At 33.6% G+C, this 144,179-nt stretch overlaps 1 protein-coding gene and 1 pseudogene across 2 annotated transcripts; both read right to left on the bottom strand.

Annotated features, from left to right (window-relative positions):
- Nucleotides 1-22,989: 22,989 nt before the first annotated feature.
- Nucleotides 22,990-85,319, bottom strand: LOC149555152 (steroid 5-alpha-reductase DET2-like). 2 transcript variants are annotated; one of them, XM_089829189.1, is made up of 5 exons: nucleotides 84,581-85,319; nucleotides 59,744-59,899; nucleotides 54,454-54,522; nucleotides 54,278-54,343; nucleotides 22,990-23,612 (listed from the first exon to the last, which is right to left on the bottom strand). In XM_089829189.1, exons 2-5 carry the CDS (start codon nucleotides 59,774-59,776, stop codon nucleotides 23,268-23,270), a joined length of 513 nt encoding a protein of 170 aa, XP_089685315.1. In that variant the 5' UTR covers nucleotides 59,777-59,899; nucleotides 84,581-85,319; the 3' UTR covers nucleotides 22,990-23,267. The 2 variants fall into 2 exon arrangements, with proteins under 2 accessions (XP_089685315.1, XP_089685313.1); XM_089829187.1 differs by lacking the exons at nucleotides 22,990-23,612; nucleotides 84,581-85,319 and adding exons at nucleotides 40,286-41,801; nucleotides 54,643-54,668.
- LOC149555153 (putative WRKY transcription factor 11 pseudogene) lies at nucleotides 40,286-41,106 on the bottom strand (annotated as a pseudogene).
- Nucleotides 85,320-144,179: the final 58,860 nt, after the last annotated feature.

The raw sequence follows: 144,179 nt of genomic DNA, 5'->3' as shown, positions 1-144,179 counted from the left end.
TTAAAATGAAATGTTAGAATCTATATCACTATAATGCATACCATGTATTCGTAACCTATAATATTTTATATTAATTATGTGATCTCGAAGAATCTTACTTATTACCCTTGTGTTTGATTTTTAAAAGAAATAAAATAAATTATTTTTTCTACAGATAAAAGTGGTAGAGCCATTGTACATCTTCCAAAATCGATCATCCAAAAAAAAAGACCATAAAACTAAATCAAACATTTATTTACTATTCAATGCACAACTTTTACCTAATTACTAACATATATGTAAGAATAATTGTATGCATAAAATCAGCAAAGAAAGTAAAATATTAAATTTATTAAAGGTGCATGTTTTCTTTCTTTCTAAGAGGATTTTGTTAGATTGTGGTGACTGATCAGGAAAGTACTGTACATACTTCATAAATAGTGGGGTTCGAGGCATCGCCCCGAAAAAAAAATTTTGGGGAAGTAGCCGACATATTATGGCTGACATGTTATAACCCTAAAGCGGTTTAATACTTGTATAAAAGGGCTTAGGGTTGGGTATTTTTCATATGTGGTGATACGAAATTGGTTCTTGCGGCGGTATTGAGCTGTAAGGGATTACGGATTGTAATCAGGTTGTAATCACTGGATTGTAATAAGATCGGACTTGCTGTTTGGTGGACGTAGCCCAGAGATTGGGTGAACCACGTTAAATCTTGGTGCCTTGTGTTCATTTTTGTGTGTTCTATTATTTTTTGTTATTGGTTATATTTGCATGTAGTTTTTATTTCTGTCTGTGGTTTATCCTAACAAGTGGTATCAGAGCAAGGTTGTCTTTCAGTTATCCTCTGCAGAAAAGTCTCACGGTTAAGTGGGAGTCTCACAGTTGAGTGGGAGCGATGGTAGATGAGGGTAAGTTGAGGGTTGACAGGTTTAATGGGCAGAACTTTCAGTTATGGAAGATGCAAATGGAAGACTATTTATATCAGAAGGATTTATGGAAGCCGTTGGAAGGAAAAGCCAAGAATCAGGGAACTATGTCAGAGGCTGAATGGGATCTTTTGGATAGAAAGGCACTCGGAAGCATTCGGTTATGCTTGGCACCATCGATGGCATTTAATATTACAAAAGCAAAGACGACAGAAGATTTGATGAAAACCCTAGCGACACTGTATGAAAAGCCCTCCGCTTCAAATAAGGTATTTCTCATGAAGCGTTTATTTAATATGAAAATGGCAGAAGGTGGATCTGTTGCAAATCATTTAAATGAGTTTAATACTATTACTAGTCAATTATCTTCTGTGGGTATCAATTTTGATGAAGAAATCAGGGCTCTCTTGATTTTGTGTTCTTTGCCTGAAAGGTGGAATGGCTTGGTAATGGTGGTGAGTAATTATGTTCCTGGATCTAGTACCCTAAAATATGATGATGTGATCGGTGTTATTTTAAGTGAGGAAACTCATAAAAAATCTTCAGGTGGATCTACATCAGGAAGTGCTTTAAATGCACAAAGCAGGGGCAGAACGACTGAAAGAGGAAGTAACTCTGGAAATTGTGGGAAATCAAGAGGAAAGTCAAAGGGGAGGAGGTCTCAATCGAGAGGACCAAATGATTGCTAGTACTGTGGGAAACCAGGGCACAAAAAGAAAGATTGCTGGACTCGAAAGAAAAATGAAGGAGATAAATCAGATGGAGACAAAGAGGCAAATGTGGTAAGTAACAAATCCAAAGAGGATGCTTTGCTTCTGTCTTTAGAGAGTGTTGATGATTCATGGGTTTTAGATTCTGGTGCTTCTTTTCATGCTACACCTCATAGAGGTTATTTCATTGATTATGCCCAAGGGGATTTTGGGCTTGTTTATTTGGGGGATAATGAACCCTTTCAGATTGTTGGAAAGGGAAAAATTAAGATTAAGTTGCAGAATGGGAATCATTGACTACTACATGAGGTAAGACATGTTCCAAAACTAAGTAGAAATTTAATTTCAGCAGGGCAACTCGGTGATGAGGGTTGTGTAGTTACTTTTAATGATAAAAATTGGAAGGTTTCAAAAGGTTCCCTTGTAGTAGCAAAAGGTGTGAAAGTAGGCACCTTATATCTTTGTACAGGTCATATTGTTCCTTCTACTTTGATTGTTTCAGAGAAAAATGAATATTTAGGAACAATTACTGCAGTTGAGCAGGGAGAACAAATAGCTGCTGTAGATTTTGATACAGCACTGTGGCACAATAGACTTGGGCACATGAGTGAGAAAGGTATGAAAGTACTTCATTCAAGGAAAGTTTTACCAGGTCTAAAATGTGTGAATATGGATTTCTGTGAAAGTTGTGTGTATGGAAAACAAAAGAGAGTGAGTTTTGTAAAGACAGGGAAGGAAAACAAAAAGGAGAAATTAGAGCTTGTGCATACAGATGTATGGGGACCGGCTCAGGTATCTTCCCTTGGTGGCTCTCATTATTATGTTACATTTATTGATGACGCAACTAGAAAAGTATGGGTTTATTTCCTTAGACAGAAATCTGATGTATTTCAAACTTTTAAGAAATGGAAATGCTTGGTTGAAAATGAGACTGGTAAGAAATTAAAATGTCTCAGATCTGATAATGGTGGTGAGTATTGCAGTCATGAATTTGAATATTATTGCTCCACTAATGGTATTTGTAGACAAAAAACTATTCCAAGGACTCCATAGGAAAATGGAGTGGCTGAACGCATGAACATGACTATAATGGAGCACGCAAGGAGCATGAGGTTGCATGTTGGGTTGCCCTTACACATGTGGGCAGAGGCTGTCAATACTGTAGTATATTTGATTAATAGAGGTCCCTCTACTCCTTTGGGTTGTGGTATTCTAGAGGAAGCATGGACTGGTAAGAAGGTGAGTTATTCTTTTCTCAAGACCTTCGGTTGTGAAGCTTTTGCTCATATAGACTCTGAAAATAGAACCAAGCTAGAAGCTAAATCAAAGAAATGTGTTTTTGTTGGATATGGCATTAATGAATTTGGTTATAGGCTTTGGGATTTTGAAAATCATAAAATTATAAGAAGTCGGGATGTCATATTCAATGAAAAAGTGTTGTACAAAGATCTGTTGCAGCAACATGAGAAGAAAGAAGATGATTATGTAGTGCTGGATGATACTCCAAAAGCTGATGTTCTAGCCATTCCTCATGATGTGCAACAACTGCAACAACAAATACCACACACACTAGTGAATGTTAGACGGTCAACGAGGCCAATTAGACCTCCACAAAGGTTTTCTCCCTCTTTGTATTCTATTTTACTTACTGATGCTGGTGAACCTGAAAGTTATGATGAAGCTATGCAGGTGGATACTAAGATTCAGTGGGAGTCTGCAATGAAAGATGAAATGGACTCTTTGCTGAAAAATAAGACATGGGATTTGTGCAAGTTGCCTGCAGGTAAAAAGGCTTTACAGAATAAATGGGTTTATAGGTTGAAAGAAGAGGACGGAGGTAAGAAAAGATTTAAGGCCAGGTTAGTTGTAAAAGGATTTGCACAGAAAAAGGGAATTGATTTTGATGAGATATTTTCTCCTGTTGTTAAAATGACTTCTATTTGTACTGTTTTAAGTCTTGTGGCTACTGAAGATTTGCATTTAGAGCAGATGGATGTTAAAACAGCCTTTCTTCATGGTGATTTGGATGAAAAAATATATATGGCTCAGCCACAGGGTTTTGAGGTCAAAGGTAAGGAGAACTTAGTGTGCAAATTAAAGAAAAGTTTATATGGCTTGAAGCAAGCACCTCGGCAATGGTATCTGAAATTTGACAGTTTTATGCATGAGCATGGATATAATAGGTGTCATTCAGATTACTGTGTTTATTTTAAGAGGTTGGATGATGATAGCTACATTATTTTGTGTTTATATGTTGATGATATGCTTATAGCTGGGTCTAACATGGATCATATTAAGGGGCTGAAATGCCAATTAGCACATGCATTTGCAATGAAGGATTTGGGGGCAGCAAAACAAATCCTTGGTATGAAGATATGCAGAGATAGGAAGAATAGAACATTGATGCTATCTCAAGCTGATTATGTTGAGAAGGTGTTGCAACGTTTCTCTATGGAGAATGCTAAAGCTGTCAGCACACCTTTACCTGGTCATTTGAAATTGACTAAGGAGATGTGTCCCAAGACATAGGAAGAGGAGGATAAGATGTCCAAGGTACCCTATGCTTCAGCTGTAGGAAGTTTGATGTATGCTATGGTATGCACTAGGCCAGATATTGCACATGCAGTGGGAGTCGTTAGTAGGTATATGAGTCATCCAGGATTTGAGTATTGGAATGCTGTCAAGTGGATTCTCAGATATTTGAGAGGAACATCCAATAAGTGTTTACACTTTGGGGGCTCTACTACTGATTTACAGGGCTATGTTGACTCAGATTTGGCTAGGGATATTGATACCAGGTGAAGTACTACAGGTTATGTCTTTACTATTGGTGGGGCAGCCGTGAGCTGGGTTTCTAGGCTACAGAAGATTAATGCTCTCTCCACTACAGAGGCAGAGTATGTTGCTGCTACAGAGGCAGCCAAAGAGATGATATGGCTTCAGTTCTTCTTGGAAGAATTGGGACATCCTCAGAAGGATAATTATTTGTTCACAGATAGTCAGAGTGCCATTCATCTTGCTAAGAATTCAGCTCTGCATTCTAAGACCAAACACATACGGTTGCGGTACCATTTCATTCGGTCAGTTTTGGAGGATGGACAGTTAAAGCTGGAGAAGATACATACCAATGAAAATCCAGCAGATATGTTGACAAAGGTTGTAACAAGGGAGAAGCTGAACTCCTCTTCAGCTTCAGTTGGTCTTTTAGACTAAATGTCAATAAAAGAACAGCAGAGTCCAGGGTGGTTTGATCCAGTGGGAGCCCCATGCAGTAGTTGTATTGCTACAGGATCAGTCTCCATGTGGGAGATTGTTGTTTAGTGTGGAGCCTGATCAATCCCTAAGTGGGAGATTGTTAGACTGTGGTGACTGATCAGGAAAGTACTGTATTTACTTCATAAATAGTTGGGTTCGAGGCATCGCCCCAAAAAAAAAAATTTTGGGAAGTAGCCAACATATTATGGCTGACATATGGCCGACATGTTATAACCCTAAAGCGGTTTAATACTTGTATAAAAGGGCTTAGGGTTGGGTATTTTTCATATGTGGTGATACGAAATTGGTTCTTGCAGCGGTATTGAGCTGTAAGGGATTACGGATTGTAATTAGGTTGTAATCACTGGATTGTAATAAGATCGGACTTGCTGTTTGGTGGACGTAGCCTAGAGATTGGGTGAACCACGTTAAATCTTGGTGCCTTGTGTTCATTTCTGTGTGTTCTATTATTTTCTGTTATTGGTTATATTTGCATGTAGTTTTTATTTCTGTCTGTGGTTTATCCTAACAGATTTGAACTTAACATCATGTAAGAAAGGAGGATAGGAGGATAAGGAAATAAAGTTTACAATAAAATACATCAAGTCAAAAGTCAACTCACCCAACAAATTGACAAGCTAGGAACTCTTGAGAAAATGGGTTGTAACTATTCTACTATTTTTGTGTATAAAAACTATTGGACCAAACTCCGACACCAAGGGAGACAAAAATCCACCTAGATAAGAGAGGTAAATATGACATCTATCTAATAGTATTAAGCTTGACCAATCATATCGAAATACTTATATAAAACTTATCCTTATAATATTTAAAATAATTTTTTATTTTCAAATAAATATTCTTAATATTTAAATTAAATAATTTTGTGCTCAACAAATTAAAATATATAATATATTTATTTTTTAATAATTTGATATACAAACATATATTAAGCAAGATATAATGTTATTTTTTAATGTTTATACCCAATCCACTTATCCTCTATATGGCCCCAAGAAAGTGAAATAATTTTTTTTTATTAATATACTTTATTCACCTTCTTAGCACATTCTATCTAGAACTTTCCTATGGGTATGCACTTTTTTTGACTATTGATACCTAATAGGTTATAATTATAGAATTATGCAATGTTAATAAAAAGGCTTACATTAATAATACGATGTTTTTTTGTATTAAATTATATTTGAATTCCTTTTACATATATTTGTTCCTCCCTTACAAGTCCATTAACTATCAAACATTTTCCTTTGGGAAGAAAGACAACATGGATTCTCCTTGTCTACAAGATACAACTTTTTGATTAAGGAAAGTTTAATTCTCTTGATCATAAACTTTCATTTTTTTGTGGTTGGTCCTTAAGATTGGTGTATTTGACCTATACACTCTAGGATATGCAAGGTAGTTCACTTAAATTTTCCATGATAAGATTGCACGAGACTTATTTCTCTGTTGGCTTTAAATCGAGAAATCAATGCTTTCAACTTGATTCTATTGATATCTCTAACCATTGTTGTCTATTAGTGTCATATACTTAGTCATATATATGTCAAAGTCAAATGGTCATCTCTATGACTGATGTACTCTATATAGGTCGAGTAATTGATAGAATTGTACATAAACATGTATATATCGAGCTCTATAAGAGCTAAGTAATATTTTTGTCACCAAGTATTTTCAATACAAGTTGGGTTCAATATTTTTGTCACAAAAGTTTGCACCCTTGTCCAAAGTTTCTACCTAAGGACAACCTTGTGAAACATGGAAACAACCTCCAAGCAGTGGGACTTGAACTATTAGGTTGAGTCTCCAAAGAAGGATGGCTTCCTTTACTATCAAGATGCACCTAGCTACTCTTGGAGAGGAAAAGGGACAAGGAATGTATGAATAAAACTACCTAATCTATTTTAAGGAGGTGATGCGCCAAAATAGAGTGTTTGATCCTATATCTACACATAAAGGCACAGTTAACCAGTTGTAATCTCAAAAAAAATATAGATTCAGACCTTTCTTAATCTAGCAACCACACATAGATCGGACAACACAAGAATGGTATAGGAGAAACTTCACTCAATATCATTCAAATGCCAAAATAGATACAATCATATAGCTACAGAAATGATACAAGAACATTAACTAAAGGAAAAGAAATATTGCACAGTGTATTAATGGTTGAAAGAGACGCAGTAGAGAATTGCAATGGCTCAAAGGCATCAGAAATTATGATAATGTGCATGAGAACAATACTAAAGAATCAGAGAAAGATCAAGCCTTATAAAGATTACAAAATGTTTCTTTATATCTCAAGTATAACTTAGATATTTCTCATTGATTTTACTCCACAACTGTTGCCATTAAGTGCTAAGGGAAAAATCACGATGATCTAAACAAAAGATTTGATTTGGTACACTTGTAGAGGCATAAAAATCATGAAACCCTGACTGGAGCAAACCCTGAAGTGATGGAAATGATGCCAATCAATGCAGAATGGAGAAAAATCAGCAACCAGATGATTGGATAGAAAACCTTTAGACATAATTGTGCATGGGGAGAACTCTAGAGTGGTTGTTATTGATCCAAGATCAAATTTCACAATTAATTTCGCTTTTAAACCCTTTTGATGTGTCAAAAGCCTAAAAAGTTAGCAAGTTGATGAAGAAACTCAAATTGGCCCAATATATTTATATCTCTTTGCCACCTCATGAAGTCTCCAAGTCTTGACCACCTTATTCTATCACAACTTCGTCACCTTTTCACTTCATAAACTATTTATCCATGCAAAACTATGAACATCAACACTTAACCACCAGTCACTACTTTACAACTTAACTATGGCATCTTCTTCTAACTACAATGACCAAGGAAAAGTGTCATTAAGGTGTTTCCCCATATTGTTTAAAGTTCATTCATTTTCATATTGTGGGAAAGTGCCCATCATTGATCTACTTTGATCTGATGGTGAACAAAAAATTGGCCCACATTGGGGAATGATGTCATGAAGTCCACATGTCGAGACCTCACTTTCTTGCATTGTCTAAACTTCCTACATCTTCAAAATGCAAAAAAGTGAGAATCGTCAATCCTTTTTTATCTGTGGTGAAGGCAGAATATAGGAACAAGCGGCCCACCCAACTGACCATGTCAGAGACTTTGCTAATGAATTTCCTATTGTATGTCGGTTCAGTCCTACTCATCACCTTGTCATGTTGTGGCCCACCTTATGGAAATAGCCCACACTTTCCATATGGAACAAAGTCAATTTCCTACATCATACAATATTTTGATAATTCTCAAAATGTGAGGAAGTGCTAATCATTGATCTAAGAAGATCTGACGGAAGATAAAATATGGGCCCATAAGATATACAAGGTGCAACCAAACAATATAACATAAGGTTTTAATATAAAGTATTTTTGTGCCCCTTTTATTTGAATTTTCAAATATGTGAATGTCACGACATTTGACTTCAAATATGGAAATTTTGGCGAGAAGGCAAAAATGACCAACAAATACCTATTGAGCAGTTCAAGCATATAGATGTTGAGTTACACAAAAGGTGTTGAGTATCACAGAGATCAAGCATCAACAACATGTTGAGTATCAAAAATAATATATTTAATTTTTGTAGAGGTTGTTACAAAAGTGGTTATGTATTTTATGATGTGGATCATAGATTCCTATGTTTTGTGATTATCTAATTAGATGACAAGGCAAAATTAGGAAGCATCTAGAAAAATCTTTAAGAAAAACTTTACATAGAGAAGATCTTAAGCTAGATCAAAGATAGGAAACACAGAGACGGACGAATGGGAAGAGAGGAGTAATGTGTGAATGGTGAAGAGATGAATCTAGTAATTAGAGATTAGAGCAGAAGTCAAGAAAATGTGTTTTGTTATAGCTTAACAGGGAAAGAAACCCAATCATAGCAATGAAGGACAAAAAAATCTTTATCAAATTAGAGAGAGGATCAGTTTGGAAAGAGGAGACCCATGATCAACTTATAGAATAAACCAAGGGTCAGGTACTAAATCATTTTAATCAATTGAATCAAGGTAAATCTCTTGACAGAGTGGTCTAGATCTCCTAACAAGGTCCTTACTTTATTGTAAGTGTAAAATCCTTTAACAAGGTGAGACCTAATAGTCTCAAAATCTTTTAATAAGGTAGAACCCTCACAAGGTAGATCATATATTATGGCCAAACATTAACCCTAATAGATTAACTTTATTACTATAGTAGTGAAGATTTGTGGGTGTCACCCCCACCCTAGTTTTACCTTCACCTTGGAGGCTTTATGGGTAACCAAATATTGTGTTATGTGTTTACTTTTCATGCATGTGATAGATTGTTTACTTTTACAATTTTTACATACATAAGACAATTAGTTATGAATTGATAAGTATTGTGGAAATTAAAAGGTGGTTGAGATCCTGATTCAACTCCCCAACCCCCACACCCTCTCTATATCTTGGTGTCCAATTGATACTTCCAACAATTGGTATTAGAGAATTAGTTCTCTTGGAGAATCTTAATCACTTGAGTTTAGATCTTGGAAATTGAGCCTTATAAATTGGACAAGTTTATTGACAATCAGGTGATTGAGATCCAACTCTTACTATAGCAACTTGAGAAAGCAAGACAAGACCTGAAGAAATCAGTAAAAAGAAGAAAGGAATTAGCTATCCAAGATAACAAATTTTACTATGAAGAAGTTGATATTGAAGGATTGTTTGAACCAATCAATCAAAATGACAAAGCATCTACAAATCTACTTGAAAAGAATAAACTTCTTAATGAAGAGATCATAGGACAAAAAAGGGAATATGAAATTCAATCAGTAAGACTATGTGAAGTGACCAAACAAAAGAAGAAAGTTGAAGAAAAAATCATGGTTGAGGAAGACAAAAGGGTAATGGCAACTAGACTTGATGAAAGGATATTAGATGTACAAAAGCTCACAAACACTCAACTATACCTGATGAATCAACTGATGCTTGCAAATCAAGAATTGAATTGAAAGGATGTGGAAATAGAAATTTTCATATCACAAAAGGACATACTGAAAAATGAACTAAAAATAGAGAAAGAACTTGTGGAAAGATTCAACAAGACAAATGAAGCAATGGAATACTTTGAAGAACTTATGAAGTCATCTAGCAGTGGTGATGTTTCAAGACATTCATTTACCAAGCAAGGAGAACTGTCCAAAAGTGGAGACTGAGAAATGGAAAGCCCAAAGGAAGACCAACATGCTATCATTATGGAAAAATTGGTCATACTACAAACTTTTGCAAAAGTAAAAATCGTATACAAAAACCTAAACCCAAATTTGTTGGTTATTATTTTTATGACAAGAAATAAGGACATCAAATACATGGGTGTAGGTCAAGAATGAGGAATAAATCTATTGCACCTAGATTTGAAGGATATTATTATAACTATCAGAAGTATGAACATAGAACATATGAATGCATATCACAGACAACACCCTATTGGAAAAATCGAAGGAAAAATTATGCACCTAAAAATGTATGTTCCAAATGTCACAAGTTTGGACATTCAAGAAAGAATTGTAGCTTCAAGTACCACCAACATATCACATCAATAACAAAGGCAAAGGTAAAATGGACTTTGAGCAAGTTGAGAAGGAGATGAATCAAACATGGAAAAAGAAAGAAGAAGATGGAAATAGTGGAGCTAATGGAGTTAAGGATACCCAATCCAATGGAGAAGGTGATCATGTAATCTTGAACTAAACAAGAGAGGTATGTATGGGATTGTATATTTAATTGAAATATCATAAATCAGTTCCTAACATAAAATGTGCCAAAGTTTATATTTGCATAAGTAAAGATGCATAAGAATAGATTTGTGAAAGAACTAGTACAAAAGAATCATTTATATAGTCAGTGTCAAACATTAGTAAAATTGTCTATATTAACTAACCATTGCAATATGGACCAAGTACTTCAAAAGTAAACTAGTGTATAAGCCAAGTTAGATGGAAGAGACTGAGTTGTATAATGAAGACCAAGACAACTAGCTTCCACCTACCTAAGTATAAAACATTAATGAAGACCCTGAATTGAGCAGAATGAAGTAGATATCAAAATTTGAAGACATAATTTCATACCTTGCAAATAGATTTTGACAGAACAGAACAGAGAAATTTGGAAATTTGAGCAACTAACAAAGAAACTTAAAGGAAAATTAGAGAGAATATAAGAACAAGAGCTTGATCGAAGTTAAGATTTGAAAGGTTTCAAGTTATCTAGTACATAGAAGAAAGTTTGAAACCCTATAAGAAAAGAGATTAAAACATCATCAAGTACAGGAAAGAGCCAAGAGGTTAGTAAAATTCAATTGGTGAAGAGTGATGCTTGTCCTCCACCAAAGTTTCGTGCTATTCCATAAACTTCAATGAAAGGTGACTCCCAAGGTTATCATGATTCATGATATAAAAAGTTTTTATATGTGTAAGATCAAAGAAGTATGATATTATGAAATGAGAGCAACATATGAGAAGTCTTGTAGTGAAGGAATCTTAAAGGATGAGTTCAAAGTTGTTGAGAAGAGAGGGTTAACTCATGCCCTATAATTTCCAATAAATTTGAAGATTGAATGGATTAAAATTATTTTGAGCAAAATCAATGATGTGAAATTTTGGAAACCGAATGGACCTATAGAGATCACAAAGAAAATGGTTCACAAGGTTATAGGCTATCCAACCCTAGACAAGAAGAAAACCATGTGATACCTAATTTGGGAAAAAATTGAGGCAAACACTGTTGTTGAGTGGAATGGATGAGGGTTTTCCATTACAAACATTTCTAATTCATTAATTGAATTTGTTGTGAGGGTTATAACTAACAAATTTTACCAGCAAAGAAGACTAAACAGTATGCCATGGATGGCAGTAGATCAAGGAAGGAAGATAGTAATGAAAGATCATAAATATGATCTTGGGAAGCTAAAGAGACTGCAATTGGCAAAAAATCTTGCATCTATCAGAAAAGAAAAGAATTAAATGTGTAAGTTTGGATCTTTCTTTATGTGTATTTTCTTTTATGTACATAAATATTTTAATGGTATTTGTGATATTGTGTGGGAACAAAACAAACCAATGACAAGACAAATAAGTGAATACATTACTCAATAAGGAAAAAAAATTGAGAATGTCATGGATGAATATTTTGAGGAATTCAAGCAAAGAATGAAGATGAAGATGAGAATACCTAAAGAATTGGTAACTAAGTATTACAATGATATATGTTTTCTTGTAGATATAGATAATACATTTGTACATGCAGTAAAGTCGAGGAAGGCTTGGCTACAAGGTTTTGATTATCAAATTGATAGTGTTTTGGTGAATGCAAACATTATTGCATTTTTTGAAGGAAGAAATATACACTGAGGTAGAACCATTTGGGAGATATGAAGAAGAAAAGGAAAGAATAACTATAAATATTAAGATATCTTCTAAAGAGAAGAAAAGGAAGAGAATGATTGAAGACCTAGAAGCAAAACTAGGTAGTTGGGGAAAAAGCAAGGAAACCTTGCAACTTACACAAGGTCTTGGAGAAGATGAAGAACATGATACCAATGATGAGGAAGAGGAAGAAGGAGGAGGAGACAAGGGTAAAGCTTTATTTGTTGTCACTCCACCTAGAAAGAAGGCTAAAAGAATAGCAAAGAAGCCAGAAGTGACACCCCTCTTTCCTCCACCACTAACCAAACCAAGGACTAGGGCAACTATAGTGAGGGTTAAGCCTACTATAAAGAAAGAAGTAGTACTAGGTTGAGCAGCTCCAAAGCAGATTAGGAGAAATCACAAGCCTCAGTGAGTCAGCCCAAGAGAAGAAGGTTGATCAAGAAATCAACAAGAGATGTTGAGGAAGCTGAGAAGGCAGAATTAGACACATTGGTCATAGTACTAAGGAGAGAAAAAATGATTAATGCGGTATGTGGTGACCTCCATAGCTTTGTATAGTTGTCATGCTTTTGGTATGTAAAATATGTAACTCTAGATGATGAAGATAGATTAAATGTTAAAGAGTCCATTTTAGATATGATGGCTTGTTGGGTGATGCGACGTGCTCCCCTGCCCACAGGTGGTTAATTATGTGGTGTTCCATGTTCATTAACAGTCATGGCTTTTGATGCAACAGAAAATGGGCCCAACAATTGGTATCAGAGCCTGGTTTTGGCCTGGTCATGGGTTCAAATCTCCCCGGTGCCTTCCCGACCCGCGTAAGCACCTGGTATGCGCGTCGAGGGGGAGATTGTTGGGTGATGCGACGCACTCCCCTGCCCACAGGTGGTTAATTATGTGGTGTTCCATGTTCACTAACAGTCATGGCTTTTGGTGCAACAGCAAATGGGCCCAACATGGCTAATAATCATCTATATGTTACAAAAATTGAGAAGAAAATCTCGATAGATTTACACAATAGGTTAGACTAGAAATGGCAATAGGCCACAATGGTAGAACGGGATATAAGGGTGGATACATTGAAAAAGGTCATACCTAAGTTAATAGGTGAGAAAAAGAAAACATTTTTGGAGAAGTATAGGAACCCATTCATTCCTAAATTCATAATTTTTAAGATTTTGCAAAATAAAATTGAAGTCATAGTACAACAAGATGAATTTCTTTGGAAAAGAATTTTTAGATTAGCCACCAAGGCAATGGACATAGACAAAAGAATTGAGATAGTAACAATCAAAGATGATCAAACTAATGGAGAAATATCGCTTGTGTTAAGTCTGCAAGGAAACATGTCTCTAGTGCATACTGACACCCTTGATACTCTAGATGTCAATAAATTAAGGCTCACAGAGACTGTTCAAGAGAAAGAGAAAGAGGTAGATGTAAAGGACACAATTGTGCAGTGTCAAATTATGTCAACACCTCACATTGAGTTGAATAAAGAGGTGAGTAAAGTTGAGCCAAGTGCACATATTGTTGTCTCATGTATTGATACACTAACAAGACCAAGTGTTGAAACCCCCTCACCAACTCCCAAAACAATGCTAAGCAACAACACTCCTTCACCCAGTGAAGGTAAATCAATATAAGACAATTCACTAGATATTGAAGTTAGCCTAGATGAGGTAAATGACATGTCACAATTAGATTTGGAAAATCTCACATTGGAGAAAACCATTTTTTAACAATAAATTTTGGTGAAGAAGAAGAAGAAATAAGAGCTTAGGAGAGAGCATCAAAAAAAGGTGCCATGATGTTAAAGACATTTTTGTTGAAGCTTTTGACATTCAAAATTTTGATGGGGAAGCCCTAATTATTACCCTTCTTGGAAATATTGTTGAACAAATAAACATCAAAGATATTGAATCCAATGAGAAGTTAATGAATTGGTCAACGAAAAGATTTGAAAATATGGTTGTGAATAGAGTTTCTATAACAATTGTCGAGCAAAGCATTCAATTGCAAGAACGTATATAGAATACAAGTAAACTTATACAGAAAGTACAACATATGTACAATATTTTGGTAGATGTTCCAAGATTTACAAGTGACATTCAAATATAAATTCAATAGACTTAAGATGAGATGTAAGGATCTAGCAATATTATTTCATAATCAGCAGGATTAAGTATTGAACATTACAATAAGTTATTGAATGCTCAAGACAAATTAACCTAGCTTCAGGAAGCTGACAACAACATGAGATCCAAATTGATCTCTATAAAATCATTGCTAATACCTCATTTGGAGGTCATGCAAAGGGAAATGTAATTAGTGCAAGATCATATCAAAGATCACAATCTTTTAGTGGATGATAGTTTAATTGATTAGCAATACGGTTACAACTACAAAATCACATTTTGGAGACATACAAACCACTTGGGATCATGTACTTTCCATGATCACCCAAATTCATCAAACATTCATTGACAAATATGGCTTGCTTCCACCCATTCAACACCAGAAAAAGTGACATAAGTGACAAAAATAAGGGGAAATTATTGTCATGAAGCAGAGATGTTAATAAAGGAGAATTGGCAAATGAATGGGCATTAGAGTTTAGAGTTCAGAAATTTGTGTTCAAAGGGTAAACATGGTATGGCACTACAATATCATACTACTAAGAGTCATGTGTATTCATACATTTTCTATTCATTATTTATTTAGTATAAGATGCAATTGTGAAGTTTTGTAAAGTTTTACATTGGACTAATTCATAGGCTTAGGGGGGAGTACTCGTATCATATTATTTGTAATGTAATCATGAAAATTTATTTTTGCCACTAGTATCAAAGGGGGACATTGTTCGTATCTCTAATCATTGTTGTCTATTAGAGTCAAATACTTAGTCATATACAAGGCAAAGTCAGACGACCATTATTGTGATTGAGATACTCTACATAGGTTGAGTCATTGATAGAATTGTACATAAACATATATGTAATGAGCTCATTAAGAGCCAAGTAATATTTTGGTTGTCAAATATTTTAAATACAAGCCGAGTTCAATACCTACTAAGAAGTTCAAGCATATGGATGCTAAGTTACACAAAAGTTGTCGAGCATAGTAGAGACCAAGCATCGACAACATGTTGTGTATCATAAATAGTAAGTGTCAAGCAATGCAAAGTTTAAATTCAAGTTAGGAATGATACAAACTTTGAGGTATACCATTTTCAAGTTGACATGGAAAAGCCATTTAACATTTGTAGAGGTTGTTATAGAAGTGGTTACACTTATGACATGGATCACAGATCCCTATGTTTTTTGATTATCCAATTAGATGAAGAGGTGAAATAAGGAAGGATTTATAAAACTCTTTAGGAAACTCTTTAAATACAGAAGATCTTAACCTAGATCAAAGATAGGAAATACTAAGATGGATGAATGTAAAGAGAGGAGTAATTTTTGAATGGTGAATAGAAGGATCTAGTAATTAGAGATTGGAGCAAAAGTCAAGGAGAAGTGTTTTTTTACAACTTAATAAGGCAAGCGACCTAGTCAGAGCAATGAAGGGTAGAAAAGATTTATTAGGTTGGCGAGAGGATTGGTTTGCAAAGAGGAGACCCAATATTAGCTTACAGAGTAAACAGAGGGTCGAGTATTGAAACCGTTTAATCAATTGAATCAGGGTAAATCTCTTAACATAGTGGTCTTAACATATCTATGTAAATCTCCTAAGAGGGTCCTTTATTTATTGTAAGTGTACTACTTTAACAGGGTGAGACCTAATAGCCTCAAAAACTTTTAACTGGGAAGACCCCTAACAAGGTAGATCATATATTATGGTCAAACATTAACCCCAACAAGTTAACTTTATTACTACAGTGGTGAAGATTTGTGAGTGTCATCCCCACCCCAGTTTTACAATACCTTGAAGGGCTTCTAGGTAACTAATTATTGTGTTATGTGTTTACTTTTCGTGCATGTGAGAGATTAGATCTACATATTATAGCAAGTTTATTTTTACATGTTTTACTTTTAAATCTTGAATTGTTAAAATAAAATAAAAAAGATTATCATAGTCATATTTAATGTCAAGATTCCTAAATAACTACCAATCTTGAGTATTTCTCCAAGGATACTTTCATTCTCATGCTTGGGGTAAATTTTCTTTATACTTTTGAATGGTTCCATATTACTCCTCCAGTTGACCACATCTTAAAATTGTGTATTGTGGAAATCTACAATATGGATATTCAACTTTTAGTAGTTTAACTACAATCCCTCTTTGGTTGTAGTCTTCTACAAGGTTATCTTTGTTCTAAACCCAACTTGTTCCTTCAAATCAAACAGTCTCAATAGCTGAAACAATGTGACTTCCATGGTTGGTGGCAAGAGGTTTTTTGAAGAAGTTATAAGGTAGAAAAATAATTTTTAATTGATTTATGAAATTTAACTCCATAGTAATCCAACTAACTTATCTTTATATTTCACCTCTACATTGTAAGTGTAGAAATTTTTTCCTTACTTTGGGATTATTTTCACAGGCATAGATTTGACTTGGAGATGTTAAAAAGAGCTTGTTCACTCAAGGTATTGCCTTTTTTTTGCAAATTTATGATCTTCTAGCATGCTTTTATTTATTGATCATAAATACATTCATTTTTAACTAATCAATATATATCTTTTTTTTTTAAATGAGAAACATTGGTTTTGAAATAACATCTTAAATTTAATATGGCCCTAAGTTGCATGATTTTGATGAATGGGTTTCTCAATGCTTTTTTATGATAGTAAATATTGTTTCTTGTAGGTTGAAATGTTGATGAAAGAGGTATTATTGTACAATTTGCAAAATATGGCCCAAATATAGAAACAAATGTGAGTTGATGGTCTTAAACTCTTCTACTATGCATTTATTTCTATGTGTCCATCTTACAATGCCAATTTACAAGAGTTACTTTAGTTCGAAAATTGGCTTGTAATCATGTTCGCATCCCAACTTTTATAACTATTTACTATAATTTTCCACTAGTTTTGTATTTGCACAAGTAATTATTAGAAATTATATGCTCTTTGAGACTTATTCTTGACACCAAAAATGATTTGTTTTCTCGTATTACACTTATGCTAATTTTGGTTGTAGATTTTTTTGTTAAGCAGTAGATTTCTTGTATATATTTTTCACCTATATAAAAAAGTTGTGGATTTGGGTAGTATAAATCTTTTTTTCTAGTTATTTCACTTTCAAAGTATCAACCCAACTTATTTGTTCAACAATTCTTTCCCTTTTCTAGAAATTATCTAAGGAGATGAATTTGAAAAAGAAAATAATAAATAACATTTAATTAAAGTTATAATTATGTGAGATATTCTTTTTTTTTTAGTGATATTTAATATGCTAGGTTAAAGTCAAATATATGTTAGTACAATGTATAATTTAACTACTTTTTGTGATAACTAAGATATGCACAAGTGTAAATAGAAGAGTGCATCTTTAAATTCCCTATAATAAAATTCAAAACAAAGTACCAACTATTAAGTACTACTATGAAAAATGGTTGTCGTTTTAACATAAAGAAATGGATTGTAAACAATATAATTGTATACAATGTGAGCACAAATAGCAATAATTAAGAGATTTAAGTTATAACTAGTTTTCCCACCAAATAATTGTGTTCCTAAGGATAGTTTTTCTTATTTAGAGCATGCAACTGCTAGGGATTGAGATTCAACTTTCCTTGGTTTGAGTCCCATTGCTAGTTAGGGTATCATGTTTATATCAAAGTTTTGAGTTTCATTTCCTAATTCTAAAATAATTTCAATCTTTGGATGGTTTGATTTACTTCTAAACTTCATTGCCTCTTCTATTATAATGTTTGGGCCAGTGATGAAATCTAGATTTGACTCAATGCTAGGTCAAGATTCTTGTTGCCATTGAGTTCAAAATATAAATGTTCTTAGATTTGAATCATGAATGGGTCTTAAAAAATACATTTTCAATGTGATTAAGATAACTATGTAAATGATGTGACTTACGTGTTAGATAGGTAAACTAATTATCTACAAAATGTCAATACAAAGCATCAACGACCTAACCACCAGTTTGACCATGCTTTTCATATGCACTAATTCAGCTATTCTTCATTAATGCAACAACAAAATTTGGTTTGTGGCTTATGTAGAATTTAATGTATAATCTTTTATAAATTGAATGGTAAAGGCCTATGTTCACCTAACCCATTTTTGGGTTTCTCATCTCCATGGTTTTCTTCTCTGTGTTGCATTTATTTAATGTGGTATCAAACCCATGAGTGAGTTCTATTGAAATCTATTTTACACATTGAGGTGAGGGAGAAGTAAAGAATTCAAGAAGTGTTCTTAGGTTGCATGAAGGAAATGAGATTAAACTAAAAATTAGAGAATACTATGCAAGTTGTTTGAGCCAAAAGTGAGAAGTGGTGCGAGCTCAAGGTTGAGATTATTGTGTGCAATTGTAGGAGAGTTATGATGAGATTTTGCATAATCTAATATGATGATATGTTGTGGATTTAGTTTGAGGAAAGTGATCAATTATGGATTGGGTTCCATCCAAGTACGAAGTTTGTAGCATAGAAAGGAGTGTTGATTTGGAGTATTGGCTTTCATTGATCATTAATAGTGTGTTGAGAACCTCTATGCAAGCAAGAGTGTTAGACTTTGCATGTAGACTTCTTGTGAGTGTTTGATTGAGTTGTTGTAAAAAATGATTATGAAAGTATTTGAATGATAGTTTTTTGATGATGCAACATGGACTAAAAAATGTGTTTTGCGAGAAGAAAAATAAATAGATTGAAAACTCGATATGGAGATAAGAAAAGTCATAAAAAGAAGGAAGCTAAAGTTGAAGGTGAAAGCTTATTTTTCTTCTATTATAAGTGTTTAATTATGTGCTTGTGTTTGAAGTATGTGTGTCTAATTTTATAGAATAATTATTGGAATTAGTTGTGGTTGCATTAAGTGAAAATAATTTGGATTGGTGGTGTGTTGGTTGTCATGGTGCAATGAAGTCTACCTTAGATATGTACTTTGGTTTGGGTTAAAAGTAGTTGTTTGAACACGACAATTTGTTTGTTTAATTGTGAAGGCTATGATGTTGTCAAGGTGTGGTCATGTAATAGAATATTATTGGATTCAAATCTCCCAACAACATAATGAAGATTGATTTAAAGATGTTTGTTGGGATATGTGAGTGTATGGGGTGCATTGTCAGTTCTACCTGACACCTCAAAGTTTTTTGTTTGACATATTGATGAGACACATATCTAAAAATGGTTCTTATAGAACTATAGAGTACAGTGGTTGGGTACCCATGCATCTTAGTAGATGGATTCCTTTTTATATGGACTCAATAGTGGTTTGATGCAAGTATAGAAGGAGAAAATCCCAAAGTGATGATGGTCTCCCCATAGTGATGGTTTGTGCATAATATGTGCTTGGCTAGTGGTATCTTAAACCACTTGAGTGAAATGTTAATGGTATTTTGAAAACATTTATGATTGAGGTTTTTGGTGACCTAAAACTATTATAGTATGAAGTTCATGGTGATCTTGAAATTGCTTTTGTGGTATTTCTAGAGTTTATAAAAATGAGGAAAACTCCACTAAAATATCCACCCATATCTCTACCAAACTTAATGATGATAGTTAGGACTCTCCTAAAAACATTGATAAAACAAATATTATGGCCTTCCCTATTCAAGACAAAGGCAAACAGGTTCCAGAGGATGTTTCTACATGGGTAGTGACCATAAATTTTTGGTGTCTTAGATGGATGTGCATCCAATGAGGAGGTGATATCCAAACTCAAGCCCCAAATAGAGAATATGGATGTGAGGTACACTAGACTAACCACTTATGCCCTCAGGGTGATGCACTCCATGACCACTAGTTTCAGCCTTTTGCAAGAAAAGAAAGACAAGAAGGAGGGCTCTGATAGATAAGCTACTAAGGAGTTATTTTCCTTCCTTGTCGAGGATTGGACCCAATTACTATTGTTGATGCCCAATGAGGGCAATAATTTGTTTTAATATTTTTTAGTTTGTTCAAGTTGTCTTATTGTTGAAGGCTCTCTAGCATTCTCGTTTACATTTTTGAATATCGACCTTGCATGACATAAGACTTTCTTTATTTTTTTTGGCACAATTTCATTAAGAGCCATAATGGCTTAGTCTTTGGTATATATAGGAATTTGGTTTAAAAAAACATTCTTATAGTGAATACTCTACTTTCTATTAGTAGAAATACAATGATGGTTATTTGGTTTTTAAGGGAGGAGATTTTGAAATTATGGGAAGGGATAGGATAACAATTTGTTGTAAAAAAATTGTTTTCAATTGTTGTTGATGTGTTGTATCTAATGGTTGTTATTCTTGGGTCAACCCCTTTGTTTTGGAAATTTTTGATTTAAAAAACATCATAAGCACCCAATACATAATAATTCTAGAAATTTTCCTGAAGTGATTATGTTGGATTTTTTGTTCTAAATAAAGTAGATCCCTTTCTGTTAATCCTAATGATTCACGGAACCATGGCATCCATTTGTTAGTTACTAAAAACTAATAAATTGAGGCATTTTAAAATCATGGTTGAGTACAAGAAAGATTCAATCTTGTATGTTCTATTGCCAAAATAAAAATAAAATATTATTTATATACAATGATTATTATTTTTTATATAATGATAATTAATTATTATAATTCTTAAATTTGATAAGATGCTCCACATCCTTATAAAGGATGAGTATTGAGAACATAAATAAAAGTGTCTTTTGTAGCCCAAATTACAAACCAAAATATCTATTAATAGTGTCATTGATTTAATCACCACATGTACAACTATATAGCATATAGTTACAGTCTTCCTAGGATGTGTTTTGTTGATATAATGTAATTTTAATCTAGTTCCAAAAGTTTTAGTAACAAGGTATGGCAGTTTTTTTAGTATATCCTTGCTACACCCAACATCAATAATTTTGCAAGATACAACAAGAAAAAATAAATGCTTCTCAATGGTGTTTTTGTTCATTGAGAAGGTATTTGTAAGAACCATTGGAGGATGGGGAGAAGAGTCTTGTGATAGCCTTTGAAAGCCATCCTAACCTCAAGTTGGAAGTTACCTATTTTCAAGGCATCCTAGGAATATTTCATCATAAAAGCATGTTACTCAAACAAGGATAGTGCTTATCACTACAACACACCAATAAAGTTGTTGGACATGCTTTTACATTTAGTGGCTCAAGTAGAAGATGAATAGTTAGTGGTGTTTTGTTAGTTTACTACTTTGAAAAGATACATTAGTTTGCTAAAATATTGATGTAAATGGATGTTTACTACTTTCTTAAAGTTTAGATCACTTAGAGACGTGACTTTTTATAATGATGGGTACTTGTGACAAACATAAATATTGTTTATGAGTATATTGGACCATCAATATGTAGGTACAAAAGTGACAAATGAAATTTTATATTTGATAACATCCTTTAGTTGGTTGTTTAAATTATCTATGCAATATGGCTTTGTTGGTGATTCGTAATCTTTAGATATTCTTGATAAATATGTTTAGGTATAGACTTTCAATGGAGTGCAAGTAAGGAACCTAAGGCACCTTGTAGAAATGGTACAAATTTGTAAGGTTGAATCTCTATTATTTTCTTTTGACTATCAATAGATAGTATACTTTGTTCTATGGTTTAGCACTAGAATGCTAAGACAACAACACTAGATACCTTGTCCCATGCATGACATTTGAAATTACGAAATAGTTTCTAGAGATGAATATTCTTGCACTCCCTAATTAACCTTTTATATTAGGTTATATAGGTATCATACATCAAAGTAGTTGTTATTATCTTCTGCACTTATTTATAGAATGATAGAGTCTTCTTACTTGCATGAACATTTCAAATCACACTTTTTGATCCATAATTTGGATGAGAGAGCTAGAGGAGAAAAAAATACAGCCATTTTAAGAACAACTATGGATTGTGAAAAATTGCTAAGTTTGACTATTGTAATATTTTCTTTGCATTTTGATCATGAATAAAGTTATAGATTTTAGTTGTTAGCAATACTCAATAGTTAGATTCAAATTATTTATGTTGAAAGCTTGAATTGCTATAAAGAATAAATCATTACGCAAATAGATTTCATCTATGCTTTATTAATTTACTCAAAATTTGAGCAAGAGGGTTCTAAAAGGATTTTGATTGTACCATAGATATGCAACAAGTGTATGATAGCCAAAGTTTTATTTATCACGAAAAGGTTTTTATTAAACTTGTCTTCTCTAACTATTCATCGCTAAAAGAGAGATCAACAACATTGAAGAAAGTATAAACATTTTGTATTATCATAACCATTCTATCATTAACAATCTCAAACAAAGCATATAGTTTTCCCCACAATTGAAAGGAAACAAATCATCAAAATATAACCAAGATCTTGTTTTTTGTTGTTCTTTTTACTGCATGCCACCATTCTTAGGTTTATCATAGAATTTTATTGGGTGGGTTCTTTGTGAATATTGGCATATGACGTTTTTCTTTGTGAATGCTATTGTTCTTTAGGTCTTATACATGGCCATTGCATCTCCTTCTGAATTAGATAAATTGTATGTTCAAAGACACTATAATATAAGACAACTATTTTATTACTCAAAATATTCTCCCTACTTTTAATATTGTATACATTTATATATTTTTATCAGCCTAACCATTACACTTCATAGGAGTGCAATTGCTATTTAGTATTAAACATGGAATGACAATGACAATGTAAGGAATGAAAAATGATATGTTAAATTTAAAGAAAAATAATATTTCAGCCAAATTACAAGATTCAGAATATGAAAGGAAAAAGCGCTTTCCTTTGCTTGGCGAAGTTATCCATTGTCTCGTGGCAAGGCTTCTACCTGCCAAGTACAACACTGTCCAACACAGAAACCCAGCTGTAGAGAGGCTGAGAGATGACGGCCAATCCCATCCAATCGACAATCTCAAATAGATAATGTGGGCAGACCACCAAATCAAACAAACCTCCACTGGGAATTACATACCCTCTTTTCCCATCCTTTCTGAGCCTTGACAAGAGATAATGGTGATAAAAGTTTCCCCCAATTCCAATTTCAAGTTGCAAGCCCTCTAACATCTGCTGGGCGTAAAAAAGATTAACAGTTTGAAAGAAATGTGTAACTGAAATCAATAAAGCGGCCTGCAGGGTCATATCACCAGAGTAACGGTGTAGAAATAAGACCTGCAAAATCCATGATATTATATATACATTGATTTTTAGCGCATGGTAGAAGTAGAATTATATGTTAAAACAAAACCCAAAATTGAGAAAAACTGAATTTTAAGCACAAAACCAATATTTCTACTGCCATAGAACTCTCAATATTTAGGATTTTTCAGGGAAGATGACGAGTTTGAAGCAGCCCATTTCCAGTGAGGTACAGTCCATAATGATATTAATGTCTATCTATATTTCTATAAGGATGCCCACACAAAATACACCTTTGACCAAAATTAAGAAAATTGTAAAATAGATATATTTTCAAATTTCTAACATTTTTTCTTTACCATTTCCAATTTTGTAAACAAAAATAATAATAAAATTGTAAAACAAATACTGAATTTTTTTGAGATTGAAAAACAAGAAATATTTGAGTTTTGATACATTCTCTTGGAAGATAACTAGTGTCTTTCTGTTAATGCTATCAGATTTCTAAGATCCATGCAATAAAGTTATGTTCTTCTGATTTAAATTATGTATAGTTTTTGTTATAAGGTTTGGAATACACTCTATAATACATCATCAGAATATACAAGAGAACATTATATATATATATATATATATATATATATATATATATATATATATATATATATATATATATATATATATATATATATATATATATATATATATGAAAAAACTATATGCAAGGGTGAGCAAATGTGGGCCTACTGATCCAATGTTTTCCAGTTTGGAAATCAAAAACAGCGATGAAGCTGCCGAGGATGGACCATAGCAAATAAGCATGCCATTTCTACTGGATATCTTTTTTGGCTTCTTTTACTTCTCTTGTCTGAGAAAATTTGGAGTATGTGAGATTGGTACCTCTGACCTCCGAGATCGCAACATTAAATGCGGCAATAAGAGTAATGATTCCAGTAGCTTTGAGATATAGAGATGGAGGGCTCTGGAAGAAGATTTGTTGCAGCACATGCGCCATGGCTTTGAATGAGATTTGGGTTACTTCACAGGGGTACTATTTGTCAATGTAAGTAGTTTGTCAGATTTGGATAGAACACATGGTATAAACTTTTGAAGAGGTTAAGTCACTTGTACACATTGAAGTTTTGGTTAGTACATCATTTATATGGTAATTGTTTTTTCTTCTATTGGGTCATTTTATTGGAAATTAATGTTCTAACAATTAATTAGAGAGTTAGAAAATGAATCAAACTAGATTGTACATGTATTTGAGTTAGTTGTCAATAATAGAAGTTGGTTGTCAATCACAATTAGTTTCTTGTCAATTGTTTTACGGTGTTGTCATTTGTATTAGCATAATTATAGGATCCTAATGAAGTCATGTGACTAAATATTTGTAATTAGTATTATCAATTATTAATAAAAAGCTTCATGTTTAGTCTCTTTGTTTTTTAATCTTTTGTTCTATTTTTCAAGTACACTTGTGCACCACTATTCGTGATTTATGAACCACTATTGGAGATTTGTGAAACACTAGACATTTTCTGAACCACTAGGTGATTGAATGAAAAATTATTGGTACGATGGGATCAAGTATCATGTACAATTTTTGGGGCCTTTTCATTCATAATGTCTTCTATAGAGTGCCTATTATTGCCGATAACTTGTGACATTAGCTTTAAGCAATTAAGTTGCATACAAGAACAACAAGAAATAGAAATTATGATCTTTTTTTATGTTGTTTGGCACCTAACTAAGGCAAAGTTGGCTAAACCCACTAGTAGGTTTCTTCCCCTAATAACAATAAAAATGCCAAATTTCAATGATATGGAGATTTAATGTGGTTCATTCAATAAGGATTATATTTATAGAGAAATATTTTGTCTTTGTTTTTTATTAAAGAAAACAAGTTTTGAAGGATGTATGAAACCCTATATGGATCAAATAATTTTCAATGAAGCCAAAACAAAAAATACAACATTCCTAAGGTGAAACAGGTCACCCACCAAAAACAAGGTGCACAGGGCGGTCTCACAAATAACACATGGACTACTACCACCTAAATAGGTTTTGAACAGGATCCTAAAATCATATGGTTGCAAAAGAAGACAATTAGTCCTTAACCATGTCAAACCACAAAGAAACAACATGCTAATAGGGTTAGGAGAACCAAACAAAAAGGGACAACCTCAAAAAGAACAGGCGAGCAATAGGTTAAGAAAATCAAGCCTCAAGATTTATATTTCGGTCCCGTCTTTTGAGAACATAAAGACATATCAAACAATGGAATGGAGGGCTTGACCTTTTTTCCTTTTACTATTTTCCATCCATCCTCCACCATCCCAATAGCCTTCTACCATGCAAAGTCATCCACTCCATAACCAGTGCCCAAAACCCTCATAGCAGGAGAAGAAATACCACCACCACACGAAATCTAGACCACACTACTAGGATGGACAACAGCTCCATCCTGAGACAAAGCCATAAGAGGGGCAACATTTGAATCAATAGTTGATGCCTCCGAAGGAGTGACATCTGTATTGGTCACCGTCATAGGGGTAACATTTAAATCATTAGCAACAACAACAGAATCCACCACCAAAGAGTCCTAAGAAGAATCAACCAACCCAACCCCAATAGAGAAAGCTTTCTGAACCATGTAGTGATCATTCAAAACCCCCATCCACCAAGAAGGTGATTTCTTTGATCTACCCTTTCAGCAGGGCAACGCGCAGCGAGGTGGCCGATCTTATGGAATTTCCTACATCTAAAGGGAATACCCTCATGATCAAGAAGTTGAATCCAAGAGCCATTAGGAGAGGCCAACTTAATCATTTATGAGAGCCCCTTGGAGATGTTTATCTCCATTGGAATGCGAGCATACATCATTGGAAACACATTGGATGATGCGGTATCAATTAGCAAAAAATCTTCGAGGGCCTCCCCCACAGCCTTTAGGATAGAATCTAGCCATAAGTGAAAGGGAAGAATAGGAGACCTTACCCACAAAGGAATCTTATCAAAGGATTAAATCGACATATCAAAATCTACATGCCAAGGTTTGGCCATCAAGGGGAACCTCTCCTCCCAAGAGAAACCACGGCACAAGATGACATTTCTATCTTTAGTAGTAGCAAATTTCACAATGAAAAAGCCCCTTGTCACAAGGCAAATTTGGACTAAATCCGAAATGATAGGCTCCAAATATGTGGAAATCCAAGCATGCACATCCAACAAAGAGGGCCAAAAACCCTTAAAACGAAAAATAGCAGCTATAGAGGAGAAGTCCACCACATAAGTGGAAATCTCATCAACAATACCATACTCTAGATTGATCATAATTAAGTTACTTATAGCAATAGGCACAGTAGTACGGGGCCTCGAATGCATAGCCTGACTACCAAGACCAGCCTCATAGGTAGCCACATCAGCATAAGAAATGGTTAATCTACCCACAACACTAGGGTGATGGAGAGCCACCCCAATAGGAACCACAGGAGAAGCCCCAGCTTGAAACATAGTAGAGAGACCGCCCATCGCCATGGGAAAAGGATGAAACCCTACCCCAATGGCCACCTAAGAAAGGGTGGGAGAAGACTGGCGAACACACCCAACAAGGGCATCTCCGTCAAAGGAAGAAGTGGGAGTGGACAAAGTGGGAACAGACGCGGGAGGCATCGTGAGAAAGTTTTTATATTTTTATTTTTGTTATTTAGCAAAAATGAATCAAATTTTGTACATTATATCACTTATCAAATATTTTGGACTATCACATCCCACAATCACTTATTTATGGAACTCTTTTAAAAAATTTACAAAGTTGGGTTTACGTGCCAAACCACATCTCATGATCTTTATATTTTAAGCCAATAACATGATTGCTCATCATATACCATTAATATAATATTAAGAGATTGAAATGGCTTCATGCACCAAAAAAATAATTTGGGATTACATGGACTAAGAAAGTGATGAATATTGTTATTGTGTTTGAACATTTGTTTGTAAGAATGAACTAGAACCTAATATGACTAATTGAGTTGACTAAGACAACATAAATAATACACTATTTGGCTTACATGATTATGATCTAAAGAAATGATAGGTATATATTAAAAATGAATAAATGTGGGTTTCATTATATTTTCACACAAGAGGTATTGATTGGGGGAGGCATAATCTTGAGGAGATTCATTACAACTATGTTGCTTAATCATTGGATCTTATGACCACCCTTAAACATCACACATTAAGGAAAAATTAAGCTCACAAAAAGTAAGTCAACCTTGATTTTTTAACACTCTTAGCCTAGGAGTCAAGTCTTAGTGTGATGTTTAAGTCATTCGTGACCTTACTAGATTAATTTCACCCTACTTCTTGATGTCCTAAAGCATTAACCCATTTACCAATAACACGAGGTAGGGTTTGACATGGAATTTTATGAGAAATAATCAATTAAATATGGGCATGTTAACATTCAAGAATGACTCCTAGTTTTCATTAGATTTGTGCTCAATATGAGTGTTAAATAAGGAAACATGTTACCATTAGGCATATTTTTATTTATTAAAATGCTAACACATCATCTCATGTAGGTTACTCCCTATGGTTGGCTTGTCCACTTTTCTCAAAAGGTCTTGGTGAGGGTAATTTTTCTACTTCAACCTTTTGCAAGTTGACAATTACAAAGTCATTTTTGCATTAGTTGGCTATGCTAGAAACAAAAGGCATGTGACAAGGCTTATAAAATTTTTAATTTTAATTTAATTATTAAGTTTAAATTAAAAGTCTTGTCATACACCCAGTCTTGACAATTTAACAAAAGGCATATACATTATCAAGGCAACATACTCCAAGCCACCAATTCTATGAGAGCTAAGTATGAGCTATTGCAGGTTACATTGTTAAATAAAAAGTAAATGGTTGGTATAAGTTGGAAAGGGGTTAGAGTGACTTTCTAATTTGTTGTTCATGTCTTTTGGGTGTCTTCACATAGTTTTTATGTATTTCTAGCCTTTTACCTTTGAAAAGTCCTTGCACACTTTGAATATATCATACTAGTTACTATGAGTCTATGGTTTGTCATTTTGGAAAGCTCTTTAAACTTATACAAAGTACAATTTTCTATTGCATGTTGCACACTAATTTGAATGGGTTGTAGTAGTTTTATTAGTCGATGCTTTGTAGAAGCTCCATGTAACTTACACCAAGTAAAACTTTCTATCACTTGTGGTATAGTACATAGATTTGTGGTAATTTATGTAATTGTTTGTTCCACATTAATCACTTGTGGTGTAGTACATAGATTTGTGGTAATTTATGTAATTGTTTGTTCCACATTACTAGGGTTATTTATTATGATACAAAATTGATAATTCTTGTGTGTGATTTTTTTAGTAATAATTAATGTAACTTGATTATATTTTCAAAAAGATAAAGCTTTCTCTATAATAGGAAGACTTTCATCTTTCTCTAAACTATAGCCCTAGGTGGATTACATTAGTTTCTGAATTTATGCTAATGGAAAATGGTATTAACCATTTGATTCAATTCAATATCTATCTTCTTACGTTGTTCATTTTATTCTCTTGTATCTACATGAGCCACCCTATTTTCTTTGTCTTTCACATTCCTAGAATGATTGATAATGTACAACTATCAGTCATATCCTTGCACCTATTCTTAGTAATTAGTTCTCCAGAAATATACAGAGGGATAGCAGTAATGACCATTACATATGTATACAATGCATTTAAGCATTAATAAATCAAAAGAATGAAGTATGATCATACGAATAGTACAAGAAAATTATATAGATAATGATCATATAAATAATATAAGAGAAGTGTGTGTGTAATGAAAATTTAACTCTAAAAATTACATCTCTCTCTCTCTCTCTCTCTCACACACACACACACACACACACACACACACACACACACACAACCTTCTCTCTATCTCTAACCCGTAATCCCTGGTCTTCTTCCTCTCCAACTTAAATAACCTCATCTCTCCAAACCTTAACGTCCTCTCTCTTCCTCTCTCTAAATCCTAAACCCCATCTCTCTAAATCCTAAGCCTCTCTCTAACCCATTAATCCTAAACCCCTCTCTCTCTCTCTCTCTCTCTCTCTCTCTCTCTCTCTCTCTCTCTCTCTCTCTCACACACACACACACACACACACACAAACCTTCTCTCTATCTCTAACCCCATCATCCCTAAACTTCTCTCTCTCTAACTTAAATAACCTCATCTCTCTTAAACTTAACCTCCTCTCTCTTTGTCTCTCTAACTTCTAAACCCCGTCTCTTTAAACCCTAAACCTCTCTCTAACCCCACAATCCCTAAGCTTCTCTCTCTCTCTCTCTCTCTCTCTCACACACACACACACACACACACATAACTTCATCTCTCAAAACCCTAACTTCCTCTCTCTCTCTCTAACTTTTAACCCTCTCTCTCTCATTATCCCTAAAATTCTCTCTTTCTAATGTACATAACCTCATCTCTCTCTCTCTCTCTCTCTCTCTCTCTCTCTCTCTCTCTCTCTCTCTCTCTCTCTCTCATAACCTCATCTCTCCCAACCCTAACCTCCTATCTCTCTCTCTCTAACATATAGTTCCTCTCTCTAACTCCTAAACCCCATCTCTCTAAACCCTAAACCTCTCTCTAATCTCTTAACCTCTCTCTAACCTTGTATCTCTAATCATGATTAGATTTTCAAGTATGACTAGGCTGATTTTTATTTTTTGTTATCTAAATTTTATTTGTACCCATTACTGAAATCAAAATGTAATGTAGTTAACATTTCTTTATAATATGTTGTATAGTAAGTTTCTTTAGCAAGATTCATTTAGTGTGTTTTGATTAAATTAGTTTTTAAATAATGTGTATATGTATATATATGTGCATGTGCAGATCTCTATTGTCACCTATCTTTTTTTCTTTGTTTATATATTTCATCATTGTAGCATTTGGCGGTAGTGATTTTGGAGAGTTCAGTGTATATGGTTGTCCCCCTAGTGGATCATTATGTAGATCCACTAATAGTACCTAGGATAGGCAGATACTTTTCATTGAGACTCTTCAACGCTTATCGAACACACTTGATGCTATTGATCACAGCTTACAGGCTTCATCTACCCTACAACATAGGAATAAGATGATTGTGATTAGAGATAAGTTGATCAATATGATGTACACTGTCTAGGGTTGTAACCCTTATGATAGTCTAAGTTTGGACACATTTTATAACGCTCTATCCCACAATGTCAGTGGTGGTTTGAGGTGGAGAGAGGTAGATGAGAAGGTGTTAGTAGAGAGTGTGAAGAGAACATTCTTGTTGACCTTATGGCAAAGACATATTGTCAATTAGTGGTAAAACACTTACTCATTATGAGAAGATAGAAGTGACTGAGCTACCAAACATTAGTGTGTTAATTGTGCTCATATGAACCAAGTTAATAGTGTCAACTGAGTTGATAGTATCTACCAAGCTCTAGTATAAACCGAGCCAATCTACCATTCTTATTTTAGAATAAGAACTGAGCAGGCAAAGAAGTGTGAACCGAGCCAAATGATTTTATCGAGTGATCTATATGAATCGAGCATCTAGTATCAACTGAGTGCCAAAGTTAGCCAAGTTAATAGTGTTTCCCAAGCGTCTGTAGTATCACCGGAGTCTCAGCACTAAGCCAACTTGGTAATTATTTTTTAAACTATTCAAGAGCTATTATAGCCAACTTGTTAATGGAAATATTTTGGATGGATATAAATATAAGTTACTTTGTTTGTCAAAAGAAGAAGTGTGAATTGAAGAACATTGCATAGAAGCGAATATGAAAAAATTGAGTAAATAGAAGGCTACAAGCAGTATACAAGAAAGGCAGAGTCTCATCTATGAAAATCACGTGATCAATTTTCATCAAATGTTCTTATTCAAAAAATTAAGTTACACAACAAAGATCAATTCACTAATTCATCCTAATAGGTGCATCAGTCAAATCCTTTAACAAGGTTGGAACTAATAGTCCTTTGCAAAAAATCTCAACATAATACATCATTAATTGTATTGTATAAATCCTTTCACAAGGTGGACCTAACAGTCATTCTTACTCTTAACCAAGTAGATCACCAAAAGTGATCAATTGTAAGTTCTAATAGGCCAACTTTATTACTGTAGTATCTGAAGCATTGTAGGTGTCATCCCCACCCTAGTTTTACCTTCTAATTAGAGGGTTTCTAGGTTACCAATTCTTCTATTAAAGTGTTATGGTGTTTTTACTTTACTGCTTTATGTTTTATGCATACAAGTAGATTAGATAATATAATAAAGTGGATTAAGATAAAGAAGTTTTAAGTGGTTCCTAATTCAGCCCCCCTCTCAGTCACTTGATCAGCATTACATTTCCAACAATTGGTATTAGAGAAAGGTTCTCTTATCATAAGTTTAGTAGCTTGAGAGCAAAGATATATACAAAGAAGAAAGAATTGAAGATATTTGCAAAGAAATAAGTTTAGATGAAGTAGATGTAGCTATAGAAGATCTACTTGGGAGGGACCTCATTCTGCAAGAAGTTAGAAAATTGAAAAGAGAACAAGAGATTCATTCAATTAGGATATGTGAAGTTATGGAACAAAAGAACAAAGTTGGAAGTGATAAAGATATGGTAGATGAAGATAAAAGATTACTCAACACCATACTAGAAGAAAAGGACAATGAAATCCACTAGCTTTACTAAATCAGGCAGATATGATAAATCAATTAAATAGTGCAAATCAAGAAGTTGTTGATCTAAGGACAAAAAATGATAGACTCATAAATGATCTTAGAGCAGAAAAAGAAACCAATGAAAGAATGATGAGATCACATGAAAGAATGGATCAATTGGTTGATCTGTCTCACAAAAGACACAAAGGGAAAGCAGCATTGGGCTACACTGAACAAGGAGAATCATCACCGCAAGAAGCTCAAAACAACAAAAGACCTACATGTAATCATTGTGGAAAGTTAGGGCATACATCAAACAAATGTTGGAGCAATGCAAAGTCAAAGTTAAATGGTAAATGGTATACTTGTAACAAGCATGGACACAGAGCAAGTGAATGCACAAAGAAGATTAAGTTTGAAGGAAAATGCTTCACATGTAACAAACAAGGTCATAAATCTTCAAAGTGCAGAGCCGAGAAATTAAAACCTACTAAACAACTTGCTAAAGCTATCTTTGGTTGGAATTACAACACATGGTACATATGTTATTTATGTGGTGAATATGGACACATTGGAGCTAACTGTATGAGGACTCAGTTCATAAAAAGTAATCCTACCAAAAGATGCTATGTATGCAAAGAACTTGATCATCTAGCAAAGAACTATATGAACCAAGCTATAGTTGAAGATGAAAAGAAAACAAAAGATGATAAAATCAAGACTCAAATGAAGCAGCAATGGGTGAGGAAATATCTAGAGAGCTTAGACCAAAACAATGAAGTTATTGACACCCAAGGTAATGAGTAGGGTGATCCGATCACCTCTATATAAGCATACAAGAAGACCACTGGAGCTGTGAACAAAATCATATTCTACATCAGTTCCAATCTTTTGAGATAGGTTCCAAACCTCTACGAGCTAAGTTAAAGATTCTAAGAAATTCCAAGGCCGCAGGATCTCAAACTTAGCCAATTTTTAGGAGTCAGCTTTTGCCTTTCAGCATGGTGTTCAATAGTTGAGTTGTGCTTCCTTTGCATCTTGACGTATGTGGGATCATGGTTGGCCTCTTCTGTTTTCTAGTTAATGTTTTGGTCTGTGGTGATGCTTGGAGATCTTTGGTTTTTGGTTGTAGGTTAGTCTTCGATGGCAATCTCCTTAGTCCATGTATGATGGTTGTCTTGTGTTTTCATACTTGTTTTAAAAAAAAAAATCATTTGGCTTTTATCTATCGTTGTTCGAAGGATTTTCAAGCAGGGCATTACATCTATAATAGATGCACTAGGACAAATGGAAGAATCATGTCAAGTCTTGGTTATAATTGAGTTGTCAGTCTTTACCTAGTTACACTTAAAGTTTAACCGAGCAAGGTCAGACTCAACTGAGTGCAGTCACCTAGTCTTAACCGAGCTTCATGGTGCAATCGAGTTTGAAGACTTAACCAAGCATTCTTCACCTACATAAGTACAAAGCATTAATGAGGCCCTCAAAATTGAAAATCTAATAAAAGAAGAAATCAAAGGTTTATTTCTTTACCACGAATTTAGAGATCTAAAAGAGTATAGCATTTTTCGAGCCCCCGAGCGATTTAGAGAAAATTTGTTGTTGAAGAAAAGTTGTAAGCGAAGTTATCATCTAAAGTTATTCATCAACCAAGTGATATGGAAGCTTCATCCAACACAAAGGTCTATAAGGATTCTAAGATGTTGGTCAAAAATGTAATGCAAAGCACCCAAGTTCAAACTATATCTTGCAATTGCTAAAGAGAAGGATCCACAAGGAGTACACTCAACCATTCCTCCCAAGGTAATCCTCATTCATGATGTAAGGTCATTTTATCATTGTTCAATTCAAGAATTGGGTAATTTCAAGCTAGATCAAGCATACAATGCATTGTGTGAGAATGAAGTGTTGAAACCAAAATACAAGCATCTGGAAGTTAAGGGTTTGACCCACATCCTTCATATATAGAGGAACTTTCGAATTAAGTGGATCAAGTTTGTATTGAGTCGAGTCCATGACATGACCTTCTAGCTTGAGAAACTAGTTCCAATCACCAAGAAGATGATACATTGAATCACTGGTTACCCAATGATGGAGAAGTCCAAAGCAACCAAAACCCTAGGATGTGCAAAATTGGCTAAGCTAACCCTAGTTGAATGGGACAATAGAGGCATGAAGTTGAATAACATGACTGACATGGAAATGAAGTTCCATAGCTCATGATATTTATAGTTCAAGCCGACCCAACAATGTGCCTTGTGAAGCAATTGACCTGGCATATAAAGTTGTGAAGAAGAACCTGTCACTTTGCCTCGTCAAGCTTCAAAGCACTTAGTTGAGAAAGAACATGGAGAGCATCTGATCTTCAAGAACAATTCATGTAAATTTGGCTCTCTTCTTATGTGTTTATTTTTCTATGTTGAAAAATTCTTTCCATCAAAAGGACCTGTATATCAATAATTTCATAGATGAAATGGGTGAGAATTTTGAAGGCATCATGCATGCATATTTTGAGAACTTATAAGAGAAGATGCAAAGTAGGTTTAGGATCCCTAAACATTTGGTTGAATATTATGAGCGAGATATCTATTTCTCGGTTGACTATGATATAGTGCATATTGAGGTAGACAGACCTAGGATCGCATGGGTGAAACCTCTAGCATATGAGTTGAATAGTGATGAAACTAGATAGATCATTAATGTTCTCATAAATGAACCTATAGATCCTAAATCTACCTATTTTGTAACTTATGAGGAAGCAAAAACTAGAATCTCACTTGAGATTTAGATTCCTCAAATCTTGAAGAGAGGAAAGAAAAGGTTAAAAAAACTTGAGAAGAAAATTTCCAAATCTGATTCCCCTATCATGTTTACTGAGGGTAAAGATGATGATGTAGAAGAGGAAGAAGAAGAAAAAGGTGATCATGAAGAAGAAGTAGAGGAACCTCCAAAGAAGAAGGAAAAGACTCCATTAAGGAAATCAACAACATCTTCAACTCCTATGAGCACTGCCACCAAGCCTAGGAAGCCAAGTAATAAATTGAGGCTTGAGGATGATGATGATGAAGATGAAGATAATGCTCCAATCATCTCTCTAAAAAGTCCCCCACCTACCTTTGAACAAGGATTGAAAGCATTAAGGGAAGGTAGTGGCATGGCAAACTTCAAATTCCTCAAATATGAAACCAAAGGAGGGCAGAGGTAAATTGAAGATGCATTGGTTGAGAAAATGGCCAAATGGAAATATGACCCCACTAAACTCAAAGGGAAAGCTCTTGAAACCCTACTAAAGGTTATCTCTCACCATTGGGCAAATGTAATCAAGACAAAGGGCATTAGAGAACAAACTCTAAGGAAAATAATGGCAAATCTCTTTGAGAAGGAAATAAAGGAGGCAATGTCTAAATATGAAAGCACACAGACTCCTAGATTTAAAGCTTTTCAAATTTCGTCAAATAAAATAGAGAATGTTGTACAATCCACATCCAATATGTGAAAAAACATTTTTGATATTGAAGAAGAGGGAGATCTACTAGAGGTTTGGACTATTGAAGAGTATGATCCTGAAAAAATTGCAGCAGAGATCATGGCATCTCTCCCAACCACTCCTCCTAAGTCAACACCCGAGCTATAGCCTACTGAGTTGAACCCAATTCAACAAAGCAGTGAAGTGAAGATTATTACATCTTTACCAAGTTCCTCTCTAGTAACTAAGCAATAGGCTCCTAGGGTATTAACTGAACATCAGCTAAGGAAGGATTTGGTTATCAAAGGAAAGGAAGTCATACCTTCATCAGGGGCCAAGGACAAAGAAAAATAAGAGATCATTAATGATATTCATCTTGATGAAGAGATTGTGATTCCAAATTGGGACCAATCTAATCTATCTGCAGAGAAAATGGACATATTGGGAGAATTATGAAAGAAAAGAGCCACAGATGGCATTTGTAACAAAAACAAGGGGGAAAATATATGTATATAAGAGAAAATATGTACAACATAAAGATATGTTAAAAGCAAATAAACAAATACAATTTTGAAAAATCAAAAACAGAAAATTGTAACCGAGTTACAAAGTTTTCAGTTCAAACAAAGTTGCAGAATAGAGAACACACAAAGGGGAGTTTGATTGAAGGATTTTGATTTTAGATTTTGTGCATGATAAGTGTTTTGGTCACTAATGACAAAGAGGGAGATTGTTGACCTTATGACAAAGACATATTGTCAATTAGTGCTAAAACAATTAGTCATCATAAGAAGACAATAGTGACCACGCTACCAAACAGAAGTGTGTTAACTGAGCTCATGTATTAACCAAGTTAATAGTGTCAACCGAGTTGACCGTATCTACTAAGCTCTAGTGTAAACCGAGTCAAACTAGCATTCTTATTTCAAAATGAGAACTAAGAAGGTAGACTAGTGTGAACCAAGCTAGCTAAGTTTGTCAAGTGATCGATATGAACTGAGCATCCAGTATCAATTGAGAGCCAGAGTTAGCCGAGTTGACAATGTTTCTTGAGTGTCTATAGTATCACCTGAGTAAGCTATTGGACCTGAGTCTCAACACTGAGTCGACTTGGTAATTATTTTTTAAACTATTGAAGTGTTATTGTAGCCAACTTGTTAATGCAATTATTTTGGATGGATATAAATATTAGTTACTTTGTTTGTCAAAAGAAGAAGTGTGAATTGAAGAACATTGCATAGAAGCGAATATTAAAGATTAGAGTAATTAAAAGGCTACAAGGAGTATACATGAAAGGAAGAAACTCATCTATCACAGTTAGGTGATCAGTTTTTCTCAAAGGATCTTATTTAGCAGATCAAGTTGTACAACGAAGATCAATCCATTGATTCCTCCTAACAAGTGCATCAATCAAATCCTTTGACAAGGTGGACTTAACAGTCCTTTGCAAAAACTCCTAACAGAGTGCATACTTAATTGTATTGTATAAATCCTTTCACAAGGTGGACCTAATATTCCTTCTTACTCTTAACTGTGTAGATCACCACAAGCGACCAATTGTAAGCCCTAATAGACCAACTTTATTACTGAAGTATTGTGGTGTCATCCCCACCCTAGTTTTTACCTTCTACTTGGAGGGTTTATGGGTTACCAATTCTTGTGTTAAAGTGCTATGGTGTTGTTACTTTATTGTTTTATGTTCCATGCATGCAAGTATATTAGATAATATAATAAAGTAGATTAAGTGAAATAAGTTATAAGTAGATCCTGATTCATGCAAGTCTACAGATCGAGTGCACAGATACATGACACGCTCACAATTTACACTACAAGTGGTCAAGATGGTCAGGATGGTGCATCATCTTCAGTTGATGATATGTATCATAAGGTTGACATCCCATCTCTAGCAAACATCTCCGTGGAGTCTTTAGTAGATAGTTTGAGGGCTATGAGTATATGTTTGTCTACTAATATTCAGTTATTCAGTTGTTGAACAAACAACCTCTTGGTGCAATGCCATCATATATGATCAGTATCTTCAATGGTAGATCAGAGGCATATGGTTTTTTAGACGTTGGAGGACATACATGTTGCAAATACAGCTTCATTGTAGACCACAGTTGAGGAGGATGTAACCCCCCTTACTGAGGCAAATTCTTACCCACCATGAAAATCATTGTTCATAGATATGCTCATGGATCCTATTCTTGACATCTCAAATATGACCTTTAGTGATTTAGACCTGATTGACATAAGTAGACATATATTTGTGATGATGATGTCATATGTGGACTTGCAGACACCTATGCATCCTGTATAGGAGGAAACAGGTAAAACTTTACAAACATGTCTATTTAATTGTCTATAGATATTCTATTTATTTCTAAATATAATATTATTCAATGTAGTAAATTATAAGTTGTGACATATTTGTTTGTTCTATTGCATATAGGTTGCACTTGTAGCTCATGAGGGTGGAGATGGAGAGATGCCTGTCAACCCTAGTCATCCTGAGTCATAAGCAAATTTGATTGTGTATGTTATTATTTATTGAATGTATACACATGGTAATGATACATTTGTTCTTATATTGTAAAGGTATTTATTGTTTCTTAAAGACGATATAAAACAAAAGTATTTATTGTCTCTTAGAAAGAATTCAAGTTTGTCTTTGTCTAGAGACAATGGTGTTCTTTGAGAATACGATTTAAAATATTATCTATTATCTCTGGATATATTAAAAATAATAATTTAAATTTAATATAATTTTTAACATTAATGTTTTAAAATATCAATAATAGAATATTCACTATAATTATTCCCAATATTTTATTCTAGCAAAGCACTTAACAAAATAACATAAAACTAACTTGAATCAAAAAATCACATTAATTGCATTTATTATCAATGTTGTCCTACAAAATAATGTGGGAGTTAATCCACAAGAAAAACAATGTGCCTTGAACACATTATTGAATATTGACATTTGACACTAATTTGTCAAACATTGCAACCTTATAATTTACTAGTTAAAAACTTCTTCATACAAAACATTTCCACCAAGTCCAATGGTGTTGAATAAAAGCTCTTAGGAAAAAAAAAAGTGCTTCATTTTCAATATGTTGAAGTTGTAGTGTTTTTATCATGCCATATCCAAAAGGATCACTTGGAAATGCAGAAACAAGAAGCATATCACATTCATCATTTTTCTCTAGTACCTTGAAAGTTAAAAAAAGATTTGTAAGAATATATATGATATAACTAACCAAATGGTGTTGCTCATAAATGAAAAATACTCTACCAATAGAATTAACAAATTATAAAGTACACTACAACAAATTATAGAATGCACAAATTATAAACAATATTATAGCAATATAGAATTAACAAATTATAAGTCAAATGAACAACTTTACTACAATAGAAAGTACAAAATGTATCACAAACATTTGCTAAAAATCATAATGGAGCACAAGCAACAATAAACTTATAATTTTAATGTGAAAATCACAATAAAAAGAGCAAGTATTCATTACTTGTCGGCAATAAATATAGAATCTCAACTATGCAAATCTAGAAACACTTGAAATATGTTTTAAAATGATTATCTATATATATATATATAACGTAAACTAAAAAGTTTAAAATATATATATATATATATATATATATCGGAGAAGGGCACTACACATTTTTAAGGAGGCATTTTTTACAAGAAAGGATAATTTATATATCGGGTCCCGCAAGCTAATGCAAGGCCTGTGGGCTCTTTGACAAGTTTATAATGTCAGTACTAGCATAGCAGGCCAAACAATATCCTTCACCACCTGCAACCACTGACTAGCAGCCTCAAATTGCGAATGTCGCTAGCGGCCAACACCAACCTTGCTTCTAGCAGCTGTGACACAAGCTACCGTTGCTCTGCCTGCCACCACATGCCCTCCTTATCGATGATCTTTTTTACAACTAATTTTCCAGGCTTACAAATAGGCAGTTATCTATTTTTTTGAGGTAGTTTGGTGGAATTTTACTCGTGAATTTTTGACATGAACAAACTATTTCCCAGCAACCACAGGTGGTTCTGTGACTTTCACGGGTGGTTTTTTGGCATCTTTATGTGGTTTTCCTCTTTGAACAACTATTCGTGGTACTAGATGTTAGCCTCCTAATTTGAAAGGGTTTCAATCACCTTATGGAATGTGGAATATACCTAGGGATTAGCTACAACCCATGACAAATAAACCCTGACAGACCAATAGGACCAACTGACAAGACAAATCAGTCTTCTCCTCTTTGAACTTTGCAAGGTTCAGGCGGGTATACGTGAGATTAATCTCACTTTCTACACAATAATATACTCATTCTTAATCCCTAATAAAGAATATTGATAGCCCCTAACCATTCTAACATAGAAAACACAAAGGAATGAAAGATAGCAACTAATTATCTTTAAATCCCTTAATTTTAACCAGTAATATATAGCCGCTGATATTGTCATAAATGTCGCAAATTTTGAAGCAGTTGAGTTGGCCATTTAAAAACAATAATAATAATAACTTTTTGATTCAGATCTCTTTCAATTTTTTAGTGAATTATGACACAGGTCTCAGAAATCGTTATAACTAGCAAGGAAAATGCTAAAATATCTTCAAAAATTAGTCCTATATAATATATTCTTTATCCATCTTCTGGCAATAGATCCAAAAACACCTCAATGGAGGTTGAAACATATCAGTTGATTGTATACCTATGCAGGATCTTCCAGATATGTTCTTTAGAGTGGACTGACTGCCATAAGCATGCCACATACCAATCAAGAAAAGACCTCAAGTATTTACAATAAGGCATGTGATTTCAGACATAGAAAGAGAATGATTGGGCTTTCCTTCATAAGTCACAGTTAGCGCGGTTGGGTGATCCAAGGCTCTCTCTACATGCTTTCTAGTAGCTCAACCTCTGACACAACTATGCTTGTAGTATTGTCTTGGATGTGGAGAACCCTTGATAGGCTTCTGACCATATTTTCTCTAAGAGTATTCATCCGATGGAATATCTGCCATCTTGATGGTTCTTTTAACCCTGGATTTCTTGCACTTGGAGCAATGACATCTTCCAAAAGGTCCACATGATTTTTTTCCAATGGTGTCATCATCAGATTGGGCATGACATATCTTCTTGAACTGAGACAAGGGATGCTTGCCACTGCTGAGGCACGGATGAAACAAGGACATAAGAAGAAGAGATTGGTTTGTCATGGAAACAACACTTGCATCACCAACTATGGATGACATAAATGAATTTGTAGATAGGGGAGGAGAAGAATCAATGCACTCTTTTTTATAGGCTATAGCCATAAAAATCTATTATTGTTGGTAGTGCAGGCTTACTTAAATCCATAAAGAAGTATGAGGGATTCAAAAACTTCCTCTGCACAAAAGGGAAGGAAATAGATTGAGGTTGAGACAGGCTGGGGCTGTGTGAGTGGATGGGGTTGAGGATTTAAGAGTGGCTTTGGTTGATGTCTTGAGAGAGGCTGAGGCTTTGACAGGGGATGCGGCTAAGGTCTTGATAAGAGTTTGCGAATGAGTCCTAGCAACCTGTATTGGCTTGGGAGCGGGATGGAATAGGGAATCGTTACTTCTACCAAAATCATTTCCATAAACATTGTCACTCCCATCGATAGGCCTGGTACTGTTCGTGTGACTGGTGGAAACATTAGTATCACACAAAATTGTATTGGTTTCTGCCATTGAGACTCCAGAAGATAACAATGTTGTTGATAATTGAGGCCCATTGACATTAGGCCCTCTTCTGAACCTGGTGTTCCCAGTCCTGCCAAGCAGAGACACCACTTTCTTAAACTTGTTATCTGCTGCATCTGCACCAGTGCTGCAATCCATGTCCATCTGGCTATTAGAACTCATGTTGCTACTTCCAGCAGAACTAGAGATATTACTGTATTGTTGCTGTGAGAGAAGCCTGATGAGCCTTTCCATGCTCTCCAGGCCTGTAGATGCAACTTCTCTCACATCCTCATCCTTTCTCATTCCTACAAAATTATTATTTCTACTGTTGTAATCCACCATCATCTGAACTGCTATCAATAAATAAATGAAAACAAAAAACAACCCACAAATATGAAAAGGAAAAAGCCCCCAATAAGGACTTCAGTCCTAAAGTTCTCTATAGGGTTTCTTAGCACAATCTTGCATGGATCTGGAATTTCTTAGGCTCCGTTGAAAGCTCTAGAACTCGAGAAAAATACACAAGGTTATTATTACAGTCATATAAACTATGGTCATAACATGCAAACTATATTGGTAGTGCAGGTTAACTTGTAGCCTATTCAAAAGAAGCGATCACACAAATGTTGCATGAGTCAAAACTGAACTCTACTTTTAATCCTACTATTAATCCTCTACTTTTACCAATCATAATATAGCAATTGATATTGACAGGAATTTTGTGAATATTGAAATTGTTGAGTCGGGCAGTTGTTATTAAAGTCAATATAAACCAAATGGTCATAACCAGCAAACAAACTATCTTGGTAGTGCAGGTTAACTCAGCCAATTCAAGGAAACTACCATACAAATTTTGCACGAGTCAAAACATAAAAATTTTGTTCCTATGATGATAGTAAGTATTCCAGAAGGTCCACATGATTTTACCTACTCAAAAAACTTGTCATTCTGTGGAACACCAAAGTGTTATCTTCTTTCTATGCCAGGGAAGTAGATATCTAGCTCAATAGATGAGATTAAAAACATTGCATGCGTGCAAGATAAATTTACATTATGGCTCCGGAAGGTTAGAGAAAAGATAGAAATAAGGTTGCATAGGATAAGCGACAGAGCACTTTCTATTTACAAAATATAAGTAAACCTAAAAAATTAATTATTTTAACCAATCAAAAAATTAGAAAGTGTATCATATTTTATTTTTAAAATTTAACCTTCTAAACTTTAGATTATTGCATTTATCTTATATTGAACTAATACCAATCGTGGACAAATGAGAACATATATTAAACTAATACCCATCGTTGACAAATGAGAACATAAGTGGACTAATAAGATTTTAAACTTCCACTTTTTAACAATTTTCCTAATGCTAGTGTATATTTCGAAAGAATCTTATTCCACACTTTATCTTCTTCTCTTGCGTCACAACAGTTAGTCTAAGACCATCAGTGAATGCAGCCATTTGGTGTCTCTCCCACTACGTATGCTACTAGTACTGCAAAAGTTCAAAGAAGTCTGTAGAGCAAGCGTAAGCAGCCATAGTATTGCTTTTGCAGACTTTGTGGCTCATGTTCGTTTCATTTATTGTGATGTGTGCATTGCAATAAGGTCAACTAGGACTACAAGTAATGCCCACATGGTAGCCAGAGGCATTACAGTAGGGGATAGTTGATTCATTCCCAATTGAGCCATTCAACATTTGGAAAGCTTGAAGGCTAATGTGCATGTGAAACACCTATCTTTCCCAAATAGAGTTAGTGCAGATCTCCTTGTTTCTGGTGGAAATATTTGACTTGGGATTCATGATATGCAACACCCACATTGCAGAATGAACTTGTCAATAGCTGAAATCCGCAATATCAGGCCTAACAGTAGAACATTAGTTCTGTACATTATGATATAGGGCTTTAGGGGAACGATAAGACACTGAGATCCTCTAGTACTTGGTGCCCAGATCCACACTTGTGGCATCATATAAAGCAAGGTAGAAGGATTCTTTTACATTTGATGCATATTTAGTAGCATTGACCGACTATGGATTAGGTGTCTCATTCTAGTCTCATTCCGGAGACATTTCAAGGTGCTTGAGAAGACATGACTAAGCAGCTTGTATTAACATGGGAACACGTAAGAGCACCCATTATTGTTCCACTACTGAAGATTGAAGTTGTTATCTATTTGGCAATGTCGGTGATGTTTGTGAAGAGGGGTGTGCATGGTTGTGGTGATAGTGTTGGTGAAAATGTTTGGCAAGAGGCCTAAGGAAAGATATGAATGGGAGCAAATAAGGGACAATATTGATCTTGAGAACAATTCTTCTCCCATGGTTCTTGTGCAGATTCCAATGTCTAATGTGAAATAGCTCTAGATCTCTAGCTTTAGTAGGATAATGCTGACCTTATAATTGGAGAATAATGCTGACCTTGACGAGTGTATGTGATGTTTTATCAGGATTCAACAGTGCATCAAAAACACTGTATAGCCCGACACACTGGAAACCACCACCTACTTTATCTTTGTAACACATTTTTTGGCACTTTGGTTTTCCTTGAAAGAACCATCTAATTGTTTTAAACATTTACCACAATGATATTTCTTCATTTCCTAGCAGCTATTAATGGTTCCTATTGTTTTCAATATTTTATGTTCTTATTGGTAACCCTTAACTATGATACATTTATGTAAGATATGATTTAACAATTGCAGGCTATGAAGATCAGGTAGAAATTAAGATCTGATCTTAGTTACCGGATTCGTGCCCTAGAGGCCGGATCCGGATTCGGGTCCGATCCGGATCTGGATTCGTGCCTGGATTCGTGCAGATCCGGGCAGGATCCTTGTTTTACACAGTGGATTCGTCCGGATTCGTGGGCCATGAATCCTGACGAATCCACTGTGTAAAACAAGGATCCTGCCCAAATCTGCATGAATCCAGACACGAATCCTCAAGGATCCAGCATGAATCCTCAAGGATCGACAGGTTCAAGTGAGTCTAAATTATTTAATATGACTTTTTTAAATATATTTTTTGGCTTTCTAGTGCTAAAATGACCTTTTTATGCATTATATATACTAATAAATGAGAGAAATAAATAAATAAATAAATATATATATATATCTGTTACTAGTTGGGGCTTGGGCAAGATCAGTAAAATATATATATATATATTTATTCACGAATCCTCCACGAATCCTAATCGGGAAAAAAAAAAATACGAATCCACGGATCCGATTCACGTGCCCGAATCGGATTTGTATCCCGAATCAGTAACTAAGGATCTGATAGGTAGCATGCCCTGGATGTGTAGTATAGGTCTCCAGGTTAAGGAAATATGTCCTGGGAAATAATTGTAAACATTAAAAGTATAACCAACATCTTTAGAATGATCCAAATGGGGTATGGATCTATAATCCACATCTTTGGAATGATCCAAATGAGTATAGATCTACAAGTCTAGGTAATACTACTAAACATTAACAGTTTATTCTGACTGTGTACTATATACTATTATACACAAAACCAACTGTCTTGAGTGCAAGAAAATGCAATAAAACATTAAAGTGGCGTGAGAAGATGTTTACAAGCAACAAAGCCACTTTCATTTCTCTAACTTAGGGAAGGGAAACGATATGGATCCCATGAGTTCTGGTCAAAAATTTAAAAAATCATACATGTTTAAATAATAATTCAAAATGCTTATGATCTTGTTCTTGTTAGAACCTATTTCTTTGGACTCCTACAGATTAAGCCAATTTCAGCATTATCAGTCTCCATACCCTGAACATCCTCTTTCAAACAAGCTGTCAGACTCATGGATGGAAAATATGCAAGTTCACTAGTTGTTTTCATGTCTGGTGAGTTACACTCCAAAGTTTGAAGGGGCAAGTCCTATCAAATAACTTATAATTCTAATTCTAATTCTCAGCTTCTTGTCAAAGCACTGAGAGTTTTTCGCTGGTTATAAGTTTTACATGTTTCACCCAAACTTGGCTTTTATAGGAAAACTAGGGCAGGGATTACAGGAAAACTGAAGGGATCTCAAAACTATTTTTAAAAAAAATTCTTCATTCTTGTGTTTGGCAGGTGCAAATTTAGCAGACCCATGCCCTATAAATTCATACTTCATTTCTTGTACATTAAATTATGTGTTTCTTAAGTTGGCATTTTAGGGAGTAGTACGGCCCAGTTGAATCTTAAAAAATGAGTAAACATCTGCCATTGGGGAACCAAACAGCATGAACTGCAGATGTTAGACACTTAATGCAAGGACAACAAATGATATAACGATAAATCCGTGAATTAAGGAAGAGAGATTCTGTCAAGGCTAAGGAAGAAAAATAATTTTGGGCATAATGATGGGATTAAGTATGAACTCTTACCTAAGCATGGACGTAAGAAAGTACTAGAATAAGGTACAAAGAGATGCCACTGCTAAAAGATCAGAAAGTTGTTAAGCCGAGAGGCTTTCTACAGTGGCAGCAAATCTTCAATGTAAACGTTTTCCATTTTGAAAAAAATTTGAAGTTCATTTACATGTCAGAAAAATAAAATAGAAATAGATAAATCATAATTAAAATCATGAAAATTACAGAGAGGAAATGGAAGTAAAAATAAGGCAGATCAAAAGTCTCAAATCATTTCCTTGAGAAGGATATCTCTCAGCTTATTTTATATATATATATATATATATATAAGCTAGTTACTTTATCATGATAAAATTAGAATGCAGGACATCGATGTAAGAGGAATAAAACTTATTATAAGATACAAATCAATGATCTTCACTATCAAAAGCAGTGAGAAAGAGTCAATGAGAAAATAATGATGGGATTTAAGATGACTCTGACCTATGCATGGAGGTAAGAAAGCTATAGAATAAGGTACAAAGAGATGTTGCTGCATAAAGATCACAGAGTTGTTACTTTATCATGATAAAATTAGAATGTAAGACATCAATGTAATGAAGAATCAAAATCAATAAAAGATACAATTCAATGATCTTCACTGTCAAAAGCAGTGAGAAAGAGTTGTTCAATATTGGATGGTGCAATTGCAGAAAGAAATCAGTTATCAAACATCTTATCGGTCTCACAAACTCAAAGGAGCTAAAAATTTCTCAAAGTAAGGTAATTGACACCAACATTGGTTCACTTAAAGCCTTAAAGGTTTGAAAAAGTTTTCTATACTTAACATGGAGGGGGTGTCCTGTGTCTGCTTCATTCATGAATAGAATTTTAGGCTTCATTTCTTTGTTATATTTGAACATGAATTTCTATTACCCTTAGACATGCAGAGTGAATTTCTATCCTGTGTAATTTTCAAGTGAGCTATGTTGCCATACGGGTTCTTTAAGTGGTTTAGAGTTAATGTATCTGTTGATTTTAAGCTCTTTGGTTTCATGGTACATAGAATTCATCCTTAAGTACTATTTGTCAAAAAAGAAGTTTGGGATTTCTCTTTGATAAATGAAAATTTCACCTCTAACTTGGTGTATTTTGAAGCACTTTACACATCTTTTTGCATCAAATGACCCTGAAATATTTTTAGCAGCTCTGCAAGTGGCTCTTATAAAGATTAACCCAGCAAAGCTTTACCTTAGTGGAAGATTAACAAGTGTGGTGTTATATTGACATCTTTTGCATTGTCAAAGGGATAGGGTAGTAAAGAACAAGGCCTGGGATTATTCTCATGTGTTTTAGAAAATGAGTGTGATTCCTCAGCAAGCCAGTTAGGGTCTACCCTGCATTTTGAGTTTAATAAGGATGTTACTTTGGACACTGCAAAAAATACAAGTGGTCAAAATATGGTTGGTTTACAAGTTGTGCATGTTCCTGGATTGCTTCTGCAACCAAAAGATAGCATGAATCTTTTAAAGGATTTAGTATATAAATACCAGATACCTAGTGAGTTGAGATTTATCATATGGACTTGCGTCCAATATGCATGCATTTTTTCTTCAATCACCAGTCACAGGCGGTATACTTGTATCAAACTTCTACCATTTATGGAACTTGTCCAGTTCACTGATACCCATGAAGAAATAGGGGCATTTTTTCAAACGATCCAGAGTTCATGATTGAATCAATCAAGGTCCTATAGTCTGAGGGCCTAATTCCTAACAATTTTAGGGCATTAGCTACGTAGGCATTTAGTTGCCAGTTTGCAACAATATCTGCATCCCAAGAGAGGAGTTGAGTGTTGAATATTCCAAGCATAGCTAGCAATGCATTCAATCACATGTTTTTATTGAGCTTTCTCCAAAAGGTTATGATGTCATTGACTACGAAAAAAGCATGTTGAATTAATTAGTGGAAGGTGTTTTATACTTTCTCTTGGCCAATGTTACGTCATCATCAGCTTCTCCAAGTCCTAAACAAGAAACAAGGATAACTCACCAAGTCATTCGCTCACTAAATGATTTATCAACTATAGTAAAACATGAGATCTTGGAGTAAGAGAGGTGATTGGTCTCTCTACATTCAAAAAATGTACAAAAATTCATAACTGGTGCATATAAAACAAATCCAAGGACAAGATCAAAACAAAATTCAATTTTAATCCACTGAGTGTTGACCACCTTAAGACTACTTGACAATGTTTTATTGACAAAGTATTCATTTTAAGCTCAATTTGAGTGATTTCAAATCTATATGAAAGTATATTTAGAGGTCTATCATTGAAAGTAAATTTGAGACATTTGGTAGACATTTGCTGCGGTTTTGTGAGTCTTCTGGTTTGGTGATCCTGAATGGCCTCTCTTGCTTCCCTAGTTCTGAGATCTTCACTTGTTGGCCTCATGGTGGTGGTGCTAGTGTCGTGGATTATGTTCTTGCCTATCCCTCCTTCATCCCGTGTTTTCGCAGTTTCACCATCTTGCGCCTTCCTCTTGCAGATCACTCTCTCCTCAGCATTCATTGTAGCCTATCTCCTTTTTCTGCGCCCTCACTCATGTCACCTCATCATTCTTCTATTACCGCTCACTTGCCCATTCGCTTCCATTTCATTGATGGTGACTGTGAGCTCTTCTCCGCTCATCTTTCCAAACTCCTCAGCCCTTCGGGGTTCTCTGACTCGTTCGAGGCCACCCCCATGTTTGACTTACTCGCATCGGCTATTCTTAAGTCTGCCACCTTTTCCATCCCTCACCGCCCTCCCTTACTCCTTCACAGCAAGCGTCGTAATACTTGCCCCATGAACCAGTGGTTTGATTCAGACTGCAAATCCTTTCATCGTGCTATGCGCTCTACGCTCTGCTTTTGAGGCTCACTCCACTGACTTGGCCAGTATTTGCTCATCTTATCTCCGCTTGCTTCGGAGTAAGAAGCATAACTTCACTGCCTCAAAGTGTAAGTCACTTTGTTCCACACTGGTTAGCAATCCTCAGCTCTTTTGGTGTACTCTTTTCCCCCGTCATCCCCCTCTGCCTTCCACCCTTGACTTTCACTCCCTTGTGTTGCATACCATGGCTCTTTATGATATTCCTGGGCAGCTTTCCATTCACCCCCCCTCACCTCCTTTCGTTCGCCTTTTCACCCCTTCCCACATTTATGAGGCTATCAGATCCATGAAATGTAGTAGAATTGCTAATGAGGAAGGTTTTCAGGCTGAGCTTTTCAAGTTCGATGCCTCAATTCTGGGTCCCTATCTCTCTATTCTTTTTAATAGAGTGATTCACACTGGGTTTCCGGCTTCCTGGTCTAGGCACTTGATTCATCCCATTCACAAGACCGGGCCTATCTCTGATCCGGGGAACTACAAAACCATCATGATTGGGCACACTTTTGCCAAACTGTATGTTACTGCTCTTAATACTATGCTATCAGCGGAGCTTGACAGGATTGGTTGTAGGGCTAGAGGATAGGCGGGCTTTCGGACGGATTATCAGACTATGGACCACATCTTCACGCTACAGGCTATTATTGAGGAGGCCAGACACAAATCGGAAAAGGTATACTGTTGCTTTGTTGATTTTCGCAAAGCTTTTGATTCTGTTCCTAGGGTGGCTCTGTTTGAGAGACTTAGGGAGATCGGTATTTCCGAGATGATACGTATTGCTATTATGAGATTATATGAGACTGTGGTCGACAAATTTCGAACTCCTGTTGGCTTCTCAGATCCAATCCATTGTACTGTTGGGGTTAAGCAGGGTTGTCCTCTCTCTCCTACTTTATTTGGGTTATATATTGATGAGCTGGAGGACTTCCTCTTGGAGTCTTCGCTCTCGGGTGAAGGTTGTTATCTTCATCAGGCTCTGATCTCAATCCTTCTCTTTGCGGATGATATTGTTCTCCTTGCTTCCTCTCCTGACAGGTTACAGAGACTTCTTGATGGATTGGCTTTATTTTGTGATCAGAGACAGCTGGTGGTTAACTTGGGTAAGACTCGGATCATGGTCTTTAATTGTTTAAAGACCTCTCATCTTCACTTCACATTTCGGGCCCAAGAGATTGAGATTACTTCATCCTATTTGTATCTAGGTGTTATGTTTTCCGGACCGCGTTTTAGCATGAGACCTGCTATTCAGCCTAGAGTGAATAAGGGCATGGGTTCTCTTGCTTTGCTTGAGAAACAGTGCTTCAGACATCATTTTCAGGATACCTCGTCTAAGCTATCTCTCCTAGATTCTCTTGTTCGACCGACTGTTCTTTATGGTTCTGTGGTTTGGGGTCCTTCTCTCCTTAGCTCTGATTGGGCCTTGATTGAGCAAGTCCAAACTTTGTTCTTGCGGCGCATTATCAGATGTCATAGATCTACTCCTCATGGTATCATTCTTGCTGAGTTCGGGGCTCTTTTTGACTTAGTTTGGTTTCTTCATCGCCTTCGTGGGTTTGCTGATATGGTTGGAGACCGTGATCGTTACTCCTATTTAGCTTATTGCTCTTCAGTTTCCATGGCGGCTGCTGAGTCTGGTGCTCGTGCGCAGTGTTTGTATGCACAAGTCTCTTCTTTGCTACGTTCGATTGGGATTAATATTGATCGTCTCCCCCCTTTTCAGTTTTCCTTAGATGCCCCTGCTCATCTTCTCCCTTCTCGGCAGGAGTTGAATGAGCATGTTCGTCTTGATATTTATAGATGTTACATTACTGCTACCTGGGTTAACCCTCCTGGTGGATTACGCCCACGGATGTTGTTTTATGCGACACACTTTTTGAAGATCTCAGATGGGATTATTACTCAACCTAGCTATCTTTCACGGCGTTGGTCTCATGCCCTGCGGATCTCGTTAGGTTCTTTCAGAGTTGGTTCCCACCCTCTTCGGGCTCAGTTGGATCATCATATTGACAGGGAGGAGCAGACTTGTTTGTTTTGTTCTTTAGGGGAGGTGGAGGATGAGGCTCATTTTCTTTTTCGATGCCCTATTTATTATGAGATCGGAGGGAGGTTCTTTTGTTTGTTCAAAGAGTGCTTCTCTCTCTATGATTTCTTCAGCTATTATGATCAGAGATGCCTTGCACTGTATCTGCGTGAGGCCACTATCCTCCGGGATAACATGATTCAGACTCTACTTCCACACTGGCACTCATCTACTCAGCTCATTACTGCCTTTTTTACACCTTTGCGTGGTGTGAAAAGGTCCTCTAGCTCTATTCGGCCTAGTGATCTTTCTAGATGCGTCCGATCCCGTTCTGCTTATAGGCACTAGCGACACTCTTCTGGGACAAGTCGGAGACAGTATAGTACCTCTACGCATCGACACGTGTATCATTCTATGACTGATTTCTTCTCACCCAAGAAAGACTCCTAGTGCTTTCTGTTGCTTGTATTTGTTTGTTGTTGTTGCTTTTCTTCGGACACCTTTGTATGCTCCTACTGGTTTCAGCCCTGCTTTGTTGTTATCTTTCAATCCCATAGACCTCTCTTTGGTCTTTTGTTGGACATTAATATCATTATCTTATCTTATCTTATCTCCGTTAGAAATAGATTTTGAAAACATGCTTGAATAATATATTAATATGCCAAATATGCTAAGGAACAACATGCATGCCAGTTTTGTTTTCAAATTCTGACCTAGACCAACATTCACGAAATTGAGTATATATATTTTTGTCTATGGATGGATTGATGTGATTCCAATTGAAGATGAAAGAAGACTAAACAATGATCTGTATAAAATGTGAGTTTTAGCAGTGCAAATTTAAGATAGGCAGTTAGTACTTTAGGCACAACTTTCGCATATGATATCCTAAATGAGTGAGTCAATTTTTGTTGTTAAATTTCAACAATAATCCTTGGTTTCAAAAGATAAGTTACTGTTGTCACAGAGGTTTGCACCCTTGTCCAAAGTTTTTACCTAAGGACAACCTTGTGAAACATGGAAACAACCTCCAAGCTATGGAGCTTGAACTGTGAGGTTGAGTCTCCGGAGAAGGCCGGCTTCCTTTACTATCAGGGTGCACCTAACTACTCTTGGAGAGGAAAAGGGAGAAGGAATGCATAAAAGAAAATCTACCTACTCTAGCCTAAGGGGGTGATGCACCAAAATAGAGTGTTCAAACCAATCTCTGCCCATACATGCACTATTGGACCATCATGACACCAAAGATATACACATCCAGACTTGCTTTAATCTAACAATCACATGCATATCAGAAAACCTAAATGAATGACACAAGGAAAGAGAGGATTCACTCATATACAATTCATAGGCCAAAAGAGATATAGTCATGCAAGATTGCAGATCTCTACAATACACCAATGAGAGGCAAATAGTTCTTGCACTTTACATCAATTGCTGAAGGAGATAAGGCAGAATGTCATGCAGTTCAGAGGCAAAGGGAATTTACACATAAAATTGCAGAGCAATATCAGAGAAGTCAGAGAAGGGTCGACCTTTTCAAAATCTACAAAATTTGCCTTTATAGCTCAGGGATAACTGAGATATTTTCCCATTGAAATTACTCTACAACCACTGCCATTAAGTCCTACAGAGAAGATCTAGAGAAATTATGATCTAAGCACAGATCCAGATGCAATGAAATCTGATCTTTTTGAAACAAGATCCTGAGAAGAGAGAAATGGTGCCATTAAACAGTTCTAACCAGGGTAGATAGATAAACTGGGGAAGGGGAGTGTTTTCCCGCATTTGCTAAGCTCAGCATTTATCCAAGAGTGGTTGGCATTGATCACAGGGATCAGATCACGCAACAAAACTCGATTCCCTCCATTTCTGGCCCGTGAATCAGCAAAAAATCAACAGTCAACCAAACGTTGTAAGAAAAATAGGCCACGTGGGCCAATCACTTCATTTCATTTTGCCACCATGCAAAGTCTCCCCGTGGTTGACCATATTTCCATAACTAATTACACCACCTCCTCAGAACCCTGACTGTGGCGGTCTTCCAACTGCCAGCCTCTAACTATTGATGCCTCCGTCAGGCCCACTGGGACATGTGTTGTTTAGGCGCTTCCCCGTTATGTTTACTCTTCATGCACTTCCATATTGTGGGCAAGCGTTGTCGTCGATCTCATTGCATCGGACGGTGGATCAAAAATCTCATACGACTGTATACTTTCAGCAAGATGGACCAATGAGATACCTTCTTCGTACCCTGACTCACTTGACACTTGCCACGGAAGACGAGCAGTCATCACCTTCTAAAGAAGGCGGGCCCAGGACATCGCATCAGCCACGTGTCGCAAGGGCGCATACCTGCATTACTTAATTACCTTGCAACTCCTTATTGCGAGCATGCACCAGCCATTGATCCTGGGAGATTTGACGGTGCTTGTAACATGCACTTTCTGAACCTGCGTAACTACCCTCTGTGATGTCACATGGACGCGTGTCGCCAGGGCGCTTGCCCGCATTGTCAGAAAGTCTAACTAAGCTCAGAATGTGGGAAAGCGGGCACCAATAGAATCACCAACTCAGCCAGCCACCTTGTATCCTATGGCCCACAAGAAGAACATGGACCCACAATCCACACATCGCAAAGGGGCTTCCCCGCATTACTAAAGGTCGTGCATTTGGAGAATGCAGGAAAGCGCCCACCATAGATCGCCAGAGATCTAATAGCGCGGAAAGTCGCAGGCTAATGGAAATAAACTTAGGAAATGCCATAGGTTTCAAATGTTTTATTTTCCGTATTTCCAGGGGGATTTAAATAGTATAAAAGATGGGAAGGTGACCATTGGGCAGGGCAAGCATTCAAAGTTCAAATTTTGGCGGGAAGCCAAATAGGCAACAGTTACCTTGGAAGCTTTTGATCCATACATTATCATGGATTTGATGGGAACAAAAATGTAAAAATTCTATTGGATCCAGCATTATTTAAATTCTTGACTTTGAGTACGTAGTCAACCCAATAAAAATATCTCCTACACAATATGGTGGACACAAGTTTGGCTATTTTAAAGCATGGAATCATTCAATGTCCATTGAGTAAACATGCATAGGATAAGTTGTGATAATAGTTAACTACCATCTTTGCCTCCCCAAAAGTGGTGTGGAACAAACTCTGTTATTCATTGATACTGTAGCATGCAAATGTATCACCATTCCTAAATAGTTTGTTCTCTAGCTTGACTGAAAATGATAACTAATGGTCTTTCTAAACCTGATTGGCAGGAAAAGTAACAAGCATTTAACACACATTGTTCTAATCATAAAAAAATAAGAAGACCCTGATACTATCATGTAAAGTAAAACCTAAGCAGAAATGGAGAACTTCTCTTGTATAGACTTTCTAAGACTTTCTTGATTCTCTCATGTTCTTCTCCTCTGAAAACCATGTTGAGATAATAATTTTAAGGGAAAATCAAGACATGGAAGAATCGTACCCAATTTACAGCACCAAGAAAACCCTGCAGTTGCTTTGGAGTTGCTTCAGCAATATATACAGGCACCTGAATTTACCATGTTGTAAGGAGAGAATCAGATTCATTACAATCTAAAGTAATTGTCCATTGATAAAACTTTGATAAATATAGGCAAATAGACAAGTTGATAAGCTTACTATGAATGATATCACTCCCACACCAAAGCCTATCAATGATCTACCCACATACAACAACACAGCATACTCCTGCATCCAAAATCATTCCAAATTCAACCTTCACAAACATATGTTGTCAATATATTTACAATTATTCATTTTGAAAATGGCCAATTAATTTCTATACAGATTTTAATAGAAATAACTTACATTTGCAAATGCAATGATGAGCCATCCTGCAATATTTGGGATGGCTGCTACTATTAGTGCGTGTATAAAACAACCAGACCCAAGCGTTGTAAAAAAATTTCAGTTTACAATATGAAATCACTTAAGGAATTGACAAGCATTGGTAAATAACGTATGACAACGATATGTGTATGACAACAATATGTATGACAAATAGGACATAAGATGTCAAACATACTCACCCCTTTCCATCCAATGAAATTACCAACTTGCCCACTTACTATGGCACCAACCATCGCACCAATATTGGATGGAAAACTGAATAAAGAGTATCGCAGTTGTACGAGAACAAGATATACACGTGAATTTATATTTATCCTAATGATACTCTATACCAAATAGAGTGCGAACCTAATAGCATAGTTACACCACCTTGGGGGATGGGGGGCGGTGGAACTGATGGACAAGTTTCTAGGATGCGGGACAGAGGGGCCTTGATTTGGGGATGGTTGGGGGATGACGAGGGAACGGTGGCGAGGGACCGAGAGAGGGTTGTGTATAATATACATATGGTACTTAAAATAATAGTTATGAAAAGATGTATTGCAATATAAGATATAAAGATGTAAAAGAGTAGATACTTGAACATTGCATTGAATTGGAACATCAAACATCCAACATAAATAGTCAAATCAACAAATAGTCAACATCGAGATGTCCCCATCCTCAGGGGAGGTGGCCGAATTTGGTAGTGTCGCTGGGGATGGGGCAACGGATTGCCTAGTGCGTCCAAATCTCTAGGATGTCCAAATCTCTAGGATGTGGGCCAAAAAGAGAGGGGATTAGTGCAGATGCTCCAATAAATTTGTATGTGACCACCCTATTGTGCTCTGTGCAATCCTCGTGAAACCTCATTAATTGATATGCTAAGGAGTCCTTTGCTTCAAATATATAGTCTTCAACAATTAGAGGATAATATATGGATCTTTAGTATTTTAATTAAAATTAGGGCTCCATCTGTATGTATCTTCTTGGTTGAAAGTTTTTGGTTTCACTAGATATTATTAACATGATAGCTATGTGAGAAACTCTATATAATCTTGACTTAAGAGATGGCTGTCAAGGTACTATATGCAATTTGGTACTATAGTTTCTTGTGATTTATTTGTAATGATGTGGATTCGCTATTATGGTGGATGGTCCTATTTAGTGCTATAGATGCTGGACGATTTCATACATCCTAATGTTGTAGAAAAGTCCTTCATATTTGTTGGTTAAGTAGTGGAAGATTGTATCTTCACATCATTCAAAATCTTAAGTTCGGTTGTTGGAATAGGAACAGAAAATTTGGAATACATTATCTATTTTTAGTTTGGTTCGTCAATTGGAATAGGGAATAAGAATACATATTCTCATTTTGCCTCTAAAAGGAGCTTATACCCATTCAAAAAAATAGCTATTATTGGAATAGCCATTCCTATTCTTCATTCCTATGCCTGCAAGCAAACAGGCCCTAAGGGAATCAAGAGATTTTTGGTTGAGGTTTTGTTTTGTTTATGTTGTAGCTTCAGTCGCATTGATTGAACCATGAGATACATTAGTATTATTACTAGTTAATCATTTTGATTAGTAATCATAAGATAATCAATATATAAACACATACACACATATATAAATCTCGCATAATTAGTAACTTTCTAAAATGTAATAATCAGAAATAATAAATCAATGAATAGACATGTCCCTTTACAGAACATATCTCTTCTCGTCTTAGCCACGATATAAATGTGAGAGATTACTGTCTTTGAAAAATATATATTGTACAGATAGTTCTAATACATTTGCAACAATCCTTATTAATGAATATAGTATCAGAACAACTACGAACTCCTAAAATAAGAGATTTCAGGAAAGATGATTGTCATGCTCAATAGATGACCATAGTATGAAAAGAAATATTCCATAACACTTGATGGCTATGAAACTATTCCAAATGGTTGTCGTAGTCTGCAAACGTAATTGAAATATACATATACAGATTCAATATTTTCTGAAACGAAGTTGTAAGGAAATGACAACCAACGTTTGGACTCTGGAGGGAATAGAAGGGAACTGGCTCCAACACATCACAAGGATTTAAAACCAGAATCAGGAGAGGATAACATATAATTTTGAGATAAAGAGACTTAACCACAACATTCTCTCTGTGATCATAGTGGTTTTAAGGGTTATTGACTGCCATGGACTATGGAGGATATATGACAAGGAATATACACCTATATGTGAGTTATTCTTAAATTCCTTAGAACCAAAGTCATAATATAAATGATATGCAATTATTTTTTACTTGGAAAAAAGGTGGGATTTCCAAAAAAGAAAATAAAGGCAGTTCCACTAAAAAAGAAGTTGTTACCAGGCAGTGATTCAAAGGCAATAACACAGCCATTGGCGAATAGCAAAAAAAAGATATATCAATGTATGTAGGCCATACCTCAGATAACCAAATCATGCTAGAATCAAACATGTTGGAGCTCAGACTCATGTATGTTTCTAATCGATGGGGAGGAACTTAGGAGGGGTACTTAAAATCTAAATTAAATATATTTTCTACAACAACCAAGAGAAGGAGAGAAACTTTTACACATTGAGTAATAATAAAGATCAGAGTATATGAACAAAAAGGTTCTAATCAGACATAAGATTGGTTAATATATAAACATTCTGTTAAGGAGATGCAAACATACATGGCCATCGTGGCCCTCAAAAATTACTAGGTCACTGTGGATAGAAATATTCATAAAATCAGTGCTAACGGAATCATTGGCTAGTGTTATGCTCTTAACTTGGCAAAAGAATTTACTATTTGAGAAATGGAATTAAGAGAAATCTAGTGGTAAAATATGACATCTGACATTAATTACCAAAATGGGCTTCTTTTGTAACAAGAAATAAACTATGTCATTAATTCACTACAGTTACCCAAACAATATGTCAACAGATTTATGTAAGTTGTCAGCCTAGAGAGCTGTGTTATTACCAACTGGATATATGATTTAGGAAAGAGGACAGATTGTTATATTATGCATATTTTTTTGGGCACTTAACATATCCCCTAAAAATGAGTTTCATTTCCATTTGTTTTTAGAATGTTGGAGAAATGACTTCGAATATGATTCTTCTCTTACCCAAATCTGTAGTTTAGGTATCATTATGTAGAGTAATTTGAAAAGATATCTATAACATATCTCCTAGCATGCATGAATTACACTTCAAGGTAATCATGTATCTAGGGGCATTAATAACTAATCTTGGATAGATGATTTTAAAGGTAAACGGAGCAAGTTCCAGTTCTAGGCACATGAAAAGGACACGATGACAACCAAATATGATACAAAATATTTGGACCATATAATTGGCAGCACTTTTAATGCTAGTACTCTTAATAGTAGCATTGAATATACCCTAGAATTATGAAAAAGATATCCCTAAATTAGCGTTCCACCAAATATCATCCTATTGTTGTGGTTGTAAAAGTGTCTTCCACATTATGAGTGAGGACAACTTCCTCCCAATAGGCCTCTAAAATCCCCTTTTGATTTGAGGATTTAGAGCAATGTATGTTTTCAAAATAGTCACAAATCACGACAAAAAATTTATGTGTATGCTGCAAATAACTGCCATAACCGTAATACAGAGCATCTCCTTTGTGAGCAATTAATTTGAATAGAAAAATTAATAACTCTAGAACTAAGAGCCTACAAATTCAATGCCAAAAAGAGAAGACAAAGGCACATAAATAATACATCCCATCAATAGAGAATTTGTATGAGGTGTGACCTATCACCTGTATAATGAACTAAAGAACTGATCATAGACACTCTAAAAGTGCATACATCTTCTATGAATTACTTTAATAATATCCTCATGGTAGAGTGGGAATCTTGTACCACTACTGTGTAGAAAAAAATTGCAGACTCCAATATGTAATATTATTTGACAGTGATAGTGATTAGTTCACTATACACATATTGCAATGAGAACTAAATGAATTTAGAAACATTTGTGTTGGTGCCATCTGAGGAGTGCCTCTCTCTCTCTCTCTCTTCCATGAAGAGTCTTCCTATAAAGTTATCAATTCTAGTAGGAGCAAAACAATTGACATCAATGAGTATCAATTTAACATTTGGGCACCTAGAATGAATAAAACTGAAGTACATATTAGTAAGCATCAATACTAATCATTAACATGTTTATGGGCCTACGAGTCAACAGTTTTACTTGATTTCTTAGTATATTTTTCAAGGATTTTATTCATTACTTGGATTTTGCAAGAATTCATTTTCCATTTGGAGATCTTTCAACTATATTGTCATATTATTAATGAAATACATCCCCCATTCTGATTCAAAATACTATTTGTTTGTTAGTCCCTTCAGAAGTTGACTGTTTGTCTAACATCATTTCCTTGAAAATGGAGCATCAACCATAGATGTTAATAAAAGAACCTATAGTTTATGCTCCTGATGAGGCTCTACTATTTGATCTGCAACATTTGCGTAATATTTCATTCAAAGCCTCAATATGAATATTCTTCAATGCAGTTAACAAGCCAACTCAGAAATATAAACAAAAATCCAGCCAAAAATCCAGAACAAATGGAAAATCAAATCCAAAGTGATAGAGTGTGAGAAAATAAAGCATCACATGCTAAAGGGGGCACAAGATTAAAGTTGGAGTAAAACTTGTTGTAAAAAACCTCTTTGTGTAACTATGAAAAAAAAATTATCGCCAAATGTTGAACAAATCCCTAGCCTTCCATCTTCACTCACAAATTTTGTTCCCAAAATGTGTTGGTTATGTTTTGGATTTCCTCTTCTCGCTATTGTTTCCAGCCAATGGTTTTTAAGTTGGAAGGGTTGTTTATTTGATCATATCATAATGCTTCCCTGTCTATTTTGAAAAAACTTGCATTTAAATTAAAAATTATCCAAAAAATACAGTTTATTTATACTAGATCTATCTTATTTGAAGTAAAGGTAAACTGAAGCTATTCCTAAAGTGGTTATAGACAATTATCAACATATTAAATGGAAATTATGCATCTATACATGTTAAAGATTACCTGCGTAAAATTATCAACCAGTGCCTCCTCCATACCAGCAAGAAAGCTACCCCATCATAACAATTGATTTTCTCAATGTAAAGGCCTTCACAGTGTGTCTTCTGTTCGAAATCCCACCATCAACAATGACACAAATCCCTTGTATACTGTTGTTGCCTGCAACAATTTAGAAAATGTAAATAATGATAAAGGCTTTACAAAGTACTCAAGGAAAACATGTGTGAATGTCATGCTTCATTATTAAAAAAATTAGGCATAACTTTAAGATTAAGAATAGCTGTGTCATTAGAACCAGTTATGTTCATTCTCTTATTTTCCAGAATTTTTTTTATCTGTCTTAAGCTTTTTATCCAAAAAAATCTACCTACTCTTCCAATGAAATATTCAGTGTGTTTCTTATGATTCAAAAGGTTGAAAAGAAGACCATGAAAAAAAATGGCTGAATTTTAGTTCTTGATAAGGTCCATAGCTTTTAAAGTGACAATAAATACATGCTATTATTAATAGAACTGTGCTAGCATTTGAAAGTTATGAAAACACCTTCACACAAACACAAAATATGATAAACAAAGACATAATTACTTACCCTGAAAATGATTAGTGGCAACATTGCCTTGTTACTCCAGATCACTGACACACAATAACCTATTATGAGTTCAGAGATGAACTCATCACAAGATTTGACCAAAAACATCTCAATTGTTACTTTAGGGAGCTCGCACTAATAAGGCAACCCGACATCACTTAAGGACACAACTTGTAAAGAGCCCAACTAGCTCACATGGACAAACTAAGAGAGTATGTATCTTGGATGCTTAAAAATTGCAGCTTTCCTAATTCTTGTAATACCAAACTTAGATATATGGATGCAATGTAAGAAAAAACCTTATACCATGAAAGAGTTAATTAGCAAGATAGGATGAATTCATTGATTGTAATTATATGCAATACATTACAATCTGACAATCGTTATAAGATTCTAACCATATGCTAGGATTCAACTACTAAATGCTCAAGAAATTATAATACTAAATACAGGCACCCTGGTAATTTAGTTGCTTATAGCAGATCACTTATGTGTGAACCTTTCTCAGTCCAGATTTAGGACTGGTTGATAGCAGCCACTGTTTGCATCTGAATATGTCTAGTTTGTCCCTGAACTACATACTCCATGCCTAGCACCATACACAACTTGATCAGAAGTATACGCTGCTCCAAAGATATTAGCCAAACACCTCTAATGAGCTGCAATAGTCGTGCCCAGGCAGAAATTAAGCTCATGCCAAATGTGAGTGTAGCATGTACCAGCAATGTCGAGAATTGAAACTCCATGCTGCCCAAACTTCACCTTGTAAAATGCCCAGATTACAAGGAAATTTTAGTGCTAGAATGTAGGGAAAAAGTGCACACAAATACTATTGTCGCTACCTGATAAGAATCATCATATGAAATCTTAAATCACCCAGCTGTAGTGTGAATTCTCATAGGAAATCCAAACACCCAAATAGGGAAGTTTATTGAATAGAAAAAATCTAAGAAGAGTTCTAAAACTAGAGGATCTATAAAATAACAGAAACTATTGAAACAAAAAAATCTAAACAAAATTCAAACTACTATTCTAATATAGTAGACAAAAAAATTATCCAAAAACTTGGCACATTTTCAAAATTTGGTCTTAAAGGCATTTTGTCAATTGCACAGGGCATCTTTCGTTTGCATACTTTATAATCAGCAATCACAAAATTTTATTGTTTCTCAATTTCTAGTGGCTGATAACAATTGTTTTCTAATATATCTACTGACAAATATATTCTCCATGTGTAATATACGAATTGTTTGTTAAGCAATGTTATGTTCATCATACAAACTACTGATATTACAAAGTAATTAATGCTCGTTAAAAAGGTGGCTAATATTGCAGAAGCGAGTCAACACTCCGCATTAGCATCCAATTGACGTGCTCAACTCTCTTTGAAGACAATGATGTGGTATGGTCCCTTTGGAAAGCCACTGTGGTATAGCTCGCAAGGTGCTCAGCAATAAATTACTAAGTTACTGGTCCGGATTCAGTTTCAAGTTTGAAGTTCAAGAATCGGTTCACAAGTTTGTCAAAATTTTGGAAAGGGGTTTGGGTTTGTTTGGGTTCATTAGTAGCATAGTAGCATAAACACATTTAAACAACAAAAACACCATAAACTTCTAATCATAGTGATCATACCACCATATAGTTCAACATCAAAGAATCAAAACATTATAAATGAAACATAGTATCAAGTTCAACTATCATTGTTTCATGTTCATTGTTCAACTAATGGAATAAAAATCTATTAATATTCTATCTTCTTCAATCTTCATCTTCTTCTTTGGCATTAGTTGACTCAGCAATAGAGCTAAGGCCAATGGGATCAGCAGCAGCAACAATGGTATTGGCATCAAATTCTTCAAAAAATGACAATGACAATGAGAGGCCACCAAAAGCATTTCAGAACAAACTTTTAGGGTTGTCGACACCAAAAACTATTTAAATTTTGCAAAAGAACACTTTTCATTTGTCCACAAGGCCCATAAAGCACATGATCCGAATTGGTTTCGACTTTTTCCGCCTGATTCACCCAGGTTCGAACCAGATCGAACCAGCAGGCAAAAAATTAGAACCCTACCCTAACTTGACTGCGAACCGGACCCAAACTTCGAACCAATTCAAACTTCTAAAGGTCCGGGGGATCCAGGGACGAACCATGGTAACTTAGGTTTTATCCAGAATTATTTCATTGACAAGTTGCTTGACTTTTAAAGAGAGCTTCTTGAATATGGATGGTTACTTTCATGTTCTTTTGTAGTTTAATTACTTCCTATTCGTATTGCAAATCTTTACAAACTGTCTAAACATTGGCTAACCTTTGGGAAAGAGGGTGAAGTTCTGGAAAAACGACATCATGCAACTGATCCAAACTTTCCCACTAGTGATGGCAGGCCTTCTTTCTAGGGAGGCTTGATGATAATATATCATTGTTTTGCATCCAATGAAAGAACATTTTAGAGTGCAATTATTAGAAGTATACATATTATGACATTATACTTCAATTTTCTTATGCTCCACACCAAACTGATGGGCTTATATATGTAATTCACTTTTCTGGGAAAAGACTGTAATTACATTTTGCTTTCTGAACATTTTTTCGTATAAATCAGTTGGCTACTGTGAACTGTTCCTCTTTTTTATACCTAGACATCTCTTTTATAAGAAAAAATGCAAACCTTTTCAATCAAATATGCATCAAACTTATGAGATGTCACTTTTATTGTAAGGACTTGAATGACAACTCAAAACTCAACTACATAAATGGGTCAGTAATATGTATATTATAGCATATAGAGGTATTACAAACATGCAATGTTACAATTTTCAACTGATGATCAGGCTGTGAATTTGGTAGAGCTCTTGAGTAGTAATACTGATGTGTAAGTTTCCATCGTATCTAACATTTTTCTTATTCATCTCTGTTAAATGTTCTATTTGATCCATTCTCATGCTTACAATTATGTTTTTCAATAAGAATATTTGAAGGTACTTAACAATGAACATGACTTGTAAACTATTTTTATTTTTCAGGTTTGAAACCTCATGCAGTTACACTCTATGAAGCAGGAAATCTTGGTGATGCTAGCACTTCCGAGCTATGCAATGACCTGCTTGCATTAGAGGGTACAAAGTTTGAAGGTAAACTGCAAGAGTTTGCAAATCACGCATCCAATCTTCAGTGTGTGTTTGAATGCCTCCAGCCTGGTGGATTGACAACTGATGCAACAGAGGGAGACATTTCTGACTTAATTGATGCTTTCTCTAACAAAAGTGCTTTTTCTGATGGTGAGAATCCAAGAAAAAGTATTGGAAACTCTAATGTTAGGCAAGAACTACAATTAAATGGTTCTGGAAATAATTTCCATTGGAGCTCATTTGAATCTGAAATTTCTCAGATGGAGCTGATAGATCATCTCAGCACTATGAAGACCAGCTGACAAATGTGGGCCTTTATGCTGAGAACGAAGAAAACTCTTTTGAGTTCTACAGACACCGACATTAATTCAAAGAAATTTTTGAACAGGAAGCGCCAATACCGTGTAGATGTTCTTCGTTGTGAAAGCTTAGCTGGCTTGGCACCACCCATATTGCATTGTTTATTTCGCCGTGACTATGAGACATAATTGCTTCAATGATCCATCTCCCTTCTTCTCGTTCAGTAATTTTCCCCGGAGGTACTAGTCCTGTCCATTTTGGTCCACCATCATATTCTTAAATGACAACGTGGATGAAACTGATTCTATATTCAGTAGCAGGTTCTGGTCCTATTTCTGTTGTTCTAATGAAAGGTCAGCAGATTAGATTGCTTCCTCTGCCCTTATCAGGAAGTGAAAAATATTATCTAACAATCTCCACCTTGACAACAATTTACCTAATACTTGCCCACGTCCATGTATCACCCCTTTTGCAAACCAACTTCCAAGAGAAACCACACTCCATTTTAGCTTCTCTACCAACATTGGTTTAGTAAACATATCTATACAATTTTGGGGTGTATGGACCTTTTCAAGAGATACTCCACCTTCTTCAATAACGTGTCATACAAAATGGTAATTAACCTCAATATGCTTAGTTTTACTGTGGTACGCTGGATTTTTAGCCAAATGGATAGCACTTTGACTATAACAAAATATAATCACATTATTTAGCACTTTCCAAACTCACCCAAAAAACCCTTCAACCAAATTGCCTCTTTACATGCATGTGAGACAGCCATATTTTCTGCCTCAGTTTTAGATTAAGCAACCGTCACTTAAAGTTTTGACATCCAACTAATTGCTCCACCTACAAGATTAAAGACATAACCTGTTGTAGATCTGCTTCTGTACAAATCACCTGCAAAATCAGAATCAACATAACCACAAACCAAATCGCTACAACAGTTATAGGTGATACAATAATTGCTTGTGCCTCTAAGATATTGAAGCACCAATTTCACTACTGCCTAATGCTCTTTCCTTGGATTTGCCATTTATCTACTAACAACATCCACTACATGTGAAATATTTGGTCTTGTACATACCATCGCATACATTAAACTTCCTACTACATTTGCATAAGGTACAAGAGACATATAATCCTTTTCTTCCTTAGTACTAGGACATAAACTTGAAGAAAGCTTAAAATGGGAAGCCAAAGGGATATTAACAAGTTTCACATTTTGCATACTAAATCTGATGAGAATCTTCTCCACTATTTCTTCTGCGATAACCAAAGCTTACGATGTTCCCTGTCTCTATGTATCTCTATACCCAAAATTTGTTTTGTTGCTCCTAGATCCTTCATATCAAATGTCCTAGCCAACTAAGCCTTTAGCTTATTAATTTCAGCCATGCTTTTACTTGCTACAAGCATATCATCAACATATAATACCAAGATAATGAATAAGTCATTTTCTAAACTTTTGAAGTAAACACAATGGTCATACTCACTTCTTACAAAGATTTGGTCACCATGAAGGAATCAAACTTCTTGTACCATTGCCTGGGTGACTGTTTCAGGCCATACGATGATTTCTTGAGTTTGCAAACAAATTTTCTGTTGCGATCTTGAACAAACCCTTCTAGTTGTTCCATATATATATCCTCATCTAAACCTCCATGTAGAAGTGTTGTTTTAACATCTACTTGCTCTAACTCAAGATTAAGTAATGCTAATACAATCCGAATAGAGACAAGCTTAACAACTGGTGAAGAAACCTCATGAAAATCAGTACCTTCTTTTTGAGAATAACCTTTTGCTACCAGCCTTGCCTTGTACCTTTCAACTTTATCATCAACGCCCTTCTTCAGTTTGTAGACCCACTTGCAGCCAACAACCTTTCTATCCTTCGGAAGTTCTACCAAGTCCCATGTCTTATTCTTCTCTAAGGCATCCATTTCTTCTTTCATTGCTATTTTCCATTTAGCATTACTCATTGCTTCCTGATAACAACTTGGTTCCCTATCATTAGAAATCAAAGCAACTAATGAAATGAAATCATCATACTTTTTAGGAGGATTCTTAACTCGTGTAGATCTTCTAAGAGATGGTTGTGGTATTTCCACAATTTCCTGTATATTTCTAAATCTGCATCTTCTTCTTCGGAGAGATCTTCTTTCTCTTTTTCTTCTATAGAAGGATGAGTTTCCAACTGAACTTGTTGATATTGTGGTACTTCTTTCTATTCCAAATTATTTAACAAAATCTAATTTTGTTAGAGTGGATTCATCAAATACTACATCTCTACTAATGATGATTTCATGGGTAGTAGGATCCCACAATCTATGTCCCTTAACTCTATCGCCATATCCAACAAAGGAGTATTTGTTGGATTTGAGGTCTAACTTAGAACACTGATTTTTAGAAACAAGAGCATAAGCATCACAACCAAATATTTTTCAAATTTGAAAAATCACATAAATGACCTATCCATACCTCTTCAAGAATATTGCAATCTATTGCAACAATTTGGCATTACTGAGCATACTTCTTGCCCTCTCTAGAAGAGTTCTATTCATGCGTTCAGCAACACCATTTTGTTGAGGAGTGTAAACTATGGTTTTATGCCTTATGATCCTAGCTTCTTTGCAATAGTTCTCAAACTCTAAAGATGTGAACTCACCTCCATTATCTATTCTCAAATACCTGATTGATTTGCCTATACTCTTTTCAACAAAAACTCTAAATTGTTTGAATACACCAAACACATCAGCTTTACTTTTAATAAAAAAGACCCATACTTTTCTTGAGTAGTCATCTATAAATGTCAAAAAATATGATACTCCTCCAAAAGAAACTATAGAGGATGTGTAATGGACACCCAAGAATGCCCAAAAGCTGAATCAATTGCTGAAATTATATTAATTCTAAAAATGTTGCAATCAAGTACAAAGAGATGTATTCCAAAGGCCAAACCCTAAGGGAATGACATCTAGAATGTTACAACAGAGAATGAACGTCCTCTATTGCCAAAAGGAGTGTGATTCACACATCCAAGCTCTTATCAAATGCAAATCATAATCATCCGATACAATAATCCGATGCTAAACAATGAGACTCTCACCCCTATTTATCCTATTCCTTCACCCTTCTAGAAAGAACTTAAACATTAATTAATTGCAAGTGCTAGAAGCTTCCCCCTTCCAATAATTAATGCACTCTCTAGAAACTCCTCTCTTGCAATAATTAATTGTGCTTCTAGAGGCTTCCACCTTTCCAATAATTAATACACACTCTAGACGCATCTCCTTTGTAATACAATAATTAATTAAATTAATTAAATATAAAGCCACCTTTTAATTTTAATTGAATGACTTTATAACAAATTAATTTAATTTCTTCTTATCCTCCACTTAGACTTTGGAGAACGTGAAGGCCAAAAGATGGGCTCATTACAAATCCGCCCTCCTTGAAATTGCTTGTCCTCAAGCAATTAACATAATGGACTCCAACCTCCACCTGGATCCCAATTGAAGCAATGTGTGATATCCATATGGACATTAAACCAACTACAAATCAGCATCATTAGGACCAACCACATGTCGTGCAACCTAGCACCCAATACTGGTGAAGAAGTTAGAATGTCACCAAAAGGTAACTCCATATAAGATCTATGAAATCTCTTCTTCCCAACTGTTGCAACACAAAACTGAATATTTGTAGATGGTGAAAACAAAGCCCAACTCCACTCAGGAGAGTGATCAATATCAACCTCAAACATCAAATTGTCATAAGACAATGTGGCATCCATGTTGAACATAGTACTATCGCAGAAGTGAACATCAACACTTTGTTGATCGATAGTATAATATGACTCTATCACTATATTGCTCACCTCATTAGCAATAACAAGTGTATTATCATCAGAGCACACATCTACAACCGCATGCTTATTACCAAACTCCTCATTGGATGGTTCAACTGACATAGAAGTGGTTGTTGATATGACAGTTCCCTTGCATTCTCCTAATTCCACTATTGCTACATCATCATCCCCTGACAAGGCTTCATATGTGGTCTCCTGACTTTGCACGCATGTCTCTACAGACTCTGTCGAAATGCCCACATCACCAACATCATAACTGGCTGACTCTATACGTGTCTCGATCCCACCTGAGGAATCAACTACCTTCTGCTCTGAAGCAGCATACAAATCATCAATGTTGATGCCCATCTGTCTAGCCATAAGCTGCAACATCATATCCATTCGCCTATTCTGCTCCTGTTGCATACGTTGCCTCTTCTCTAATGTACCCAATAACTGGCTGAACATCACATCTTGATCTGGACTAATATACATCTTTATCCGGCTATCAATATGATCTCCACAGGATGGCAGGACTTATAGCTCTGATACCACTGTAATGGACACCCAAGAATGCCCAAAAGCTGAATCAATTGCTGAAATTATATTAATTCTAAAAATGCTGCAATCAAGTACAAAGAGATGTATTCCAAAGGCCAAACCCTAAGGGAATGACATCTAGAATGTTACAACAGAGAATGAACGTCCTCTATTGCCAAAAGGAGTGTGATTCACACATCCAAGCTCTTATCAAATGCAAATCATAATCATCCGATACAATAATCCGATGCTAAACAATGAGACTCTCACCCCTATTTATCCTATTCCTTCACCCTTCTAGAAAGAACTTAAACATTAATTAATTGCAAGTGCTAGAAGCTTCCCCCTTCCAATAATTAATGCACTCTCTAGAAACTCCTCTCTTGCAATAATTAATTGTGCTTCTAGAGGCTTCCACCTTTCCAATAATTAATACACACTCTAGACGCATCTCCTTTGTAATACAATAATTAATTAAATTAATTAAATATAAAGCCACCTTTTAATTTTAATTGAATGACTTTATAACAAATTAATTTAATTTCTTCTTATCCTCCACTTAGACTTTGGAGAACGTGAAGGCCAAAAGATGGGATCATTACAGGATGGAACCCAAATATCTAAATGAATATAGTCTAGAATACCTTTGCTTGTATGGCTACCAGATTTAAACTTTTGTCTACATTGCTTTCCAAAGACACAATGCTTGCAAAAATTTTAATTCAAAGATTTTAAGTTTGGAAGCAAATTATGATTTACTAGTACCTTTAGCCCTTTCTCACTCATATGACTCAATCGTTGATGTCATAAACGAGTAGATTCATCACTTTCCTTAGATACCACTGTCACATGATTTACATCTATACTTCCTTCTAGCCTATAAAGGTTTCCAACTTTTGTAGCCTTCATCACCACTAAAATTCCCTTAGAAACTTTAAGAACTCCACCTTGACAAGAGAATTTGTAACCAGTAGAATCCAAAACACCCAAGGAAATTAAATTCTTTTTAGTTCTGGTACATGTCTTACCCCTGTTAGTGTCTTTACAATACCATCAAACATCTTGATTCTAATACTCCCAAACCCCATAGTCATATAAGAAGCATTATTTCCCATTAAAACAACACCTCCATCAATAGGTTGGTAAGAAGAAAACCAACTCCTATGTGGACACATGTAATCAGAAGCACCTGAATCTTAAATCCATTCATCTTGATTTTGTAAGATATTACAAACAAATAACACTTCACCAACTGTAGCTAAATTTGCCTCAGTTGGACTTGCTTCCTTTTTGGAGTCATCATTCTCTTCTTTTCTTTTCCAACAATCTTTCTTAAGATGCCTTGCTTTATTGCAATACCAACATTTTCCCTTACTCTTTTTGCCTCTTGACTTGAATCTAGATTTATCTCTCGAACCTTCCCCTTTTTCTGTGGAATGACCTTTAGCCACAATTGCTTCCGATGTGGAGGTTTCTCTATTAGACTTCATTTGCACCTCTTCAGACAAAAAAGTTCCCACAACATAATCAAATTCAAGGAAGTTAGTTGTACTAAAACTAATAGAAGTAACTAAGTGATTCGAGGATTCAGGCAAAGAACATAACAATGTAACTGCTTTGTCTTCATCATCGATTTTTACATCCATACTACCAAATTGACAAATTAGAGTATTGAAAACATTTAAATGATCAAGAATTTTTATACATTCCTTCATTTGCAAGCTATACAGTTGCCTCTTCAAGTAGATTTGATTTGTCAAGGATTTTGTCATATAAAGACTCTCCATTCTACCCCATAAACCTGCAATTGTATCTTCTTCAACAATATTAAAAAGAACACCCCATCTGCCAAACACAACCGGATTGTGCTTAGGGATCTCATATCCAAATCTTCCATCTAATGCCTTATGCAATCTCTGCTAGACTAACAAGTCACGTGTCTTGAGCTTCCATAGCTCAAAGTTGTTTTTGCCATTAAATTTCTCCACCTCAAATCTTGCATTTGAAACCTTTGCCATTTGATGCTGCAAAAAATTCAACACCAAATTCTAACACAACTACTATAAAAACGAAATTGCTTTGATACCACTTGTTATGGAAGCGGAAGCATTAACTAGAAACAATATACTTACAGCACAAATTAGATGCAAAGAAATAGTAAAAGAAATATTAAATAATAACAATAGAAACGACAGTACACAGATATACGTGGTAAAACCTTGACAATATGTCAAGGAAACATCCACTGTAACATCCAGTTTTTCCAAGTCTAAATTAACATCTAACATAAGCATAGAATACAGTTATAACTTTGATTTCATAGGAAGGCAGTTACATCATTCATGTTCATGTGAAGAAGATTTACCGTTAAAATCAATTAAACAAAAATTTCTTATCCACTTACTTGAAATACCATTAAATGAAATAACTTCAGGAATTGAAATCACATACCTTGGAAAACTGAGACTAAAAAATCATCTAAGTATGCTTCTGTAACCACCTGAGTTAGTCCACCAATACTCTAACAATTTCTCAAATCAACTGCTATCTCAAAAATCAATTGATGAATACCACTAAATACCAATATAACTTAAATTAGGGCATCACATATCATCTTACCAATTAGGGCATCAATTACCATCGGTTTATTTAGGGCTTCTGGTAATGCTTTACCACTTAGGGCTTCCGCAGCCACGGATTCAATTTAGGGCTTCCGCGACAACGGATTTTATCTAGGGTTTCCGCGACGACGGATTCAATTTAGGGCTTCCGCAACCACGGATTCAACTGGGGTTTTTCAATACCACGGATTCAGTTAGGGCTTCCAATACCACCATATCAATTAAGGTTCCAGCCATCACACGATCAATTAGGGCCTCGGAATTCTTTTCCTTAGATTGCTTATCTGTGACAATTTCTCAAGATTAGATAAATACTTATATTCAATATTCATTTATATGAAAGTAAAATGATGATAACAATGAAATACTTCAATTAAATCTTACCTTCTCATAAACAAAATGATAATACCTATTTTTGATAAACAATTGAATGCATGGCTTATCTCTCTCTGACGCATATCCGACATCTTGAGAGAGGTGAAACATTGTCAGGGGCTTTACCACCCAACCTCGGACCACAATATGTCCCCACACGATCTCCAATAAGAAAGGCCCTCCCTACCCGAAATTGACAGGGAACATCTTACCATCCACTGGGCATCATGATATATAACACTCTTGACTATACATTCACAACTCTGCCTATATTCTATATAGCTTGATGGAGACTTTATATGTGCCTTCAACACTTAATCACGCATTTGATCGTTTCCTCATGGGCTATTTCAGTTGCTCTGTATACACGACATCTTCTAAATCCCTACCTTATATAGCTCGCAGACTTCATTTGATACTTGTAAGTTTTCGTTGTCTGTATGTTTGGTTCGTGATGAATAATACCTATGACTAATGTGTTGCCACATTTTAATAGCTACTAAGATCTTTATATACCCCAGTCACCACAATAATGACAAGTATGCGATATTCTCAGTCCTCAGGTATACAAGTCGCTAAATGTGGCTTAGCATTGGTATGATGCCCCCATTTAGCTCCTATACCCAATTGTTGCGGTTGATCCTTTGTCCGCTAAAAGTCGCAGTTTGTGTTGATAATGAATCGATGGCATGGTGTGAACTCTCACGGTAATCATGTGCAATATGAATCAACATTTGTATATCAATTATGGAATTCGCTGTTGGATTGTAATATATTCTTCGGACTGGACATGAGCATACCATTATCGTGTCCTGTGAAGAGGTGTCGAATCCTTGCATAACCGCTATTCTCTGCCGCTAATAGCTCCTATTCACCTTCCGTTCCTGAACTGTTACCCACAACATGATAAGGAAGTTCGATGAACATGAAATTAATCGCTGAGTTATGTTATCTTGGTCTGGCGGTAATGGTTTTAAAGACTGAAGAAAAAGATCTCCCCTTGAAACGACTATGGAAGTCTAATAAATTAATAATAAAGTGCCCGACTCTAAGGCTTCTCACCGTTACAAGAAACTATACGAATTCCACTCAATTCAAATACTTTTAAAAGGGAAATAAAGTTTGAAAAAAAAGATAATTACACAATTCAAATTATCAAACAATTAAATCGATCTCCCCGCCAAGTATTATCATTAAAAAAGAATATTAAATCGAAAAGCAAAGAGTTGGAAAGTTATAATTCGGGAATTATAATAATTGAAATGTTATTATAATTTGAACATTATTAAAGTCTTATAGGCAACATTACTTTATTAATTATTAAATTTTAATAAAGCCAAATCATTTCATATTTAAAAGCACGCACTTAAATATTTATTAAAAATAATATAACAAAAGATAAATTAAAATCCTTTAAGATACGTTTTATATTTAAACTCGATTATTTTAATTAAATTACTAAATAACTCATGCGAATCCCGCAGATGTAATTCTCTTTCAGATCGTTGGGTCTTTAATCTGTCTGCCAGTGATGGTGATGCCCTGCCAAATTCTTTTCTGACAATGCTTCCACCCCTTCAACATGCTCCCTGCAAGGAATTCCTACTTGATTAAATTATAAATTCTTTAATCTTAAATAATCATAACAATTAACCTTTCATCTTAATTCCATGAATTTGCAATTAACGATCAACTAACATGTCATCTTCACTTGAAATCATAACGACCAACTATCTTACCATTTCGCCAGATTATATCAAATTAAACTGCCAACTGATTTCATGCGAACCCCAACGGCTATATTTCAAGCTAGGTCAACAATGGGGATGTAACATCCACGGGGCAAGTATTGTTATTCTTATTGCTCAGAAGAAACTCGTTACATCTTCAACTTCACAAATGCTGCTGCAATATTTCTATTTAGACATTGATTATGCGATGTATCTATTGACAACAACCACTGCATATGAAATATCTGGTCTTGTACATACCATCACACACATTAAACTTCCTACTGCATTTGCATAAGGTACACAAGACATATAATCCTTTTCTTCCTTAGTACTAGGACATAAACTTGAAGAAAGCTTAAAATGGGAAGCCAAAGGGATGTTAACAAGTTTCACATTTTGCATACCGAATCTGATGAGAATCTTCTCCACATATTTCTTCTATGATAACCAAAGCTTCCCATGTTCCCTGTCTCTATGTATCTCTATACCCAAAATGTGTCTACATATTGTCAAGGAAACATCCACAGGGCAAGTATTGGTATTCTTATTGCTCAAAAGAAACTCATTATATCTTCAACTTCATAGTTGGTGCCGCAATATTTCTATTCAAACATTGATTATGCCTTCACAAAGAAGAAATAAATATAACCTCTTGAAGATAAGAGACCTAGAATAAAACTCGATTTATTCCTCAAAAACTTAAAGTTTCCTTTTGAAAATAAAAACTGTTCTTTTTTTAAAATAAAATAAAAGATTGTTTTCACAATCTTGTTTTTCTGCTTTTCTTCAATTGTTGTCATTATCTAACAATGTCATTGGATTGGGAAGAACCAATTAATGCATCAAATAGTAAAGAGAATGATCTATCCAATCATTCACAAGCAGTGATGGAAAGGCTCTTAAATGAGCTGCTCTTCAAAAGCTCCCTACTTATGATAGTCTCAGGAAGAGCATTCTCAATGAAGTTGTTGCAACTGAAATTTCAAATACGAGAATATTGAAGTCACAACACTTTTCACTGAAATGCAGAGGACGTTCATTCATAGAGTAGCGCTTTCTTTCCAAATTCAGAGAAAGAGTAGAGAGGTAAAATTAAAACTCAAATCCTTTTGCAGTAATGGCATTCAAAACAAAGAAGGGTGATAATAATAAAAATGGGTACAACTACAGTGGGGATTGAGTTGCCAAGTATAGAGGTTTGGTTCAATCACTAAACTATTTTCTTCTTGGTCCACCTAGATCTAGGAAAACTACATTGCTAACAGCTTTGGCTGGAAGACCTGATCGCTGTCTCAGGGTAGCTTGAAGCTCTACTTGTTTTATAGAGCATTGAGACTCTATTTGTTGTTTAGAGAAGCTCTGCTCATTCAGACTTATTCAAATGTTTACATACATTTATTGTCTTCATTTGGTCCCATATTAATGCTAAGCTGATGTTGGTGATGACAACAACTTGTATCTTTTTATCTATTTCTCACAGAGAAAGCAATCGTATGCATTTCTATAGATGCCAGAACCGTGACCTGCAAGGGACACTTGTTAACAGTGTTTGTACCTCAAAGAACTTCTACTTACATTAGCCTGCGAGATTTGCACAATGTGGAAATGACTGCAAGGGAAACACTAGATTTCTCTAGACGATGTCAAGGATTCAAGTCAAGATATGGTGGGTTTTTGTGCAAGCATTGTGTTTCTCTCAATCTTGTAAGCATATTCCATACTAATATTTTTGTTCTTTGCATACCCACTGCAAGAAGTTTTGAGACATGAGAAGGAAGTAGGCATCAAACTAGATCCATTTATAGATGTATTTATGAAGGCAAGTACTTCTCCCAGAGCATGGGCTTTATTAAATGTTGCTCAATAAATTGTTTGCTTTATGGTTTCAGCCACTTATTGCACATTGAAAGTTGCACAATGGCTGCAGGAAACAACAATTGAAGGGCAGAAGACTAGCCTTGTCACAGACTATCCATTGAGGATTTGTCTTAAAAAATTCTATATCAAGAGGTACAAATTCTTTCAATGTTTTGAATTTTAGATTATTCATCTAGTTAACCGGACCCTTATGTGTTGTAGCTTCTAGGACTAAATATTTGTGCTAACACAATGATAGGAAATCAAATTTTTTGCTTTGACTTTTATGGAATTTGGAAAGAAAGCTTTTAAAAAGAAATTGATTTTGGATAATATTGTGACAACTACCAAATGATTCATTATGCTGAAATGAACATGTTTCCCCAAATTTACTTTTCAAAATTCATTCTAATGTGGAATAGATGAGTTCTACATTTGTACGGCTCATCAATATCTTTTGGTTGGGGAGTTTATTTAGCAATGGACATTGTTTGCTGGAACTCTTTTGTTTTAATCCTGCATTGAAAAAGTGATATGTTGTTTTTCCTTTTGTTTGTGGTGGAGCTTAGGATTCTCAATTTCCTTGTGTATCTATTTCACTGATCCAACAAAGGACCCCAAGGATTATCTTCCTAAGCACTCCAAGATAATGCTTCTTTACATCCTTTCAAAATCTATCTGAATGCATGTAATATACTCCTTTTGCAGTCTTTCCAGCATATTTCCAGCTTCTAGGACACTTCTGTCATTCCCAAATTATGATTCCAAATCTAGATGATCTCCATCTTTGACGAATTGTAACCATGAGCTCTCCCCTCCTTCTAGATAGGCTTGGCAGCCCAATATCCCTAATAGTAGATACACAGGAACATTATATTTGTAATTCATTTGAACCAGACAGTATTACAAAATCTAAATTAATAATTTTATTGACAAGAATTCAGTAATAGTAACTTCAGCTCTGTAGGAAGTGAAGGCTCAACCATAAATAACTATGAAAGCGTTATAGAGGTAACAGAGTTTTAATGATTACATTTCAAGGCCAAATTTTCTAGAGTACAAAATTGTTTGTATTGTAGTATCAATTTTGATGACATTTGAGTGTAAACTGTCCATACCAGTCACAAGACCTATTTTTAGTTTGGATCTTAGTAAAGAGAGTCAACAAGATTCTTATAATATGCCATCCAGTATCTTGCTTCTTAGCTCCTTATTACTTCCCATAATGAATCAAGGTATTAAACATGATCAACTTAATTTTACGTTGGTATTACTCAACATGCAAGAATTGTGAAATATGACATTACAAAAGGAGGTTGAAAATGATATTTGAAGTTTCACAAAAGCAAGCTGGGAAAATCACCGTCAAGCCAATTACACTAATTCTGTGATCGCAGATAAATTTCTAGAAAGCATACTTTTAAAGATTTCTGAATATGAGATGTTCGATTGGACAGTAGTTTTTTTTTTTTGGAAGGAATTTTTACCTAGGTTAGTTGAAATTTTTGCCATCTAAAGAAGTTTTGACAGGTTGTGCAACAATAATGTCTAATTCAGCATACTCAGAGTTAGATTTCGATTCTTCATCACCCCCTCATTGTAATTGGTTTCTTATGTCAAAAGAGATACATGTAATTCAGCATACTAGTGCACATGGACGAAATCCTCAGTGTCATTTGCAACAAATTGGCTGTACTTGACAAAGGGTTCAAATGGCATAGATTTAAAGATAGCCAAGAAGGTGTAGCCTTGGGCTTCTCTGGGCAAAATACAAAGCCATCTTGGGCATTTACTGGGCCTGGTTGGTAGAGATGGTTCTGAAAAAACCCAGTAACTTAGGTTTTTGTTTTAGAAGTGCTAATTCAATTAAATAGAAACAACATTCCAATTAGTCTAAATCTATCACTGTTCTCTGTCATAAAGCAACAACAACTTTCTAGGCTCTACAATCTTATTTTGTGAAGTAGCTTAGAGTTAAAATGGCGAGGTGGTTTAATTTTTTGAGTAACACCAGCAATGGAGGAATTACTTTAGTGATTTTGGTCATTAGTGTTATGATTAGAATTATTCTTGTCTAATATTATTTGAGGTCTTGGCAAAACTTGGCAGTCCCAGCAGAAGCTATCGCCTGACTTATTAATGTAGTCAAGGGATTTAATTTAGATGTAAAATATATCTTTTCCACTAACTATTAATATGGAAAGCATGAATCTACCTCAAATCAAAAAAAATCATTTTCTTCAAAAAATGATATCAGTGTAAGATTCTCCATTTCTGAGATAACTATATGACCTTGATCATCTCATTAAGCTAGACATTTGATTTGATACAATGAATTAATAGGATAGCTTTACCATCCTTTCCATAGCTAGAGATATACTTTGGATTCATGTTTTGCATCAATTGGTTTGGAAGTCTGAGAAAGAAAAAATTATTACAGTTTTTTAAAGTTCAAATTTTCTTCTTTTTTTTTTCAAATATAATTGATTTGTAGCATTCTAATTGACGAGTTTGGACTTCTTTAAAAAAATAGTCAATTTGATGTTATCTAGCACGAAATTAAACTGTTCACCAAATTTTAAATTTTATATGCACACTATTATATATATTACACACAATTTACCTAGAAGGCAACCGATCAAATCATTAATATAGTTATAAAGTTTTCTTTCATTTTTTATATAACACTGATAGACCTACACAGTAGCATACAGAATGTGGAGACATCCAGGACACTCAAATAGCAAGTAGACGACTGAAATTGGCAATCCTGCCCCATTAAGGAAAACAAAAGGCAGAACCAATCACATACTATAATCAACAACAATCTCAATTACTCAGTCACATTGAATATTGTAGTGGATAGGAAAGCATGCATGGCATTGCAATTACATCGTAAATTCAATACCATAATCGATGAGAAATGTTCATTGGAACCAAATACTACCATTAAATCTCATGGCATGGGATGCCTTCTGCCTGTCTACTGCTCTGGAATTCCAGTCAACAATATTCAATACCATAATCAATGAGAAATGTTCATTGGAACCAAATACTAACATTAAATCTCATGGCATGGGATGCCTGCTGCCTGTCTACTGCTCTGGAATTCCAGTCAACAATCAATAGACTCTCTGTAGATGTATTGCTCACATGTAATCGCCAAAGTCAAGGGACGTGCATCACTTTTTTCTCTCTATTCAATTATGTACTTAATTCCAGAAGGAAAATTGAAGAGTACTTAAAGCTTTAAATAGGTCTGTTCAATTAGGTCCATGCCCTGCTCCTTTTCATTAGAGTTCTTTCAGGTGCAATATGATCTGTGTTTTCCTTATATGAGTTTTTCTCTAATTATACTGGGAGGTGCTTGTACTACAATGCAAATCACAGTTGAATAATTAATCTGTGCTGTGGAGTTCATATTGTTCTGTTTATGTTAGTGTTATCTTTCATAGTTGTGACTACTCTGTATCCTAAATGTTGTATCCATAGGCCACAACTAATGGGGTAATCATTGGTCATCTCTGCGTTATTATAGTTTAACAGTAGCAAGCAAATTGATAATGTTGAGTGGATCAGAAATTGAAGTGCAAAAACAATTCAATGATATCATAGTACATCTTATTTTTCATACAATATTTGGAAGATTTTTTCAAAGGGAAGGCATATATTTTAAATGCAAACCAAATAGAAGATTCCTGCAGTTGAATCACTTTGTAGTATTTATATTCCATGTTTCAGGTGACAAACTTCAATGAGTGTAGAATTTTCAATCTTAAAATGTACAACTCATATATATGAGACCATTTTGTATTTATAGTTTGTTAGGGCAAAACTTACTTTAGATTATGTAAAAGAATTCATCAATAATTCAAATTTAACTTTTATTATTTGTTTGTTCAGTTTTTCCTCTTTTTTCTTGATCAATACTAGATTTGTGGACAACACATTTGCTAATACAGTCCATTTAAATGAATTAGCAATGTAACTGTCAAATTCATAGCAATGCATGCATTTCTGAAGATTGTATCTATTCTCATTTGAGGGCATATAAAGAGGTGGACTCTACTGTTTTCCAAAGCATCAACACTTTGCATCATACTCCAACCTTCTCCTGTGCCTTCCAGAAACTCCTAAATATATTAGAACTTGCAGGTTGCACATGAGCTTTCTCACCGCCACAGAAAAGTGCCCAATTGAGGAGTAGGGCTCTTCTCTTTAGTTGAGGTACCTATAAATTCCCTCCTTCCTATTTGGATGAAAACTTCGCATTCAAGCATGAAACTTCTGCTATCTTCGGCAGGGACTTGGCTGCCCTGCAGCTCTTGTTAAATAATGGGGAAACGTCAATCCCATTACACAAAAGTGCAGTCTCTCGATTTCGTGGTTGGATATTCAAAGAAATTGAACCATGAATCTGGAAAAGTGCAGCAAGACATTGAAGATGGTGAAGGAAAGCATTCACTAGAGTGGTTAAAGATGTTAATTAAAGACAATCTTTTAATTTTGTCTTTAATACATTTAATACTTGTTTTATATTTAAATTATATTTTCTAATTTTTAATTAGCTCAAGTTAAAGACAATGCCTAAAATCAGATTTCTTAAACATAACTTTTCATTTCCTCCTCTTTCGCGGGCACTCAACTCATTCTTCTTCTGTTCTGAACAACTTCTAAGCCACCGATAAATCATGGAATTGCAGTTATCAACGACAGAGTTGGTTCAGTTTGGTTTTTGGATCTTAAGGACGTTTATGCCACAGAAACATTATATTTTCAATTTTCTACAGGGTATATGCTCCACAAACACTATATTATGGATTTTCTATACTCTAGCCATTTTGATTCTATCTGCAAACTCTTCAATTGGGTTGGACAGAAACCCAGATCTGCAGTGCAAACAGGTAATCTGTTTCCCGATCTAAATACGCATGCTGATATCTTGTTTTTCTCGCATATCTGTTCTTCTAGGAATTCATAGGCTGTATTTTCCAACACTATCACCCATACACAGTGCAGACCAATAATGTGGAAATAACTTAAGTAGAAGTCACTTGAGTATATGTCAGAAATTTTTGAAATTATATCAAAATAGATAGTATCTTGTTCTCTTCTAAGATTATAAATTTTAAAAACAATATGTTTGCAAATTGCCACAGAGCACAAAATTCCCTAAACTGGTGGAGAAACTTTCAATGCTCCAAGACCAGCTCGAAGCTTATATCTATATACGAGGAGCTCCCATTTAATAGATATAGATCTATTTTACTTCAGTAACTTGTACTTTCTATTTCTGTAGTACTGTTCTTAGAATTAAAGAAAGGATGCAAGCCCCTTTATGGAGCCTACTATGAAAAATCCAATTAGTTGAACTTGAACTTCTCAATTTCTCTCTATAAATAAAGTTCTAGCTTTTAGTTTTCAAAGATTCTAGCCATCCCTGCCAAATGGTAGGGATTTACTAATGCAATATCAATTCAAATTTTTGTACAGTTCTTAGGACTTCATACATATATCAAAATCTAATGCACGCTTGAACTATTGTGATCTGTTTATATATATATATCAATTTTCGTACTTAAATCTGTAGTACACTGCAAGAGAAAAGTATGAAGAAAACATAATGTTGTGGGGAGTTATGAAGAAGATAGCATCAAAAGTTTCAAATTATGTAGAAAAGCTCTTACATTTTGATCAAGAACTTCTTGAAAATATTTTGTATGTATTTGTCACAAGGGGCTTTTCAGGAAGATCACTTGAAGCAATTACTAATATCACTTGAAGCAATTACTAATATGGACTATGAGAATATGTTTATGGACAAATTTAAGTACAAATAGGTTTATTTAAAGTTTAAAGTATCATAGAAACCTTGCTATGAATAAGAAACTCGCAAAGTACAAATTCCAAGAAGAGAACAGGCAATGGCTTATAAAGATCAACAAGGCTGGATTAAATATCTACTTATATTGATTGTGGAGTGTGAAGAGAAATGCTTCCATGCTGAGATTCCACATGCATTACATGTCACCAATAGACCTCTTGTTTAGATTAAGCAAGGTTCTCAGATACTATTACCTCTTGAATCAATGTGCGCATATAAGGGGGTCATTGAAAAGAGTAAATGCATCCAACCCTTTGCACAATCACTTTGTCGTTGCTACACTTTCAAGGGTGACGTTGAATCCATAAAATTATGTTGTTCCAATTCCAATCAATTGTTAGATTGCAAGTGTTCTAATCTTACATATTATAGTATACTCTATGTGGATTATGAAGATAATAGGATAAAGAAACGTCTTTAGAGTGTAGATCCACATAGCTTCCCATCTCTGAAGAAACTCTAAAAATAGAAATAAAGTTATATTATGTGTCTGTATGCAAAAACAATTAATTGAGTATTGCAGTTGAAAATCCAGACCTGGTCTAGAACTAATCGATCTCCTGTCCTTTCAATTGGTCGAACTAATCGATCTCCTGTCCTTTCAATTGGTCGGGGTCCCTCAGTGTTCTGCGGATTCACCACTGATTGAATCAGTTTCCTATAAACCCATAATTATTCACCATCTCCTAATGAATCACCATGACTGACCAAGACTATTGTTAGCGTTCTTACATCTAAGCCTAAAGGTTATACAAGTTTGATATGTTTGTAAGTACCTTTTTTTGTGACGCATCTAGGTATGGCTATCCTAAAATGATTGATAGCAGAGGCCGCTCCAAGCACTGGAAGAGGAGAAGGTAATTATTTTTTTGACTATCCCATTGGATGCTTTGCTCAAATATCTAGACTTTGCGATGTTATGTAGGATGCTCTAATTTCCAGCAAGTTCTCCCAAGATGGGTCTGTGAACCTATTTTTTTAACTTGAAATAGATTTTTATCTTTTCTTTGGTTTCTAATTATTGGACACGAAGTAAAAAAATATTCCAAAGTGATTTTTACTCCTAATATACTGCGTGGTGATGTCCTAATTTAGGTGTAGATGTTCTTGGTCAAAGCATTGCAATTCTCCTGTCTAAGAACATCAAAGCATTGCAATTCTCATGTCTGTCTTTCTGATTTCTCTTCAATTCTCTAGATATGTAAAAGGGGCATGTAATGAGCTATAACTATGGCTTTTTAGAAAATGAAGAAATTAGTTACACAGGGGAATGTTTGCAGACGAAAATGAAGCATGGCTTTAAGTTTTTCATGCGTTAGTAAAGAAATTGTCTCCTCTTGCATCACTCTCCCCTATGCGCATCATCACCATCTTCCTCAATGCTCGTGCTCTTCCTATTTTCCTCTTGCCCAAATATATTGTCTCTGGACTTTAGATTTTGTACTTTAGATTCTGTCTAAAACTATATAGCCTTACCCGTCCCTAGATGTTCTTTCAGTCATTGATATTTCATCTCACATCAGAGAAATTGACACTGTTTAGGAGAGGGAAAGACACACTAAAGTGGATGAAAATCAAAGTACAAATCTATAGAAATTTGGATACAAATAATAATTTTTTAGAGACATGCTATGTGTGTAAAAGGAGGATTATGATTTACATGCAACGTATGCCAAGGAGGAAGTGATTTAAAAATGAAATATATTAATTTAATATAATATAAGGTTGCCACTAAAGTCTACAGGCAACCAGCACAAGTAGATGACCACACAACTCAAGCATGCAACCATGTAGCTCAAGCCGTCAACCAAGCGGCTCAAGTAGAGAACGTAGCTCAAGCACACAACCAAGTAGCTCAAGCCGTCAACGTAGCTCAAGCAAATAGCCAACTAGCTCAAACAAACAAACAAGAAGCCCAACTAGAAAACCAAGGAATTCAACCAAGTAACCAAGTAGCTCACCTAGACAACCAAGTACTTGATGAAGATCTAATGAATAATAAATACCTTGATACACATTTCATTCCAATTCTCTATTTCTTAAAGTGAACCTCCAAAATCCATACGACCTTGATCATCAACCTTTGACATCAATGACAAAATATTCAACAAATATTGTCATTTTTTTATTATCCCTGTTCTGAGATACTACAATTGTGTAGTGTTGATAGTGTGTCTCGCAAGGTTCTTGAGGATAATTGGTAATGTCTTGGTTCCTAGGAAGAATGGTGTATTCATGAATAGTTGAGAATGTATCAATTCATATGTATTAATGAATACTAAGGAAATCCAAGGATATATTCAATTAGGTGTTTCCTTCATGGTTTGTGATATTTGGGTGGTTGTTTGTCCCAAACTTGTACCATTGTTCCTACATCTGTTCAGAGTGATGTAATAAGGGGATATTTTAAAACATATTACATTAATAGTTAATTAATTGAGTAAGGTTGTTGTAATTAGTTATTTGTTAGATAGAGAAGTTTTTGGTGGCTAGGTTGTTGGTTCTGTGGGAAAATGACTTTATAAAGCCATTCCTTGAAATGTTTTGTTCAATATATCATATTCCATCATTATATTATTACATAATTTATCGCTTCGATCATATTGTAATCAATTCTTATGCATTGTGTGATGAATTATAATATATCCTTATGCTTGATTGCTACATAAACTATATTTTTGAGTGCTATGAAGTTTGATTGTCTTTGTTTAAAATTAGAAGATTAAACTTATGAATATTAATTTAACATTAAAAAATCTCTACAGCATGGCTGATTTCACATGTTTCTACATATGATTATACCATTTCAGTAAAGTCATTACGCACTCAAATTTCTATCTATGCGAATTTTGAAAAACCTCGTGCATATGAAGCAAGGGAGGAAAATTAGCAGTTCTGATTTGATAAACAAACTTTGCTTTTTTTTGGCATTATCACGTTATTCGAAATGTTAGCAGGTATTCTTGGTTTCGCCAGGATGAAAATTTGCATAAATAATTTTTTTTTCAATTATCATAGTTCACAATCTTCATCAATAATAAAGTCTGTTGTTGCCGATGAAGCTATAGATAAATGTCTTCGACCTTGGATGTTAAGATCCTATTTTCAATCCTGACAAAGATGTGGCTTGGTATTCCTGTTAATGAGGAAATAGTGATTTATTAGCATTATGGATGAAAAATATCCCCATGGTTGTTTCAAACTCATTTCATGTATAATGCACTCCATTGCTGAATGGTATCCAATAATTTGATTCAAAGAATTTCCATATCTTAAATAATAGTATTTTAAGATAGCAGAGAGTTTGTGGTCTTACTGTTTTCTGTCCACCCTGAAGTGTTGATATACAAATTACATACGTAGTTATTACAAGAAGCATTCTTTATCATTTAGAAGGACTCTGGAAATATCACGTCAGTTATTCAAAATAATTGTTGTGAGGCAATAGTTTCCTACATATTGTTTTGTATTGGTGAATGTTTATTATAATCCTCTTTTAGCCAAAAATAACTCTTAAGATGATGCATCATAGTCTCATATGCAACATAGGTACAGACAATTATGTTGCCAACTGCTTAACATTACTCCTAAATTCCTAAATATATAGCTATGTGACTTGTGAATTAGCAAAAATGCTAAATGGTGTTCTTAAATTTTGTCATCTTAAAACAAATCTTGAACCAGGGAAATTCATCTATTTTAAAAGGAAGACCATTATAGAAGAAGGGTAGGTTATAATTTCAATTTCCTAAATAAGTTTAAATATGAGCTTTAACAAATATATATATGAAATAAAAAATATGAGCTATACAAGTACAAGTAAAACCAATTGAATACATTTTAAAACAAGTGAAATTAGGCACTCAGATATTACTCCCGAGTCCCTACAACACCAGAAGATAGGTTGAAGACCACCAACAAACAATAGAAATACACATTATACAAGGGAGAGACAGTACCTCAAAATATCAACATCAAAACTTAAAATTTCACAATGCCTTCGCCGATCAAAATTGTGAGTTTCTTATTACTTGCTATCCATGGAGAAGAAGGTTCGACAAAAGGATCTCATCTTCGACTAGCATAAGTTGTCAGCGTGGGTGATGCATCTTTTGTTGATTGTTCCCTAGCATGGAAAAGTTTTTAACTTTTGCAGTAGGACCAGTTACATGATATTCTTCACAAAAATCACTCAGCCTTTTCCTTAACTTTTGCGTTGCTTCGCGATGCTCAGAACGTGAGTTAGCTTGAAGCAACTCTGATTGTATTACCCTTTGAAATATGCTTCTGCACAATTCTGGGCTGAAAAGTAGTATTCCAAATTCTATACCAAGTGGAACCCACTCACATTTTGCAATCTAGGTGTCCTCTGCATGCAACCGAAGTCATTCTCTTTTCTCCAGCTGTTTCTGTGCTCTGTAGTTGACCATAATCCTAGGCTTAAAGTTTATAATTTGGCAACGCCTGTTAAAATTGTACGTACCTCACAAGGAGTTCATTCTCTCTCATCTGCAAAAACCCTAACTTCAAGACTGTAATCTTGATTTTCGCGTCTTCTCTTCCGTTGAAACCTGTGAAAGATCTGCACAGTCAAGGGTAATTGTCGATCATTTTGTTCAATTAAAAATGAAGAAATATTGAAATTGGATATTGACGGAGAGCAATGAAGTATTCCTATTGGGCGTAGAGAAGAGCATTAATCACGGGTTAAGTTCTCTGCAGCGGTACTCGGTCATGCCGCTCCCGGTTTTGGAAATATTATGTACCAACAGAACAGGCACTTTGATATTTTTAGATCAATCTTGTTCGTCTATAATAAGTTCTTTTTATTTTGTTGCATGTCTTTAATAGATTATATGATTTTTGTATTACATGCAACCATTAACTTGCTTAATCATTTTTTATATATGTTTATTTTAAGTCCCACTTTCAAATTTGTAGCACATTTTAAAAAATAGATTTTTCAAATTTATACAATATCTTATACTTTTTAAAAAATATTTGGTCACTAAGTTTCAAAATACGATTTGAAATAGATGAGTGTTAATCATTATGAATTGTAATCAATACTGAATTAATGATTTAAAAAATTATAAAATAATGTTTATTTAATTTTTTTAAATAAAATAATATTTATAATAAAACTATTTATCACTTTTTTATACAAACATGAAAATAAATTTTCATTTAAATCAATAAAGTAGTTGCCGAATCTATACAATATTCAAAATTTGGTAGACCATGGACTGAAATCCACCTTTCTTGAGTCACTTCTCCTTGTACGGGAGGTCGATACAAATAGTAAACATTTTTAAACATGTTCTTGTTAGATATTACACTCAAAAAAATATGATTATTCCAAACAGTGGCCCACTTAACTCCAAAAAAATGATTTGGTGAACTTCCTATCCGCCTCCACACGTCTCTACTTGAGTCGTATTTCATCACTCCATTTGCTTCAAAAGAATATAAATCCCCAAAAGCAACCAATAAATACCCTGCGTGCCATATTTTTGTACGCTTCATCTTATTCCATGCTCGAGTCTTTGTATTAAAGACTGCAACATTGTTTGAAACATCTATCACATACAAATTTCCATCAACAAAAATGCTATTTGAGGAATACATCCACGACCACGACCTCGACGCCTTCTTAAGAGGGAGAGACTCCCACTTTTGTCCCTCTATATCGTACACTATTGTTTTCACTGTGTCAAAATCTACATCACTCACATATATATGTCCATTTGGAGATGTCGAACATGTATAGAAATATTTAACTTTAGGCACATCAGCTACCTAAACCCAAACAATATATGCACACATAAATCAGTCAATAAGGTGATAGCAATTCTCTAACAAGTAATAATATTAAAATAACGAATACACAAAACTATGTATGTAAAATACCTTTAACCAAATATTAGAAGAAAAATCATAGCTCATAATTTTGTCTTTCTGCATAGAAATAAGGCTCTGATTGACAGCGAAAATAGCCAAAATTGTTGAACGTGTAGAAATATAACCCATAGTCTTCCATGTTGCATCTTGTTGAGGATCGCATATACACACTTCATAAGTATAACCCACCTCCAGATCTAGTGTTTTTCTAACCACAAATATAACCTCCTCATTTAATTTTAATCGTCTTCTATCTCGATAAAAGAAATGACTTTCAACCATAGTCTTCCAACTTTTGGAAACTTGTCTCAGCTTATCATGATATATGAATGGCACCCTTAACAAGCATTCTCTGCCTATTTCAATAGGAAGACCTGGAATAATCTGCTCCATTTTCTATGAATTTGTGCCTTCTACCCTTCTTTTGTAGAGCAACTTGTCTTGGCGCACAAGTTTTCAATTCACTAAATATAGAAATACACACAAAATTCATTCTAAGGGGTGGTTAAGTATTTTATTTTTCAAAAAATAAATAATTGTCGAATTGGAATAGTAATTTGTTTCTTTAACTATTGCATGAGTTTTAACATTGAAAAAATCTTAATTTTAAAGACATAATAAAGTAATAGTTGATCAAGTAGTGGAAAGGAAAATAATTCAAGATTAATTATTTAACCAAAATTTTATACATGCAAAATGCAAAGGTTAAATTAGAAAGAAAATATGTAAAACAATGATTATAAAGAAATTTAATTTGAGTCAAAGAAAAGATATCCACAAACATGTACGATTGGTTTAATTTGAATTATAAAGATTATTAGAATTAGTTGTGAGCCAAATTTAATATTATAAATGAGAAGTACTTTTTGACTATCGCATGAGCTTTAACATTGAAAAACATTAATTTTTAAAAGTAATTGTTGTAGTTTAGTGATCAATTAGTGGAAAGGGAAATAATTCAAGATTAAGTATTTAACCAAATTTTTATACATGCAAGGTTATATATATATATATACAACAATGATCATAAAGGAATTTAATTTGAGTCAAAGTAACAATATCCATAGACATGACCAATTAGTTTGTTTTAAATTATAAAGATAATTAACATTAATTCTAATTTAAAAACTATTAGAAATCTTCAAAGTTCACAAGAAACTATGGGCATGTCATGTGAAGCACATGCCAAGTAACCCATCACCATGAACTTCGCCTCGAAATTAAGGTAAGTTCAGAATTTTTTTTCAAAAAAATATTTCATTCATTTTATTTTTAATTTAATAAAAATATTAATTGAAACTTTTTATATTATTAGGTATATCTATTCATTTTTAAATTAAAACTTGATTTTTCATTTTGAAATAACAATTAAATCTATTTATAAGATCAATAAAAAATAAAAACTATCTAAAATTTTATTTGACCAATAAATTTATTTTATTATATAAACATCATTTGTAATATTTATTTAAATAGTTATTAAAGTTTTTATTAGTTGTGTTTTAACATTTTTGGTAACTTTAATCTCATATGTAATTTTGGTAACTTTATTTCTCACACTTATGATCTATCACGAAGATGAGAGAATGTAAAAATAATAAAAATATAATTATAAATTTGGAATAATAATAAAAATATAATTATAATTTTGGAATAATAATAAAAATATAAACTAAACAATAAAATATAACTTACACTAAACTATATTCCTATTACAAATCAAATAAAATTAGCAATCGCATGCTTTTGTGCTTGCAATGATAAGCCAATAGGTGCTCAATATTATAACTAGCAATTGCACACTTTTGTGCTTGCAACAATAAGTCGATAGGTGTTCGATAATATAATTATTTTTTAAGATATAATCTTATTTGAATTAGATTATTAATAATTTTCAATTTAAAATAAAATAATTTTTAATAAAATATTTTAAATAGATTAATAAATATTATTTATTTAAATTCAATTTATAAAAATCATTTTTTAAAATCCCATCAAAAAGTCTATTATAAAAAATTAATAAGAGAAATATGGAAAAATAGCAATGTCTCTAACAAATATTATATTTGACTAAATAAATTATAGAAACTAAAAAATAATATTTAAAAAAATTTAAACTCGTAAAAAAAAATTAAAAACTAAAACTTAAATCAATTTTAAAAATCAAAAGTTAAATAAATACAAATACAACATAAGCTAATCACAAGTAATTATTTTTAAAATAAATAGGAAAATAAAAATAATAGCTAAAAGTAAAAATTTTAAATATAATCTTATGTGAACAAATTAGATTATTAATAATTTTTAATTTAAATAACATAATATTTACGAAAATATTTTAAATAGATTAATAAATATTATTTATTTAAATTTATTTTAATAAATATGAAAAAAAAATCATTTAAAAAATCCCATCAAAAAATCTATTATGAAAAAACAATAAGAGAAATATGCAAAAAAAAAAAAAAGTCTCTAACAAGTATTATATTGACTAAATAAATTATAGAAACTAAAATATAATATTTAAAGAACTAAACTAATATAAATAACAAATTAAAATAATTTAAAAACTAAAATCTAAATCAATTTTAAAAATCAAAAGTTAAATAAATAGAGATCACAATAATTGGAGATCACAAGTAATTAATTTTTTAAATAAATAAAAATAGAAATAGAAAAAATAATAGTTAAAAATGGAGATAACAATTAATAAATATCAAAACAAGAGTTAAAAGTGGAGTAAGATAATAATAATAAATGACCGATAAATAATTAATGGGAAGGATTTACAAATTTTTAGTCAAATTGACAACTTTTCCGTCAAAATTTCAATTTCAGGGAACAAATTTTTCACAAATAGCCTATCAACTAAATTATTTTTTAAGATATAATCTTATGTGAATTAGATTATTAATAATTTCCAATTTAAATAAAATAATATTTTAAATAGATTAATAAATATTATTTATTTAAATTTAATTTATGAAATATGAAAAAAAATCCTTTAAAAAAACTCCAACAAAAAATCTATTATGAAAAATTAACAAGAGAAATAAAAATAATAATATGAAAAATTAACAATGTCTCTAAAAAATATTATATTTGACTTAAAAAAATATAAAAACTAAAAAATTATATTTAATACAATCTAAACTAATATAAAAAATAAAGGTGTTGGAATGCGAATATTCTAAATGTGATGGAGCAGAGCGAATTAGGAGTGTGAATTTAGTAGAGCGTATTTAGTTTTTTCGATTTCCTATGCCAGAAAGGTGGCGATGAAAAAGAATGGGATCGACGGCAATGGACACCTGGGTGTCCCCAAGTGTACAACCTTCCTAGGTGATATCTCCTCCCTTAATCTCCCCTTTAATTCTAACACCCTTGCAGGCACCTCATTTAACCCCTCACAGCATCCTATACCTCCATCTACGGCTAATGCGTCTACTAGCATTAATGGAGATCCCCACTCAGCTGCTAACAATTTATTCAAAGCAAGAACATTCTCAGAGGCAGTTTCCAATTCAGTAGGTGGAATCAATGATCAAGCTAGGTTTGTTGTTACTAGCCCTGAAAACAATGAGGTCACCTAGAATGGTAAGAACTCTCTGGCTTCCTCGGCTCCTTTTTCTTTGATTCCTAATTCAGAGATGATTGCTGAAATAGTTAAAGAAAAAAGTAGGCTTAAGGACACTGCTATTTTTTTTTTTTTGGTTGAAGTTGAAAAGTGTCCTCCCCACAAAATTTTGGATGACTAGTTCCATAATTTTTGGAATGTTAAATTAGGGTTTCATATTTCATTCTGCAAACAGATTCAAAAGGGATTATTTGTCATTTTTTTTGCTAACCATGAAGCCCAACAAGAGGTTTTGAAAAAACAATATTGGACGATTGGGTTGACATTCTTCTGCACATTAGCTTGGACCCCTAAAGCCGTCCATGAGAAAGTTTTGGCCTTCTTAGCGCCGAGATGGATTCTTGTGAAAAACATTCCTCCCTTTCTTTGGCACTTTTTGCCACAATTGTTGGATAATTTGGGAAAAATTGTCAAGATGGATGAAATTGTTAGATTAGATCCTCACATGGATGCTAGGGTCCTTATATCACTTCTCCCTTGCAAATAAATTCCTACTTAGATTAATATTAATGCGCTTAATGAACTTTTATTTGCTCCATTGAAGTTTTAGGGGGCTTGAATGCTTGCTTTCTGTGTAGGAAGGAGGGTCATCATAGAAAAGATTGCCCCATCATTAATAAACCTTCTGCTAAGCCTAACAGTAACATTAATTCTCCTCGCAATCACCCATTGCCAGTTAACCCCCCTGTTGGTTCCACATCTGATAGTCAACATGCTAAGAAAGCTCCAATTTCTTTTGGTAATACCTAGATTGGGACCGCTCTCAATTTAAATTTATCTCCCTCTTCAGAGGCTTTGTCAAGGCCTAAATTAGATGAAGAATTTGCGTTGCTCATAAATCAAAAAAAGAGGAAGGGGATTACCTTGGGTAACCCTAAACCCAAAAATCTTAATGTTACTCCCAAGTCTCCTCCCACCATGAATCCTCCTCCAAGTATGGACATGATTGAATGTCCTACTCTTGCTATTGACACTGTCAAACCCACTTTGAACTTGCCAAAGTTACCACCAAAAGTGTTTAAGGAAATTGATGATGATTATATTTTCAAAGCTATCCCTACTACTAGGGTACCTTAGAATGATGTTAAAATGGACATGGAATTGTTTGTCTTTGATGAGACTTATAGGTTAGATGCCATCTCCACCAAAAGGCGTGGGAGACCACCAGGATCCAAGAACAATTCTGCTAATAAAAAAGCTAGGGATATTTCCAGCAATCCCACAAAACCCCTTTCAATGTGTCCCAATGAATTGCTTATCTTGGAATGTTAGGGGGCTTGAGTCTCCAGATAGAAAATATGTTGTTAAGCATGTTTTAAACTCTTTTAATTCTGTTGATTTATTTATGATGCAAGAAATTAAAGCTATTGGCTTCATGATTGATACCAACCTTAATTTTATTTGGAAAGATGCTATTAAGTTTTACTCCAATCACATTAGGGGTGAAGGTGGAATTGTTGTCCTTATCAATCCCAAGTGGGGGACGCTCATATCTAATAATGGTGTTTCTCCTTGTCAAAGGGTTGTCTGGTTTACTATGAATATTAATAATAAACCTTTTTTTTTTTGCTCTATTTACGCTCATAATACTAAAGATAGAATCTCCCTTTGGAATTGGTTATCCACTCTCCCTGATATTCCTTGGTTTTTTGGAGGAGACTTCAACATGGTTGAGTCCCAAAAGGATAAAATTGGTGGCAACCCTTTCAGATGGAAGGATTATGAAAATCTACATTGGTCTAAATTTATTAACTCAAAAAAATTGTTTGATCCTGTGGCTAACAATAAAGACTCCCATCCTGGAATTTGGCACACATGGTGCAATTTTTAGCAACGTCAATCTAGGATCTATTCCAGATTATATCACTTTTATGATAACAAGGACTTCTTTTCTTTTCTTCCTGATAGTAAAGGTAATATTGTCTTGGTTTCTGCTACCACCCTTTCTGATCATCATCCTGTTTTCACCCATATTAGTATCAATTTTGTGCTTGTTTGATAGAAACCTACCTGTACCAAATTCTTATTGAATACTAAGCTTTTGTAGGATGAAGATGTTCTTTGTGCTTTCCAAATCATTAGAAACATCAACTTCTTTAATATGAAGGAGTCTTCCATGATTGACAAGTGGAAGGCTAATCTCCTGGCTTGGAAAGCTTTTCTTCAAACTATTGGCCAAAAGTGTGCCAAAGACTACAGATTCACTGAAAAACTTCTTTCTTCTAAACTTCAATCAACTGAGTATAATGTTCAGGCTAACCCATCTAATACAGATCTCTTGAACTAGGTAATTGCCATCAAAGATGCCCTCAGCAAACACCAACATACCAAAATACAAGGAGCTAAAATTCGATCTAGGATTAACTGGCTCCAACATGGTGATCATGGGTCTAATTTTTTCTTTAATCTTCTTAAACAGAAACAAACTAAAGAGTCTATTGACAAACTTGTTATTAATAATCAGGAAGCTTTTGATCCTTAGTGTATTTCTTTGGCCTTTGTTGATTACTATAGTAAGCTTTTCTCTTCTGAAGATTCCATGGAGGCTGATGATATTAGACTCAAGTGTAGGCCTCTTTTTCCTTTTAAATTAGATGCTGAAGATGTCATGTTCCTCTCAAATCCTATATCTATTGATGAGATCAAAGGGGCTATGAAAGCTCTCAAGGATGACAAGGCCCCTGGACTTGATGGGCTTTCTATTGAATTTTATAAGGCTAATCGTAGTTGGATCAGCAAGGATATGTTTGATCTTTACAATGAGGCCCTAAACGATGGCTCTCTCAATTCGAAGATCAACAAGGGTATTAAACTCCTTCCTAAGGAAGGAGACAAATCTCTTATCAAGAATTGGAGGCCTATTATGCTCCTTAATGTTTCCTATAAAATTCTTGTGAAAGTTTTAGCCCTTAGACTGGTTCACATTCTCCCTAAGTTTGTTAGTATTACTCAATTTGGTTTCATTAAAGGTAGATACATTCTGAAAAATCTTATTACTGCTTGGGAAGCCATGGATTGGGCTAAATGCTCTCATCAAAATTATGCTTTTCTCCTCCTTGACTTCGAGAAAGCTTATGATAGGGTTGAGTAGAAGTTTATCATCATGATGTTGCATTCCTTTGGTTTTCCTCCTTATTTTTGTAATGTTGTTGAAACCCTACTCAAAGATGCTTGTGCCCAAATTGAGATTAATGGATCTATTTCTAACCCTTTCCCCCTTAGTCGGTCCATCAGGCAAGGTTGCCCTTTGGCTCTTGCTCTCTTTGTTATTGCTACTTAAGCTTTATCCTATATTCTTAGGGATAATACTCTGTCTCCAGAAGTTAGAGGTTTGTATCTTCCTAATAATGATGAGCTTATAAATAACCACTTTGTTGATGACACTACTATCTTTTTTGAACTCACTGATAACAACTTTAAGAATTTGCAAGTTAAGTTGGATATGTAATGTACTATCTTGGGTGCTACAATCTCCTAGGCTAAATCTATTTGTTTGGGTTGGGATGATCAGCCTCCTGAATGGTTCCTTTAGCACAATTATCAATGGGGAGGCCCCAAAACTATTGTCAAGTATCTTGGTATTCCCTATTCTGTTGATCCTTCTCTTAAGGACATGTGGGCTTGGGTGAAGGCCAAGATTAAGAATAAGCTTAATAAAATGGTATAATAGATACTTATCTCTTGCTGGGAGAATTCAAGTTTGTCAAAAACTTTTATCTTCTTATAGTATTTATTACTGTTCTGTTGGATGTTTAACAATTATCAAATTCTTGAAATTCAAAAGGCCATCAGGCATTTTCTCTGGTCTGATGGCAAGGGCAAAAGAAAGTATCATGCTATTAAGTGGGACTGCTGTCATATTGATAAGTCACTAGGTGGGCTAGGGTTAAAAGACCTCAAGCTGCAAGGTATAGCTCTTTCCGCCAAGTGGATCTTTTAGTCATTGGAAGGTGATAGCCCTTGGAAAGTGCTTGTGAGACACAACATTGAGAGAGGTTTTTCCCAAGGAGGCTAGATCTTGGAAGAATCTCCCTTTATATGACCTTATTGTTGGTAAATTTCTAGGTATTGTTCAAGGTTTTGCCATCTTTAAGTCTATTTGGCATGCCTGGGACCATGTCTGAAGGTTTATCACCAATAAGGATTTTTATAATGATTATCAACTTCATGGTGAGAGATCCATTTGGTGGAATTTGAGTATAAAAAATAAGCCTTTAGCCCTCTACTAGGGATGTTCTACCAAATCTTGGGCAAAATCTGGTATCACTTAATTTGCTGATATCTTTGAGCATGATATTCTTATTCCTTGGGAGGATCTTAAGAGTAAATTTAATTTACCTCTGTCTCAAAATAAGACTTATAATTTAATTGTGCAAGCTTCTAAAGACCTTCCTTCTGTGTGTCATGTGGACTCTTATAGGTGCCTTAAATGTAAATGGCCAGATGGAACAGTCTTAGACAAGCTTAAAACTAAGAGCATATACAAGGTCATTGATCATAATGAGGATATTATTGTTCATTTGAATAAAATCTGGTACTATTCTTTTGATAATAAAATTTGGAATAACATGTTGAATTATATTTAGAAAAGTCCTGTTGAGCCTAAGATCCAATGTTTTAAATGGCTTATGTTAATTGATAGACTTCCTATTAAAAGAGATAATCAACATTTTGATTTATGTAATATTTGTAGGCTACCTAATACTGGTAGACATTTTTTTATTTATTACCTCTTTACTAAAGAAATTTGGAATCTTTTTGGTATATACTATCCCTTTAATGTGAATATTATTGAAATTGTTACGGGTCACATTAAAGGGCTTAGTAGAGATGATAGTTTTTTCTAGAATATGTTGTCTTCTAACATTCTTTGGCAAATTTGGAAATGCCGGAACGAGGAAAAATATCAAGGTAAGCCAAGGGTTCTTACTGAGTTTATCATAAACTCACACATTTTAAAATATTCTTGCAGGTTCAAACCACCATGATTATTGAAAAAGACAAACTACAAATGTTCCTCAAGGATGGCCAAGCTACTTTCTTCTTTTATGAGCTTAAACACGGGTATTAATGGAGGACTCTAGATAATTTGCGGGTGTTTGAGCATACGTGCTGGAAGCTAAACCAAGCTATTAAAAAGAATCATAATGCCACTCAAAAGGAGATTTTTAAGCTATCCTAGATCCAGGAGCAGAAGAATATCATTTGGATGGAAGGCCCACTCAGTTGGACCGCATGGGTGGATAACTACTATGATATTCTGCACTAGTTATGTTGTTCTCTTTTTTGGGCTCTTGCTGTATATGATCTATCATACTTGTATTATGGCCTCTTTGGTTTTGGTGTGAGGCTTTGCCTCCCTTTTGACTCTCGGTGAATTGTATATTTCTTTTGATCTCTCTATAGCTAATAGAAAAAAATATTTAAAAAATAAATTAAAATAATTTAAAAACTAAAACCAAAATCAATTTTAAAAATCAAAAGTTAAATAAATACATATCACAATATGAGCTAATGTGGAGATCACAAGTAACTATTTTTAAAATAAATAAGAAAAGAAAAATAATAGTTAAAAGTGAAGATTTAATGTATAATCTTATGTGAACAAATTAGATTATTAATAATTTTTAATTCAAATAACATAATATTTACTAAAGTCTTTTAAATAGATTATAAATATTATTTATTTAAATTCAACTTATCAAAAAAAAAATAAATATATATATATATATATATATATATACATACATATACATACATATATACATATATATGTATATACATATATACATATATATGTATATATGTATATACATATATATGTATATACAAATACATATATATGTATATACATATATACATATATATGTATATACATATATACATATATATGTATATATGTATATACATATATATGTATATACATATATACATATATATGTATATATGTATATACATATATATGTATATATGTATATACATATATATGTATATATGTATATACATATATATGTATATATGTATGTATATGTATGTATATATATATATATATATATATATATACATACATATATATATGTATATACACATATATATATATATATACACATACATACATATACATATATATATGTATGTGTATATATATATATATATATGTATATACATATATGTATATATATATATATATGTATGTGTATATATATATATATATATATATATATATATATATATATATATATATATATATATATAAATAAATCCCATAAAAAAATCTATTATGAAAATTTAATAAAAGAAATATGAAAAAATAGCAACATCTAACAAATATTATATTGACTAAATAAAGTATAGAAACTAAATAATAATATTTAAATAACTAAACTATTTTTTTTTTTATCAGTAAATGGCCAAGGCCATGATAATTTTATTAATTAAAATGATAAGTTACAATAGCTTACTTTGTTCAAATGGGCACTAGTAGGAAAGAATGGAGAAGAAAACCTCCAGTCTTGCTCGGGACAAATGTCCTATATTATTACAATCTTAAAAGGGGTGTACCCTAGTGAACTGATAACCTAGATTATATTATAATTAGATTACAATCGATAATGGAGCATACCCCTAATTATTACATCTTCATTTGATTTTCTGAAACTGTTACTGAATGATGTTAGACCAGAATCCAATAAATCAGCCTATTAAGAGACAAATCTATCGTGTAGAAGAGACATCCAACCAGCTAATCATATAAAATGGTTAGTTAACATAAAAAAATAGAACGAGGATAATCCAACCGAGGATTTGGAATGATTGATTCCATCCTTAAACAATTTCAATGAGAATAATCAACCAGAGCCATGAAAAATGCTCTAAAATGAAATAAAACCAGTAGAAATCTAAGTAGAACAAGATAAGAACTAATATACTATTAAATACAACCTACTCTACCATATAATAAATGATAGAAGCATTAAAAGGAATTAGCTCTACTTACTTCTAACTAATTAAAATTGTTAAATTAATGAGAATAACATCATCTGAAGAAAATTAGAAAGACACCTATGATATCCAAACCATCTTAACTTTACTACAAGCCTAACTCTGAAATCCTGGTGACAAATACCAAAAAAGAAAATATGCTAATAGATTGCTCTACTATGTCATTTGTTTTTGATCGAATGTTGTCTTAGATAGAAATACACCTACTCAAATCTAAACCGTATGTCTTCTCAATAATTACATAGTCATCAAAATTTAGCCCAAAATAACTTGTAACATTCAGAATAGGAAATCGTAAACTAGAGCCTTAAAGAACAGAGCACATATAAAACATAACAAATTCATCGTGACTGCACAAGAGAATCCCCAACCATATGTCATAACATCCATCATAATAGTAAATCAAATCACACCCATAAATTATTGTATGAACATCTAAGCCAAGCCAAAATTATATAATATTGACATAAATTTCGCTCAAACCAAAATAGAGTATGTTGAAATACAGATTTACAAAGGCTTTGAGTATATAATGTCCATACGGTTCTACCTATGATTCAATTAGTAATCAAAATATTTTATATTTACATTCCCAAACTTCTGGATATAAATATCTAGAATATGTTGAAGCTACCTACCCTATATATAGAGGCTAGTAATAAACATACAGATCTACAAATCAATTCCTATATCACCATCTACATGACAACTGACCTCAAAAGGGAAAATGACTATCACAACCTGAGTAATGGCAAACTTCATTTCTTCATAAAAATCATTATCACCTCTGCAACGTCACAGGGGTTTTCTACCTTGAAGAATGGTGGGAACATGAATAAAGACCTCTCCCAACTCATTTTCTCTATGTTCAGAGTGGTGAAATTAACTTTGTCCATGTCTTTGAAAGTAACTCTAGGATGCACATAGGCTTTATGCACTTTGAGGTAATTTGCCAACCACCCATGCCTTGTCGTCGAGACGATTTTCCTCCAGCCCATTAGGAAGTGAAAGGAGGGTTCCATTTTTGGCCACACCATGTTGAAAGCATAGTTGTCTAGAATAATTAGAGTAGGTATCCTCGGAATGTTGGCAACTATCAAGCTCCTTGGAGCATACTTCATATACATTTCTAGAAGTAGTAGGCACTGATTCTCATCCAATCCCATGATGGCCTCCTCGATGCCCTTGCACTAGGTGGATTAAAAAATATTGAGACACAACCTAACCATTGCCCACTTCTTGAAACCAATTTGAGCCATACAGCCAATAAAAATCCCTATAACATCACAGTTGGTGCACCATGAATGGTCATATTTAAAGACCCCTTCTCCTATTGTGTGGCTTACTGCAATTCATGTCATTCCATTGAGCTTTCTTAGAATGTTATTCCAATGTTTCAGCTTAACCTCTCTAATAAAGGCCATGGTCCTAACTTTAGAGGTGTGGAAAATGCAAACGTTGGTGTCCATACTTGCAGAAACAAACCCTACTAGACCGAGCACGCATGGAAACCAGAAGCCAAGGGTAGATGGAAGACTCTCAAAGGCACACAAAGCTCATTAATAGGAAACAAACCACTATCACCACATAATGAGGCGACAAGCTATAAGAAGCTAAATTAAAGTACTCCAACCAAGATCAAAGATAAAGATCTTAAATTAATAAGGAAGAGGGCACAACCTAGACCTAAACTAAGGCTAAAATACTACCGACACCATCACTCCAATCATCATGACTTGGAGAGAACATAAAAGCTCATCTAAGCCATAATACCAAGGGGAACAAAAGGATAATCTAATTACACTAAATCCTCATTGAATGTTATAGAAATTCATAAAAAGCACAAAAGATAAAACCTAAGAGCAAATGAAGGATAAATGAAAACCATTAGCCCCATGATTAGCTAAGGAATTTGCCTTCAAATTGCTTTCTCTATAAATATGACATATACTTAACTCTTCAAATTTCTCGAGTAGAAGGGTGACTTCTTGTAACCTTGAATCGAGAATCTAGTTGGGCATGGATCGCTTCCTAATGGCATTAAGAATGATTTGTGAATCACCTTCTATAATGAGTTTAGAAATGCCCATAAATAACTAAACTAATATAAATAATAAATTAAAATAATTTAAAAATTAAAATCTAAGTCAATTTTAAAAATCAAAAGTTAAATAAATAGAGATCACAACATGAGCTAATTAGAGATCACAAGTCATTGATTTTTTAAATAAATAGAAAAAGAAAAAATAATAGTTAAAAGTGGAGATAACAACTAATAAATATCAAAACAAGAGGTAAAAGTGGAGTGAGATAAATAGCAACATCTAACAAATATTCTATTGACAAAATAAATTATATAAACTAAATAAAAATATTTAAAGAACTAAACTAATATAAATAATAAATTTAAATAATTTAAAAATTAAAATCTAAATCAATTTTAAAAATCAAAAGTTAAATAAATAGAGATCACAATATGAGCTAATTAGAAATCACAAGTAATTAATTTTTTAAATAAATAGAACAAGAAAAAATAATAGTTAAAAGTGGAGATAACAACTAATTAATATCAAAATAAAAGTTAAAAGTGGAGTAAGATAAATACTAGCTCGTAAATGACAATTTTCCAGTCAAACTGACAAATTTTTTAGCCAACTAACTTTTTTGTAAAAATTTCAATTTCTAGGAACAAAGTTCCCACATAGCCTATCGGCTAAATGAATTAGTTTCTCATTAAAAAATATTATTAATTAATTTGAAAAAATAATTATAAATATGAAAAATATTTTAATAATTTTTTCTATAATGTTTATGAAACTAATACAAATAATAACTATATTAAACTACTATCGGTTAATCTCAAATTGGTTTTGACATATGAGTTACAATATACTTAAGTCATTTACTTAGTTCATGTTAGACATAATACATGTCAATCATAAAGTTGTCATAGTATATGTCGAGTGACAAATATTTAGTATGAGCCGAGTAACTAGTAAGTATCAAGTCACTCAAGTGTCGAGTAGATGGTATGTGTCAAGCTATTCATATGCCAAGTGATAAGTGGATGCCGATTTATTCAAAAGTCGAGTTACCTCATTGAAGTTGTAGTTGATGTCGAGCATCAAGAACTTCAAGTGTTGAGTTACACAAGTTTGACATAAATGCTTGCAATGACACAAACTTCTATGTAAACCATTTTTTGGCCTATTTAAAAATTGTTTTACAATCTTTGATGATAAGGATGAATCTTAATTGTGAATCACTATGCATTGCATGCATCCAATTAGAAAAAGGGAAGGATTAGCCGGCAATATGGGTGAATCACTACTGTTGATTCGTACCTAACCCTAAGTCACCTAAGTCTTCTTAAAGAGGACAAACCATAAATTTTTTATGAATGTTTAAGGAGAATTGAAGAGAGTTTGCATGTGCAAATAGAGCATTCATGGTGACTAAGGTGTTAGGATTTGAGTTACACTACAAAATCAGTTTAAAGGATAATAGAGGAAAGGAATCAGAAGATAGTAGAGATACATCTGATCAGAAAGGATCAAGTATACATTGAGATAGAGGTGATCTGACATCAAACAATAGAGTGCTAACTAAAGGATCATTGCTAAGACATTCTAACATGTGAATCAATTAAATCTCTTAACTGAGTAGCCATGATAGGCTATTGTAAATCCTTTAACAGGGTGCTTACTTCATTGTAAGTTAACGTCCTTTTACCAAACACACTTTTAGCATGGTGTTGAAATCCTTTAATAGGTAAGATCTAACAATCTTGTAACCTTTAACAAGGAAGACCTTTCATAGGGTAGATCATGTTTCATGATCAACATTGTAACCTTCATTGGATACACTTTATTACTGTAGTAGTGAAGATTTGCGGGTGTCATCCCCACCCTAGTTTTACCTTCTCCTTGGAGGTTTTCTAGGTAACCAAATATCTTGTGTCATACATGTGTTGAACATTTTACTTTCATTCTATGGATGTATATGATTAATTTGGTATTTTAGTTTATATGCATAGATTGTGAGATGGATGTTGTAATACCCCAAAATTGGCTCATTGCCATCTCAACCAATTTTGGTCTATTTCTGATCAACCCAAAGACCTATTCTAATAGGCAATTCTTATTCTGCTACTCGCTACTTGACTTAATTGTCAGATGCAGAAAACCCTAATCTGCATTCATCATGCTTATTATTTAATTCCTATAGTATGTACTCATATTAGTTGTATTAAACCTACTTGATTTAATTATAATTTAATTATAAGTATTTATACTTTAATTAAATTAAATTATATCCTAAGGCTAATGTACTATGGAATTAAATTTATTTAATTTAATAAATGTGCCTATTTTAATTAATTAAACAAAATTATTTAATTAAATGGAGAACTTACTTCTAATTAATTAAACAAAGTCATTTAATTAAATGGGAAGTCATTCCTAATTAATTAAATGAAGTTATTTAATTAAATAAGAAAAGTGTCTCTAATTAATTAAATAGAATTATTTAATTAAATAGAAAAGGTAATTTATGAGAGCATATCTCATTTTATTAAATTAAATATCTCACCAAAATATCTCTTCAATTCAAAAAAAGCAGTTCACTATTGATCAAAAAGGAATTAAATCAGTTAACTCTTATTCTACTCAAATTAGATCAGTTAACTTCTTATTCTACTTAGATTAAATCAGTTAACTCCCTCTAATTTGGGAATCTTTCTTTATGACTGAACTTCATCTTCAATCCTAACCGTTGATTGAAATCAATCTCGACCGTTGATGGATTCCAGGAAAGTCTATTCAAGAGACCTTCATCTCTTCATTTTGGGGGAGGTTGAATGAGAATTTGCATCGAATTGCTGTTGTATTGTGCATTCATTTGAGCTCATTATTTTCATAAGATATTCATTTTCTAGTTTAATCTCATTTAGCATAATATGCATACATTTTAGCATAGTTTTCTTTTACATGTTCTTAGATTAAATGTGCATACTCCATTCTAGATTAATCTGCATTCTCATATAGATTAGTCGCATTTTCTTTTAAATATTTCGTTTGTAGAGGGTCTGGTTGCTTAACACCTCAAATCTGAGGATATCTAACAAGCAAAATCCCTTTAGATAGAAGGCAACAGGTCGCCTTGCCGACTGATTTTCGGATGAACAATCCAATGTTCATTCCAGGATGAATTCACAAATAAGGACCATGTTGAAGTGTGTGTGTTAGCATAGGCCGCATTTTCACATATACAGATGTGTGGTGAAAAGTTTTTTAGGTTGAAAGTTTTAAGTGTTGATTCACCTCATCCTCGACCCCCACCCTCTTGCAAAGTTTACTTCCCTATTGTATTTCCAACACTACTAATAGTAAAAAAATATTTTATTATTTGATTATTAAAATTTAAATATATTTGTAATCAAATAATAAAATATTTTTTCTATAGATAAAAAAAGTAGAGCCATTGTACATCTTTGAAAATGGGTCATCCAAAAATAAAGACTGTAAAACTAAATTAAACATTTAGTTACTATTCAGTACACAAGTTTGACCTAATTACTAACATATATATAAGAATAATTATATGTATAAAATAAGTAAAGAAAGTAAAATATTAAATTTATTATAAGTGCATATTTTCTTTCTTTCTAAGAAGATTTGAACTTAGCATCATGTAAGAAAGGAGGAAAAGGAAGTACAATTTATAATAGAATACATCAAGTCAAGAGTTACTATAGTTTCTCACCCACCCAACAAATGGACAAGCTAGGAACCCATGAGAAAGTTGGTTGTAACTATTCTATTATTTTTGCACATAAAATATATTGGACTAGACTCACACACCATGGGAGGGACAAAAATCCACCTAGATAAGAGAGGTAAATATGACATCTATCTAATACTATTAAACTTGACCAATCATATCAAAATAATTATATTAAAATTATTATTATTATTGGTAAATGACCTAAGCCTTGTATATTATATTAATTAAATAGGATAAAATATAAAATGGTTTCTCCATTCAAATGGGCATTGGTAGGAAAGAATGGAGAAGAAAACCTTCAGTCTTTCCTGAGACCATAGTCCTATATTATTACATGTTTATAAGGGGCATTCCCTGGTTTCAAAATCTATCTTTTTTCTTAATAATTTTTAAATACATTTGAATTGAAAAGATTCTCAATAGAAGTTGTTGAACCAAGGATCCAAATATAGGGCACCTTTGAAAACCAAGGCAATGGTAGGAATGCCAAAGACGATATGATCTTTATATCCTTACAACCTTAATTCTATTACTATTCTAGATGATAAGATTACACCTTCCTTACCTACTGATAAATAATGAAACTCAAATATAGAGTTAGTTCTAAATAAATAAAAACATCTAATATGTGTATCCTATTTTCCTAATATGATATCTTTTTATCTAATATGGACAACTATATGTTACTAATTTACATGATTATATTATAAAGTTGTTAAAGTTAGTTAAGACCAAGAGACTACCCATATTATCTATCATTGTTTAATATTTAGTTGCTTAAACAGTTTGGATTATAGCTTGAAGCTCTAACAGTTTGTAGTCAATCCAAGTTAAACATGTGAGAAATGAAAGACAAGCCATAAAGCCAAGTTTAACTAAGCACAAGGTGAAGCACAAATGATATCAAAACAAGGCCAAATAGGGACCAAAAACATTAATAGTTGTAAGTACAAAAATATTAATGCAAAACACAACACTAAGCACCAAGCGACAAAATCTGCCATTTAAAAAGTATCTAGAGAGCAAAAAAGAGGTGTTATAGCCTGAGATCACTAATAAACCAACAATAAATGAGAAACCACACAGAGCCTAATCATACAAAATTGAATAATCTCATAAAAGAGCAAGACCCAAGTCCTAGAATCAAAGCAAAAGGACAAACCACCAAGAGGGGCCAAGCCCAAGAACTCTGATGAAATGTAGAAAGCACCAAAAGGGATAAGTAAAACCTTTAGTAGAACCATTAGGCACTATCATCTCTTAGGAAAATGGAAGGAAGCAAGCATTATTGGTACGTCTATTTCCATTACACACTCTTTATTTGTAGATGATACACTCCTATTTGGTATATCACAAGTGTTAGAAGCTAGATAAATAAAGAAGATTTTGGAGTTGTATTCAAATGTCTCAGGGTAGAAAATCAATTCAAATAAGTCAAAAATCTTTCTTTTCTACACAAACAAAGTGATATCAGATAGAATTGTTAAAATTTTGGGATTTTTAGAGGACTTTCTTCCATCAACATATCTTGGAATTCCATTTTTCATGGGATCAAATAAGACAAGCTACTGGAACTTGGTTATTCAAAGGATTAAGTCTAGAGTGGTAGCTTGGAAAGCCAGATGGCTTTCTCTAGCAAGAAGAACTTTGCTTATAATATCGATACTTTTAGCAATCCAAAATTACTATATTGCAGTCCTTAAAGCGCCAGTATCAATCTTAACACAAATCCAAAGCTTGATTAGAGGTTTCCTTTGGGCAAGAAGTATGAATCGGGATAAAAAGATTATGTTTGTATCACTTCATGACATGGCTCATATTCCAGCCATTGGTGGAGTAGGTATTCATGATTTGACTAAGAGAAATGCAACTTTTGGTGGGAAACTCATTTGGTAGATGTACACTAAACCTCAATCGACATGGTGTCAGGTAATGCAACAAAAGTATTTAGATAATAATGACCCCACAAGAATTTTTTCAATTCTTAATCCCCCTAAGGGTTCTGTGATTTAGGATTTTATGATCTCTTCTAGAGATATTGTTCTTAAATATATTTCTTGGGAGTTGAATAAGGAAGATAGAGTCAAATTTTGGAGGGACTCATGGAATGGATTTCCACCTCTTCATACTTCACAATTTTCTCATAACGTAATGAACATTTCAGAATTAGTTTGGGGTAACATAGTCATAGACTTTATAGATAAAATCTGTCCCTATTCTAGGAAAGTCACTTGGAAAGATCCAGATCCCTTGCCTTTGTCTATTCAAGAGAAACAAATGTTTAGGGACTATTTACACAAGATACTTATTTACATTTCAAATGGGGAAGATAGATTGTTTTGGGCTCTAGCTAAAGATGGTTGTTGCTTAGTTAAAGAGGGGTATAAGTTGTTACAGAGAATGGTTGCACAAAAGAATCCATCTAGAGCTTATAAATTTTGTTGGAACCATGTTGTTCTTCCAAAAGTTGGATGTTTTACATGGCTTGCACTTAAACACAAAATTCTTACAAGTGACAGATTGACTAAGTTGAATATTGCTCCTCCATTTAAATGTGTCTTGTGTAATGAAGAATATGAATCAATGGATCACTTGTTTGTCACCTGCTCTTTCTCATATGATTGTTGGGTTTTTGTTCTCAGAAAACTTCACTATTATACTCCTATTCAAAATGACCTTTAGGAGATTTTTTAGTCTTGGCTGCTTCTTTTTTCGAAAGCTTTATTTGTAGGAATTTGGATATGTACTCTAGCATTGGTTATTTGGGCTATTTGGTGGGAGAGGAACAAGAGGATATTCATAAATGAGTTTGCAGAGATAGAAATAGTATTATAGGGAATTGAAAAGTCTATATCGGAAGTCACTAATGCAGGGCTTTTCAGATGCAAAATCAATCCTACAATCTCAATTTGGGATAGTTTCATCATTTGAGAGTGGAAATCTCTTCTTATTCCATGGGAGAGTGGAATTAGTAACAATCAACATTCCAAGATAGATAGAGCAGTTGTGCAATGGCTACCTCCTAAGTCGGGTATAGTGAAACTTAATTTTGATGGCGTTTCAAGAGGAAATTTGGGTAAATTAGGTCTCAGGGCATGTGTCAGAGATAGCAAAGGTATAGTTTTGGCAATTACATCCTTCCCACTACTAGATGGGACTAATAATTTAGCAGAAACACAAGCTCTCTTGGTAGGCCTAGTACTAGTTAAAATAAGTAATTTTCATAGAGTCCATATCGAAAGTGATTCTCAAATGGTTATTATTAGTTGCATCAAACAACAATCCTATTCATGGCATTTACAATATATCTTAAAGCAAATTTGGCACTTGATTGATCAATTTTTAGAAGTTACCATATCACATACCCTGTGAGAAGGAAATAAAGTGGCGGATTTCATATCTAACCTCAGGTGTGATGGTGTCATTGTTAATACACATCAACCCAACTCATTTGTTGAACAATTCAAACCATTACATTCATTGATTGCATTTGAAAGCTACTTATCATGCTCATAAAGTACATTTTACAAAGGCAATTTTTGTTCATTATATACATTCAACACCAATCCTTTATAATCATCATCAACGCTATAGATTATGTTGCATGTAGTGCAAATCTATTGATTTTTGGAAGTAATAGTTGTTGGAGAGAGTCTAGTGCTGAAGTCAAATTGGTTCATTGGTCAAATGAATGGGTTCTTGATGTCAAGCTTCATGGATCCACACAAGTTACCTATAAGGCCCAAGAACAAAAAGTTTGTAGCTCACAAGAGAAAAATCAATGTGTACCTAGCAAGCCCAATTGCTACACAATGATTTAGATAGGTGGACAAAATTGGAGCTTGGAGTTCCTTGATAGAACTCAATGGTCTCTATTCAAGGACTTATACGAGGAGTGTTACAATCATAACTTTTGGGCCGCTTCAATGAAGGACCACCCAACACTAGTTGTGAGTCTGCTAAGTAATGAGAGCGCTAGTATTATTGATGTACCCTTTGTGCATCCCCTAAGATACATTAAAGCAATAGAGGATGAACTTAATAGGACTTTTTCTAGAAGCAATATTTATGACATGAATTCTGATGATGGTCGGTGGCTTTCTCAAGTCAATAGAAAAGTTGCTCACAATGATGGTAGTGGGTTTGATAAAGTCTCTAAAGATACTTTTGAGATAGTTATAAGCTCTTTGGAGAAAGCTGCTTTCTTTCAGCTTCAGGCTTTGACCATAGAGGATGCTATTGTACCCTATTTTGGTTTTGTTCCTAAAGAGGTGTTGGCATCTATATATTTTTACTAGTTTGACTTATACAGGGTAATAGAATGTAAGAACCCCAGGAAAACATGGTGTGAGGAATCATATTGGAATGCAACACAAAATTAATGGAATGTCTTTTGGTGGTGGTTGTACATCTCATGCATTAGAATTACAGAAGCAATAAGAAGATGGATTGTCTTTTATTAATATGTGTCCATCTTATGCATTAGTTAAAGAGTGATCTATTTTCTTCTTCATTTTGTCCTTGCTATTACATAGAACCATGACAGCAACAAGAAGTTAATACACTATATACTAGCAATCGGTATTAGAACCATTATAGTAGCAAGAAGTTAATGGAGTATCTTCTCACGCATTAGTCCTTGTTTCAGATGAGGAAGCTAGAGTTTAAGATGTTAAAAGATATGTGAGCATTGTAGGAGAAATTGCTGTGAGAAAACGTGCAAGATCCTAAAGGCTACTGCAAAAGGCAGACTTGGAAATATTTAAAGCTGTAAAAGCTTTAAGGATTGCAGAGACAATGGAGTTCAACAAGAAAGCAAGACCATCCAAAATTGTTTGCAATGCCTTTTCACCTGATTATAGGGTAGATGAAAATGGTCAAAGAAGGGAAGGTTCCATTGGTAGTCCAGTGTGGACATTGTTGACATACATTAATAATACCATTGGGCATTGATGGTTTTTTTTTAAACTTTTTTTTCACCCTCAATCTGCAAGGCAATTACTTCTGGTGTTAGTGCTACTGTCAATTCCTGGGTGTTAGGCCACAAAAGTGCATCAATTCATGGTGGAAAGGAACAACCATGTTTTTTCCTCAAGAGGGTAAGCCTGAGATTGGGTTTTCGAGTGTGTAGTGGCTCATATGGGTAGAATTTAGAAAATGGTATAGTTTTACGAGCTTCAATTTTGTTGATATAATATCTATTGTAAATATCGACAAATATCTTTATGTAATTTTGTATATAAGTGACAATTCCAAGTTTTCTTTCTGGTTCTTTCCTGGTTGAGCTTTTTGAACTAGTTTTATTAATAAATATATTCAGTGGTTAGCCCACTTTTGCCTATATATATATATATATATATATATATATATATATATATATATATATATATTTGTTACTAAATCAATAACATTATTTAGAGTTTATTATTAAATAAAATTTATAAATAATTATCATTAAATTAAATAAATATAAATACACCAAAAAATAGAATTTTAATATAATCTTTTAAATTTAATTCTTTTATTTAACTAATTTCTCAATTAATTAAATATAATTAAACATTAAATTTATTTATAAATTTTTTATTAAATTAAATCATTAAATTATCTTGTAATTTGATTTAATTATGATAGAAAATCACAATGACCCACAAAACCAAATACGACAACTCAACTGAAAGTCAAACTCTAAGGTCAAAGTCACGAATTCATGTCTTTTGGCGAATTTGAAAAGGTGAAACTAACTTAGATACTTGTCTTATTTTCTAGGACAATTGGCTTAGGGTTTAGGATTTGGACTCAAGAGTTATCTCCCCACTTATACCATTGAAATATTGTGATAGGGTACACTCATCCTGGCAATTTAGGGAAGTCAATACCCAGTACCTGCAATTTGCATAAAATCAATGCATGTACAAACACAATATTCCAAACTAAATAGGCAATGATAGGAAGTGGTTCATCGTGTAGATCCCAACTAGCAGGTGACTACGACTGCGTTCCTCAACCACATCATAAACGTCACACACAAAGAAAATATACACTCACACCATACACATGTAGTATGAGGTAAGTATCCATAGAAACACATATAATTAATCCAACTATATAACCATCAAAAGATAATTGAAACCACTAACTAAACATACATATATCATCATTGAAAGGATAAACATAAACACATGAAATAACTAAACAACTCATCACCTAAATCAACTGAGTCTAAAATGACATAATAAAACTTGGTAGCCAAGTACCGATAATCATAAAACACAATAATAGAATAGTCCTAAAAGAATCCAGTCAAAACAATCAGAAATGTCAAGTAGGGGTAGGTATTACAAATGAAACCACATAAGTTGAAAGCTGGGAGTAGAATTCACATGTAATGGGATAATTATATAACCTAGTGTCAAAGGGGAATGCTATAGAAGTCTAAATGTCAAGATTACCTCAGCCAACTAAATTTGATTAATCAATTGAATATTTTCTCCATTTGTTCCTTTGTTAGCTAATAGGTCTAGTTCTATATTACCTTCTTTGTATATATGTGTAAACCTTACTTCTTCAAATTTATCCAAAAGCTTGATAATTTTTTCTAGTTTTGGATTTAATATCCAATTAGGGGTTTTCCCTTTTCTAAGTGTATTAAGGATGATCCATGAATCTCCTTCAATTATAATCTTCTTAATTTTTAAGTTTATACTTTGTTTTAGCCCTTCATGTACTACTTCTAATTCTGCCATATTACTTGAGACTATTCCCAAGGGCTTAGCTTGTTTCATGAACTAATTTCTGGATTCCTCTTGAATTATACACCCTATTCTTGCTACTCTTGGATTAACTTTAGAGGTTCCATCAAAATTAACTTTCTTCCATCCTTTAGGTGGGGGTTCCCATTTGCATTCCTTTTTGGTTATTCTATTCTTGTTTTTATAGATGAGGGGTGGATTAATTAGATGTTTCTAGTTCTTTTTCATTTTTGCATCCCATTTTAAGAAGGAACCTTTTTCTTTTGAAGTTTTTTTGAGATTCAATTTATAACTTCTATAATGCTTGCTTCAATCTTGTTAAGGAGAGATGATATATTGAGTTCTTTGTCATTAAAGATTCATCTATTTCTTTACTTCCATATCTCCCATGCTAAGGTTGTCGGAGTGATGTTCCAGAGTTTTTCATATACTTTATTATTACTTTTTTTTGGACACCCTATTAGGTGATCTTGCCATGTCCCTGGGAGTGGGGTTGACCAATTCAGTTTGTGTTTAAGCGATTCCAACATTCCTTAGCATATTTACATTGGTATAAGAGATGCTCTACAGTTTTTGAGTTTTCTTTGTAGAGGATGCATCTCAAAGGGCCTTCAAATCCCATTTTCTTGATTCTATCTATTGTTAGGATTCGGTTTTGAGAGGCTACCCATAGAAAGATACATGCTTTGGGTAGACCTAGTGGGTCCCAACAAAGATTTATAGGAATATTTATTGCTTCCCATCTTTGTAAATTTGTTATTTGATTATATCCCTCCTTTACCTTGTAAATTATGTCTTTGGCAGCTTCCCAAATAAGCTTATCCTCCCTATTGTAATAGTTGATTGGACGCTCTCTAAGAATAGCTTTTAATTTCTCCCAGTCAGTAGGGTTGAGACCTCTATTTTCTAAGGATTTCCATTTCCATGGGGCTTCTTCATTAGAGGGATCATGTTGGATATAATCCTCTACCTTGGTTCCCCATATTAATATTAATAGAAAATTTGCATTGTTAGTTATATCAGATTGATCAAGAGAGGGGTGCATGTTCCAAGAGTCTTCCTAGAATAGGGCATTGTCTCCTCTACCTATGTCCCATGTTGCATATTTTGCAATCAAGGGGCGGCATTTTAGCGTAAAATTCCATATTGTTATAGTGCCTACCCCTAGTTTACATTTTATTATTATTGCCAAACACTTTTAGGCCAATTTTATGCTTAATGATTAGCAACATTATTTAGAGATTATCATATATTATTTAAGAATTAGTTGATTATATGATGAGATTACTTGGTAGTCTATACTTCATGTATGCATGATGATTATTACAGTAATCTCAGTATTTGATGATGATTAGTTAGATGGATTATCATATGTGTTTCTTTATGGATACTTACCCCATACTGCATGTGTATGGTGTGCGTGTATGTTTTCTTTACATATGGTGTTTCTGATGTGGTTAAGGAAGGGAGTCGTAGTGACCTGCTAGTCGAGATCTACACGATGCACCACTTCCTACCATTGTCTATTTAGCTTAGTATATATGTGTTTGTATATGTGTGGATTTTATGCATATTACAAGCACTTGATATCAACTTCCCTAAATTGCCAAGATGAGCATACCCTATCGCATTATCTAATTGGTAAGAGAGGGGAGATAAATTCTTAAGTCCAGATCCTAACCTTTAAACCCATTTGTCCTAGAAAATTAGGACAAGTATCTCTGGTGATTTCCTTCTGAATATGTTGTATGACGTAAATTCATGATTATAATCCTTTAGTTTGATCTTGTATGTGTTTTCTATGATGGGTTTTCATATTTCATTCTATAAGTATTTGGTTATTTTTCTATTAATTAAGTCAAATGAAATGATTAAATTAATGATTCAATTTAATGGAAAATTGTTATGATATATTTGATATTTAATTATATTTAATTAATTTAGAAATTAATTATATAAAAAGAATTAAATTTAGGAGTCCATTTTTAAATAAATGCTAAATATTATTATTACTTAAGTTAATAAATATTTTATCAATTAATGTTTCAAAAATAAATTAAGAATGGAAAAGATATTAATTTATTAAAAGTTTTAAGATTGCATAAAGTGTGCATGAGATTAAAATTTAATAAATTAATTAAAAAGAGAAGTCAAGTGAAATTAAATAAAGATATTTTATATTTCAATAAACATGCATGAAAACATAAAGGAAAGATAATAAAGAGTTAAAGACTAGTAAGCAAGGAGTCCTCTCGGGTGATCGCACAATTAGTGCCTCGATTTTAGGAGAGAACTCCTTATCACAATTGAGGGTTCATTTTCGAAGAACCACGAATTTTTGGAGGAATTTTTGAAGAGAAAAGGTTTTGAGAGAAGAATTTTGTCTCACAAATCTTTTTGACCATTGCGATTTTAGCATTAGAATTCAGGTAGATTCTTGTTTTTGATTCACATAGTTAATTACGTTATTTCTTTTCTTGTCGTCTTCGTGACTGTGAAATGGTTGTCTAAATATTTCTTTGTGATGAATATTTCAATTTGGAATTATTGGTATGCATGTTGATTTCTTCTACATACATAGAGAATAAAATATCTTAGATTCTTTGTTCAATAATTTTGCAAATTAGATTTAATCTAGGAAGGGTTTTAAAATTTAGAAAAGAAAAATTTAAAGAGAAAATTCAATTGGTTGGTTGTATTTTCCATTTCAGATTAATGTTGGAATTGATATATATATATAAATTGATATATATATATATATATATATATATATATATATATATATATATATATATATATATATATATATGTATATATATACATATATGTATATATATATATATATGTATATATATATATATGTATATATATATATATGTATATATATATATACATGTATATATATATGTATATATGTATATATACATATATGTATATATGTATATATACATGTATATATATATATACATATATATATATACATATATACATATATGTATATATACATATATTATATATATATACATGTATATATATATACATACATGTATATATATACATATATACATATATATATATATATGTATATATATATATATATATATATACATATATATGTATATATATGTATATATGTATATATATATATGTATGTATATATATATATATATATGTATGTATATATATATATATATATGTATATATGTATATATATATATGTATATATATATATACATATATGTATGTATGTATGTATTGAGAGGGTTTCATTTCTTAAAATTTTTATGGACTTCTTTTATAAAATAAAACAATGTATAATTTTTTTTATAATAATATAAAAAATTTAAATGTTTCGGGGAAGGGTAGGAAATCCCCACACCCCACACTTTACCTGTTGGTGGCCATAAGGCTGTTGTCATAGGTACTGCAATGACAGTGGTACAGAGTACCACTGCAACCACAGGTCATGCGATAATAGGGTATTCCACATGGTAGCCTCCCTTTATGGGATGTCTGATAGTTGTTAAAAAATACACTTTATTTTTATGAAGTTATTATTATTATTATTTGATCAGTAAGAGGCCAAAGCCAAGATTAATTATTATGTATTATTATTAATTATTATTTTATTAAGCATAGGTAGATTTGAACCCAAGACCTCTTTGATAAGAGGCTTACAATTACCATTGTGTTGTAGGCTCTTGCCTAAGTTTTTATTATTAATTAATATTAATTATTCATTTTTATTAAAATATTTTTATTAATTATTAATTTTATTATTAATAAAATTTTGAATATATTTATGTATAGTAAATCATTAATAATTTTGTTAGTTATTATTTATTAATAAAAATGTTAATATAGTTATTGTTCTATATAATTATTAATTAAATTAATTAAATAAAATTTAATTAAGTTTAATTAATAAATGGAAGTATTTAATGGATTTTCGATTTATTTTAATAATAATGATATTGACTTTAATAAAACTAAACTTATTTTTATTGGAAGATCAATAGTTATTATTTTAATAATTTTAATAAATAATTACCCTTAGAGTATTTTAGAAAATTGAATTAAAATCAAATAGGGGTAATTCTATATTTTATTCAAATATAAGAATGGGTTAATTAGTAAGGGTAAACTATGAATCATAGCTCCTTGAAATATACATTGAAACGAAAACTAAAATCTTACATTTAACTTAACAATATGTTTTTAGAATCAAACCAAACTATGAAACCTACACTTGGTTATCTGTATGTTGTCTATGTTTTGGTTTGAGTTGACTAGAGTGTTGACTAGTTTTAGAATGTGTACTAGAGGCTTGGGAGTTCTATGATTATGGTATTATGTTGACATGATCTTTGATCTTTTAACTCAACCATGCTAATGTGTTGGTATGCTCTATGATGAGTGTGATTATATTATTGGTTATTGTTTTCACTGTCATTGTGGGATAGCGAGATGAATGCTATGATATATTTGACTTAACCATTTTAAGTCTTCGATCAATATGTTTGGGATACTTTCCAATTGCTTGTAGAGAACTGATGGATTATTGTGATTTATCTTTTGATGCTTTCCAGTCACTTGTAGAGGAGTGAGGTGATATTATATGGTTATTTGATTTGTGATTTCATGAGCTTAGGGTAGGTTATCTACATGTAATCTCAGGAAGTGGCTTGCAATGTAGGCTAGGGCCCTAAGTGGCTGTAAGGGTAACCCATTGTAAGTTGTTTAATAAATGAAAATACTACACTAAATGAGAGTAAAATGAACCTAATAAGAGTCTTTGTATGTTCTCACCCATGCCTTGAGTGCTAGTACAGACTAGGATGGGAGTAGAGAGAATGCTTGGTTGCGACCATACATCTTGAGTATGCCTTGTCAGTGTGAAAGGATACTAGTGCTACATAGAGTCATTAGGGGGCCAGGGTCGAGTTAGATTGCCAGGGTAACTCTAGCATTGATTCGTGTAATGATACTTGCTTGCTTACATAGTAGATTGCCTACGTGTCTTTGTGTGCCTCTAGGTCTAGATGTTGATTTATCTTGGGACCTTTGAGTTAGATTACTTTTGGTATTTGGATTGATATCTTGTTTTGGACTTGAGACTATCTCCTTAGCGCGGTGGAAGTGAGCCTTTCTGGGTTACCACACAGTCAGGTGGTAGTGCTTTTTACTCTTACCACTGAGATTTGACCATTGATGTCATGGTTGGAGTTTGTTGTCTACATTTCCTTTCATTCTATCTTTGTGTATTATGATGGATGGTTCTATCTTTGTTATGGATAGTTATATCTTTATGATGGATGGTTTCTCTTATTGTATGGTACTTTGTTTCCTGGATCCGAAAGGGATGATGCAATCTACTCTTATAAATGTATAATCTTTTAGTCTTTCATACCCTGTGACATGTACAGTGGATGATTGAGAATTCTGAATTTTATTGCCAAGTCGCATTTGGAACAAATGTATATTTATTTAAATGGACTTGGACTTTTGATTATTCTTTCATGTGGATATGATATTTGTTAGACTTAGTATTAATTAAATTAAATGTGATTCAATGTCTTAGGATCCTTAAGGAATATAATTTGTTATGTTTGCTTTTGTATGTTTGTATGTTATTGCTTCCACTACTTTATGTTTGACGTGTACGTTGTTCTTTCTTTAAAAAAAGATGCTTGGAAAACTTAGTGAAACTTTAGGTTAATTCTTTTGGATCCCTTGGTGGGGCATTACATCTTGTCTCAGAGCCTGAGTTCTACATTGGGAGCTCTAGGCATATTAGAATGCCACTAGTCATTAACTAGTTGAACAAAAATGAAATTTAAACTATTATTTATATCTATTTCAAACTAAAACTTGAACTAGTTGAATTGAAACAAAAGTTAGACTTTTAGTTGTATATTTTCAAACTCGAACATTTAGACTGTAGTGCCTGCCCCTAGTTCACATTTTTGCTATCATTGACAAATTCATTTAGGCCAATTTTATGCATTGATTAGTTTAGAGATATTGCATTTACTATATTATGATATTATTCCATGTGTTGGATTAAAAATATATCGGTTATAATTGCTTAGTTGATTTTATTTCACGTGTTGTTAATGATGTCTTGATGATTCCTAATAAGTAAATATGTTTTCTTTCATAACAATGTTAACGTGATGTCTTTAATGATTATTATGTTGTATTAATAGAGATGCATTATTATACCTGAGCATTTGATGTTAGACTTGTAATTTTATGATACTTACCCCATACTTGCATGTGTATGGTGCACGTGTTTGATGTGGTTAAGGGAGGGAGTCATAGTCACCTACTAGTCATGATCTACACGATGAACCACTCCCTGCCATTGCTTGTTTAGTTTAGATATAATCATATACATGTACATGCAAGTCTCTTATGCAGGATGTAGGTACCAGGCATCGACTTCCTTGAATTGCCAAGATGAGCATGCCCTATTACAAATACTCAAATGGTGAGGATGGGAAGATAATGATCAGGTCCAATCCTAGCCATAGCCTATAATACTTGTCCTGCAAAGAGGACTCATAACAGACTGTCTACCCTTTTTAAAACTCGTGAGTATTTTGTGCGTATGTTGTTTTGTGAGTCTTTGATGAATTTTTTGTTAATTAAGTCTAATTAAAGGATTAAAGTAATGATTTAATTTAATAAAAAATTATTATGACATTTCGAATATTTAATTATATTTAATTAATTGAGAAATTAATTAAATAAAAAGAATGGAATTCGAAGATAAAAGTTATAAGATTAAATTTAGAACGTGATGATATTTATTTAATTTAATAATAATATATTTAGAGTTTATTTTTAAGTAAATGCTAAATATTATTGTTATTTAAGTTAATAAATAACTACCAAATTAAATGTTCAAAAATAAATTAAGAAGTGAAAAGAAATTAAATTATGAAAATGTTTTAAGTTCGCATGATGTATGTATGAGATTTAAAATATAGGAAAATTAATTAAAAAGATAAAATATGTGAACTTAATAAAGATATTTTAATAAAGTGCACATGAGATTAAAGTTAATATCTTAATTAAAAAGCAAATTAATTGTGCATGAAAGAATTAATTAAATTAAATAATTGTAATTTTAAAGTTGTGGAGATAGAAACCCTAAAAGGTACTTAGTTTTATATTAGAGCATTTTCAGGTCATTATTGCACACACAGGTTTTAGGGAACACACTTTTGGAAGGGGAACAAAGAAATCTTTGGAAGCTTGGAAGGGTTTGGATTAGTAAGGGTTTCACCAGATTGTTAGCATCAAATCAAGGTAGGGTTTGTGAACCCTTGTAGAAATACTTTCGGATCTTTGTCTTCTTCGTGCTTGTTGAAAATTAATTTTTTAAATTTCATTGTATGAATTTTGCCACCCTTTGTTCTACATCTTTTGCTATTTGATTTCATCTGTGAATCCGGATTGAAAAACTATTTAGATAACCTCGTTCTACAATTGAAAGAAATTAGTATTAAATTGATATTTGAGTTTGAATTAAAATAGAATCGAGAAGTTAAATCTAAGAAAGGGATTGAGATTTAAAAAGATAAAACTTTGAATTAGAAATTTGAAAGGTTAAATTTGGTTTTCCTATCAGAATAATAACGTACATGTTATTAAAAATATATGTATATATTAAAAATAATATTATCGTGGAGTTGAATGAAATGAATATCATAAATTTTTAATAAAATAAAAAAATTATAAATTATAAAACAATTCTTAATCTTCATATATAATGATTTACATATATATATATATATATATATATATATATATATATATCACATTACATTTTAAATGAAATTAAATTTAAAATTAAAATTTTTTTTTTTTATAAAATAAAATAACAATTACCTTTCTTCACTTACCTACCCTTCGGCGGCATTCCCCATGCGTCTGCACGAATTGTAGTGTACTGCGATGTGATTGGGGCGGCATGTTTTAAACTGCTGCACGGTTTGGCTTTTAAAAGCCTGTGGCAACCTTTTTAAGGTTGACCGCAAGGCTATATAAAGCCAACGACTTTATTATATAAAGTACCCACTTACCTTTATTATATCGACGACCTTTTTATAAAATGGTACGTTTGTTTCTTTTTAAAATTTGTTTTTCTTTAATTATTATTAAAGTTTATTAATATTTATTAATATTTATTAATAATTTTACATAAAGTTAGCTATTATTTATTAATGAATTTTAATATGTTAATTTTAATTAATATTGAATAATATTTTATTAACAAGTTTTATTATTATTTAGTAATTTGATTAATGAATGTTATTATTTAAATGAATTTATTAATATTTATTGTTTTAATAAATATTTAATAAAAGAGTAAGATTAATTTTATTTTATATATTAGCTTAAATAAATGAAATTTACTTAAGTTATATATATATATATATATTTGGAGTTATTTTTAAAATTATGATATTGGCTTAATAAAATTAGAATAATTCGGATTAATGATAACTATCAATTAAATAATGTTAATTATATTATGTAAGATTTGATTATTCATGGAATTGGGAGTATTCTCTTTTAATAATCAATTATTATTATTTTAATAAATGATTACCATTACTCTTAAGTTATGTTATGATTTTAATTATAAGAATGAGAATGAGTTTAATCATAAGGGTAAAACTAGAGTTCGTATTTATTCGAAAACTTGTACTATAACGAAATTGGAATCTTACTGCAAATTGGAACCTTTTATTAATTCAGAAATATATTGATGGAATTGTATTGTTTTGTTTGTATTGTCTATGCTTTGGATTTTGGTGTTGATTAGATGTCGACTAGTCTAGAAAGTACACTAGAGGTTTTTGTGAGATTTATTTTATACTATTTATATGGCTGGATGTCATGATGTGTTTTATGATTCATATTTAGATTATATTTATGAGATTTACCTTGTGGAGTTTTTATGTGTACTTGGTTGGGAGAACCATCTTAATATCAAGTTCCCTGTTAAGGAACCGAGTTTGATCTTTATGAGTGTTGTGGTATGGGACACAACTATGAATTTATGTGCTTAGGAGAGGTTGTCTAGGTACATGACTTTGGGAGTGGCTTGCATAGGGGTTTGGGACCCAAAGTGGTCAGTGCCAGGGTAACCTAATGCAATTTATGTAATAAGTGATAATCTAGTAATTAAAAATTGTTTCGGGAGAAACACACTAAAAAGATAAGTTAGAGATAGTTGATCCACCCATGCCTTGAGTGCTTGTACAGACTGAGGATGGGAATGAGATGATTGCCTCATCTTTTTGAGAGGGCTTTTTGGTTTCCACATTTGTCATGTTGAGGGTCCGGGTGTCATGCCCAAACTATGAGGGCAAAAACACACACAATGTTTTTTGAAATAATAATTAGAATGCTCAAAGTTTAAAAAGGTTAAGATCACAGTTAAAGGTTCTTTACATTTCATCTTAAGTTTATAGTCTTAAGGAGGAATACATCGTTGAGATTAAACCTCTCGTTATTAATCAAATCTTGACATTGTTAAATTACTACTCTCGTTATTAAGTTGATAAAGACAAAAGTTTATGATATTACATTAACTTATAAAGGTATGCAAAATTTACTTAAATAACAATGTATATGAAAAGAAGATTAATCAAACAAATTCCCCATTTAAACTTATTTCAAAAAAAAGAAATCAACCCTTCTATACTTAGATTAAATTAACATTAATGATAAAACTATTTAAATTTAACTAACTCAAAAGTAACAACAATTTAATCAATAACATAATATCACGATAAAACATAATATATACTACTAACTAAAACAATTACAACGATTAAAAATAAAACATTAATCCCAAACTTTAAAATTAAAGATTATTAATGTGAAATATAAATTAGACATAAATTTAATTTACTGACAACTAACTAATTTAACTTAAAGCTAACTAACTAAATCTAAAATTGATCTAACCATATACAAAATGAGTGACCAATCTTTAAATAAAACTTAACTTTTAAAATTTAAATAAATTTAAAACTAACTAATTAAAACATGAAATTTAAACTACTACTACCAAAGAAGTATATATAAAATTTAAAACAAATAGCTTTAACAATATTAATAGAAAATTTAAACTTTATTTAAAAAAAAACTATTACTAAACTTACATTTAAACTAACTAACTTAACACCTATACTAACATGCTAAAGTTAAAATGACTTACAATTTAATTTAATTAAACTAACAACTAAAATCAACTTACAATAAATTTTTTATTATTAATAAATAAATTATAAACAAAACTAACTATCATACAATACTAACCTAACTAACTAACGTACCAACTCTACCCTTTAACCCCCTACACACCTACACTAGCCCTTGGGCAAGCACTTCCCAAGCGCTGTCCTTGGGATAGCGCTCTGCCCCATATGACCAGCGCAGACCCTAAATAAAGGTGGGCGGCCCAAACATAATGAAGACAAATTTAATAAATTGCCAACTTTGATAAAGTCCATCCAACCAAAGTGAGCGCTCAACACATAAGGAAAGAAGAAAGGTGGATGGGACATGGAGATTCCAACCTTCACAAAGAGGTAATGGCAATGAACAAGTTTGAGTAGAGTTTCCTTCTCCTTGCTTCAATCTTCAAGAACTCCTCTCTAAATGTAGAGATTGGGTAACAACCTCCACAAGACCAAGAAGAGCCTCTAAATAAGCCTCAAGCTCAACCACCAAAGGGATCAATAACTACCCCCCACCCACTTGCAATTCTAGAAACTCCTAACTCAACCTACACTATGATTAAACCCTAAGTGGAGGTGGGGTAATGAAACTCATGGTAACCACTTGCAATTTTCGCACAAAGGTAAAATGAGACTTTTTGAGTGATCTACAAAGTCAACAAAAGGGGCTTAGGGGTTGGAAAAGACCCCCAGCCCATACCCTTACCCCTTGGGTATAATTATTTCATGTTTTAAAGCCTTAGGAATAGGTTTAGAGCCACACAAAGGCTAGGAAATAATTAGGACCCACTAACAACTCTTAAAAAGCAGATTAAGCACTAATTTGGATTAGGGATGACTAACCTCGATTAAGAACCAATTAGTAAATTGACACTAACTTAAACCGACTTAGGTCCAAAGGTTACACAACTAACCCTAATCAGCATACTGGAGAATATAACAAATTTACGAGTGTCAAGCGACACTAACAAAACATAGTTATGAACATTAACATTAACTAAACACAGAGAGATACATACATACACCTCACAATACAATACTTGAATTACGAACAACAAGGTTTCCAAAATTAACACATAGAAATCAGTTCTATTCCTCCGTCGATTTTCTCGGCTAAAATATCTGCACACTCATTGCACACATCAGTAGTCTCGTAAAATCACATGTACATATGTATATATACGTATTAGGAATCACATAAATTAAGACATACATCAATAAGGGTTTCTTCATCCTACTTAATTCTTAACCATTAAAAAACAAAAAAAAACTCTTAAATCAAAGTATCAATCGTACATTTACCGATTTCATCAACATACATATACATAAAACATTAAATGACAAACATCAATATATCTGAAAGTAACATCACATAACATGAAATAATATAATATGTTCTAAGTATCAGATAATGTCTCGACATCTCGAGTTGTGAGTAACAAAAAAGATAAAGTAACAACTAAGGCTACTAAGGGTCAGGGCGAGGCCTCACATCCTCCCCCACTAGGCATGAACTTCCTCCTGGAGTTCATCAAAAGATAAGGGTATAGAGATCGCATCCGTGCTGCATTCCCCAAAGAAATCGTGACCTCATCATAACATTCTCGCTAGACCCTAACTTGGTCCAGCTCTCGACCTCGAGGAGCTAGGGTCTGTCGAACAAAAAAATAGGGATAGGCTCTAGCACTAACTGGCTGACCAACTGCACCTGTAGCCTCAATAACTGTAGCCTGATGCTAAATTTGGTGGTCATCAACTGCTATAAAAACTCTGTGGGACCTGCCCATGTCTCCAACTGTCGGCTCTGAAAAAGACCCTCTCTGACCACTAGATGACTATCCCTATGAACACTCTCTAGCTATGTGACCCATGCCACCACAAGTGTAGCATGGCCCTTGGGTATAAGATCATGTATCCTGTGATCCTGACTGCTGTGGGCCTCCTGACCTACTAGACCCACTGTATCCACCCCTGGAAGACTGCTGAGTCTGCACTGACTGTGACTGTGGGGTATGTACTCTCTGATCCTGCTATAACTACCACTGCTTGGGCTCAGAGCCCTGATAACCCTGTGAGGGTTCCTGTTGCTGCTATTGAGACTGTTGGCCCTTAGAGGACCCTGGTATATAGTTTTGATTCCCTTTCCAAGGGGTTTCTGTCGAGTAGAGTTTCGGTTTTGAGACCGATCTCGTGATTCCTGTCTGCCTCGAGTATCCTCTGCCACTAGTGCTATCTCCACTACCTGTCTAAAGGTGGTAGGGAAGGCCATCCAAACTGGACCCTAAAGTGAGAAATTCAAACCCATGATAAAGTGATGTACCCGTAGTTTCTCGTCCTTCATATATTCCACATAAGGAAGGAGCTCGAAAAACCTGCTCTCATACTAAGCCATTGTAAGACCTCTTTGATAAAGAGAATGGAACTCTTCTATCTGTTTCTGTCAGAAATGCTCTGACAAGTACCTCTCTCAAAATCTTTCTAGGAATGATTCCCATGTGAGGGTATCCATCCTCACTCCACCTATGATCTCCTCCTGATGCCACCAATTGGAGGCATCCCCTCTCAACTGATGAACTGCTAGGCGTGCCTTTAGATTACTCCCATAGGGTCGTAATCCAAAGCACCACTGTAGGCTCTGCAACCATGCCTCTGCTACTGTTCCCTCAGTGGAACCCGTAAATAATGGTGGCCCAAGTCGAATCAATTCCCTGATATCATCTCCTATATGTCTAGGAGGTCTAACAAATGGGGGTCCTCTCTGGTGTATTGAATCACCTTCATGCTCATCCTACCCCTCTAACTGTCTCGGTGGGGGACTCCTAGTCCTCTCTCTTCCTCTAGGCCCACCTCCTCCGAGCCCCTCTGCTTCCACAACTGGAATTTGCTGAACTAGCTGAACTATCGGTACTACCCTCTGCTAAACTACACCGATCAAAGTCTGAAGTGCATCAATAATGTCCTGATTCGGGTTAGGTGGTGGTGGAGGTGGAGGTGGTGGTGGTGGAGGTGGTCCATCCCCCGTCCCGCTCTACCACCTCTCGCCCTATGACCTCTGCCTCGTTGGTTGCTTCGAGTAACGGGAGGCATCCTACACAATTAAATGTTTAGTTTTAAGTTTCAGAAGCGTAAGGGTTTAAGGTTCCTAGTGTTGAAACACGAGCTCTGATACCAAAATGTCATGCCCAAACTACGAGGGCAAAAACACACACAATTTTTTTTGAAATAATAATTAGAATGCTCAAAGTTTAAAAAGGTTAAGATCACAGTTAAATGTTCTTTACATTTCATCTTAAGTTTATAGTCTTAAGGAGGAATACATCGTTGAGATTAAACCTCTCGTTATTAATCAAATCTTGACATTGTTAAATTACTACTCTCGTTATTAAGTTGATAAAGAAAAAAGTTTATGATATTACATTAACTTATAAAGGTATGCAAAATTTACTTAAATAACAATGTATATGAAAAGAAGATTAATTAAACAAATTCCCCATTTAAACTTATTTCAAAAAAAAGAAATCAACCCTTCTATACTTAGATTAAATTAACATTAATGATAAAACTATTTAAATTTAACTAATTCAAAAGTAATAACAATTTAATCAATAACATAATATCACGATAAAACATAATATATACTACTAACTAAAACAATTACAACGATTAAAAATGAAACATTAATCCCAAACTTTAAAATTAAAGATTATTAATGTGAAATATAAATTAGACATAAATTTAATTTACTGACAACTAACTAATTTAACTTAAAGCTAACTAACTAAATCTAAAATTGATCTAACCATATACAAAATGAGTGACCAATCTTTAAATAAAACTTATCTTTTAAAATTTAAATGAATTTAAAACTAACTAATTAAAACATGAAATTTAAACTACTACTACCAAAGAAGTATATATAAAATTTAAAACAAATAGCTTTAACAATATTAATAGCAAATTTAAACTTTATTTAAAAAAAAACTATTACTAAACTTACATTTAAACTAACTAACTTAACACCTATACTAACATGCTAAAGTTAAAATGACTTACAATTTAATTTAATTAAACTAACAACTAAAAACAACTTACAATAAAAAACAATTTATTAATAAATAAATTATAAACAAAACTAACTATCATAGAATACTAACCTAACTAACTAACCTACTAACTCTACCCTTTAATCCCCTACACACCCACACTAGCCCTTGGGAAAGCGCTTCCCAAGGAGCGCTGTCCTTGGGACAACGCTCTGCCCCATACTGACCAGCGCAGACCCTAATCAAAGGTGGGCGGCCCAAACATAATGAAGACAAATTTAATAAATTGCCAACTTTGATAAAGTCCATCCAACCAAAGTGAGCGCTCAACACATAAGGAAAGAAGAAAGGTGGATGGGACATGGGGATTCCAACCTTCACAAAGAGGTAATGGCAATGAACAAGTTTGAGTAGAGTTTCCTTCTCCTTGCTTCAATCTTCAAGAACTCCTCTCTAAATGTAGAGATTGGGTAACAACCTCCACAAGACCAAGAAGAGCCTCTAAATAAGCCTCAAGCTCAACCACCAAAGGGATCAATAACTAACCCCCACCCACTTGCAATTCTAGAAACTCCTAACTCAACCTACACTATGATTAAACCCTAAGTGGAGGTGGGGTAATGAAACTCATGGTAACCACTTGCAATTTTCGCACAAAGGTAAAATGAGACTTTTTGAGTGATCTCCAAAGTCAACAAAAGGGGCTTAGGGGTTGGAAAAGACCCCCAACCCATACCCTTACCCCTTGGGTATAATTATTTCATGTTTTAAAGCCTTAGGAATAGGTTTAGAGCGACACACAGGCTAGGAAATAATTAGGACCCACTAACAACTCTTAAAAAGCAGATTAAGCACTAATCTGGATTAGGGATGACTAACCTCGATTAAGAACCAATTAGTAAACTGACACTAACTTAAATCGACTTAGGTCCAAAGGTTACACAACTAACCCTAATTAGCATATTGAAGAACATAACAAATTTACGAGTGTCAAGCGACACTAACATAACATAGCTATGAACATTAACATTAACTAAACACAAAGAGATACATACATACACCTCACAATACAATACTTGAATTACGAAAAACAAGGTTTCCAAAATTAACACATAGAAATCAGTTTTGTTCCTCCGTTGATTTTCTCGGCTAAAATATCTGCACACTCATTGCACACATCAGTAGTCCTGTAAAATCACATGTACATATGTATATATACGTATTAGGAATCACATAAATTAAGACATACATCAATAAGGGTTTCTTCATCCTACTTAATTCTTAACCATTAAATTTAAAAAAAAAAAAAAAAAAAAAAACTCTTAAATCAAAGTATCAATCGTACATTTACCGATTTCATCAACATACATATACATAAAACATTAAATGACAAACATCAATATATCTGAAAGTAACATCACATAACATGAAATAATATAATATGTTCTAAGTATCAGATAATGTCTCGACATCTCGAGTCGTGAGTAACAAAAGATAAAGTAACAACTAAGGGTCCGGGCGAGGCCTCACACTGGGATTGAGAGTAACCAGTCTAGGGTAACTCAATGCTTGAGGGTCTGGGATCTATTAAGAGATCAGTCCAGGGTAACTCAAGTAGCCATGTGATGACACTCCCTAATATGTAGCCTGAGTCTCCTCTATAGATTTTGTGTATCTCTAATGGTGTACTTATTGTTGGATGTGTTTATTGTGGTTATTACTTTCATTGATGATGATTGGTGATTCATGGATGATGTACTCTTGATATGTGGTTTTTGACTTGAGGTGATTATCTTTCGTTGACTTTATCTTATGATCTTGGTATTTGGTTTATACTTGGTTCCTGTATGATGTTTGGTTATGTGGTGTTGGTATTGGATTGAGTGTTCTTACTTTTGGATTATTTTATATTCTTGAGTAGCATGTGTTACCTTTGAGGTATTTTTGGCTATTAGGGGTACCTTGCCTAGGAATGTTTTATGTTTGATTAGCCGTATGAGGATCGTTCATTATCTTCCCTGCACGATGGGAGTGGAAGCCTGACTAGCTAACCACGTGGTCGAGAGGTAGTGTCTTCTTACCATTTGGGTTCCCCTCATATTGCCAGCCGTTGGGTGTTCGTTGCAGAAGATGTACCTTTATCATTCTTAATTCTTATCTCAGAGACTTCTTTTTAGATGATGTATATATGTTATCATGTATTATGATGTATTGTATCTATTCTCACATACCCTGTGACATGTGCATTGGATGTACTTTCATTGTATTAGTTATACTTATGCTTTGCTTATGCGATTATGTATCTATTATTTATTATGATCAAGAGACAATGTACTTGAAACTTAAACTAATTAATTTAAAATCTATTAAATGTGACTCAACGTAAAGGAACCCTTAAGGAATTGAAACTGTATCTATAATTGCAAATGTGTATTTGATGTGTATGTTCATATTGCTTCCACATTAATTATATCTTGATGTTGTTTAAATCTTTAAAAAAAAATAGTTCAGTAAACATTGTAACATATTAGGTTTATTTCTCTTGGATTCCCGAGCGGGGCATTACATCTGGTATCAGAGACTGAGTTTCAACATTGGGAACTTTGGGCATAATGTGCGCCATCACTTGAGCAATTAGTAAACTTGCAAATGACAAACTTATTTTGACATCAAACTTGCAAACCAAACTGTTGAACAACAAACTTTGAAATGATACAAATTCTGAACATGGAACTAGAAAACTTATAAAAACTTTTTGGATTATTGCTTTATGTCAGTAAGATACAACCTTATGGTTATGATGGATTCTTAGATGTTGTTGTTGTGTTTGGGTGTTGTAGGAGAGATGACTTCTGGTTCTAGATCCATTGCTAGGGGATCTATTTTAGTATTTGTTAAAAAGATGAACGTTAGATCAATATCATTTTCGGTTTATTATTAAACCAGAATTATATTGCTCTAAGTGTGTTGTATTGTTATCAGTAGAGTCATATCCTTCTATAAGGGGGAAGGGTTTAATGGGACACACACAATGAGTCCTTTAGTGTTATCATTCTTGTAGGCTTCCAGGAGTAAGCCTAATTCTAGGGGGGGTGGATGTAGTGGCTGTCCCTAGTTCACATTTTTGCTATCATTGTCAAATTCGTTTAGGCCAATTTTATGCATTGATTAGTTTAGAGATATTGGATTTACTATATTATGATATTATTCCATGTGTTGGATTACAAATATATCAGTTATAATTGCTTAGTTGATTTCATTTCACGTGTTGTTAATGATGTCTTGATGATTCCTAATAAGTAAATGTGTTTTCTTTCATAACAATGTTAATGTGATGTCTTTAATGATTATTATGTTGTATTAATAGAGATGCATTATTATACCTGAGCATTTGATGTTAGACTTGTGATTTTATGATACTTACCCCATACTTGCATGTGTATGGTGCGCGTGTTTGTTTTATCTTTTTGTCTAACGTGTTTGATGTGGTTAAGGGAGGGAGTCATAGTCACCTGCTAGTCAGGATCTACACGATGAACCACTCCCTGCCATTGCCTATTTAGTTTAGATATAATTATATACATGTACAGGCTCATCTTTTATGATGGATGTAGGTACCGGGCATCGATTTCCTTGAATCGCCAGGATGAGCGTGCCCTATTACAAATACTCAAATGGTGAGAATGGAAAGATAATGATCAGGTCCAATCCTAGCCATAGCCTATAATACTTGTCTTGCAAGGTGGACTCGTAATAGACTATCTACCCTTTTTAAAACCCGTGAGTATTTTGTGTGTATGTTGTTTTGTGAGTCTTTGATGATTTTTTTGTTAATTAATTCTAATTAAAGGATTAAAGAAATGATTTAATTTAATGGAAAATTATTATGACATTTCGAATATTTAATTATATTTAATTAATTGAGAAATTAATTAAATAAAAAGAATGGAATTTGAAGATAAAAGTTATAAGATTAAATTTAGAACGTGATGATATTTATTTAATTTAATAATAATATATTTAGAGTTTATTTTTAAGTAAATGCTAAATATTATTGTTATTTAAGTTAATAAATATTTATCAAATTAAATGTTCAAAAATAAATTAAGAAGTGAAAAGAAATTAAATTATTAAAATGTTTTAAGTTCGCATGATGTGTGTATGAGATTTAAAATATAAGAAAATTAATTAAAAAGATAAAATATGTGAACTTAATAAAGATATTTTAATAAAGTGCACATGAGATAAAAGTTAATATCTTAATTAAAAAGCAAATTAATTGTGCATGAAAGAATATATAAATTAAATAATTGTAATTTTAAAGTTGTGGAGATAGAAACCCTAAAAGGTACTTAGTTTTGTATTAGAGCGTTTTCGGGTCATTATTGCACACACAAGTTTCAGGGAACACACTTTTGGAAGGGGAACAAAGAAATCTTTGGAAGCTTGGAAGGGTTTGGATTAGTAAGGGTTTCACCAGATTGTTAGCATCAGATCAAGGTAGGGTTTGTGAACCATTGTAGAAATACTTTCGGATCTCTGTCTTCTTCGTGCTTGTTGAAAATTGATTTCTCAAATTTCATTGTATGAATCTTACCACCCTTCGTTCTACATCTTTTGCTATTTGATTTCATCTGTGAATCTAGATTGAAAAACTATTTAGATAACCTCGTTCTACAATTGAAAGAAATTAGTATTAAATCGATATTTGGGTTTGAATTAAAATAGAATCGAGAAGCTAAATTTAGGAAAGGGATTGAGATTTAAAAAGAGAGAACTTTGAATTAGAAATTTGAATGGTTAAATTTGGTTTTCCTATCAGAGTAATAACATACATGTTATTAAAAATATATGTATATATTAAAAATAATATTATCGTGGAGTTGAATAAAATGAATATCATAAATTTTTAATAAAATAAAAAAATTATAAATTATAAAACAATTCTTAATCTTCATATATAATGATTTACAGAATATATATATATATATATCACATTACATTTTAAATGAAATGAAATTAAAAAAAAAAAATTATAAAAAAAATTATAACATAAAAAAACAATTACCTTTCTTCACTTACCTACCCTTCGGCAGCATTCCCCATGCGTCTGCAAGAATCACAGTGTATTGCGATGTGTTTGGGGTGGCATGTTTTAAACTGCTGCACGGTCTGGCTTTTAAAAGCCTGCAGCAACCTTTTTAAGGTTGACCACAGGGCTATATAAAGCCAGCAACTTTATTATATAAAGTATCCACTTACCTTTATTATATCGGCGACCTTTTTATAAAATGGTCCGTTTGTTTCTTTTATAAAGTTTGTTTTTCTTTAATTATTATTAAAGTTTATTAATATTTATTAATGTTTAATAATAATTTTACATAAAGTTAGCTATTATTTATTAATGAATTTTAATATGTTAATTTTAATTAATATTGAACAATATTTTATTAACAAGTTTTACTATTATTTAGTAATTTGATTAAAGAATGTTATTATTTAAATGAATTTATTAATATTTATTGTTTTAATAAATATTTAATAAAAGAGTAAGATTATTTTTATTTTATATATTAGCTTAAATAAATGAAATTTACTTAAGTTATATATATATATATATATATATATATATATATATATATATATATATATATATATATATATATATATATATATATATATATATATATATATATATATATATATATATATATATATATATGTTTGGAGTTATTTTTAAAATTATGATATTAGCTTAATAAAATTAGAATAATTTGGATTAATGATAACTATCAATTAAATAATGTTAATTATATTATGTAAAATTTGATTATTCATGGAATTGGGAGTATTCTCTTTTAATAATCAATTATTATTATTTTAATAAATGATTACCATTAATCTTAAGTCATGTTATGATTTTAATTATAAGAACGAGAATGAGTTTAATCATAAGGGTAAAATTATAGTTCGTATTTATTTGAAAACTTGTACTGTAATGAAATTGGAATCTTACTGCAAACTGGAACCTTTTATTAATTCAAAAATATATTGATGGAACTGTACAATTTTGCTTGTATTGTCTATGCTTTGGATTTTGGTGTTGATTAGATGTCGACCAGTCTAGAGAGTACACCAGAGGTTTTTGTGAGATTTATTTTATACTATTTATATGGTTGGATGTCATGATGTGTTTTGTGATTCATATTGAGATTATATTTATGAGATTCACCTTGTGGAGCTTTTATGTGTACTTGGTTGGGAGAACCATCTTATTATCAGGTTGCCTGTTAAGGAACCGAGTTTGATCTTTATGAGTGTTGTGGTATGGGACACAACTAGGGGTCCGGGACCCAAAGTTGTCAGTGCCAGGGTAATCTAATGCAAGTTATGTAGTAAGTGATAATCTAGTAATTAAAAATTGTTTGAGGGGAAACACACTAAAAAGATAAGTTAGAGATATTTGATCCACCCATGCCTTGAGTGCTTGTATAGACTGAGGATGGGAATGGGATGATTGCCTCATATTTTTGAGAGGGCTTTTTGGTTTCCACATGTGTCATGTTGAGGGTCTGGGGTTCAGAGTAACTAGTCCAGGGTAACTCAACGCTTGAGGGTCCGGGGTCTATTAAGAGATCAGTCTAGGGTAACTCAAGCAGCGATGTGATGACACTCTCTAGTATGTAGCTTGAGTCTCCTCTGTAGATTTTGTGTATCTCTGGTGGTGTACTTATTGTTGGATGTGTTTATTGTGGTTATTACTTTCATTGATGATGATTGGTGATTCATGGATGATGTACTCTTGATATGTGGTTTTTGACTTGAGGTGATTATATTTTGTTGACTTTATCTTATGATCTTGGTATTTGGTTTATACTTGGTTCATGTATGATGTTTGGTTATGTGGTGTTGGTATTGGATTGAGTGTTCTTACTTTTGAATTATTTTATCTTCTTGAGTAGCATGTGTTACTTTTGAGGTAGTTTTGGCTATTAGGGTTACTTTGCCTAGGAATGTTTTATGTTTGATTAGCCGTATGAGGATCGTTCATTATCTTCCCTGCACGGTGGGAGTGGAACCCTGACTAGGTAACCACGCGGTCGAGAGATAGTGTCTTCTTACCATTTGAGTTCCCCTCATATTGCCAGCTGTTAGGTGTTCATTGCAAAAGATGTACCTTTATCATTCTTAATTCTTATCTCAGAGACTTCTTTTCAGATGATGTATATATGTTATCATGTATTATGATGTATTGTATCTATTCTCACATACCCTATGACATGTGCAGTGGATGTTATTAACTAGATGTACTTTCATTGTATTAGTTATACCTATGCTTTGCTTATGTGATTATGTATCTGTTATTTATTATGATCACAAGACAATGTACTTGAAACTTAAACTAATTAATTTAAAAACTATTAAATGTGACTCAATGTAAAGGAACCCTTGAGGAATTGAAACTGTACCTGTAATTGCAAATGTGTGTTTGATGTGTATGTTCATATTGCTTTTGCATTAATGATATCTTGATGTTGTTTAAATCTTTTAAAAAAAAATAGTTCAGTAAATATTGTAACATATTAGTTTTATTTCTCTTGGGTTCCCGAGTGGGGCGTTACATAGACTTCAAAACTAAAATTATATGTAAACCTAAAAATAGGCAAAACTAAAAATTGAACTTATATTGTTTTGAAAACATGTGTCTTTTATGTATTCTTTATAGTAGTATGGTTTATGGTTATTATAGCATCTTGTATCTTGGATATTATTGTAGGATGGTATCTGGGATGGGATCTTCTATTAGAGGTCGTAGCCTGGGTCATGGATGAAGCAAAGACATTAGTATACATGAGACTGCCCATGAAGGCCCTATTCATGAAGAGAATAGGGAAGATCACATTAATGAGCATCAGGAAGAGAACAGTAGAGAGCAACATGCTGACTCTGAGGAGGTTGACCTGAGGCAAATGATGGAAACCATCATTGATCACCTACCTCCTATTCACTGCCAAGATGGAGCACATTGGGTAGGACATGAGCATAGACCTAGGTTTAGGAGCCTTTAGATGGATCAACATAGATCCATAGTAGCTACTCAGATGAAGGACCTTTAGAGGTCCAAGGTTAAGCCCTTTAATGGGTATAATTCAGGTTATGTAGCCGACTAGTGGCTTATTGCTCTTGACAGGGCTTTTTCTATTCAAGACTTTGACACAACTATCAAAGAAAGGTTTGCTATTACCAAGTTGGAACCTCTTTGGAGCCAGTTGGTGGACTATCAAAGAGAAGAAGTTGGGCATAGACATGAACAGTGTCATATGGGAGTTATTCTTGGAAAACTTCTGTGAGAAATTCCTACCACAGGAGTGGAAGCAACATAAAGCAAATGAGTTCCACAACCTGAGACAATTCACAATTACCGTAGTAGAGTATGAGCTCAAGTTCTATGAGCTCATGCCCTTTTCAAAAATTAGTGGGAACACAACATAGTTGGAACAACATTTCATCAGAGGCTTGAACAATCATCTAGTTGGGGGTGTTAAGGTATTTGAGCCTAAAACCCTCAAAGATGCAGTACATCAAGCCATCCTTGTAGAGCAGAGTGTCAATCTAGGACATGGGGGTTTTGTTGGAGCACCTACAACATCAGGATTGAAGGGTAACCACCACTTAGGTGGGAATAGGAAACCTCCCTTTCCTAAGGGGAATCAGAACCAACAACAACCTCACTAGAAACAACAATAGAAGGGATCATACCCTTAATTACAGAGTGGTGGTAGTGGTTCTAACTCTAAGAAATATCAGAATGCACAATGCAATAGGTGAAATCAAAACACTCAGCCTGCGCAGAGCAACCAGTCTTTTGCTAGTAGGAATAGCCACTGACAATTGAATGCACCTCCTATAAGGAGAGGATTTGGTAGAGGCACAAGATGTTATTCTTGTGGGCAGGTTGGACACATTGCAACTTACTATCCACAACGTGCATCTCAGTATTCAAGTTCTACACCAACAACATCTGAGCCTACAGTCAGAGATGTAGGTAGAGCTCAAAGGGTATTTGTAGTGGTAGATCACTGTCAAGCAGACCATCAGAGGATCATGTTTAAGACTACAAGAGCTATCTGAGGTACACCTCTCTCTATATTATTTGATTTGGGTGCCACAGACTCTTTTATTTCACCATCATTAGTTGCTAAGTGTAAGTTGGAAGTAGTTAAGCAAGATCTGGGTTGGCAAGGGGAACTAGCCTCAAGTGATAGGGTTTCCATAGATTTTGTAGTTCATATTTGTGAGCTAAGCATAGGAGGGTTTATGATGTCATTTGACCTTTGGGTTATTCCCCTTGGCTCCTACGATGTGGTACAATGTGATCTTAGGTATGGATTGGCTTGGCTCTCGTAGAGCTAGTATAGACTACAAGAAGAAGACCATCGTATGTTAGGATGACCAAGGGAAGGATGTGGAGATTGTGGGGATATCGAGGCTTATATATCTATGGATGATATCTGCTATGCAATTGAAGTAGACCTTTCATAAGGGATGTCAATTATTTGAAGTTATGGTAAGCGAGCTAGAAGAAGAAGACCCCGTGGGAAAGACTATGGACCACCCTATTCTACAGGAATATGTGGATGTCTTTCCGAGTGAGATTCTGGGCATGTCCCCAAAGAGAGATATTGATTTTAGCATTGACCTCACTCCAAGAGTGGAGCCTATTTTTGGAGCTCATTATCATATGACCACTCCAGAATTGAGTGAGTTGCACCTACAGCTTAAGGACCTTTTGGCCAAGGGTAGTATCAGATCGAGTGTATCCCCATGGGGAGCTCCAATGCTCTTGGTGAAGAAGGATGATTCTTTACACCTTTTTATTGATTATAGATAGCTAAACAAGGCGATAATAAAGAACAAGTATCCTTTACCAAGGATCAATGATTTATTTGATCAGATTAAGGGAGCTACAGTGTTCTCCAAGATTAATGTTAAGTTAGGATACCATCATCTTCGCATCAAGGATGTTGATATTCATAAGGCTGCCTTCTGAACTCACTATGGGCACTACAAGTTCACAATGGTTCCTTTTGGGCTGATGAATGCTCCATTAGTTTTCATGTGTTAGATGAATGGAGTGTTTTATTCCTATCTTGAGAAATTTGTACTTGTGTTCCTTGATGATATACTGATTTATTCTAGATCCCAAAAGGAGCATGAGGAACATCTACATTTGGTTTTGTAGTGCTTGAGAGATAATCAACTTTATGCCAACTCGTCGAAGTGTGATTTCTTTCAATCAAAGCTACAATACTTACAACACATCATTTCAAGTGAGGGTATCTCTATAAACCCTGCGGAGATTTAGGAAATGGTAGATTGGCCTACACCCACTATCATGTTGAATATTTGTAGTTTCATGGGTCTAGCAAGCTATTATTCCAGATTCATCCAAAACTTCTCTAGAATAGCATATCTTATCACTTCCCTTTAGAGGAAAGGAAAGAAGTTTTTATGGACGGAGAAATGTAAAGAAGCATTTCAAAAATTCAAGCAACTTTTGACCAATGCATCAATCTTATCAGTACCTAATCTAGTAGGTGACTTCATGGTGTGTACAAATGCTTCCCTTGAGGGGGTTGGAGTAGTTTTAATGCAGGATGGACGAGTGATTGCCTATGAATTGCACAATCCAAGGATCATGAGCTAAATTATCCTATGCATGATCTTGAGTTAGCTGTGGTAGTTCATGCCTTAGTAAGATAGAGACATTTCTTACTGGGACACAAATTTGAACTTCATAATGATCATCACAATCTTTAGTACATATTCATGCAACCTAACCTAAATGCTAGGAAAAGGCATTGGATGGAGTTTCTTTACAACTATGACTTTGAGGTGAAGTACATTTAGGGGAAGGAGAACATAGTAGCTAACGCTTTGAGTTACAGGAGACATGTGACATTATCTATGACTCTTAGTGTGGATTTGAGGAGCTAAATACTTCAGGCACTCCCTATAGATATTTGGTATCAGGAGGTGAGCAAACAGATAGATTTAGGGAGACCATTGGAGGGTAGGTTTTTAGATTATGTTCTAGATTAAAATGGCCTTTTGAGACATTTAAGAAGGATCTATGTACCACTATTGGATGAGCTTCATCAATTGATCCTATTGGAGGGTCATCATACACCTTACTCGACACATCTAGGTGTCAAGAAGATGCATGTAGACTTGTAACATTTATTCTATTGGACAAGGATGAAGCATGATATCGTTGATTTTGTGGCTAGGTGTCTTGAGTGTCAAAGAGTCAAAGTAGAGCACGAACATCTAGTAGGGATTTTACAGCCAAATCTCATTCCTTCATGGAAGTGGGACATCATCTCTATGGACTTCATAGTAGGATTACCTATGATTTCTCGTCGACATGCCGCTATCATGGTCATCATTGATTAGTTGACTAAGGAGGCACATTTTTCACCAATGAGGTCATCCTACATTGCAACATCCGCAGCTAGTGTCTTCATGTGTGACACCGTGAGACTACATGGTATTCCCTAGAAGATCATTTCAAATAGGGATCCTATATTCACTTTCACATTTTGGACATCACTGCAACATGATCTTGGAGCACAGTTGAACTTTAGCTCAACATATCACTTAGATACAGATGGACAGATAGAGAGAGTGAATCAAGTTTTGGAGGATATGTTGAGGATGTCCGTGATGGATAGACAAACTCTTTGGGAGGACTATCTTAACCTAGTGGAGTTTGCTTATAACAATGGATATCACAGTTCTATTGGCATGGCACCTTTTCAAGCCTTGTATGGTCATCCTTGTCATACACCTTTGAGTTGGGTCAGTCTTGAGGATCACATCTTGTTGGGTCTTGAGATGCTTTGAGATATGGAGCAATAGGTAGTATGCATCTAAGAGCATGTGTCTACAACACAAGGTAGGCAAAAAAAGTATGCCGATGCTCATAGGATAGATAAGCAATTTTTTGTGGGTGAAAAGGCTTTCTTGAGAGTGCATCTATGGAAGAGTTCTATTTGTTATGGAAAGGGTTCAAAGCTAGCACCTTGCTTTGTGGGGTCATTCAAGATTCTTGAGAGGATAGGTCTAGTTGCCTACTGTCTTGCTTTGCCGCCCAACCTAGCTCGTGTTCATGATGTTTTCCATGTTTCAATACTTAGGTAGTACATTCCTGATGTGGTACATGTTCTTGATTGGAATGCATTGCAGGTAGAGGATGGGTAGCTGGATTTGGAGCCAGTTCACATTCTAGAGTAGCGAGAGTTGGCCTTAAGGGGTTGAATCATATAGCAGGTAAGGGTCCAATTGGACCCTACTAATGATTCATTAGCTACATGGGAGGATGCATTTGGCTTATGCAATTTATATCCCTACTTGTTTATAGGCTTCTAGAAGTAAGCCTAAGTCTAGCGGGGTGGATGTATTGCATGTCCCTAGTTTACATTTTGTTATTATTGCCGAACTCTTTTAGGCCAGCTTTATGATTGATGATTAGTAGCATTATTTTGAGATTATCAGATATTGTTTCAAATTCAGTTGATTATATGATGAGATTACTTGGTACTCTATTCTTCATGTATGCATGATGATTATTATAGTAATTTTAGTTATTGATGATGATTAGTTAGATAGATTATCATATGCGTTTTCTTATGAACACTTACCCCATATTGCATGTGTATGTGCATGTATGTTTTCTTTATGTATGGCATTTATGATGTGCTTAAGGAAGAGAGTCATAGTCACCTGCTAGTCAAGATCTACATGATGCACCACTCCCTGCCATTTCCTATTTACCTTAGTATATATGTTTTTGTACATGCATGGCTTTTATGTAGATTACAGGCACTAGGTATTGACTTCCCTAAATTGCCAGGATGTGCATACCCTATAGCATTATCTCAATGGTAAGAGAGGGGAGATAAATTCTTAAGTCCAAATCCTAAATTTTAAACCCATTTGTCTTAGAAAATTAGGACAAGTATCTAAGTTGATTACCTTCTGAATATATCTTATGATGTAAATTCATGATTATAACCCTTTAGTTTGATCTTGTATGTGTTTTCTATGATGGGTTTTTGTATTTTTTTCCATAAGTCTTTGGCAGTTTTTCTATTAATTAAGTCAAATTAAATGATTAAATTAATAATTAAATTTAATGGAAATTTGTTATGATATTTTAAATATTTAATTAATTTAGAAATTAATTAAATAAAAAAGAGTTAAATTTAAATATAAAATTATAAGTTTAATTTTAGAACATGATAATATTTATTTAATTTAATAAAATAAAGCTGTGAATTCAATCGGGGTCATCTGTTAGCTCTTGCTCAATCTGCAGGAGTTGAGAGTATGAATCTGAACACCCTACTTTGCTCTTTGAAATTGCCAACAATTTTGCAATTTCTTCACATGCCATTGTTGAGTTGGATTGCGAGGAATTACTTAGATCTGTCCTACCAGTTCCAAAAATTGGCTCCATTTTCATGCCAAAAGTTACATGCAAACTATTCATTATTGGTCCACTCAACTTTGAGATTTATTCTATTTTACATTACCATAAAAACAAGTTTCGAAAGGGGAGAGTTAAAAATGGCAAGCAGACATAAAAATAAAAAAAAGTGTGAAAATGCAAACTTTGGAAAATTTCATTTTTGTAAACATTCAAAAAGAAAATATAGGCATCCATGTCCAAATTTTCAAGGTTTGCGAAGCCCAAAGGGGCAAAAATGGGTGAAGAAATTTGGTCACTCGAGCAATGTAGAGGTCAATTCTTCCAATTTTTTCGCTCTATTGGTAGATTTACAATTTGAAAAGGAAGAATATGTCCCGTCTACATGTCCTTCACGGGATTCCCACCTTCATTCTAATGAAATTTGGAACAATGCATTGGCTATGATTCAATCCACATTCAACTTAGACAAGATATTTTTTATTTTTAATTCCACAAAATATGTAAGTCAGAACATGAATTCTTTCTATCTGAGGCAAAAGGGTTTTTCTTTCTATCTAAATGCAGAATCCCAACAAGCGAGCCCACCTCTATTGCATTCTCCTTCTAGATACATCCCTCTGCATCGCATGAATACTTTCTTGGATCAATCACAGTCAGTGCATTGTAAGAATACTTATCATCTAGTTCCAAAAAATGAAGACTCGATTCTTATCATTAGTAATCAGGATAGTGAAGAATGCTGGCAAGAATGTCAAGAGGTTGGATTATTCACCTTTTGGAATGGCCCTACACCCAAGATGCACAATCTGATTGACTAGGTGGAGGAATTATGTGGCTTCTAGGTAAGTATTACTCACTATTCTGATAGATTAATCTTTATTCATTGTTGTGATGAGTTTGTAAAAAATGAGTTTCTGAATGTATGTTTAAGGGTTATGCATTAAAATTCTTTGATTGGATTCCTAACTACTGAGAGGACAATCTAGACATTTCTATTCCTTTTTGGTTTTTTATAAATTTATTACCTCCAAAACTAAATCAAATAGGTATTTTAAAGAGAATTGGTAGATCATTAGGTGAGTTGGTTGGTTTGGATGTGTCTTTTGAAAGATGTAACAACATTAAATTACTTATTAGATGCAAAGCTAACATTACAAATTTTAAACCTTTAAAACTAATCACAAATAGATCAACATATAATTTAAATTTTTAGAAATATGAGGGAAAGATTTCAGAAATAATCAAGCTTGATGATGAGAGGAAGAATTCTTTTAATATGTCACCTAGATCTTCAGATCTTAACAAATTGTTACCTACAATTAAAGAAAGGAATTTCAGCATATTATAGGAAGAATTTGAATTGGAGTAAAAAACTATAAAAAATTCAGCAAAAATTATTAAGGAAGTAATAGGAAAGGATTATCATCAGTTGGGCCAAAAGAATGGAAGATGACAGATTAGGGATACTACATCTCCAAAGAATAAAAGTTGGAGTAATTAGTCAAAAATGATTAAGTCACCAAAAAGGAGTAAGGCTGATTTGTCTTAGTTGAATGAAATCAATCAAAATAATAATCTTTTCTCTATAGAAGTCTCTCCTAAAAAAAATAATAAACCAAGATTACAGAGTATTATTGTTGATAACAGGAATCAGAGAAGGAAATAAAAGAAAGATAGAAGAAAGAAGAATCTAGAAGGATAGAAAGATAATAAAAAAAGACAATAACACCAAAATTGGAAAAGAATAAGACACCAAAAAATACTCCAAGAAGCATAGATGATATGGAACAAGTACTTTTATTTGAAGTCACAACAAAGAAGGGGAGCGATAATACTGATAGGAATTCTAAATATCAAGGGGTAGAAGCATCTCAAGCAAAGTTTATTACAGACAAAGAAGCTCCAAAGAGGCTATCAAAATTTGGCAGACTCCCTCTCCAAAGAGAGACTATTTAGAAACCAAGGGGAGAATAAATGGGTAAAATATGTGCAAATCAATGAATATTCCTATTCAAGACTTTTAGGATTTTTTAAACCAAAAATCAGATAAGAAAAAAGTGGTAGAAACATATGTGTTTAAAAAGGAGGAGATGGACTACATAGAAGAGCTTTCAAAAGAATTAAGTCAGGTATTTGATTTTAATAATGAAGATAGCGACAATTTGGCTCAGAAGGAAGAACTTTTACAATAGTTTTACAGCTAGGAGACAATTACACTTTCATAGATCTTAGAAGATATTTGTTATCATTTGAAGAAGAAGATAAGTTAATCAAGAACTCACCAATATTCAAGAATAGTGATAGAGATGAAGGAAAAATGAATGGGGTCCATCAATGTCTAACAGAGCAAGTACTTTAAGAGTTGGAATCAGATGAAAAGGAAAATGAGGAGCAATAAATCTAAAATTGTTAAAAGTGCATAGGAAAATTTGGATCAATTGGGTATCAAAAAGAATCTAGAAGGAGTTAAATGTCCTAATTTTGGCAAGATGACAGCAAAAAGAGGCAAAAAATCGCTTAAAGAACTAAGAGAAGCATATGAAAAATCTTGGGAACAAAAAAAAAAAGTCAAGTTTTTAACAAAGGGAAGGGGAAGAACCTTCCCACCATACCATGAAGATAACTACATGGAATGTTAGGGGTCTTAATGCCCCTAACAAGAAAAGAATATTAAAACAAAATCTTAATAAGTTTGAATAAGATATAATATTATTACAAGAAACCAAGTTAGATAAAATAGAAGGTTTTAATTTAAGTAAAAAACTAGGTAATTGGAGTTGTAGCATGCATGAATCTATAGGTGCATCTAGGGGTTTAGGGTTCATATGGAACAATAGGAAAGTCTCATTAGATATATTTACTTCTAAAAATAACTGGCTTAGTGGTCTAGTTCATAGTGTGAAGTCTGATATCAAGTTATTCTCTTTAATATTTATGGACCTATTAGTAATCTAGAGAAAAAAATGGTGTGGAAAGATATCAGCCAATATATTGAAAATCTTCAGAACATTCCAATAATTGTAGGAGGAGACTTCAACACAATATTAAATTTGAATGAGAAAACTGGGGGTATACAATAGATTTCTCAAGCCATGAAGGATTTCAAAGAATGGTATGAAGGTCACAATTTAATTGATATCCTTGTAGCAATGGGATTCACATGTGGAATAAAAAATGGAAAGATTTTGCATATATAGTTGAGAGATTAGATAGGTTTCTTATCAAAGATGATTTAGAAATCTTCAATCTAAATATACAGTCTTCGATTCTTCCGATCGCTAGATCTGATCATTTCCCTATTAGATTAGAGATAATTGAAGCCCACAAACCCATTAGAAATTTGTTCAAATGAGAAAAAGATGTGGTTTTTGGATTCAAGTTTTTTACAAAACATTAAAGACTGGTGGTCTCAAGGGGATTTTGAAGGATAAAAAATGTTTATCTTTGTTTCCAAAATGAAGATGCTCAAAGAAAACATCCTTAGATGGAATAATGATCATTTTAAAAATATATTCAAAGAAAAACTAGAAATTGAAGATAGATTAAAAGAATTGAATCTAGAAGTTATAAAATAATGTATGAACAATGACAGTTATAAATTAGAAAAAGAATTGTTAGTTAAACAAGCAGATATTTTGACCAAGGAAGAAAATTTTTGAAGACAAAAATCTTGAGAAAGGTGGTTGGAGGAAGGAGACAAAAACACTAAATATTTTCATAACTCGACTCTTTATAATAGAGCTAAGAGTATGATAATAAGTATTAGAAATTAGGATGGGATAGCAACAGATTAAGCTACTAAAATTGCAGAGATTTTCATAAAACATTGCTAGAATATATTAAATAATTTGGAAGGGTCAAACAAATTAGAGCAAGACAAATTACTCAAAATAATACCTAAATTGGTTTCTCTAGAAGACAACAAAGCTTTAAATAAATCAATTTTGCTAGAAGAAGTAAGGAAAGTAGTTTTTAACATGAACCCTGAGAAATATTTGGGCCTAGATGGATTCCAAGCTTTCTTTTATAAAAAATGTAGGGAAATTATAGGTAAAGATTTGTGGGAGGCGATTGAAGCCTCGAGAAAGGGTGGCTCATTATTAACAGAAATTAATCATTCTTTTCTTACACTAATTCCTGAGAAGCCAAAGCTTGAAAATCCAAGTGATTTTGAGGCCTATTGCATTATGGAATACCATTTTTTATTATTTTTCTAAAATCTTAGCAAATAGACTCAAGTTAATCCTGCCTAAAATCATTTCAAATGAACAAACTAGCTTTGTGCCAGTGAGATCTATCTTGGTTGGCATCATAATTATTTAAGAGGCCATCCATTGAGTCCTTAAGAATAAGGATGCTTCTATGTTTATGAAATTGGATATTCAAAAAGTTTATGATATGGTAGATTGGCATTTTCTATGCAAAACTCTAGAAGTGTTTGGTTTTTCTTGCCAATGGATCAATCTTATTTTTAAGTGTATTTCAACAACTAAGACTTTTGTTCTTATAAATGGGTTGCTTGAAGGTTTTTTTGAGATATCAAGAGGAATAAGACAAGGGAACCCATTATCCCCATTCTTATATATCATTATGGAGTAGCTTTTGGGAGAGCTATAACGAAAGCATATAACAACAAAGAAATTAAAGGAGTAACTGTCACTAGAAATATACCCAATATCACTCATCAACAATATGCAAATGACACAATGTTACCAGGAGAAAGCTTTGAGGAGGAGGCAGTTAATTTAAAGTTAACCATTAATAGGTAAATGAAAGCTTCTAGACAAAAAGTTAATGTAGCTAAATTGGAATTTTTTTCCATCAACACAGATATCAAAATGGAAAATCAAATCTATCAAATTATGGGATATAATAAAGGTGTTTTTTCATGTAAATATCTTGGAATAGAATTGGAAAAGAACACTAAATCAAGTAAGGTATGGCTCAATACTCTAGGAAAATTGGAAGCAAGGATTGGAAGTTGGAAAGATAAATGGCTCACAAAAGTAGGTAAGTGCATTAAGATCAGATCGGTTTTATTTGCTATTCCAACTTATCCACTCTCTTATCTTCCTCTTTCTAAGTAGCTTCATCACAAGTTCAAAGTTAATCTCAAAGACTTCCTATGGAATGATTGTGAGGAATCCAAAAAATTGGCACTTATTAAATGGGATAACATTTGTAAACCCAAGGAGTATGATGGGTTAGGCATAAAGAATATCCTATGGCAAAACAAAGCATTAGGGGCTAAATTGATATGGCACCTATACCCAGAGAGAGAGCAAAAGTGGGCCAAGATATTGTATAATAAGTATCTTATCGTAGAAGATCCTAGTTCACTCTTTAGAATGAAGATCCTACTGAAGTGATCTGAAAGTTAGAATTTCATGGTCAAATGTTGCCATCTAGTAAGTAATTTTCTTACTTGGGATGTTGGCATAGGTGAAGATGCACTTTTTTGGGAAGACTCCTGCTATGGTCACCCTCCGATTGATAATAATCTTGTTCATGTTAGTCTCAAAGATAAACTTTCTAACTATTGGGGGAAGAAAGTTTGTGATTATAAAATTAAGTCCTATTAGGAGGATCATTCATCTTGGAATTGGAAATCCATTGAAGGGATTGATTTGAATCATGAGAAGATTACAACTTATAAAGAAATCATTTCCTCTAGGAAGGTAAAACAATTGGAGAGGGAAGACAAATTGATTTGGGTTGCATCAAATTATGGTAAATATAGTGTTAAAAATGGCTATAATGCTTTGATAAATTGTGAAAGATGGGAAGAAGTGGAAATACCTCTTAATCTAGATTGGGATTCTACTTGTTTGCCAAAAGCAGGCTTTTTTGCTTGGTTAGGTTTTCAAAATAGGATTTTGACAATAGATAGACTTAATAGAATTGGTTTGGTTGGACCTTCGAGATGTGCTCTTTGTAAAAAAAATGGTGAAGATGTTGATCATCTTCTATATAATTGCCCCTACTCGCGAATGTGTTGGGAATGGCTTACACATAATTTTGGTTGGCATTCTCTATTTCCCAAATGCCTTAAGGATTTCCTTATTGGATGGTCTTCCCAGCCTTGTAAGGGTTTTTATAGTAAACTCTGGAATTTAAGTCCTTCTATCCTCATGTTGGAGATTTGGAAAGAAAGAAATAGGATAATATTTTGTGAGAAAGAGCTGACAATTGAAGAGCTTATTCTAAAAATTGAAGCTAGTATTTTCAAAAACATGAATTCCTTTCTTAGGAAATCCAGAATGGAAGAAGGCTCCTTTTCAATATGGGATGGCCCAATAAAAAAGATTTGGTCTAAATTGATTCATCCTTCACTTGTCTATATTAAGAAGAACAAGGAGGATAGGAAAAATTGTAAATGTCCCCTCCATTGAAGGGTTGGACCAAGCTTAGCTTCAACTGAGCAGGTAGAGGCAACCCAGGGGTTGCTGACATCAGTTATATCATCAAAAATTACTCAAGGAAGTGGTTAGCAAAATTGGTGAAATCCATCAATCCTACTACAAATAATTTGGCCAAATTCAAAGCTTTGGTAGAAGGGCTTAAAATTTGCCTTAATCTAGGGATATCTAAACTTATGATTGAGGATGGCTCTCAAATTGTTTTAAACACTATTAGAAATAGATCTACCTCCCCTTGGATTCTCAATTCTAAATTAGAA

The sequence above is a fragment of the Cupressus sempervirens genome, chromosome 5 (assembly GCF_028749045.1).
Source record: "Cupressus sempervirens isolate cs-2001-9-10 chromosome 5, ASM2874904v1, whole genome shotgun sequence".
Taxonomy (NCBI): Eukaryota; Viridiplantae; Streptophyta; class Pinopsida; order Cupressales; family Cupressaceae; genus Cupressus; species Cupressus sempervirens.
The sequence above is the reverse complement of the archived record's forward strand: the minus strand, read 5'-3'. Positions and strand labels throughout refer to the sequence as shown.

Bases quoted from the DNA above. Each gene is read 5' to 3' on its own strand.
- LOC149555152 (XM_089829187.1), bottom strand. From the start codon at position 41,799: ATGAGAAAGGATGAGGATGTGAGAGAAGTTGCATCTACAGGCCTGGAG.